The sequence below is a fragment of the Dendrobates tinctorius genome, unplaced genomic scaffold, assembly GCF_039654945.1.
Source record: "Dendrobates tinctorius isolate UK_male_01 unplaced genomic scaffold, ASM3965494v1 ptg000020l, whole genome shotgun sequence".
NCBI lineage: Eukaryota > Metazoa > Chordata > Amphibia > Anura > Dendrobatidae > Dendrobates > Dendrobates tinctorius.
The window spans coordinates 7292882-7437060 of record NW_027361688.1 but is presented as its reverse complement, the minus strand read 5'-3'; the positions used below and the strand labels follow the sequence as shown (position 1 = coordinate 7437060).

Here is a 144179-nt window from a genome sequence, read left to right as displayed (position 1 = left end):
TGTAAGCAAACACTCTAAGGGGGTCACATACTTTTGATTTTAGGTCTGTGGTCTTCAATCTCTGGCAATGACCCTCTAATCGCAGAGTGCAGGCCCGCATCTCTCCAGCTGTGGGTCCACAACTCCCAGAATGCACAGTTCAGAGAAGACCCAATTACTAGAGGGGCCTTTCATCCATGTTGTGTAGCTGATAATCTTCAACCGTTGGGGAACTATAACTCTCAGCGTGCCTTCATGGTTTGTATAGGCAAAGGCTCGAGTAAGAGAAGGGCGGCACATACTTTCCTTGTATAGTGTTGGGCAGCGGTGCCCCTCCAGCTTTTGGGAAAAGTACAACTCCCAGCATGTCCTGATGGTGGTAATCCTCCTTATTAAAGGGGGCCACATACTGTGCTGTAAGGCAGTGGTCTCCCTGCGGCTGTCAGGACATGCTGGGAGTTGTAGTCCCCCGCCGGCTGCGCACTTTCTCCTCGGTAAACAGGCAGCGCTGACATTTTAATCATCTATAATGACGATCACACAAGACAAACATCCTCCGCCGCTCACTCCGGACGATTACACTTTATTAAAACGCCCTTATGTAAATGCTGCTGATCCACAAGATGGCAGCAATCCAGCGCTGGACTTAAAGGGGAACTCCATATTCCCTAAAGCTCCCTGACTGTCGTCCTCCAGCCTCACATCTATCCACAGGTCGTGGGTGGCATCGCAACTCCACTCCATTCACTTCAATGGAGAGCTGCAGTACCGGACACGGCCTTGTGGACGGAGGGGCGATGTTTGATTGCTGTCAGCGAATGGAAACACTCGATTGGCCGCTATTCACACAGATGCAGTGCTGCTTCAGTGTAGCGGTGGTGGCAGCTGGAAGTTTCAAGATAGAAATAAGAATTTTGACATTCACTGCCAGCAAGCAGAGATATGGATAATGGCGAGGGATTGAAACAGAGTATAATAGAAAGGCATAGGCCTCCTATATAGAAAGATGTAACACCCCTTTAAGGACATTGGTCAGAGACCCCCAATTCTTTATAATTGTATTTTTATTTTATTTATTTACTTTTTCATTATTTTTATTTTATTCTTTACTTTTGTATTTTTTTTATTTTAATTTTTTTGTATCATTTTATTAACTTTTTCATTATTTTTTTTATATTTTATAGTAAATTTTATTCTTATGCTTCTTTTTATATTTATCTATTTTGTTCTAATGTTTTTTTGTTTTTTTTTACACTCCCTTTTCAGGTCAGTGAAGCTCAACCTTTGACTTCATGTCTCTACAGATGGGAGAGGTCAAATGTGACATCACAGGCTTTTACTGTCATTATCTTTTTATGGTTGTTGTCCAGTTAGTTATCACCATGTGCAGTTATATATGTTTTTATTATCTGGAAACCATCAACAAGCAGGATAGCGGAGTCTTTATTTGTAGGCTTTTTTTGTTGTTCGTTTGCATATTGTCACTTTTATTGGCTTTAGTGACGCAGTAACATCCAAACAACCTGATAAATACTGTAAAATTCTGTTAATCTGAGACTGGACCGGAGCCGGATTATCAAATATTCTAGATTGTTAGATGTAGATAAAACTGCATTTCCAACAATACAAAATCTCCAGGCACAAAACTTTTTTTTCAAGCAATTTTTTCCTAAAATTTTATCCCCATTATTTTTTTTTTTTTTATTCCGCATTATTTTGCAATTCTATACTTTCTGGATTAACATGCTGAATTATAGGAATTTTCTGTATTTGCAAGGATAACAAAATATATATAAATATAATATATAAAAAGTGTAAAGGATCTATCAATGGCATCTGGCTGATGGTTTCCACTAAGCGAAATTTTATATATACAGTGGGGAAAATAAGTATTTGATCCGCTGCCGATTTTGCAGTTTTCCCCCCTACAAAGAATGGAGAGGTTTGTAATTTTTTTATTGTAGGTACACTTCACCTGTGAGAGACAGAATCTAAAGATAAAATCCAGAAAATCACATTATAGGATTGTCACATAATTATTTAGACTTTTATTACATGAAATAAGTATTTGATACAATAGAAAAACTAAGAACTTAATATTTGGTCCAGAAACCTTTGTTTGCAGTTACAGTGGTCAGACGGTTCCTGTAGTTCTTGTCCAGGTTTGCACACACTGCAGCAGGGATTTTGGCCCCCTCTTCCATACAGATCTTCTCCAGAGGTTTTGGGGCTGTCGCTGGGCAACATTGAGTTTCAGCTCCTTCCAAAGATTTTCTATTGGGTTCAGGTCTGGAGGCTGGCCTAGGACTCCAGGAACATGAAATACTTATTACGGATCACTCCTTAGTTGCCCTGGCTATGTGTTTCGGGTCATTGTCATGCTGGAAGACTCAGCCATGACCCATCTTCAATGCTCTTACTGAGGGAAGGAGCTTGTTTGCCCAAATCTCGCGATACATGACCCCATCCATCCTTCCTTCAGTACGGTGAAGTCATCCTGTCCCCTTTACAGAAAAGCACCTCCACAGTATCTCCCACCATGCTTCATGGTTGGGAGGGTGTTCTTTGGGTTTTACTTATCCTTTTTCTTCCTCCTATCACGGAGAGTGGAGTTGATACCATATAGTTCTATTTTGTCTCATCTGACCACATGACCTCCCATGCCTCCTCTAGATCAACCAGATGGTGATTGGTGAACTTCAAACTGGCCTGGACATGTGCTGACGTGAGCAGGGGGCCTTACATGCCCTGCAGGATTTTAATTAATGACAGTGTAGTGTGTTACTAGCAATAATGTTTGAGACTGTGGTCTCAGCTCTCTTCAAGTCATTGACCAGGTCCTCCTTTGTAGTTCTGGGCTGATTCCTGACCTTTCTCAGAACCATCCTTACTCCACGAGGTTAGACCTTGCATGGAGCCCCAGACTAAGGAAGACTGACAGCCATCTTGTTTCTTCTATCATCTAATAATTGCTCCAACAGTTGTTGCCTTCTCACCTAACTGCTCACCTATTGTCCTGTAGCCCATCACACCCTTGTGTAGGTCTACAATTTTTGTCCCTGGTGTCCTTAGCTCTTTGGTCTTGGCCATGGTGGGGAAGTTGGAGTTTGAGTGTGTGGACAGGTGTCTTTCATAAAAGTAACGAGGTCAAACAGGTGCAATTAATACAGGTAATGAGTGCAGAGTAGGAGGCTTCTTACAGAAAAGTAACAGGTCTGTGAGAGACAGAATTCTTGCTGGTTGGTCGGTGATCAAATACCGTATAAGCCGAGCCCATTTTTTAAGGCTGAAAGTGCCCCTCTCTGCTTATACTTGAGGCATATACGCCAGGGGGTCGTGGGGGAGCGTGGGTGTCAGATCATACTCACCCCCTCCTGGCATGTCTCTGCAGCCCCTGCTTCTCCCATGGTCTTCGGTGCCTGTGTTCAGCGGTCACGTAGTACCACTCGTTAACGTCATGATTATGCACATATTCATGACTTTAATGAGTGGTACCACGTGACTGCTGACGGAAGGAAGAGCTGCGGTGCCCGAAACCATGGGAGAAGCAGGGGCTGAAGAGCCACGCCAGGAGGGGGTGAGTATATGCCATATTCACCTGTCCCCGTTCCACCGCTGCGGTTCGCTATGTCATCTGGCTGTGACGTTCAGGTCAGAGGGTGCGATGACGTAGTTAGTGCGCACCACGCTCTCTGCCTGAACAGAGGACCCGGAAGACAGAGCGGCGCGCGGCGGTGGAACGGGGACAGGTGAATATAGCAAGTGCCGGGGCCCTAAGCCAGTGGCGACACCAGCACCTGGCCCCCATAGCGCTCCAGTGTCTCCACCTGCTCAGGACATCGGCACCTGGCCCCCAGCGACAAGAGGTGAGTATGTCATTTTTTTATTCGCAGCATATGGGGCCTATTCTATGGAGCATCTTATGGGGCCATAACCTTTATGGAGCATGTTATGAATGGGTCATCGAGGAGGATGGCAGGAACAGGCTAAGCCACCAGAAAACCAGAGAGGTTGGTAACTAAGTGGATTGCAAACCCCTGATCCTATCCACACAACTAGCAGTAGCCGTGGAGCCTACCTACGATGCCCTAGACGCCTCGGCACAGCCGGAGAGCTAACTAAGCCTAAAGCAAGAAAGGTGAAATCTAAACTGCCCCGGAGCAGACCCCAAAAGGAATAGCCCCCAAACATATATATTGTCAGTGAGACAAGAAGAAACAAATGCAGGCAGAAAAATAGACTGAGAAAACGGTGGGGCCCAAACTGACTAGACAGGAAAGGAAAGACACTGTCTGCAATCACGCAAAAAACCCTGAAAAATCCAACACGTCTGATGTACAAAAAAACACTGAAGTCACACGACTTCGCCCCCACTATATCAGAACTCGGGTATGAACTGGAAGCAAAGCAAAAGAGACCAATATAACAGGGGCCTGAGCAAACTGACACAGGCTGTAACATATGGAGCGATGGTCCAGCACAGCCCCCAGAGGAGCAAGCTGAACTCGCACAACAAGCAGAGAGAGACAAAACCAGATCAGATGCAAAGGATTAGCAAATGAACCACTTAGCTGAACAATGCAGGATCAGGGCAGGAGACATCAGACCTCTGAATCAACAGGAAAGCAATCACCAGCAGGAATTGCAGGAAGTCTGCAGACTAAAATACTCCAATCAGTAACCCCAGATCTCCAATTGTCATCATCATCACCGGGTGGCAGACCTCTGTCAATCTGGCCAGCTCCACTACCTCCAGTAACCACCGGAGGGAGCAGGGGGAGCTTCGGTTCAGAAGTCTGATCCAGGGAATTGACAACAGGAGCATCTATGGGGCCAAAATTAACCTTTGTGCAACGTTATATGGGGTGTATTTTGTATGAAGCATCTTATGGGGCTCATCATGAACTGTATGAAGCATTATATGGGGATCCTGATTCATTATGGATATTCAAAAACATTTAGCCTACTGATGCCTAAATTAATTTTACTTTTATTGGTATTTATTTATTTTTTATTTTTATTTATTTACCAGTAGCTGTTGCATTTTCCACCCTAGGCTTATACTCGAGTCAATAAGTTTTCCCAGTTTTTTTGTGGCAAAATGAGGGGGGGGGGTCGGCTTTTACTCGGGTCGGCTTATACTCGAATATATGTATTTCATGCACTAAAATACAAATTAATTATGTGAAAATCCTACAATGTGATTTTCTGGATTTTATCTTTAGATTCTGTTTCTCACAGAAAAAATACAGCCCTCTCCATTTTTTGTAGATGGGAAAAACTGCCAAATCAGCAGCGGATCAAATACGTATTTTTCCCACTGTGTGTGTGTGTGGACACACCTTCTCATTCAAAGAGTTTTCTTTTATTTTCATGACTATGAAAATTGTAGATTCACTCTGAAGGCATCAAAACTATGAATTACCACATGTGGAATTATATAATTAACAAAAAAGTGTGACACAACTGAAAATATGTCTTATATTCTAGGTTCTTCAAAGTAGCCACCTTTTGCTTTGATTACAGCTTTGCACACTCTTGGCATTCTCTGGATGAGCTTCAAGAGGTAGTCACCGGAAATGGTTTTCACTTCACAGGTGTGCCCTGTCAGGTTTAATAAGTGGGATTTTTTGCCTTATAAATGGGGTTGGGACCATCAGTTGTGTTGTGCAGAAGTCTGGTGGATACACAGCTGATAGTCCTACTGAATAGACTGTTAGAATTTGTATTATATTTCATAGTCATGAAAATAAAGAAAGCTCTTTGAATGAGAAGGTTTGTCCAAACTTTTGGTCTGTACTGTATATTTCTATCTATCTATCTATCCACAGTATATAGATATAAATATATAGAATTTAATCACAGATATATTTTAGAAATTGCTGGTTCGTTTTCTTTCTTTTTCATTTGAGCCCAAAAAATTGAAGGCCGAGTAACATAAATGTAATATGACTCTCAATGGATCGATTGGCGGTAATTGATTGTACAACCTGATTGATCAGATCACGCTGACGTGGACGGTTAGACTGGTTTTACTGAGATATATTTGGTTTACGTTGCAGTCCAGTTATTTACTGTAATTAGAATGATCTAACTAAAGACCCATAATAAAGATTTAAGATCTGTCAACAGCAGCTTACTGATGGTTTCCATCTTTCAAAATGATAACAAACATTAAAAAAAATATAAGGAAATGCTAACAATACGTTCGGGATTTTCTTCAGTTTACGTTAGGTAAATTTTGGATTTATGTCTTTGGTGCAATCTACTGTGCTTGCAAAATACCATATACACAGTATAAGTATAAAAGATCTATGAACGGCAGCTTGCTGATGGTTTCCATTTAAACTATTTATAACTGTGGGGGAAAAAAGTGAAACCGGCTAATTCGTATTCTTGATTTTTCATTTGAGCTCAAAATAATTGAAGTTGGAGTGATATACAGTAGGATGAACATCACTATCAATGGATCTAGAGGTTTATGTTGTTTACCAATTGATTGTACAGCCTGATTGATCAGATCCAATTGACATGGACGCTCCTTGGATACATAGTTTTGTGTCAACTCAGGAAAAACTCCTTGCAAAGAACTAAAGACATATTATAATCTTGAGATCTGACAACAGCAACTTGCTGATGGTTTCCATTGTGCAAAATTAGAAAAATCTAAATAAAAAGAATGAAGATATATTCCAGAGATTGTTGATTTTAGTTTTGTAGAATGTTTGCCCAGGACGGGCCTATATACGTCAAACGAGGCCGGAAGTGTGGACAAAGTTACGTCATTGTGTCTTGGTCAATGCCCGGATTAGTCCTAATCTAGAATATGATAATATTGGTTCAATATATGCAGACCGGAAAAAACCTAAAATTAATATGAAGGGTGATGCCACTACACTCGTCTCGCCCGCTACACCCTCCATAATTACCTCCTTAATGAGGCACCGACGCATCAGGGAAATATTCAATTAATTGCTAATGAAAGTCCTTGTGTCAATCTGCTGCTGGAAAGCTGGGTAGAAAAATGTAATGGCGGTTGTTACACTGGGGTTACACAGCCGGCCAGGAGGGGAAACCGAGATAGGAAATGTGGTTAATCTGAATCTGAATAAATGCTTGGGTGCCTCTGCTTGTTGTCAGTGAAGCAAAACATGGGGGTGTTAAAAACAACACTCTGAAATGGGAAGGGGGAGCAACCTGAAACTTGGATGAAGGAAGTCCTTGTTACTAGTTCCTTGTTCTCACAGCTGAGAGTTTGCTGCAGTTGCATCCTATCTCGGCAATCATGATCTTGTTAAAGGGGTGTATCAAGCGTCTCTAAGGGTATGTGCACACGGTGCGGATTCTGCTGCGGGTCCGCAGCAGATTTAGGTGCGTTGTACAGTACCATTGTTTTCAATGGTAAACTGGAAAACGCTGTGCACATGCTGCGGATTTTTCCGCGCGGTTTCCAATCCGCAGCATGTCAATTCTTTTGTGCAGAACCGCTGCGGTTTCACACCTCATCCATTATGAGGTGTGAAACCGCAGGGCAAAAACGCAGATAGTCCTGCGGATTTATCTGCGGATTTTACTACAAAATCCGCACCACCAAAAAACTCCGTATACACATACCCTAAGAATGGGGGTCCTGTGACCTCTGTGTGAGCGGACCAGAAGTTCACATACGTCACCATCATTCCATTATCTGTCTTTGGAAGAGGCGGTCGTAGATAGGATTCAGAAGGAAAGGAAGAGGTGCCACACATGGGCATTACTGCTGTCGGGGAGTGATGTCAAGCATACGCATTACCTACCCCATAGAAGTTAATGGAGGGGATGAAAGGCATGTGCATTCATAGAAGTGTCATGCATGCGCATTACTGCCTCATAGAGGTAAATGGAGAGTTGTCACACTCATGCATTACCCTGCCATAGAAGTAAGTGGAGAGATGTCACACATCGCATTAATGCTCACATAGAGGTTAATGGAGGGGATGAAAGACGTGCATTCATAGAAGTGTCACACATGCGCATTACCGCCCCATAGAGGTAAATGGAGAGGTGTCACACATGCGCATTACTTCCCCATAGAGGTAAATGGAGAGGTGTCACACATGTGCATTACCACTCCTGTTATGAATGAGTCACCGTAGGAGGCAAAAGCAGAAATACAAGATAAGTCCAGAAAACCAGAGAAGTTGGCAACTATCAGATTGCAGACCCCTGAACCTATCAACACAACTAGCAGTAGCCGTGGGGGGTTCCTACGATGCTCTAGACCCCTCGATCACAGCCGGAGAATTACATAGGCCTAAAGAAAGAAAGGGGAAATCTAAACTGCCCCAGAGCAGACCCCAAAGCAATAGGCAGCCCCCAACATATAATGACGGTGAAGCAAGATGAAAACACTAACACAGACAGAAAGATAGACTGAGCAAAGACGGGGCCACAAAACTACCTAGACAGGAAAGGACAGGAAGGCTGCTGTCTGCAATCTGCCAAAACCCTATCAAAAACATAAGCCAACCAGCTGATATGAAAAAGGCCCTGAAGCAGCTAGGCTTCCAAAACTGAATCAGCACTCAGGTATTTTCAGAAGACAGAGCTAAATGAATTCAGCACACCCCAGCAGGGAATGGCAGAAATCCAGAAAAACAAAGCAAAAACAAAGTCAAAGCACAAAAGCAAAAGGCCGAGCAGCAAATTAGCTTTGGAGGAGCAGGAATTCAGACTGGTCTCCAAGGATCCCACAGAGAAATCACCCGCAGGGCAGAAGGGCGTCGGCAGCATTATATCCAGTCCGTAACGCCACTCAGCCAGTCACAATCATCAGCCTCAGGTGTTTGACAATCAGGCTCACTACCTTTCTTTACCAGAAGAGGGAGTTCCTCGGGCCTCAGTAATGAAGGGGAAAATGAACTCACAACACACTCCCATAGATCTAAACAGAGTGGTGTCACATACGCATTACTGCCTCATAGAGGTAAACAGAGATGTCACACATGCGCATTACCGCCCCATAGAGGTAAACGGAGAGGCGTCACACATGCGCATTACCGCTCTCATAGATGTAAACGGAGAGGCGTCACACATGCGCATTACCGCTCCCATAGATGTAAACAGAGAGGTGTCACACATGCGCATTACCGCTCCCATAGATGGAAATGGAGAAATGTGACTCATGCGCATTACCGCTCCCATAGATGGAAATGGAGAAAAGTGACTCATGCCCATTGCCGCCCCATAGAGGCAAATAGAGAGGTGTCACACATGCGCATTACCGCTCCCATAGATGGAAATGGAGAAATGTGACTCATGCGCATTACCGCTCCCATAGATGGAAATGGAGAAAAGTGACTCATGCCCATTGCCGCCCCATAGAGGTAAATAGAGAGGTGTCACACATGCGCATTACCGCTCCCATAGATGAAAATGGAGAAATGTGACTCATGCGCATTACCGCTCCCATAGATGGAAATGGAGAAATGTGACTCATGCCCATTGCCGCCCCATAGAGGTAAATAGAGAGGTGTCACACATGCGCACTACTGTTTTTGAGGTTGGTGGGGATATTTTTGGTCAGACCCTTTTGATCATACACTTGAAGCACGTGGTTGGCGGTATAATGGTTGCACCCGTGGCTGTCACATACTGCTTTATGATTGGTTGCTATGGGTAATGGCTTCACCTTTTCCTTGGTGCCGGTTCTGTCACATTTCTGCCATGATGTCTTTTCTACGTTTCATACAGTTTATCAGTGTGTACGAGTCAAAGCCTCTCTCACATTTCGACATAAAAGGCCACGGTAGCTAAGGCAGTTTATCCATAGCTACCAGTCAGTCACAAAGTGAATCGGCCATTTTTCTAAAAGACGAAGAGCAGCAGCCTTATCGTATCATTCCGTCCTATAAATTAATCAGATTTTTCGGAAAGCGAAATCTTAGATGGAGAATTCCTTTAAGGTGCGTGGCCCTTTAAGATAAATTCCATAAAATAATGAAAATGAGAGGATTTCTCGCTGCTGGTACATAGGAGGGGGGAATGTCAGACGGCAGGTAAGGAACCACACAGGAGCCATTGTACTGTGCGGGGAGCAGAATAGGAGGTCAGTGTTTCCGCGTCTTGTGTGCTCAAGGATCGGGGGGTCACTGAGGTCTCCTCCACCTGAAGAAGGTCTGAGGTGGGGTGTTAACAGGAAGAGCGGCGGGGAGGGCGGCTGTACAGAGGGCCATAGTTGTCAAAGGTATTCACAATTATGTACGAAGGCTTCGCGGCACAGGAGTCTATTTATACCGAGCGCCCGGCCTACACTGGGGGGGCTGTGATCCCACCACATCCATGAAATAATACCAGCCAGGCCGCTGACAAGGAGGCCCTGTCATGACGACGGCATTAATACATTTACCCGTCTGTGCTTTGTGGCCACGAATAATGAACAAATCAAAATAATGCAAATATCGTAAAGAAAAGCGTCCCTGAAAATTTTCTTAAAGGGGGTTTTTCATGCACATGAAAAAAAATTAGCCATAGTCGGGTAAATCAGGAATTAGGGAAGCAGCTGAAGTTTGGCCGTTCTGTCTCTTTTATATACAAACATACTAGCATTTTTCTGCTTTGCTGTGACGGCCATTTTGGAAAAAGGACAACAGGAAGTGTCATAAGATTGGCTGCCATCTTCGATTGTCATTTTGTTTTTGTTTTTATGAGACGTGATGAAATGAAGGAGTGGGAAACAGATTTTATTTAAGGCGCATATTATATTCGCCGAGCCTCCATTAAATGGCAGTTCTTAAGTTTAACCCCTTCCTAGATGTAAACTCATTCACTGACAGCAAGCAGAGATCTTAATGTGTAAAATGGCAAACAATAAGGCAAAAAAGATGAGAATGAGCCGCCCTCATTCCATTATCTGTAATCTGTAGACGGAGATAAGCGGCCACCGATCAGGTGCGGCACCGATTATCAGCTGTATGGGAGAAATGAATGAGAAAATTCATCACAAATTGAAGCACCCTCACCCCAAAAGTAAATATTCATGGAACAGCCCACAAGCTGCGGCCGCCCCTCTGTGTGAACCTCATCACTATTTCTATTCTCTCCACAGATAAGATCTTTGCTGTATCAGACAATGTAAAAAGTAAATCAGCCATTGGTTTGTGTGCAAAGCTGGTCATAAGCTGATCATGGAGGAGGAGATAAGCGGGAGACACCTTCTAGTCACCAAAATATTGGAGGGGTTTGACCCTTCTATTTCTTATAGGTAACACTGTAGCAAGATTAGCCTAAGGGCCCCGTCACACATAGCGACTCATCAGCGATCCCGCCAGCGATATCAACTTGTCAGGATCGCTGGTGAGTCGCTACATGATCGCTGGTGAGCTGTCACACAGACAGCTTCACAGCGATCAGCACCAGCGACACCGAGCGGGCTCCCACCTGTCACCCCCAGCGATGCGTGCTGGCCAGCGGGAGACCAGCGATCAAAAAAATGTCCTGGCCATTCCAGGACGATCAGCGATAACCGGCAGGGGGGCCGGTCGCTGGTCAGTGTCACACACAGCGAGATCGCTATGTGTGACGGGGGCTTAAGGGTGAGTGCACACAGTGCGGATTCAGCTGCGGATTTGCTGGTAAAACTGCAGGTAAAGTGACCTGCGGTTTATCTGCGGATTTGCCTGCTGTTTTCCACTACGGTTTGACACCTGGACAATGGAACAGGTGTCACTCCGCTGCGGATTTAAAACCGCAGCAAATCCGCGCGGAAAAATCCCATTGCTTTGCATCGCACTGTACAAAGCCTGTGGAGCACCCCCAGGGGTCCTCGGAGCCGGGCCCGGTGGATTTCAATGGGAGATGTCACGGTAGCTGTGACCCGGTCCGTGGCCCTGGACGTCCATTGTAAAAGGGGAATGTTGAGTGTGCGGATGATGATTAAAGTTTATTAGTGAATGATTCGTGACGCCACCTGTGGTGGCGACGCCGCAGACAGATCCTGATGATGCGGGAATCATGAATCTCTGGAAGGGGGAACCCATGATGCATAGTAACACCCATCAGCTGCTCAGACTCGTCTGCTGAGATCAGGAGATGTCGAATAGGACACGCTTGCTCCAGCCTCTTTTCAGCAGGGACTTCTTCCATTTCCCCATCGCAGTCAGCTTAGTGCTTTTGAATTGAGAACACAGCTCTTCCATCTGTCCCATGCTGAGTTCGAGCATGCCGGCCGCAGTGCGTGAAAACTCAGGGGGTAACCCGTTGGCAGGGGCAGCGATCATACCTGGAGCCTCCCGGCGATGCACGATGTTCACTCGAGTTGCCCGTCCCAAGATCGGAGACGATGGCGGGGCACATGGCGGCTCCGGCCGCGTCAGGTCCAGGCAGGAGTCCAACTTCCTCCTCTTCAGCCTCCAGGCTCCCATGGAACTCCTCATGACAGGCCACACTCAGCGGTGGTTGCGGCACGGAGATGGAGATCGGCGCCGCCGGTGACAGGACAGCGGCCGCAGACTCCACAGGCGCTGCCTGGGGGAGAGCCTGTGCAGCTGCGAAGGGTACCGCGGGTGAAGGTACCGGTGATATAGCAGCGGCGGCGGGTACCGGTGCTGAAGGTACCAGTGATGGAGGTACCGATGGTTTAGGCCCCTCCCGGGCATGCTGCCAGTTCATAATCCAGAGCACCTCCTGTCTCAGCCGCAGGCGGTTTGTCAGCTGGGCAATCTCGTCCTCCAGCTCCTGGCGGTCCATTGTGGAAGTCGGATCGGAGCCTTCAGCCGATGCGCCGGGGAGGTTCAGCTCAACCTCCTTGCGCTGTTCGGGCCTCCTTCCTTCTTCCATCATGGCGTTCTGTCCTTCCTCCTTCCTGGGCCCTTTTCCCGCCACCGGCTCTCACTCCTCCTTCTGGGGGCGGGGTCTTCCTCCTACTCCTCCATACCAAGCCAGTATCCGAACCCCTCGGGGGGGTGGACCATGTTGCAGTTGCATAGAAGTTCAGGCAGGGGAGGCCCAGGACAGTTCGCGGTCTTTTCTTAGGACCACCCATTTTGTCACGCCCTTCTTCACCGCGCCGGCGGTCATTTTGAGAGTCCATTTTACAGTCTATGAATTTGGTTATTTTGCACACTTTCAGCAATCACAAGTCCAATAAGTCTTCGGCACACAGAACCCGGTCCACCAGGCTTCGTCATCCTGTTCGTGACACCAGAAATGGAGCGCCCCGGGGTCCTCGGAGTCGGGCCCGGTGGATTTCAATGGGAGATATCACGGTAGCTGTGACCCGGTCCGTGGCCCTGGATGTCCATTGTAAAAGGGGAATGTTGAGTGTGCGGATGATGATTAAAGTTTATTAGTGAATGATTTGTGACGCCACCTGTGGTGTTCGGCAATGAAGATGTTAAGCCGACGCTGCAGACAGATCCTCTGGGACAGATGGTGTGGTGCAGCAATGATGGTGTAGCCCTCCACAGGCAGGGCCGTAGTCCCAGGGCAGTGTAGATGTAGAGATAGTGAGGAGAGGGGCACGGCGTGGTGTCGAGCATAGAGATGTAGCAGTGCTGGGTCGGTCGGCGCAGGAATAAGCGGAGGACACCAGGACATGTAGTTCCAAAGCTTTACTCACAGTCTGTTGTGCATACAGGTGCCCGCCTCAGTGCCGTGTCCTCCAGGTCAGGGGCCCAGCCAACCTCCAGGCAAGATGAAGTCCTTCGTTCCAACACTCCAACATATGTGCCTTTTCTGAACGTCTCCTTTTTGCGCCTATAGTGAAGTACTCTCAGTACTGAGTTACACTGGAGTTCCTCCTGTCAGATTTTCCTATGAACTCTACTTGTACGGCAGACAGCTGTAGCCTGCTTCGGGGACTCTTTGCTACTAAGTCCCGGCTCACTCTCGTTGCTGTTGTGCCCCCAAGTCTTGTGTGGGAATAAAGTGGTGACAACTTCTATTCCTTCGGTGTCTGTCGCAGGACCATTAGTATCCATACAACCTCGGGGACCGGACCCCGGCCATGCGCTGTGAACTTGGGAAGGGTTCTGCTCTAACCCTAATCCTTAGTCCTCCTCTCCTCACGTTCCGTACTAATCCTTCTTTCTTATGGAGAGAGTCAGGCTTTCCATCAATGTCTCTTTCCTGTGCCAGCGGACACAGGTCACTGAGGTCGGCTGCAGCACTTCCTTCATCCATCCCACTCGGGATCTTCACTCCTCCACTGACTCTGTCAGACTGACTAAATCCTAAACTCCTCCCGCTCTTTTGTTGCCAACTAAACTCCACCCGCCTCCCAGCACGCTTCGTGTTCCAAGCAGGGAGCCACCAAAGGGTGTTTTGATACACTACTATGTTGTGTGGGATGTAGGTGTTGGAGTGTGGTCAGGTGTCTCCACCTTACCTGGATGGTGGGGTACCACACCTCAGAAGGAGGTGCAGTACCTCTGTGGCGACTGAACCCTTATGGGCGCCACACCTGCGGAACTGCTGCATATCCGAAGGGCCGGATCCGCAGCAGAATCCGCAACGTGTGCACATGTAGGAGGGAGAGTCCCCGCTGTGTAACTGGGCTGGAACCAAGGGGACTGTCACCAAGGTTCCTAGGGAGACTGTTTCCGGGGGACACGATTGGAGGACGGGCCAGAGAGAGTTCTGGAAGGAGTGGAGGTGGAGCCAGTATAAAGGGAGCTGAGGACGCCAGCAGGGGGCACTTGACAGAGCAGGAGAGAAGGAGCAGGAAGACTGGAGGGCGCCAGAGAGCCAGAGCTAGAAGGAGTGAGCGACGACTAGAGGGGTTGGAGAGAGACTCACCGCAGACAGGAAGGAGACGGCACCAAGCTGCCCAGCAGAGGGACACCTACCGCACGACCGCGCTTCCCGCGGCCGTCACTGCCCGACTCCGGCCCGCGGCTGCGACCTGCCCACGGTCGCCACAGTCCGACTCCAGCCCACGGCTGTGGCCTGCCCGCTGCCACCCGCGGCCGCCACAGCCCGACTGCAGCCTGCGGCTGCGGCCTATCCGCTTCCACCCACGGCCGCCGCAGCCCGACTCCAGCCCGCGGTCGCGGCCTACCTGTCGCCACCCGCAGCTGCCCGTCTCCAGCCCGCGGTGGCGGCCTTCCGCCACCCGCGGCCGTCAGTGCCCGACCCCAGTCCGCGGTTGCGCCGGGAGGCGCAACGCAAAGGAACTCTACAGGGGCCTGTTGTGCCCACACCCCACCTGTGCGTAGGAACGCCAGAAGCCTACATTAGATCCTTGTCCGCTGGGCCCAGCGGCTGAGATGCCGAAGAGACACCGACCACCACTCTGCCGGACGTCAGAGGAGGATAAGTGACACGTTGTAGTTGATAACCTGTAGTTCCTGGACCCGTAGTCGGCCATACCGCGGCCCCATAGTTACCGGTTCCGACCGGGTAGTCGTGCTAACTGTTGTTAGCTTTTCGGTTACTCAAGATAGCTCCTATAGATATAAATATATATATAAAAGTTACATTTTAAGTTCACTCCGACTCCCGTCTCGTCACTGCATCCTGTGTACCTGTGATACCCACACACACACCCTTAAGGGGGCTTTACACATAGCGATATCGCTAGCAATATTGCTAAGGCCTGTTTCCCACTTCCGTTTTTGACCATCAGTCAAAATCCGCTGTTTTTGCAAAAAAACGGATCCGCCATTTTTTTTGGCGGATCCGTTTTTTTCCCTATTGACTTGCATTATCGGCGGATCTTGACGGATGGCCATCCATTGGATCCGTTTTTTTGCGGATCCGTCAATTTTTTTGCGTCCGCCGAGATGCCTGGACGGACCATGTAACTTTTTTTTACTGCAGGATCCGCATTTTTATACAGCGCATGGCAGGAGGAATGAAGTCAGGAGGAAATTTAACCCTGAAATCATTTCTTGCGGACAAAGAAAAGATCTCTCTCTCTCCCCTTCCCGGGCAGCGGTTCCTTTAAAATTCTTCATTCGGCGGATCCGTCAAAAAACGGATCCGGAGGCATCCGTTCACATTAGTTAGGATCGGATCCGCTTTCCGCCTTTTTGGCGGATTTTAACTGAAACAAAAAACTGAAGTGTGAAACAGGCCTAAAGAGTCACCGATTTTGTGACGCAGCAGCGATATCGCTATGTGTGATACTTACCTCCGACCGGCTCCTCCGCTGTCTGTCGCTGATCACGTGAGATCGGCCGGGTCCATTTCTCGTCGGGCGCTTCCTGCTGGCGCCGAAGAGCGACTGTGTACGCGGGCGGGAGGACGTCAGGATCGCTGCGTCTGAAAGGTAAGTAACGACCGCTGTATCGGTGCTGCATCGCTGTGAGATCTGCCTGTGTGGCAGCTCACTAGCGACCATTTAGCGATGCACCAGCGATCCTGACCGGGTCGGATCGCTGGTCGGATCGCTGGTGCATCGCTAAATGTAAAAGGGTCTTTACACTGACACCAGTCGTACAGGATAGCTGACACTCGGGGTGCAGGATAATGACACTGACACCAGGGGTGCAGGATAATGACACTGACACCAGGGGTACAGGAAAATGACACTGACATCAGGGGTGCAGGATAATGACACTGACACCAGGGGTACAGGATAATGACACTGACACCAGGGGTGCAGGATGACACTGATAGGCTGGTTTCACATTAGCGCTTTTTAAGCGCACGCACGGCCGGGGGTAGCTCCGCCCCCGAGCCGGCTCTCTGCCCGGCGTGCCCGCCCCTTGCTTGTAGCGCCGCCTCCTAGCGCACAGCGGCGCCTGCGATCGGCGCACCCTATCTTTAGCATAGGGTGTGCAGATCGTGCGCAGGCCGTGCGCTAGTTGCGCTTTGACCTGCGCTGCGCACTTTTGACGGTGCGCCGTGCGCGCCAAAATCAAACTTTTTGGATTTTGGCGCGCACGGCGCACCGTCAAAAGTGCGCAGCGCAGGTCAAAGCGCAACTAGCGCACGGCCTGCGCACGATCTGCGCACCCTATGCTAAAGATATGGTGCGCCGATCGCAGGCGCCGCTGTGCGCTAGGAGGCGGCGCTACAAGCAAGGGGAGGGCACGCCGGGCAGAGAGTCGGCTCGGGGGCGGAGCTACCCCCGGCCGTGCGTGCGCTTAAAAAGCGCTAATGTGAAACCAGCCTTACCGAGGTACAGGATATCACACTGACGCTAGGGGTACAGGATAATGGCACTGACACTCGGGGTACCGGATAATGACACTGACACTTGGGGTGTAGGATAATGTCACTGACACTCGGGGTGCAGGATAATGACACTGACACCAGGGGTGCAGGATAATGACACTAGGGGTGCAGGATAATGACACTGACACCAGGGGTGCAGGATAATGACACTGACACCAGGGGTGCAGGATAATGACACTGACACTCGGGGTGCAGGATAATGACACTGACACCAGGGGTACAGGAAAATGACACTGACACCAGGGGTGCAGGATGACACTGATACAGAGGTACAGGATATCACACTGACGCCAGGGGTACAGGATAATGGCACTGACACTCGGGGTGCAGGATAATGACACTGACACTCGGGGTGCAGGATAATGGCACTGACACTCGGGGTGCAGGATAATGACACTGACACTTGGGGTGCAGGATAATGACACTGACACTCGGGGTACAGGATAATGACACTGACACTCGGGGTACAGGAAAATGACACTGACACCAGGGGTGCAGGATAATGACACTGACGCTCGGGGTGCAGGATAATGACACTGACACCAGGGGTGCAGGATGACACTGATACCGAGGTACAGGATATCACACTGACGCCAGGGGTGCAGGATATCACAGTGACACCAGGGGTGCAGGATAATGTCACTGACACTCGGGGTACAGGATAAGACACTGACAATCGGTACAGGATAATGACACTGACACCAGGGGTGCAGGATAATGACACTTACACTCGGGGTACAGGATATGACACTGACACCAGGGGTACAGGATATGACACTTACACTCGGGGTACAGGATGACACTTTCACTCGGGGTACAGGATATGACACTGACACTCGGGGTACAGGATAATGACACTGATACCAGGGGTTTGTATGCGTTTTTGCATGCGTTTGCGTTGTTTATGCGCATGCGTTCGATATGACAACAGACAAAAATGGGCGTGTCTCATGGGATTTCTATATGTATTTTGAATAACGCATGCTTTCCCATAGACAGTAATGCGTTTTTTTTACGCACTCATCTGCATGCTCATGCTTGCGCATATTTGATGGATTTTTGATGCCTCAAAAAATGCAACATGTTGCGTTCGCCGCGCACTGAGAAACGACGCATTCCTACTCAAAAGCATGTCCCTGCGTACACCATGTTAAATATATGTACGCATGACGGATGCGGATCAAACGCTGCACACATGGACGCAAATGTGAAGCCAGCCTTAGTCAGAATTCTAGTGTCACCTGAATTAATCTGATTCCCATCTTCCTCTATAAATTCCAGGAAAAACTCCTGAGAAATCCGTGTGCAGCATCGCGGTGTATCCAAAAATAGCCACAACCTTCTCATCTGACCTGGGACACAGGTTTTCGGGGTGCTGCCGGATGGGGCCGCATTGCCTTTGAGGTCATTATATCACAGTCCCAGCTGTTCAAATCCTCGGCTCGCACGGGGCAGAGACATTTACATTCCTATAGTGCTTCTCATTTCACTATCAGTCGCTTTTACAAAGTGTGTTTATGTAATTTTGGGCTGTTCACGCCTTGCTGCATTCTCCCGGAGAGAGTCAATACACCTTAAAGTCCCAGCTAATTGACTTTAATGATTTATAGGGCATGTATACTTTCGCAACCATGTAGAATAGAATAGACTTTGATTGAAAACCTCCTACCGTTTTGTGTATGCAGTTTCTATGCATAATCTATGTGTTTCCATGGTAACAGGCTACAAACAAAAACACTGCTTGTGGATTCCTGGTGCATCGTGTTCTACTCTCTTCTCGTCTTTACAACCTACAGACAGTGTAAGAGGAAGAGGCTTGGAGAAGGGACCAACGCATGACTATAGGACCTGACTACACAGGGCTTGTTTGTAGTCTGTTACCATGGAGACACCTAGTTTTTAATATGAGCTGTATGTAGAGCTGCTCTGTTTTTTGGAGCTTCCTAGACATTCCGGAAGAGTTAGCGATTATGGAATACCCCTTTAAACAACCTGCCAGTCTATTATAGAATTGGGGTCTCTTCTCTATCAGGGGACCATACGGGACAAAACTTATTATATTGCTCATTTGATTTCGGGGAGGCTGGCTGATCGATCCCGACTGCCCCAGATGTCAGGCCAAAGAAGGATCAGGTAGTTCGATTTCAACATGCCCTATCCTATTTTCTCAACGACTAGCATACGTCACTGGAGGTCTTCTTTCCCCTTTAAGAACACATGTACACTCAGCTAAACTGAGAGTGCGTATTTGTGGGGGCATTTTTTTGGTCAGGGTTGTATTAGCTGATGGCTGAATGATCATTCATCCATCAAGTATCTAAGGTGTACCGCCACCCTAAAAAAGGCAGCAGGAATCTCATCAGGTTACTAATCAATAAGCCACAAGATGGCCGCCTTTTAATATGGATGTAAATGAAGAGATGCTAATCGTGACCTGGTTACTGGCTTCACAGCTGAATTAAAAAATGTAAAATGTCACCCCCTCCCTGATCTTCTTCTACGAGTTCTTAGAAGTTCTAGATCAGCAATTTCGTAGATGTATCTGCCATCTGACAACCAATATGGCTGCCGGTTTACAGACTGACTAAAGATCTAAGGAGGCATCCGATCCAAGTATCTGAGTCATGTAAAGATGAAATAACCAAATAACCCTAATACGGACATATTAATTTTCTCAACACAGCGATGAGACCTCATGTGAGGTATATGGGTCCAGGAGAAGTGAAAAATGGCTGACGCTTTACTGACAGTCATGGTGGCTGAGGCAGTACGACAGCGACAAGCTAGGACGGGCCATAAAGGGGGCTCTCCAAGACAGGTGGGAGTATGAAAAAGGGCAGCAGAGAAACAAAGTAGAAGTGCCGTGCACCATGTGGATGGTGGCAACAGGTAACGGAAGCTGTACAACAGGAAAATGGGTTCAGGAGGAGTGAAAAATGGTCGACGCTTTACTGACAGTCATGGCGTTGAGGCAGTACAACAGCGACAAGCTAGGAAGGGCCATAAAGACGGCTCTCCAAGGCAGGTGGGAGTATGAAAAAGGGCGGCAGGGAAACAAAGTGGAAGTGGCGTGCACCACGTGGTTGGTAGTTCCGGTAACCGAAGCTGGACAACAACAAAATGACAGGAACATGTTCCTGGGTAAGACTAAGATGGAATTTAGCGGAGTAAGGCCAGGCTCATGGTCTATGAACGGACCGCAAAGCCAGGACTGATGGCCTCATAATCATGTATGAAGGTCCGGTCAGTCTGGGCTTTGAGGTCCATACACAGACTGTCAAATACGGCTGTCTAAGCCTGTCTTCAGCCCTACTAAACCGTAATATGGCATTCCACGCACATTTTTGGAAAAGTATTTTTGTTTTTCTTCAATTCTGAATGAAAAACAGCAGAAAATTACACAAGACCAGAAAAATCCCCGAAAAGTCAGTAAAAGCCCCACGTAATACGGTTTCCATTTTGCTATTGGCTTTTGTCTGACATTTCACCAGTGTTTTATGTGTGACAATACTATAGGGTAAAAAAAAATAAATAAACACCCCCCCGCCTCACTTATCAAAACCATCTAAAAGCGGAAAACTTCTAGTAACCAATCAGAGCTCAGCATTTTTTTAACCCCTTAATGATCAATGATGTACGTTTTTGCCACAGGTCGGTGACGGCGACATCCAGATGATGTGATCGCATCGAGCTGCTAGTTTACCATGGCAGACCGGAGGGGGGCCTGCTAAAGTAACTGCCATTTTTGTGCTCCTGTAAAGCTCAGCTATAAGCTGGGCTTTATGGGAGAGCCACGATTTCACTATGTATAGTATATGTATATTGCTATATACTGTGGTATTGCAGTGCATAGTATAAGCAATTAAAGGATCACAGGTTCAAGTTTTATATCTAATACATAAAGCTCAAGTGTATGTATGCATGTGTATGTATGTATCTGTGTATGTGTGTGTGTATGTATGTGTGTATGTGTGTGTGTATGTATGTGTGTATGTCCGGGATTGGCATCCACACCGTCGCAGCTACAGGCACAAAATTTGGCACAGTCACACGTCTGGACCCCGAGAGTGTCCTAGGCTATGTTGTAAGGCGAAATTTTACCCCCGCGCGTTCCAATTCACCAAACAATTTTGCCCCTATCTACATAATGGGGAAAAAGTGTGTGTGTATCAAGCCCCGCCCCTCATTATGATGTCATAATGGTTGCCATGGCGATGCTGATTTCATCATAGGTTGCAAGCCCCGCCGCTCACTATGATGTCATAATGGTTGACTATGGGATGGAGGATGTGTGATGGGTATATGGGCACTGGACTATGGGATGGCGGATATGTATGACGGGTATATGGGCACGGGACTATGGGATGGAGGATGTGTATGATGGGTATATGGACAATGGACTATGAGATGGAGGATATGTATGATGAGTATATGGGCACTGGACTATGGGATGGCGGATATGTATGATGGGTATATGGAAAATGGACTATGAGATGGAGGATATGTATGATGGGTATAAGGGCATGGGACTATGGGATGGAGGATATGTATGATGGGTATATGGACAATGGACTATGAGATGGAGGATATGTATGATGGATATATGGGCACGGGACTATGGGATGGAGGATATGTATGATGGGTATATGGGCATGGGACTATGAGATGAAGGATGTGTGATGGGTATATGGGCACAGGACTATGAGATGGAGGATATGTATGATGGGTATATGGACAATGGACTATGAGATGGAGGATATGTATGATGGGTATATGGGCACAGGACTATGGGATGGAGGATATGTATGATGGGTATATGGGCACAGGACTATGGGATGGAGGATATGTGTGATGGGTATATGGGCACAGGACTATGGGATGGAGGATATGTATGATGGGTATATGGGCACTGGACTATGGGATGGAGGATATGTGTGATGGGTATATGGGCACAGGACTATGGGATGGAGGATATGTATGATGGGTATATGGGCATGGGACTATGAGATGAAGGATGTGTGATGGGTATATGGGCACAGGACTATGGGATGGAGGATATGTATGATGGGTATATGGGCATGGGACTATGAGATGAAGGATGTGTGATGGGTATATGGACACTGGACTATGGGATGGCGGATATGTATGATGGGTATATGGACAATGGACTATGAGATGGAGGATATGTATGATGGGTATATGGGCACAGGACTATGGGATGGAGGATATGTATGATGGGTATATGGGCACAGGACTATGGGATGGAGGATATGTATGATGGGTATATGGGCACAGGACTTTGGGATGGAGGATATGTATGATGGGTATATGGGCATGGGACTATGAGATGAAGGATGTGTGATGGGTATATGGACACTGGACTATGGGATGGCGGATATGTATGATGGGTATATGGACAATGGACTATGAGATGGAGGATATGTATGATGGGTATATGGGCACAGGACTATGGGATGGAGGATATGTATGATGGGTATATGGGCACAGGACTATGGGATGGAGGATATGTATGATGGGTATATGGGCATGGGACTATGAGATGAAGGATGTGTGATGGGTATATGGGCACAGGACTATGGGATGGAGGATATGTATGATGGATATATGGGCACAGGACTATGGGATGGAGAATATGTATAATGGGTATATGGGCACTGGACTATGGGATGGAGGATATGTATGATGGGTATATGGGCACAGGACTATGGGATGGAGGATATGTATGATGGGTATATGGACAATGGACTATGAGATGGAGGATATGTATGATGGGTATATGGGCACAGGACTATGGGATGGCGGATAATTATAATTTGCTATAACCACAGTTAGTTACTATGCCCGGGCAGCGCCGGGCTCTTCAGCTAGTATATATATAAAAATATAACAAATATATATGTAAAAATATAATAAATATATGTAAAAATATAATTAAATTGCAAATTATGCAAAATTATATCTATCCCACTTGGAATTCTTTTCCCATTTTTTTTAGCCAGTACATTATATGGTAAAACGATTGGTGTCATTCAAACCTACAATTAATCGAGCCGTGATGCAGCGAGGAAAAAATAAATAAAAATTCCCCTTCAGGGGTTAACACGCAGGCTTCTCTCTGCAGCTGATAACAGAACCGCTCTCTCCCATAATAAACACATTACAAGAAGCTGCAGCAGAATAAACTGCTCAAAGTACACACGGGGGCGGGGCCTGCTCTGCGTGTGGCTGCACAGATATTCTTGTCCTTATCTCATTGGTCGCGCCATCTTCTCTCTCCCGCTCATTGGTCCTCAAGAGCGTCAGTCAACTCGCTGACACTCTCTCCGCGCCTTGCGATTGGCTGGCGGAGTTATCAAACAGAAACAGCCCTGCCCACATTCCAGTGACCTGCAGCTGGATGTATCATCGGGGCATGGAACGCTCGCTGATTGGCTGAGACTAAAGAAGCTGGGCGAATAGAGGATGGTGATTGGTTGGAATTGAGACAGGGCGTGTTTTGTGTCCAGGAGGGCGGGCGTGGGGTGAGTGAGGCTGTCAGTCTGAGCCTGGACTTTGCAGAGAGAAGTTCTCTGTGCTGTGCACTGACTGGCATTACCCTGACCTCCCACTGGACCTTACAGCCCCTCACACTGGACTGAAGCCACTGTAACCACATAGCAAACACTGCCACTGCCTTCACCTGCAGGAGACTCCTCTATTACCACAAAATCCTCACTTCTTACCCCCATTCCTGTCCCTTTAAACTGCTGGGATCAGCTGATCTGTCAGAATTATCAGGCTCCAGTTGCAATTAACTCTTCGTGTTGATACCTCTCAGACCATGGAGATCCTGGAGAGCGGAGACCCCGTCATACAGTGGGACCGTAAGCTGAGCGAGCTGTCCGAGGGGGCCGAGAGCGACTCGCTCTACAATACGGTAAGAGTGCGAAATGGGTCGAAAAGTTATTTTATTCTCGCCCGTCAGTTGTTACCGTTAATCATGGGACCCATTTTTGGGGTCTTTTTGGGGGGGGTCTCTATTTTTCTTATTTTTCTTTACCGTCCCAATATTTAAAGGGGAAGATGCGTTGAATACAGATGTGATAGCGCTCCACACCTGGCTAGGGGCCAACATATGGGCGATGTGACACGCGCGCGACCGTAAAACTTTGTAGTAGCCGTTTTTGGAAATTTTTCAAGTTTTTTTTTTTTTACTGTAGAAAATAATTTTATTAAATTACCTTTGCCTCTCTACTGCTTTGCTGATCCATCTCGTAGACGTCACTTCTATACTCGTTCCTAAGTTACAGCCTTTCGTGAACAGATGTGCTGGAGGTTATATAGAAACTTTGGTTGTAGGCGTAGTTGATGTAGCTGTCACTTTAAGAAATTAAAGGGAAACTCTGCAGATGTGTGATAAAGTCCGTTTTGGACTTGGTACAAGTCGGGATCAACGGTTGTATATAAATTTCCAGCATTTGTGAACTAATGTAAGAGGAAAGGGGTCCTGAAAGTTGAGGCCAGCAGGTAACCTAGCAACCATGACAGTTTACAGGACTAACTCTTGACCTATTTAGTCCTGTCATTGTTCTTCCTGCATAAGAATTGCATCAGAATTCACCTCTTTACATTAGAAGGGGTAAAATCCGTGCTCAAATGTGCGCGTAAAATCCGTGCTCAAATGTGCGCGTAAAATCCGTGTAGTTTCCTGCTCTCGGATCTGTACGTTTTTTTCCCCCCATTCAGAAGTGTTTCCATACACAGACTGAAAGGTGAGATCTTGGCAAGAAAGTTACAGAACTTTTCACCTAATGAAAACGCTTTATTGATTCAAAGCCAGAAAAAGTTGTGAATCCAATCAGAATATTTGTAATTAAAGGGGTTGTCTGGGAAAAAAAAAATGGCGGCTTTCTTCCAAAAAAAATGGCGCCAGATTAGTCTACAGGTTGTGTGTGGTATTGCAGCTGAGACTCGTTTATGTGAAAGGGGTGGCTTATCTGCCAGTAACCTGTAGACAAGTGTGGCTCTCTTTATGGAAGAAAGTAGACATCTTTCCGATACCGGGGCAACCCCTTTAATCAATGTGGTCCCCTCATCTATTAGCTGTAGCTGGAGTAGAGATTGGCTACAAAGACTAGCCCTTCGTCTGGAGGACCTGGCACGTCCATGCATTAGCAGACAACCCATTGATTTCAATGAGAATCATGCAGTACTTCATTTCTCCTCTGGGGGAGCTGCAGGGAAATCAGACACTTGATAACCAGATCCCCCACAGATTAGAACTGATTGTTGGGGGTTTCAGAAGCGGGATTCTATGTGATCAGTTTATTTACATGATGAGGATGCCGAGTTGGACCTGGAGGGGCAGGAGACATTCCTATTTCATACCCTGCACATTTATTGAGTCGGGAGGACTGTTTGCTAAACAAGGTCCTACGTGAAACAATGACCTTACCAGCAAATCCCTCCGCAAACACGTCCCCCTATATCATTTACACATGGAAACGCGTGACCATGCGACTTGTTGTTAGCAGCCAGCCAGACAGCGCTGATTATTTTGTGTACGCAGCTCCTCTGCAGACTGAGGCACACAAGGGCTCGGTGGTGACGTCTTATTACATCTCTCCCCTGCTACTGGAAGATTAGCAACAAAAAAAATGCAAGAGGCGGTTAGAAGAGAGTAAGACTGCGAGGTCTGACTACACAGTGTAGTCTGTTGCCGTGGAAACACATTGGTCTGCATAGGAGCTGTGTACACAAAACAGTTTCAATTAAAACTTTTTTGCAAAGCGGCTCGATTTTTTTCATTTCAGATGAAACCCTTTCCATCCACTGACAGCAAACGGAGATCTCAAAAGCGATAAGGAATTGTAACACAAAGTCTTTGAGAAAGTAGAAGTTCTTCTCTTTTTACAGTTTCCCTTTCATAGACGGGGAATTCTACGTAGGAAAGATGGCTGCCGACGGTCAGATCCAACGAATTGCCTTTTTTTCCCCTCCGAATGCTGGATTACCAGGTATTCCGGATTACCAGATACCGTACATACATGTGTATATTAGCTCCTTTTTTCAGGCCGTGGCTCGCCCGCTGCTCACCTCCTAGACTCGAGTCAATTCACCGCTGTGGAATTCTTGGCTGCGTTACAGAATGTCTAGAAAGGATCATTGTGGTACCGGGACCCCCCCATCCCCTCCGCAGGAACCGCACCATTGTACTTCTCTTCTAGGACCTGTGATCACATGAGTTACCATAAGGCGCTGGATACCGTTATATCGCCATGTAATTATTAGCTAGGATGAAGCTACAACTCCCATCGGACAACGTGCTTTGGCTGTCAGGGTATGCTGGGAATTGTAGTTCCTCTTCAGTTTTGATATCAGACATAGAATCTATATATATAACAATTGGATCAGTGGCTGCCTGCATATTTGGCGCCGCTTATCCCATACAATGGTGGTTACATTTGCTGTTGCAACTTTTTAGGATGAAACGTCCCCGCACCCCCTGTCCGCAGTCTGGCTGACAATATGGGGGCACAGTCATGGAAGGACCGACCCTTTGAAATCTGATCCAGGATGGCTTCCGCTTCCAGATGACTGAATACATCTCTGGACCAGATGCTGCTGGCAGCACCAGTAGCCGGTCTATCGCCTGCCACATGTTAAAGGGACCCCAACACCTGGATTTGCAGTTTTACCCCCAGGGTGTTGGGCACCTTTCTGTAATATGCATAAAGTAATGATATTTTTTTTTCTTTTTCGAAAAATGGCTGCCTGCATGTAACAAGTGGGTCAAATAACAGCGGTTTTTCTTTAAATATTTTATATCTTTCACTTTTTTTTCACTTTATTTTACATTTTTTTTTTTCACTTTAACTATTTTTTTTATTTTTCACTTTTTTTTCTTTTATTTTTTAAACCCGAAAATACTTTTTAATTGTGGGTTACTTACACCACAAAGACCAGTGTACATATAACAGTGTCTGCAGCGCTAGTGCCAGGCGGAACAAGAGCCCTGTAATAACACGTCTAAATATATATATCGGCATAGGCTGAATCAGAGTGTGGGGGGAAGGGGGCGAATAGCGGACAAAGGAACCCTTCACACCCGGCCACTGTTCCTCTAGTGACTGTATTGTTATAGTGATATGACGAGATGTGCGCCGTTCCGTACGTTTGTGCCCCCCCATTAGGTGCCAGAGTTTCGTCCATTCTCTTATATTCATTTTAAATAAAGATTTCTGATTCTGGGAATGCTGGGTGACAACCAGTATGGCCGCCACATGTGATCAGGTCTAACCTCCTATACCAATACTGTCCAAAGACCAAATGCCTGAATTAATGAAGACCCCAGATCAGATCCCTAAACCAATAAAATCTCCAGACCAGGCCCCTAAATAAAGAGAACAATGATGAGACGCACTGAATGAATACAGATCCCAGGCCAGGCCCCGCCACAAAAAAAAAATGATAGGTAAATGAAGACCCCCAAACAGGGCTCACTAAATACAGACCACCTAAACTAACTACAGACACCCAAACCAGCCCACTAAGGCCCCTCCATAAACGAATACACTCCCTAGAACAGACCACCTGCAAATCCCAGATCAGAGACCCTGAACTAATACAGACCCCAGACCAGCACCCCCACCTAAAAAAAAAAAAATACTAATACAATCCCACTCACCTCCTAAATCAATGCAGACCCCAAACCATGCTCTCTGAATATAGACCCCTTAAATGAATGCAGTCCACTACACCTACCTCAGATCCTAGAATAGATCCCCTGAACTAACAGAAACCAGACCCCTAAAAGTAATGAAGCCCATCTGAACGAATACAGGCTTCAAGCCAGAGCCTTTAGACTAACACAGACCCCAGACCAGACCCCTTGAAAGTAATAAAAAAAAATCTGAATGAATACAGACTTCAAGCCAGAGCATTTAGATTAACGCAGAGCCCAGACCCCCTAAAACTTAATAGAGACTGCAAACAAGACTCCCTAATACCAGGCCACCTGAATGAATACTGACCCCTAGACCAGACCCCCTAAACGAATACAGAACTCAGACCAGGCCCCCTACATGTAAACAGCAGTTGTGCTCTGTGCTGGTGCCCAGAAGAGAAAATAACTTTAGTTATATGTAGAGGTGGGAACATTTTTTTCGTCTCCCCTTTTTCATAGACATGTGACTACTGCGACTCCCGTAGATGTGTGCCCATAGGCCTCATGTATAAATACTGCTCCGGGGTAGATTTCATCAGTCGTCCATAGCAACCAATCGGCTTCCAGTTTAGATCTTTCAACTGCTAGATTGAAAATGAGACGAGCTATCTGATTGGTTGCTATGGGCGACTGTTGTTCCTTCTTCTCCGGGCCTAAGATGTGCTTGGTTTTCTATATGGCCGCACATTCTTCTCCCCCTTCTTTTACCTCAAGTGACTTTCCAGCTGCAGACTGCCGGCAGCCTCGGTTTATCCGAGGTATTTCTGCAGCAGTCTGCAGTTATGAAGGATTTCTGTTATGATGGTCACTTTCCCTCAGGCCAAAAAAATATAAAAGTATTTTATGGCCTTGACGAGTATTTACTTGCTGACTATTCGTCTGGCCTGTACTTGTTTTATCACGTCGGGATATGGTGGTGATGAGTCTAGCCTCTGCCTTTCAGGACTCTTAGAAAGCCATGTAAACACTTTCGGGGAGGGGCTGCGGTGGACAATTTGGTCGTCATCGACCTTTCCTAGGGCGCGATATAAGTACAATGGTGGAAAGTAATACGAATTGGCACTCTGCGTAACATATGGAGATACGTTACATGAAGTAAAGATCATTTCGGGCCTTAAATGGCTGATAACAGGGAACACTAGCTTGTTATTAGCCGCATCCCTTTGAGAAGATTCCATATTAAAAAGCGCTCGCGTTTCCTGCATCCGACAATTATTCCGTTCACGGGAAAACATGACCTCGCTCTGCCAGAGAATCCTTCCATCTGACTCATGGGGTGGGCTGGACATTTTCTTCCCCCCCTTCTCTTTCCATTGTGGGAACCTTCCTCTCTGTTTTTTTTTTTTTTTGCATTTCTTTCCTTCGCCTTAAATTTCCTTTGGAATGCGTAAAAATGTCGACAGCTTTCTCCATATCCCTGGAGAAAAGTCAGCTGTAGCGTGTTTTCGATGAGCTTTTCGATGGCTGATAGTAACCATATTGGTTTTATCATCTATTTTTGTTTTATTCCTTTTTTTTTTTTTTTTTACCTTTTTAGCCGGATCAGATCATTTTCAGCTCGGCAATCTTGGGCGCTTCTTGTGTTTACTAGGCCTCATGACATCAGGATATTGTGGCGAAACGTGCGTCATGACGTTGCATGGGGCCTAGTGACGAGGCCTCCATTTACATAATTAGGGCTGAGCAAAAAGATTTGCTCTGCCTTTGAATGGTATCCTAGTCCTGCCCGCCGAGCAATCGGGACCGGAGCAGTCTTCACTTTTGTTTCCGGCATTCTGACATCAATTGAGGCCTAGTGACTAAGCTTCACGGAATATCATTATGTGTTTTGTTACAACACCCTGACATTGTGGGGCCTAATACGCATAAGAAGTGTCCAAGATACTGGCCACAGAAGTCAAGACCTCTTTCTGGTCAACTAGTGATATATGCTCGGACTGGCTGATAGGGGAACAGGGAAATCCCCCGGTGGGCCCCTGTATATATAAATATAGAAAAAGCTAACAAAAAAAACTGCCATAGAATCCATGTAACGTTGGATGACCGCTCTTAACGGGTCTTTCATGAAGTAGAGTTTGCAGTCAAGTAATAGCCCAGTGAGACTGCAGCATCGCAATCTAAAAGCCCCGTGTGTTACATTAAAGGGATGCACATTCTTTTACCTGCTCAGACTTGCCATTGATTTCTATACACACCGTCATGGCTGCCATCAGTGGCTGTTACCCATCAGCTGTGTAGGAGATCATGTCAGGGACTTGAAAATTCTCCATAGGACCAAAAGACATAATCGATGCATGTAAAAATAGCCAACAGCCCCTAAACAGATCTGCTTAGTTGGTTTCCACTTACCATCAAAGACCCTGTTGTCCCCCCCGTACAGCACGGCCAGTGTTCTGCGGCTGACGGCTCCCTCATATTTGGGGCCGGGCTACAGTAAAAGGGCAATTCAGATTACAAAGAGTCATTGAATTGAGTTGCAGAATTTCTGTACATTGCTCTTTTTCTCTGATTCATATTTCATTTTAGGAAATTTTATTTTTTTATTTTTTTTTTGTACCGTATGTATGTGTGTGTGTGTGTGTGTGTGTATATATAATATAATTTATTTTTATTTTTTTCTTGAGCAGTGTGTATATAAAGGGAACACTTAAACAACAGAATACAACTCCAAGTAAATCAAACTTCTGTGAAATCAAAGTCTCCACTTAAGGGGCCTTTACACACAGCGATATCGCTAGAGATATTGCTAAAGCGTCACCGATTTTATGATGCAGCAGCGATATCGCTATGTGTGATACTTACCTCCAACCGGCTTCCCCGCTGTCTGTCGCTGACCAAGCAGCTCCATTTCTTGTTGGGCGCTTCCTGCTGGCGCCGACGAGCGACGTGTGGACGCGGGCGGGAGGACGTCAGGATCGCTGCGTCTGAAAGGTAACGACTGCTGCTGCATCGCTACATCGCTGTGAGATCTGCCTGTGTGGCAGCTCACTAGCGACCAGTTAGCGATGCACCAGCGATCCTGACCGGGTCCTATCGTTGTCGGGATCGCTGGTGCATCGCTAAATGTAAAGGGGCCTCTAGGAAGCAACACTGATTGACAATCAATTTCACATGCTGTTGTGCAAATGGAATAGACAACAGATGGAAATTATTGGTAATTATCAAGACACCCTCAATAAAGGAGTGGTTCTGCAGGTGGGGACCACAGACCACATCACAGTACCAATGCTTTCTGGCTGATGTTTTGGTCACTTTTGAATATTGGTTGTGCTTTCCTACTCGTGGCAGTTTGAGACGGACTCTACAACCCACACAAGTGGCTCAGGTAGTGCAGCTCATCCAGGATGGCACAGCAATGCAAGCTGTGCCAAGAAGTTTTGCTGTGTTTGTCAGCGTAGTGTCCAAAGGCAGGAGGCGCTACCAGGAGACAGGCCAGTACACCAGGAGACATGGAGGGGGCCGTAGGAGGTCAACAACCCAGCAGCAGGACCGCTACCTCAGCCTTTGTGCAAGGAGGAACAGGAGGAGCACCTCCAGCAGGCCACAAATGTGCGTATGTATGCACAAACGGTTAGGAACCGACGTCCACAGATGGGGGTTATGCTCACAGCCCAACACCTTGCAGGACGCTTGGCATTTGCTACATAACACCAGGATTAGCAAATTCACCACTGGTGCCCTGTGCTCTTCACAGATGAAAGCTGGCTCACACTGAGCACATGTGACAGACATGACAGAGTCTGGAGACGCCGTGGAGAGCAATCTGCTGCCTGCAACATCCTTCAGCGTGACCGGTTTGGCAGTGGATCAGTAATGGTGTGGGGTAGCATTTCTTTGGAGGGCTGCACGGTGTTGGGCTGTGAGCACAACCCCCATCTGTGGACATCGGGCACTCAGAACATCCTCATGGAGTTGGTTTCAAACCGTTTGTGCAGACACATGCACATTTGTGGCCTGCTGGAGGTCATTTTGCCGGGCTGTGGCAGTGCTCCTCCTGTTCCTCCTTGCATAAAGGATGAGGTAGCGGTCCTGGTGCTGGGTTGTTGCCCTCCTACGGCCCCCTCCACATCTTCTGGTGTACTGGCCTGTCTCCTGGTAGCGCCTCCAGCCTCTGGACACTACGCTGACAGACACAGCACACTTTCTTGCCACATCTCGCATTGATGTGCCATCCTGGATGAGCTGCACTACCTGAGCCACTTGTGTGGGTTGTAGAGTCCGTCTCATGCTACCACCAGTGTGAAAGCACAACCAACATTCAAAAGTGACCAAAACATCAGCCAGAAAGCATTGGTACTGAGATGTGGTCTGTGGTCCCCACCTGCAGAATCACTCCTTTATTGAGTGTCTTGATAATTGCCAATAATTTCCATATGTTGTCTATTCCATTTGCACAACAGCATGTGAAATTGATTGTCAGTCAGTGTTGCTTGCTAAGTGGACAGTTTGAATTCACAGAAGTTTAATTTACTTGGAGATATATTCTGTTGTTTAAGTGTTCCATTTATTTTTTTGAGCTGTGTGTGTGTGTGTATATATATATATATATATGTATGTGTATGTGTGTGTGTGTGTGTGTGTGTATGTGTATATATATATATATATATATATATATATATATATCTTGTTTTGAACCAGCAGTTGGATTTTGCTCACTGTTTTTCTTGTCTGTCTTGTTGTACCGGAGTCTAAAGATCGCTATTTGCTCATTACTCGTGTCAGATCTATGATCTAATCCTACAAATATTACTCTACTTACAGAAATAATCCAATCCCCCTGTGAGACAAATAGACTTTCCCTTAGAATAGAAAGCCCTGTCGTGGTAGAGCTAAATACTGACTGCCTCAAACCGAATCTGTACGGGGTAGAAGAAGGGGGATGTAATAGCATTTATGAAAACTTTTACTAAAACTTGTTTCAATTTTTCTGGCCAGAGTTCGAAAGCTGTCCAGATGGTCCAAGATGTAAGGTTCATCTAATAATCGTAAAAGCTCAAATTGTACATAAATCCAAGTATAGTAAGAAAAAAAAAATCTACTGTATATACGGTGTGTATATGTGTGTGTGTGTGTGTGTGTATGTATATGTATGTGTGTGTATATATATATATATATATATATATATATACACATACAGGAAAGATGTACCGTATATCTTTGTACCGTGTTAGCCAGTGGATAGAAAAATATTCAGGATTGAGAGTCCTCAGTGGTTGATACCTTTTAATGGCTAACTGAAAAGATGGTAACACATTGCAAGCTTTCGAGACTACTCAGGTCTCTTCATCAGGCTAGACTAATACAAAATCTGAAGTCACATATTTATGCACAATACAGCCTAGAAAAAATGCAATCGATAAGACAAGTGACGTGAAGCAGAACTATCAATATGGGAGAGGGAGAAACATAAATATAAACATTGGACCAGTTCATAGATAAGGAGTCCGGATGTTTTATGGTCCTCTGATTGGGGTCTAGTTCTGTGTTGCCCCGCATTTATAATGACCACGGACAAGATAAAGATCCCCAACTCACATCAGGACTACAAGATCCCAGGTACTTTCACCTGCATTACATCTAATGTGGTGTACTTAATTATTTGTACTAAATGTCCAACTGGGGGTCTGTATGTGGGGGAGACAGGGCAAAAGCTTAAAACAAGGATGAATGCTCATCGTCACACTATAAGAGAAAAAAGAATGGATCTACCTGTGGCAAAACATTTCTGTATCCCTGATCACAGCAGCATGGATATGAAATTACTGGTATTGAAAGGTAACTTCACATCTCAGAGAGAGAGACGAGTTTGGGAGTACAAATTTATGACGACCTTTGACACTCTCAGTGCTGGAATGAATGTGTCGCATGGATTTATGTCTTTTTACATCAATTAAGGAATTTCCTTTTAAAACCTTGCGGGGCAACACAGAACTAGACCCCAATCAGAGGACCATAAAACATCCAGACTCCTTATCTATGAACTGGTCCAATGTTTATATTTATGTTTCTCCCTCTCCCATATTGATAGTTCTGCTTCACGTCACTTGTCTTATCTATTGCATTTTTTCTAGGCTGTATTGCGCATAAATATTTGACTTCAGATTTTGTATTAGTCTAGCCTGATGAAGAGACCTGAGTAGTCTCGAAAGCTTGCAATGTATCACCATCTTTTCAGTTAGCCATTAAAAGGTATCAACTACTGAGGACTCTCAATCCTGAATATTTTTATATATATATATATATATATATATATATATATATATATATATATATATATTTATATTTTTTAGATTGCTTAATTTTTTTATTTTATCCATTTTACTGGTTGACATTGTCCGGATGTTACGTTCTCTCCTCATGAGCATAGGTGTTTAGTCTTCCCGAACCCCCCCTGACAGACAGTTTAGCCAAAGACATCTGTATTTTCCTTCTCGTAAAACTTGTTTCACTCTTTTTGAGCCTCTGTTTCTGGTGGAGGATGGGAAGAACGTTGAAGAACAGCCAAACCAAATACAGATGTTCAAGAATTATAGGATGGGGCTGATGGCTAATGGCTGCAAGATGTGAATGTAATGTCCACATGACTCGGGAAGGTTGGGTGGGGAAGAGTGTTGTCATTTTGCTACTGACAGCCATTGAAGAAAACAGTCTGGTGGTGCACCGTCTCCTCAGGAGGACCTGTCACTTCATATTTTTTGTATTTCCTGGTCAGATCTGGATTTTAACGATCGACCTAGAAGTTTTTTTTTCCGTTTTTAGTCAATGGGTTTTCAATGGTTTTGAGAATTTTTTTTCAGCTTTTTCTTTTTTGGTTGAGGTCTTGCTTTTTCAGTTATACCTGAGTATAATCTACCTAGGTCTAAATTTGGGGGGTATGATGATATTTGATGGTCCAACCTTCAAGACCCCCTCTCCAAACAGCATCTTTGTTGTTTTACAGAGACGAAAGGACTCATTCAGACGGGCTTCTTAGTTCCTTTGTAATGCTGATCAATGAGGTCTCTCGAAGTTCGGACCCCCACAGATCAAACATTGATGGCCTATCTTAAGATAGATCCTCAGTGATAGAAGACTAAACAGACTCATGTCTCCTCACAATCTTTCAATGCTCGACCCTGATTCTTATTTACAAATGCTCAACCTTGACTCTTGGTGTAAACGGCTACATTCTAGGTATGAGGACACCTCCAGACCATCTCGATGTTCCACGTTAAGCCCCCCCACACACATTAGACTGTCAGCCGAAATCAACAGGTTTTGGTGACAGTCTAATATGGATCCTAGACAGTTGATTGTTTGGGAAGTTAATTATCCGTTATGTCCGACTGTTGAGCCTTTTATTTTCCCGAAGATGAGCAGGACCGCCGGCGGCTCTCTGAGAGCACGTGACTTTAAACAAAAGAGCGCTCCTGTCTGTGGAAGAGACGACCGCCATCAATTGACCGACAGTCATCAAGTGTCTATGACGGGCTTGGCTTAACATCCTCCTTGTAGGTATCTTCTGATCTTCAGCACCACACCTGATTCAGATTTGTGAGATATTGGTCCTTTAGATACCAAAAATCTGGAGGCCCAAATTTCGGCATCCTCTACTTTCCCCCTTTTGGATGCTGTTGTAAATAGTTAGTGGCATCTTTCTGCAATTCTTTCCAGAGACGACCCAGTAACTTAATCATCTCCGGAACTTCTCATTACTGAACAAATAAGATGGTTAAAGAGGTATGGCTACATCTAATCTGTAGTTTCTTGCATTACAGTAAGTCACGAGACACCCATAACTTTTCTATGGTATGTTTTTTTTTGTTTTTAATATTTCTGTTTCAATAAAGTTATTGAAGACTTAAAGGGGGACTCCATTGTACTTTGCGTCTGCTCAGAAGGACATACAAAAGACACCACTTTGTTTTGAATTTCACACACCATGTTGGTGCAAACTCGATATTCGGCTGCAAATCTTTACCTGATTTCCTTTAAATTGACATGATCCATGTGTACAGACACCCCGGCGTACTGAATGGGATTAATTCAGAGGCAGACAATTGAAATGTCAGTTCCCCCTCAGGTTATTAGCAGATGTATCTAGTGGGTTAATTAATTAGTGGCCTGGCATGTACAGTAAATCCACACCGCATTGTCTGGTAGTGTATTGTTTGGCTCTTAAATTGGCACGTAGATAGGTTACTCTACTAGATGAGTAACAGTGACCCCTTCAGGTCACTTACTTACTGCAGGCCATTTTAAAAAACAAAAATGTAAAAAAAAATGTGCATAACATTTGAATTGAAACTTTTTGAACATTTTGGTTTACAACAGTTGTAAATAAATGGTATATTACTTTGAAATGGCATTTGGGAAGTGGATCCTTTAAGATAACATTGTGGAATCAAGCAGGCTTTGTGGCATACAATAGACAAGGTGTGTTTCACTCTGAGGAATGTCTTTTCGTCTGCAATGCAATATTTTTTTCTTGTGATCCAGCCATCTTGATAACGCTTCTCCAGAAATGCTCATATTGTAAAAATTTTACGTCAACGCCTACTGCCTCCGCTGTACTGTACACGCTCAGAGCTGAGAATACACCCCTTGTAATATTCACGCCCTTATTATGCATGCACTATATGTGCAACATTGTGGATGATGGCGGCACTATGGCATCGTATGCTGACCATGAATTTGGTGGATTGTAATGGCATTACAGTAATAAAATATTACTGCCCATTGGCTCTGTGGAAGGAAATGGCACTATAGTAGTCATAAATACTACTGCCTGTGGGTCTAAATTACACTATAGTAAAAATAAATACTACCGCCCATTGACTGTATGGATGGAATTGGCACTATAGAAATAAATACTACTGCCCATGGGGCTCTGTGGATGTTGATATTAAAGTACCGTAATAATAAATACTACTGCCTATGGGTTCTGTGAATGATAATGGCACTATAGTAATAATACTACCGACCATGAACTCTGTGGATTGTAATGGCACTAGAGTACTGTTAAAAAAAAAAAAAATCATTGTGTGAATGGAAATGACACTACAGTTATAATAAATACTACCACCCTTGGGTTCTGTGGATGGTAAGTAGTAGTATGGTACTACTGCCTATGGGCTCTGTAGATGATAACATTACAGTAATAATAAATACTACTGCCTATGGGTTCTGTGAATGGTAATGGCACTATAGTGATAAATACTATCGCCCATGAGCTATGGTAATGGCACTATAGTAATAATAACTACCACTTATGGGTTCTGTGAATGGTAATGAGACTACAATAATAATAAATACTACCGCCTATGGGTTCTGTGGATGGTAATGACACTATAGTAATAAAAACTGCTGCTCTTTGGTTCTGTGAATAGTAATGGCATTATATTACTAATAATTACTACCACTCATTAGTTCTGTGAATGGTAATGGCACTATAGTAATAATAACTACTGCCACTCATGATTTTTGTGACCGTATGCTAAAAAAATGGTCTAACTCATGGGTTCTGTAGATAATATTGACAATATATAGTTATAATTATACTTCTCCCTATGGATTCTGTAGATGGTGGTGGAATAATATTGCCACCCATCGGTTGATATCCACTCAGAAGAGTAATTGTTCCCACGTTCCTTGTATTGGTTTCCTTCTGCGTTCAACGTTGATTTCCATTTTTCAAAAACTAACTCTAGAATAGATGTGTATCATCAAAATTGTCCTTGGTGAGCGTACAACATTCCCAAGTCTACATCAATGATGGGGAACTCGAAATCACCATCTTTGTTGATGGAAACATTAAGTTCTTCATGAGGTCATCCAATATGTTTCTGGCTGGTGGCCTTCGAAAGGAGCCCCGTTATATATCTGGCAGCTATCCCCCCCCTTATATTCATGAATGTTCAGCGCCCATGGGTGATGGATCAGCTGATCCTTTTCGAAATCTAATGGGGGACTTTACACTGTCGAGAACCTGTGTGTTTGAAGCATCAGTGAAAGAATTCTCAGGGGAAAACCAAGACTTGGACACCAAATTCGTAGATCGTGTGTGGAAATCACCCAACGCTATCACTGGTGTTGCTACTCAAGAGAAATCCCCTGTGACATTAGGATACCATCCTGTGAGCACAGAAGGAGTTAAATCTTTACAAAGCCACATTTCTTGATGGTATCCAGGCCCCACCATAGTTTGTTTTTCTGGTTAAGTCATCCAGCTTGGCCCACAGGACGCTCAACTTTCTGGAAACCTCATACTGTACTCGGCTAGAGATATGCTAAGTGACTCAACGTTAATGCCAGTTCTGTAAGCCCTTTTCAGAACTCGGCCAGTTCCTGAGGTCTCTAAGGGCCTATGAACTGGACAGCTCCATGGTTGATCGACGCCAAGAAAAATGATGCTGTGGTTTAAGAAAACTCCCTTCTGAAGACACTGCCTCTATTGTCCTCTTTGATATTATTCTATAATTTCTTTTTTTTTTGTTACAAAAAGTTTTGGAAAACATTACAAAACCTTTGATTCCGAGAGCAAATGGTCCAAAGAGGCCCTACATGAGGACAAAAATTGGATCTTCTGTTGGGGCAAAATTGGATTTAGTGATAAAGATCCTTACAGCATAAATCATGAACCTGTGGGCATCTTTCGTGCCCTTTTCAAAGAGAACCTGACACTTTCTCTCCCACAAAAACTGAGTTAAATTCCCTTATATAAATTCATAAGCTGCCCTGATTCTGCCGCTCTTTTCCGTTTTGCACTGCGTCGCTCCATTGCAGAGATATTCACTTTTGTTTCTTCTGGGGCGCAGTACATGAAGTCTCTCCTTGCAGTTCAACTAGGTGTTTCTCCAGACATCTCTGGGGGCATTCGCTTTCAACATCCCTCTCAGATGCTGCCAATCACAGCTTAGGCCTGTTTCACACTTCCGTTTTTTGATGTCAGTCAAAATCCGCCAATTTTCTAAAAAAAAAAAACGGATCCGCCAAAAAGGGGCAGATCTGTTTTTTTCCCCTATAGACTTGCATTAGCGGCAGATCTTGACTGACGGTCGTCCGTCCCACCCGTTTTTTGACGGATCCGTCAAAATTTTAGCGTCTCCTGGGTGGATGGGACAGACGCTGCAACGTTTTTTCAGAGTGACAGTCCGCTAATTTATATTGCGAATGCCCGGCAGATTCGCTCGAACAGGGCTTTTAACCCCTGAATAGCGTTCCAGAACAGTCGTGCAAAAAAATTTCTCTCTCTCTCTTTTTTTTTTTTTTCCGCCGGACTCGTTTTCCTTTAAATTTCGGTCACTACCTTCTAAAGCGGATCCGTCCAAAAACGGATCCGGTGGCATCCGTTTGTGTCACAACGCTGGTGGATTTGGACTGACGTCAAATAACTGAAATGTGAAAAAGGCCTTATGATTGCTATATCAACTCTGAGCTGTGATTGGCAGCTTCTTGGTGGGAGGGATGACAGCGCACACACCTAGAAAAGCAATGGCTGAAAAACAGAGATTTCACATATTGCACTTCCAAATAAATAAATGTGAATATCTCTGCAACGGAGCAATGCAGCACAAAACGGAAAATAGGGGCTGAATCAGGAGCCTGGGAATTTTTACAAGGTATTTAACACATTTTTTTTTTTTTTTTTTTAAAGCTAGTGACAGGTCCTCTGGTTGTTTGCTCCTTAAAAAGTTCCAATGCTACAGTGCTGATGATCTATTCTACCTGCCCTGAACTGTTTTTGATCTAGAATTCCTGGTAAGTAATCAATGTGTAACTCCTGCGCCTCCACTATGGACTATGATGTTGGATTTGGCTCAGACTCTCCAGCAGTAAATAACTAGATAACGTTTGCCTAACATCTGCAGATACAGGGCAGCCCAGGTCACAGATGGTGTAAACCATCTCCGATCCAGGACTCTCAACGTGCATCAGGCTAGAGCCCATATTTCATAATCGTCTTCCTCGTGGGTGGAGCTATTTCTTGTGTGATCGTTGTCGCCCCCTGCTGTAAGGCGGTGGGGGAATGGATGTGACAACAGCTGTGAGTACATATCTGGATCAGAATAGTTGTCAGCTATCCTTAACAATACTACCCCCTATAGATGAGACTTTATATCTGACGTGTTATTTCTTAGAGGAATTGTCTTTGGAAAACCTGTTTTTTTAGGAGCTTATGAGAACTTTGAGGCAAAAATGGAGGACCCCAGTTTAGGATCCTATACTATTAACCATACAGAACAGCTTTACCTCTGGAGGACCCACATATGACCAGAATCTTGTAATGCTTCCTTTTCCCTGTGGTGGCGCCACAGAGAAACCGAACACTTGCTGCCAGGTTTCCATACAGCTGATCGCCTGTGATCAGCACTAAAAAAGAGGATTTTAAAAGTGGACAGCCCTTTAAAGGTCTGATTGATGATGTCACCATTATATCATCAAAAAACTTTTTTTTTTTTATGAACAAAAATAATTAGATTTAGTAGACTTTTGTATAGAAATGACATTCATACCGGTGCCGTATAGGCCGCATTGTCTCATAAGGAGACACCAGGGTTGTAAAAAAGCATCTGGCTGGTGGGGATCCTGGCACAGATTTAGCTTAGGAGCCCGAGAGCTTGTGCCCATTTCACCGCATAGGACTATATGGAGAAGATCTGCTTCTTGTTACTATTTATTGCACCCTGACCACACGTGGACCATGTGTATTAAGCACATCCACATGAATTCCAAAAGTTCAGATCGTTCTTATGGACAAAAAGTGAAGTCCGTTGGTTACGATATGACTATTTAGTTGTTTGTGTGTATATTAAGTACAGCTCACAAATGTTATTAATGCTATTCAGGGCGGTTTCCTAGAAAGAACACGGTGTAATATAACAGGTCACTTTAACCCAGGGCAGCGTCTCCTGTTACTGGTGTACCGGGTCATTACTGCCTGTTCTAAGATAATTTGTCCCATTTTTGTAGGACGGATCTGCATACAATATCTCATCTGTCTGAGTCTCCCTAAAAATATTAAAGAAAGTCATTCTCTTCCGTAAGATTATTTGTTTCAGGAAAAACTCTGTGGCAACCAGAAAATACTACCAAAATACCATACTGTGCTCCAATAGTGCCACCATACTGTGCTCCAATAGTGCCACCATACTGTGCTCCAATAGTGCCACCATACTGTGCTCCAATAGTGCCACCATACTGTGCTCCAATAGTGCCACCATACTGTGCTCCAATAGTGCCACCATACTGTGCTCCAATAGTGCCACCATACTGTGCTCCAATAGTGCCACCATACTGTGCTCCAATAGTGCCACCATACTGTGCTCCAATAGTGCCACCATACTGTGCTCCAATAGTGCCACCATTCTGTGCTCCAATAGTGCCACCATACTGTGCTCCAATAGTGCCACCATACTGTGCTCCAATAGTGCCACCATACTGTGCTCCAATAGTGCCACCATACTGTGCTCCAATAGTGCCACCATACTGTGCTCCAATAGTGCCACCATACTGTGCTCCAATAGTGCCACTATTATGTGCTCCAATTGTGCCACTATACTGTGCTTCAATAGCCCCACCATACTGTGCTCCAATAGCGCCACCATACTGTGCTCCAATAGTGCCACCATACTGTGCTCCAATAGTGCCACCATACTGTGCTCCAATAGTGCCACCATACTGTGCTCCAATAGTGCCACCATACTGTGCTCCAATAGTGCCACCATACTGTGCTCCAATAGTGCCACCATACTGTGCTCCAATAGTGCCACCATACTGTGCTCCAATAGTGCCACCAGGGAATGCTCCAATAGTGCCACCAGGGAATGCTCCAATACTACCACCAAAGAATGTTCCAATAGTTTTACCATGCTGTACTCCAATAGTGCCATCATACTGTGTTCCAATAGTTTTACCATGCTGTACTCCAATAGTGCCATCATACTGTGCTCCAATAGTTTAACTATACTGTGTTTCAATAGTGCCATCATACTGTGCTCCAATATTTTTACTTTTGTGTTCCAATTGTGCCACCATACTGTGCTCCAATAGTTTTGCCATACTGTGCTCCAATAGTTTTACTATACTATGCTCCAATAGTGCCATCAGAGAGTGCTCCAACAGTGCCATCATACTGTGCTCCAGTAGTTTTTCTATTATGTGCTCCAATTGTGCCACCATACTGTGCTCCAATAGTTTTACCATATTGTGCTCCAAGTTTTACTATACTGTGTTCCAATAGTGCCACCATACTGTGCTCCAATAGTGCCACCATACTCTGCTCCAATAGTGCCACCATACCCTGCTCCAATAGTGCCACCATTCCCTGCTCCAATAGTGCCATCATACTGTGTTCCAATAGTGCCACCATACCCTGCTCCAATAGTGCCATCATACTGTGTTCCAATAGTGCCACCATACCCTGCTCCAATAGTGACACCATAGTGTGCTCCAATAGTGACACCATAGTGTGCTCCAATAGTGCCACCATACCGTGCTGCAATAGTGCCACCATACCGTGCTGCAATAGTGCCACCATACCGTGCTGCAATAGTGCCACCATACCGTGCTGCAATAGTGCCACCATACCGTGCTGCAATAGTGCCACCATACCGTGCTGCAATAGTGCCACCATACCGTGCTGCAATAGTGCCACCATACCGTGCTGCAATAGTGCCACCATACCGTGCTGCAATAGTGCCACCATACCGTGCTGCAATAGTGCCACCATACCGTGCTGCAATAGTGCCACCATACCGTGCTGCAATAGTGCCACCATACCGTGCTGCAATAGTGCCACCATACCGTGCTGCAATAGTGCCACCATACCCTGCTCCAATAGTGCCACCATACCCTGCTCCAATAGTGACACCATACCCAGCTCCAATAGTGACACCATACCCAGCTCCAATAGTGACACCATACCCAGCTCCAATAGTGACACCATACCCTGCTCCAATAGTGACACCATACTCTGCTCCAATAGTGCCACCATACCCTGCTCCAATAGTGATACCATACTCTGCTCCAATAGTGCCACCATACTCTGCTCCAATAGTGCCATTATACCGTGTTCCAATAGTGCCACCATACTCTGCTCCAATAGTGCCATTATACCGTGTTCCAATAGTGCCACCATACTCTGCTCCAATAGTGCCATTATACCGTGTTCCAATAGTGCAACCATACTCTGCTCCAATAGTGCCATTATACCGTGTTCCAATAGTGCCACCATACTCTGCTCCAATAGTGCCATTATACCGTGTTCCAATAGTGCCACCATACTCTGCTCCAATAGTGCCATTATACTGTGTTGCAATAGTGCCACCATACTATGCTCCAATAGTGCCACCGTACTGTAATACTACTACTAGTGTTCAATCAGTACCGCCATATAGTTTTAAGAAGTACCACCACACTGTATTACCGCCAGATAATGCTCATACAATGCCATCAGTGGTCGAAAAGTTTTAGCACTCTAGTTTTCACCCAGCTTTCCTGCATCCATGAATGGCAACGATGAATAGATTATAGACAGATGTGACCTTGAGCAGCTCAGTATTGGGGGGGTGACATCCTCTCTAAAGGGGCCACGCTGGTTGTCACCCAGATTTCTCAGAAGTGATTATATGGGACAATGAAATTAATTATTGATGACGGAGTTCAGGTTTTCAGTTATTACTGCCCCCATTCATACCTCCGGACCCCCGCTGTGCGCTGCGAAAACATCGTGTCCAGGGATTACAAATGTCGTCAATTAATCCTTCGCTGCCTGCGGAAGATGATACCTCATCTATGAGTAAAGTTCTGGGAAGAAGCCTTTCAGTTGGTCTATTGATTCCAAGCGTAATTAACACTTTCCCTCCCTGTGTAGCCGCACATCCCCTGTATACTGTTACTGGTGGAGCATATAATGAGGGGCCTTGTATACTGGCCACAGGTCTGCACATTAATCCCTGATGCAACGCGAACCTATATATGACCTGATACTGAAAAAGGGATTTGCGGCATCTTGTGTTGGTCCCTGGTGTACGAATACTCAGACCATGAAGTCCCTAATAATAGTTGTCAGTACAGTATACAAGCAGTGTCTAGGTACCATATATTACCGAAATCACAGTGCCATATAATAGCCAAATAACTACCTAGGTAAAAGGAACACATGATACCCAGGTAAATACCTCGATATTGTGCTAAAATAATATTTACAGTGAAAATTGTGCTGCCATGCAGTTTTCACATTCCTTCCTAGTGTGCACCCCATGATTCCTGCCTGCCGCCACGCCTCCCTGCGGGGCCTCTTTCATTTGATTCTTACTTACGATGTTCCTCCCTATGGCATGCTTCTCTCTACGCTGCTCCTCCCTATGGGGTGCTTCTCTCTATGCTGCTCCTCCCTATGGCGTGCTTCTCTCTATGCTGCTCCTCCCTATGGCGTGCTTCTCTCTATGCTGCTCCTCCCTATGGCGTGCTTCTCTCTATGCTGCTCCTCCCTATGGCGTGCTTCTCTCTACGCTGCTCCTCCCTATGGCGTGCTTCTCTCGACGCTGCTCCTTTCTATGGCGTGCTTCTCCCTACGCTGCTCCTCCATATAGCGGGCTTCTCCCTACGCTGCTCCTTCCTATGGCGTGCTTCTCCCTACGCTCCTCCTCCCTTTGACGTTCTTCTCTCTATGCTGCTCCTCCCTATGGCGTGCTTCTCTCTATGCTGCTCCCCCCTATGGCGTGCTTCTCTGTATGCTGCTCCTCCCTATGGCGTGCTTCTCTTTACACTGCTCCTCCCTATATAGTGCTTCTCTGTATGCTGCTCCTCCCTATGTCATGCTGCTCTCTACGCTGCTCCTCCCTATGTCATGCTGCTCTCTACGCTGCTCCTCCCTATGGCGTGCTTCTCTCTACGCTGCTCCTCCCTATGACGTACTTCTCTCTACGCTGCTCCTCCCTATGACGTGTTTCTCTCTACGCTGCTCCTCCCTATATAGTGCTTCTCTCTACACTGCTCCTCCCTATGGCATGCTGCTCTCTACGCTGCTCCCCTCTATGGCATGCTGCTCCCCTCTATGGCATGCTGCTCTCTACGCTGCTCCCCTCTATGGCGTACTTCTCTCTACGCTGCTCCTCCCTATGACGTACTTCTCTCTACGCTGCTCCTCCCTATGACATACTTCTCTCTACGCTGCTCCTCCCTATGACGTACTTCTCTCTACGCTGCTCCTCCCTATGACGTACTTCTCTCTACGCTGCTCCTCCCTATGACGTACTTCTCTCTACGCTGCTCCTCCCTATGACGTACTTCTCTCTACGCTGCTCCCCTCTATGGCGTACTTCTCTCTACGCTGCTTCTCCCTATGACGTACTTCTCTCTACGCTGCTCCCCTCTATGGCGTACTTCTCTCTACGCTGCTCCTCCCTATGACGTACTTCTCTCTACGCTGCTCCTCCCTATGACGTACTTCTCTCTACGCTGCTCCCCTCTATGGCGTACTTCTCTCTACGCTGCTCCTCCCTATGACGTACTTCTCTCTACGCTGCTCCTCCCTATGACGTACTTCTCTCTACGCTGCTCCTCCCTATGGCATGCTGCTCTCTACGCTGCTCCCCTCTATGGCATGCTGCTCTCTACGCTGCTCCCCTCTATGGCGTACTTCTCTCTACGCTGCTTCTCCCTATGACGTACTTCTCTCTACGCTGCTTCTCCCTATGACGTACTTCTCTCTACGCTGCTCCTCCCTATGGCATGCTGCTCTCTACGCTGCTCCCCTCTATGGCATGCTGCTCTCTACGCTGCTCCCCTCTATGACGTACTTCTCTCTACGCTGCTCCTCCCTATGACGTACTTCTCTCTATGCTGCTCCTCCCTGTATAGTGCTTCTCTCTACGCTGCTCCTCCCTATGACGTACTTCTCTCTACGCTGATCCTCCCTATGACGTACTTCTCTCTATGCTGCTCCTACTTCTCTCTATGCTGCTCCTCCCTGTATAGTGCTTCTCTCTACGCTGCTCCTCCCTATGGCGTACTTCTCTCTACACTGCTCCTCCCTATGGCATGCTTCTCTCTACGCTGCTCCTTTCTATGGCGTGCTTCTCCCTATGGTGTGCTTCTCTCTACGCTGCTCCTCCATATAGCGGGCTTCTCCCTACGCTGCTCCTTCCTATGGTGGGCTTCTCCCTACGCTGCTCCTCCCTTTGATTTTTCTCTATGGAGTTCTCCTCCTTATGGTGTGTTCCTACTTTTTTTACTCCTCCCTACACTGCTCCTCTCACGAGACTTGTAATACAGTGCCTAAAGAAGGGTCCGCTTACACGGGCCAACTTGCGGCACTAAACAATTTCCAATCAGCTACTTGCTTGCTGGTCATTGGTTCTTTATCAATCAGGTTACACAGGAAGACCCGGCTTCAGATGTGCACGTAAACATCTGTAGCAGATCACTCAGTTCTGCAATTGTTCTGTGCAGCACAAAATATAATTTCACCCGATGTATGATTTGCTCGATCAATGGGGGATCGGCATTCTGGTTAGAGATCAAGATTAACGTGTGGCGTAAATGGTTCCATACATAAAGGTGCAATACAATAGTCACCATTATGATTGGTGGTCTTTGCCGCTGCGGATCTGCAGCAGAACTGCAGGTGATGTACAGTACCATTAAGGCCTGTTTCTAACATACGTTTTTACCTGTCAGTTGCCATCCGCCAAAAAGGCGGAGGACGGATCCGTGTCCGTCGAGACACCAACGGGTGCCACCGGACCGTTTATATGACTGGATCCGCCGATCTAGGAATGTAAAAGGAACCGCGCTTAAAAACAAAAATAAAAGACAGCCGATGTGCCGGGGGAAGACAAGTGCCGGGGGGACCGCGAGAAGAGAGCGGGGTCGCGGGAAGACATGTGCCGGGGGAGCTCGCGATGTCGCGGGAGGTCGGAGCTCGGGTGAGGAGACGGTGGGAGCGATGGTGAGAGAGATTTTAGCGGCTCCCAGGACGGCAGTAACTGGTTAAAATGCTTCCCGGGGCTATGATTCCGGGCATGCGCGGTTCAAACTGACGGTCCGTCATAGAGAAAAACTGTTGCAGGGTCCGTCTCATCCGCCCAGGAGCCGCTAAAATCTTGGCGGATCCGTACAAAAACGGGTAGGACGGACGACTGTCAGTCAAGATCCACCAATAATGTAAGTCTGTGGGGAAAAAACGGATCCGCCCCTTTTTTTGGCGGATCAGTTTTTTTTAAAAAAAATTGGCGGATTTTGACTGATGGCAAATAACGGATGTGTGAGACAGGCCTAAACACTATGAAAAAAAAAACCGCTGTGCACATGCTGCGGGAAAAAAAAAAGCAGCATGTGACTTCTTTTGTGCAGTTGTTTTCCACCTACTCCACTATAGGAATCCGCAGGTGGAAAACCGCAAAAAACAGGAAGAAATCCGCAGGAAAAATGCAGGTAATTTGACCTGCGGATTTTGTGAATTCTGCACAGAAAATGCATGCACAGAATACGCACCGTGTGCACATAGCCTTATCTATGTACAGACGGTCATGGAGAGGGCGTCTTTAAAGGGAAACTCCTGCAAATGACGTAGTTTTCTGACACTGTGCTCCTCAGGTCTGCAGGCCCTATAGTGATTGTTATATTTGAATGTCGCACCCCGGCCCACAGCCTTAGTGGAGTGATTGCTGCTCGCTGGGAGGGGTTCTCCAATGATGGATTCCAGATGTTGACGCCGGCTGGACCTGGCAGCCTCTACACACAAGAGACCGATTTCCGGACCTCGGACAGAATCCTGCACATTTGTGCCCAGCGCGGTCCTAGAGCCCTGATCATCGTCTCATTTCTGTCGTCCGGCGCTCATCTCTTAAGCAAAGAACCGCAACGATGAACCTACTTCCGATTTTTGTAGATATGGAATAGATGCATACAATTGGAATACACCTTTAAAGAAATGTCGCAGATTTGTAGCGCAACAATTTTTGAGATTTAGCGATAGGGACTTTTATATATGAAAAATGTATTAACAGGAAACCTACTGTTTAGATGACAGATAAGGAGCTGTATGTTTTTTTTACATATGCCGATGTCTGCACTCGCCTTGTCATATTAACCCTTGCCTTGAAAGGCCATTAAAAAAAAATTTTTTTGTTATGTCGCCTTAAAGATTAGTGATTAAATTGCAGGTTTCTGAAAAGACTGACTGTGAGATTACGTGTTGCGTAAAAGTGTGCCAGTTAGATTGCAGGTTGCCCGAAGGACTGACGGTCACCAGAAGGACTGCTGATGAGATTGCATGTTTCTTAAAGGACTTCTGGTAGTCTATCCGACTGTCGATAAGATTTCAGGTTGCTGAAACGACTGCCGATTAGTCTCAAACATTACCATTAGTAACACACTATGCCATCAATAATTAAAATCCTGCAGGGCACGCAAGGTCCCCGTGTTCACACCAGCACATGTCCAGTCCCGCTTGAAGTTCACCAGAAGGTCAAGTGGTCAGATGAGACCAAAATAGAACTTTTTGGTAACAAACCCACTTGCCATTTTTGGAGGAAGAAAAAGGATGAGTACAACCCCAGAACACCGTCCCAACCGTGAAGCATGGTGGGGGAAACATCATACTTTGAGGGTGCTTGTCTGCAAAGGGGAAAGGAAGACTGCACCATATTGAAGGGAGGATGGATGGGGTCATGTATCGCAAGATTTTGGCCAACAGTGTCCTTCCCTCAGTAAGAGCATTGAAGATGGGTCATGGCTGAGTCTTCCAGCATGACAATGACCAGAAACACACAGCCAGGGCAACTAAGGAGCGGCTCCGTAAGAAGCATTTCAAGGTCCTGGAGTGGCCTAGCCAGTCTCCAGACCTGAACCAAATAGAAAATCTTTGGAGGCAGCTGAAACTCAATGTTCCCCAGCGGACAGCCCCGAAACCTCAAAGATCTGGAGAAGATCTGTATGGAAGAGGGGGCCAAAATCCCTGCCTCAGTCTGTGCCAACTTAGCCAAAAAACTACAGGAAACATCTGACCTCTGTAACTGCAAAAAAAGGTTTCTGCACCAAATATTAAGTTCTGAGTTTTTCTATTGTATCAAATACTTATTTAATGCAATAAAATGCAAATTAATTATGTAAAAATCAGACAATGTGATTTTCTGGATTTTATTTTTAGATTCTGTCTCTCACAGGTGAAGTGTACCTACGATAAAAATTACAGACCTCTCCATTCTTTGTGGGCGGGAAAATTTGCAAAATCGGCAGTATATCAAATACTTATTTTCCCCACTGTATTAGGCGATTACCTCTTATAATATTCACCTGCACAACTAAAAGCTTTCCAGATAGTAAGATACCGCAGTCGGTCATAGTTGTTGGAAGGCGCAGAGACACCAGCAGAAGTTTTAGACTCTAGTTGCTTTGTGTCCCAATAAATTTCTAGAAAGAAAGCGTGAATTCCATCAACATTCCGAGAAGTGAGAGAGTGAGCCTCCAGGTATCTGTAGTCAGCGGCAGGAATGTCTTCTCAATCGGATGGTGGATGTCTGTCTCATGAAGAGATTCTTTGTACTTTTTTTTTTTTTTTCCAGGTAACACCTGGGCTCATATTTCTGCGTTCAGTGAGTTGGGATAAAGCTGGGACTTGTCGACTTACCTGAAGGCATGGAATATAGAAGTGTAGTTCAGGGATATGACCGAGTAAGGGCTAGCTTAACCTCTCTCCTCCCTGCCAGTCTGAACACGTTTAGAAGGGGGCATACATTTTTACATTTCAATACATTATTTAATACAATTTTTGGTATTTGAGATAAAAAAGGAAAATTAAAATATTTGAAGTCATCCATGGGGGGGTGCTGTAGAAGACTATGGCTGTTACATAACCAGAGAGGCTTTATTGCTTACCTCTCTTTTCCTATAAATTACTAGATTAAAAACACTAAAAATAAAATAACCGGTATGTAAGCTGAATAAATTTTCTTAAAGGGACAATTCTATGGGTCGGTATTGGGACTTCTTCTTTTTTTTTTTTTTTTTTTATCTGCCCTATTAATTCTAATCTATCAGGTTCAAAGTAACATTTTTTCTGTTGCCATACAGACATTTAAAAAAAAAAAAAGTCAGTTCACGTGACATTTTCATGTTGACCTGATAGAAAAAGACAGTTTCTAAACAGTCAGGGGGGTGGGGCTTTCATTTAAAGGGGCCATTTACAGGATTCATTTGTGTCCAGTATTATTATTTCAGAACATTAGATATCTATTTTAAAGGCGGTATTGGCCTTTTATAGACTTGTCACATTTATCTGATATTCTTAATATCACCGAGCACAAATTAAAAGGCGGCCATTTGTGAAGGTGAAAATAAAAATGGTTATTTAATTGAGCAAGTCTAGAAATCAGGAAGAGAATAAATGTAGGAAAAACATCTCTTGTGCAATATCCTCCGTCTGGGTTGTTTTGGACTCCTGGATTCAATAAATTGTTTTTGTTTTTTTTTTTTGCAGAGATTTCCAAGACAATGGGATTTTAGTGTTTTGAGTGGCAGATTTCCCACCAGTGGGCGCTTACTTTTTCCTGTAGTCTACCCCGTTGCTGGAGTCAACACTGAGCCCGGGACTCCCTTTGGTCCACTTCCAGGATGAGAATGTGGATGTGATCAGGGGACCCCCTGTAGAAAAATAAATCACTGTCTGTTTCTGGTTGAGTCGAGAGGGCGGGTGGGGGGCTTTATGTACAGATGATGCAATGCGGCCCGACTCTGTGTAATCCGGGCTGCGGAAAGTGTGTGCAGCCTCAAACATCTGGTCCCCATCTCTCCTCCCTCCCTGCCTAAAACAAACTTCGTCCTGTCCTCTGCACGTTGCTCTTTGAAACTTTTTTTTTTTGCACCATATATTGAAAGTGTCAAAAACGTGAGCCAAAACATAATGAAAATTTGCAGAATTTTTGCTCCTAGCGCCACTTCCTGCCCCCACCGTCCCGTATAGACCCTTATTGTCCATGTACAGCGGCCCCCGTGATAAGATAGCACCAGCTGCTTCCAAGGAGATATCCTCACAGTATTATTTTCCTCCTTTCCCACATTTCCAATTTTTTTTCTTTTTGGCGGAAAATGTGCCGTGACTCATGGAAAACCGATCGGGTTTCAGACTCGGGGTGTTTGTCTGGATTTGTGGTTCCTCCACGTAACTGTCTGGATTTTATTTTTCGTCTGTGGATTTGACTTCTTAACGCCGTCGCTGCTGAAGATCTCTGCAGCTTTTATTACTTTTTCTGCAGGATAGCTGACTCACAAGGAGTTAAGAGCTAGAATCAAGCCGACAAGGTGCCAGGTCACACCCCACCTCCTCTACTCAGATTTAAAGGGACTCTATAAAACTTAAAGGGATAGTAGATAGTAATTTGGCGGCTCATAATTGTGCTGCAGTGTAATAATGGAAGCTCTCTATTGTTCCATCTATCTTATATTTAGACTCCAAGCCAAACCCCTTAAACTAATATGGACACCAGACCATCCCCCTAAACTAATACAAACCCCAAGTCAAGTCTCCTAATACAGACCCCGGGCCAGGCCCCCTAATCTGGTGCGGACCCCGGGCCAGGCCCCCTAATCTGGTGCGGACCCCGGGCCAGGCCCCCTAATCTGGTGCGGACCCCGGGCCAGGCCCCCTAATCTGGTGCGGACCCCGGGCCAGGCCCCCTAATCTGGTGCGGACCCCGGGCCAGGCCCCCTAATCTGGTGCGGACCCCGGGCCAGGCCCCCTAATCTGGTGCGGACCCCGGGCCAGGCCCCCTCAACAACTGGTACGGGCCTCGGGCCAGGCCCCCTCAACAACTGGTACGGACCCCCGGGCCAGGCCCCCTCAACTGGTACAGCCTCACTAAACAAATATATAGACCCAATGAATAAAAACAGACCCATCTAAGTAATCGAGTTCCCTAAATAAATACATAACCTAGAATAGATTCTCTAAATTAGTAGACCCAACACAAGACCCCCCCGATAGATCTCAGACCAGAGTCCTAAATCAAATGTAGCCCCTAGGCCAAGCCCCCTAAATAAATGCAGAACAAAGACCATGCCCACTAAGTATATTTTGGAAATGAGATCTTCCTTGGAGTCTCTTGGACATTTCGGTGGAGTTGTCCCCTCGGCCTTTTCCCTTGGTGTCTCCGCTGTGTAGTAACTGGATTGTCCAATTGTCACATTCAGACCTGTCTAGAAGAATAAACTTTTCCCAGCCGAGAGGTCGCCGTGAGACGTCTGTGCCCCATACAGTATGTACAGTACATGTGTGTTTGCTGAGGCTTTTAACACTGATGGGTGGCCATGAAGGGTTCACCCTCCAGTGTACACACAATGTCCGTTTGTATAGAGATGTGCTCAGCTGGGCCGAGGCCGGGGGAGACTGCTGTGTGTACATTGGAGGGACGGGAAGGGATATCCTGTCCTGACCGGCTGCCCCCGTGGAACTATAACATCACAATGCCATCATACATCTGATCCTGGGAGAGCTGAGTGACAACCAATATGGCGGCAATCGTAATGGCAGCGATCTTGGCTCCCCCAAAGCTTCAGTTTTCTAGACCCTTTCAGAAAGCCGGACTGTGCCTGCTGCTGAAAATAGCAGCTTCCTTAATGTGATTCGGAGGAGTTAAAGGCAAACTCCCGGGCAGAAAACTACAGAGAGAGCCGTGGACATGTCCCTTGTCCTGATGGTGCCGTTGGATTAGTAGTTATGCTGTTTTGTTAGTTACGCTGTGATAACGTGAGGTTTCATTCGGCATTTCTTTGCTTTTTACAGCACTTCTCGGAGCTCCTTGATGACACCGCCCTGTTGGACGCCCTCGGACAGCTCATCGGAGACCCGTTCCTGACAGAGAAATATGAAATGATGGAAGTGGAGAATCCCAGCTCTCCCTCGCCGATGATTAAGGCAGAACATAGTTATTCCCTGTGTGGGGATTCACGCCCGCAGTCGCCCTTCACTCACGGATCTTCAGATGACAACTTCAGTGATGGTATAAAAGCCTGATATTGTTTGTTGGGGGAATGTTGTAGGTATATAGATTCGTGATGAGCCCAGCTTTGAGTGCGGAGTTCGATAGGTCGAGACTGGTGTGACGGGACAGGCCTTGGGCGTGCTTCTTACTTTAGGATGGGCCTTTGTTGTAATTATTCCGATGCGGGCTCGATCGCTCTAACATGAAGGGCCTCAGGGGCTTGATTATTCGGACAGGAATTACTCCTGAGGTGCCAGCTCTCGTTTTGCTCCCGGCAGGCCCTTGGCCTTGTCTTGCTCTCGACGGGGTCGGTTGTCATTTTGCTCTCGACGGGGTCGGTTGTCATTTTGCTCTCGACTGGGTCGGTTGTCATTTTGCTCTCGACTGGGTCGGTTGTCATTTTGCTCTCGACGGGGTCGGTTGTCATTTTGCTCTCGACGGGGTCGGTTGTCGTTTTAGCTCTCGACGGGGTTGGTTGTCGTTTTAGCTCTCGACGGGGCCGGTTGTCGTTTTAGCTCTTGGCGGGCCCTGGCTTCGTATAGCTCTCGGCAGGCCCTGCATTCGTATAGCTCTCGGCGGGCCCCGGCTTCGTATAGCTCTCGGCGGGCCCCGGCTTCGTATAGCTCTCGGCGGGCCCCGGCTTCGTATAGCTCTCGGCGGGCCCCGGCTTCGTATAGCTCTCGGCGGGCCCCGGCTTCGTATAGCTCTCGGCGGGCCCCGGCTTCGTATAGCTCTCGGCGGGCCCCGGCTTCGTATAGCTCTCGGCGGGCCCCGGCTTCGTATAGCTCTCGGCGGGCCCCGGCTTCGTATAGCTCTCGGCGGGCCCCGGCTTCGTATAGCTCTCAAAAGTCTCAATGGGTCCCTTTTCACAATTAGAACAAAAAAATATTTTTTACAGTGAGCGTCACTGGAAAATGTAATCCGCCCTGATGTTTGCAAGTGAAAAGGAAAAGTCAGATATTATTTACCCGAGGTAAAGGCGGCTGGGTTGTCAGGCAGCGTCAGGAAGAACTTATAGGTGTAGCTTTTATTGCTTGGATAACCTGACACTTTCATTGCTTCCTCCAGTGCAGTGTGTATAGTGTTACTGGTCCCGTCAGCTTTATAGACGGTGTAGGCATTCAAGGTCCAGGCAAGGGTTAAAGTCTGCCACCCGGAAGCCATGAGGTGTCCTGTTCTCCGGCTGACGTCAATCTGCACCCAGTGAAGGTCTTAATTCCTTCTTTGCCGGGTGCCTGAAAGTCCTCATTGATTTGTCCTGAGGCTTGTCAGAGTATGTGGGTCATCCAAAAATGTTTCACGCTTCAGAATTTCACAATATCGCCCCATTATGCAAAATTTATTGCCGTCAATAAACACTAAATGCCCTGTATAAAGCTCTTATCTTATTTCGGGACAGTCCCATAATAAACAGAACTTTGCAAATGTATTCACATTTTTCCCGGCGGAATAATGGGGGAAGATCGCTACTCGAATTTTTAGCAAGGATTTTTTTAAGTTCTTGGTTAATGGGGAACTTGCATGTTAACTAAAATGGGAATATCCCTTTAAAGTTGTCATCTTTACCTCTGCAGGAGATCTCACTGGTGAGGACTGGTGTCTTGGAGGGCATATCACTCCTACCAAAATTAAGATGGAAGTCCCAGTGGAAGAAAGCCCAGGCTTGGCTCCATCGGTTACCCTTACCACCAACCCAACAGTGACTATAGCTCTGGAGGTGGAAGCACTGCCACAACTGCCAGAGCCAGACCAGGTAATTGTCATGTCTCACCGATTGTCATCTCTTTAAATAAGCAATAATTGAAAGTGTTGATAGAACATATGACTGTATTTTCTGTATATAACAATAATGCTGTGTAGTAGTAGTTACAGTTCACTTAGAAATCACAAAATGCTTGATAGTTACAGTTCACAAAAAATGGTGGTTGCAGATCATAGAAGGCACAATATGCCTGGTAGTTATAAATCACAGAGAAAGCACAATATGCTTGATTTGTGCCGTTCACATAGATATCGCAATATGCTTCCAGGTTACAGTTAATATAAAAAGCACAATATGCTTGGTAGTTGCAGTTCACAGAGCACAATATGCGTGTTGGTTACAGTTCACACAGAAAGCACAAAATACTTGCTCGTTATAGTTCACATAAAAAGCACAATATGCTTGGTGGTTACAGTTCACATAGCAAACATTGTATGCCTGCTGGTTACAGCTCAAATAAAAAAAATATAATATTCTTGCTGGTCACAGTTCACCTTTGAAGCACAATATGTTTGGTAAATACAGTTCACATAGCACAATATGCTTGCTGGTTACAGTTCATGGAAGGCACAATATGCTTGGTGGTTACAAATCATAGGGGGCACAATATGCTTGGTGGTTACAGATCATAGAAGGCACAATATCCTTGGTGGTTACAAATCATAGGGGGCACAATATGCTTGGTGGTTACAGATCATAGAAGGCAGAATATCCTTGGTGGTTACAGATCATAGAAGGCAGAATATCCTTGGTGGTTACAGTTCATGGAAGGCAGAATATCTTTGGTGGTTACAGATCATAGAAGGCAGAATATCCTTGGTGGTTACAATTCATGGAAGGCACAATATCCTTGGTGGTTACAAATCGTAGGAGGCACAATAGGCTTGGTGGTTACAGATCATAGAAGGCACAATATCCTTGGTGGTTACAAATCATAGGGGGCACAATATCCTTGGTGGTTACAGATCATAGAAGGCAGAATATCCTTGGTGGTTACAGTTCATGGAAGGCACAATATCCTTGGTGGTTACAAATCGTAGGAGGCACAATAGGCTTGGTGGTTACAGATCATAGAAGGCACAATATGCTTGGTGGTTACAGTTCATGAAGGCACAATAGGCTTGGTGGTTACAGATCATAGAAGGCACAATTTGCATGCTGGTTACAGTTCACTTCTAAAACACAATGTTCTTGCTAGTTACAGATCTCATAGTAGGCACAGTATAGTTGAATGTCACAATACACTCTTTGTGTTGCAAGTAAAGGGAATCTGTTGCCATGCGTTACGCCTGTAAACCATTGTCACTATGCATCTGTCCTAAAATTACATGTCCAAAGTTATCTGTTGTTTGTATGTAAGTAATTGCAATGTTTGGAATACCCTCTAATCCAGAACCTCAGCATTAAAACAATGCCATCTAAGCTCCAATTGGCTGTAGGTTGTTTCCATGATGGCGTACCTCACTGCTGAGCTTTGTTCCTATCCTAATATATGCTCTATTCTATTATTCCAGCACAAGCCTTTGACTCCAAAGGTGTTGCCACAGATTAAGCTGGAGCCCCATGAGGTGGATCAGTTCTTGAACCTGTGCCCAAAAGAAGGTGGGCTCCTTTCCATGTCTCCTCGCTGATGCAGGTTCGACTCTTTACTTTAGTGACATTTTCCTCCTTCCTGCAGCCGCCTCATCTGATAGTCTGCAACTGCCCCCAACTCCCCCCAGCAGCCATGGAAGTGACTCTGAAGGAGGTCAAAGCCCCAGCCGATCCCTTCCTCCCTCCAGCCCTGTGCAGTCCGGAAACAAAGTTGTAGCTCGCAGTCCATCAGCGCTCTCTAATTCTCCTCTCCTGACTGCTCCCCATGTAAGTCCGATGTGAGGCCGCAGCTACAGATGTAGCAGAGCTGAGGTTGTCACTGGATAGCACTTATTTTATATTATACTGGCTCAGAGCATCTCCACACTGCAGGTCATATGGGTTGCTCCCTGTATATGACAGCTCTTGGGGGGGGGGGGGGTTTCAGTGTAGACGGCGGGTCTGGCGGGGCGCCCGCAGTAGATGGTGGGTCTTGCAGGATCTGCTACCAGATAACCCAGGACTGCTTCAGAGGGGGTGTGGAGTCCAGGCCTTGTTGGGACAGAGATTATTTGGGCGCACAAGGGGGATTTACACATAGTTGGGCAGTTCATTATGGCTGGCTGATGCACCCATGGGTATGATGGAGAAGCGCGGTGTGACGCTGCTCTCCTGAGTCTGGTCATGAAGTCCAAAGTCTCCTCTGAAGATGTGCTAGGCTAGATAGCTCCACTCCTCCTACAGACTATTCCCATACACCTTGGTGTAGTAATAGGCAAGCAGTGCCCCCTACAGGTAGTAAGTAGGCACTGCACTCAGTGTGTAGTAGATATTTTAATCGGCCGATCCTTAAAGTTTAACGTTTGACTTGCAGAAGCTGCAGGGCACCGGACCCCTCATGCTCACGGAAGAAGAGAAAAGAACCCTAGTGGCAGAAGGATACCCCATCCCCACTAAACTGCCGCTCACTAAGGCCGAAGAGAAGGCGCTGAAGAAAATCCGCAGGAAGATAAAAAACAAGGTACAGAACTTGACTCAGTTTTCCCCCCCATGCTGGATTATCGGGGTATCCGGACCATATAATAACAGCTAGAGTACCCCTCATTATCAGTGCCAGTAATGTATATGCGCTTTGCTTCTTTTTAGATCTCTGCCCAGGAAAGTCGCAGAAAAAAGAAAGAATATATGGACAGCCTGGAGAAAAGGTAACAACATGCAGGCTCGGATTTCCCTATAGCGTCAGTCCGGCAATTTATGACCACGAATATGGCCGTTATTCCCGTAAAGTCTCGTTTTGTCAGAAACATATAACTTTCTGAGACCCCTGAATGTCAGACCTCACGAGTGATACATCTCCTGCCTATGTATCCTTGTTATTAAGAGGGAAAACCTACTGTAATGAAGGCTATAATGGGGGTCTTCCTGATCTCCATTTTTAGGGAGAAGGTCCTTAACCACCCAGTCTCACCCTCTTACCTGACGTTGACTTTTTTTTTTCCTCCCCGATAGGGTTGAGAACTGCTCCTCTGAAAATGGCGACCTGCGCAAGAAGGTGGAGGTCTTAGAAACCACAAACAGGTGAGACCATCGTCCCAAAATGTATCCCAGTACGTTGCTCCTTTGTCTGTGAGCTGACCTGTGCAGGCATCACTATGCGCCTGCATTATTTTGGATGGGTGTCCAGCCCCCTATATAGGGAGGATCTGCTCAACTCATCCCTCACTTGTGTCTTGTTCCTCAGGACCCTCTTACAACAACTCCAGCGTCTTCAGGCAATGGTGGCCGGCAAGGTGTCCCGCTCGTATAAAGTCGCCAGCACCCAAACCAGTACCTGCCTCATGGTGAGTCCAGATCTTGTATATTACATTGCTTTTATAACTTGTCTCATCTCTATTGATTACATGCGGCCATGGTTGTAACCAGCGGGGGCAGAATCTCACTACAGGGTGACACTAGTGCCTTTAGTTTGGATTCTTGGGTACCGCCGTGTCGGAGGGTCCGCACCGGCCTGTTATCTTACCTGATCACCTGAAAATGGCGGATGATTCCTGGAAGAACACGGACGTCTCTCTAATATTTCATTTGCTGACAGTCTCCCGCTACGGTTTCCATTACATTCCTTATCTGGATCGTTCTAATTATATCGTAACTTGATGAGTCCGCGGCTCCAGAGCCGATCTAATTGTTACGTGTCCGCATTGTTCTACTGACAAGTAAAAACAATGGAAACAGACATTGGGTTGTGGGAAAATGCAGCCAAAAGGAGGAGAACATATAATGTACTGATGTTGTATTATACCACAGAGCTGCACTCACTATTCTGCTGGTGCAGTCACTGTGTACATACATTACTGATCCTGAGTTACATCCTGTATTATACTCCAGAGCTGCACTCACTATTCTGCTGGTGCAGTCGCTGTGTTCATACATTACTGATCCTGAGTTACATCCTGTATTATACCCCAGAGCTGCACTCACTATTCTGCTGGTACAGTCACTGTATACATACATTACATTACTGATCCTGAGTTACATCCTGTATTATACCCCAGAGCTGCACTCACTATTCTGCTGGTGCAGTCACTGTATACATACATTACATTACTGATCCTGAGTTACATCCTGTATTATACTCCAGAGCTGCACTCACTATTCTGCTGGTGCAGTCGCTGTGTTCATACATTACATTACTGATCCTGAGTTGCATCCTGTATTATACCCCAGAGCTGCACGCACTATTCTGCTGGTGCAGTCGCTGTGTTCATACATTACTGATCCTGAGTTACATCCTTTATTATACCCCAGAGCTGCACTCACTATTCTGCTGGTGCAGTCACTGTGTTCATACATTACTGATCCTGAGTTACATCCTGTATTATTCCCCAGAGCTGCACTCACTATTCTGCTGGTGCAGTCACTGTGTACATGCATTACATTACTGATCCTGAGTTACATCCTGTATTATACCCCAGAGCTGCACTCACTATTCTGCTGGTGCAGTCACTGTGTTCATACATTACATTACTGATCCTGAGTTACATCCTGTATTATACCCCAGAGCTGCACTCACTATTCTGCTGGTGCAGTCACTGTGTTCATACATTACTGATCCTGAGTTACATCCTGTATTATACTCCAGAGCTGCACTCACTATTCTGCTGATGTAGTCACTGTGTACATACATTACATTACTGATCCTGAGTTACATCCTGTATGATACTCCAGAGCTGCACTCACTATTCTGCTGGTGCAGTCACTGTGTACATACATTACTGATCCTGAGTTACATCCTGTATGATACTCCAGAGCAGCACTCACTATTCTGCTGGTGCAGTCACTGTGTACATACATGACATTACTGATCCTGAGTTACATCCTGTATTATACTCCAGAGCTGCACTCACTATTCTGCTGATGCAGTCACTGTGTACATACATTACATTACTGATCCTGAGTTACATCCTGTATGATACTCCAGAGCTGCACTCACTATTCTGCTGGTGCAGTCACTGTGTTCATACATTACTGATCCTGAGTTACATCCTGTATTATACCCCAGAGCTGCACTCACTATTCTGCTGGTGCAGTCACTGTGTTCATACATTACTGATCCTGAGTTACATCCTGTATTATACCCCAGAGCTGCGCTCACTATTCGGCTGGTGCAGTCACTGTGTTCATACATTACTGATCCTGAGTTACATCCTGTATTATACCCCAGAGCTGCACTCACTATTCTGCTGGTGCAGTCACTGTGTACATACATTACTGATCCGGAGTTACATCCTGTATTATACCCCAGAGCTGCACTCACTATTCTGCTGGTGCAGTCACTGTGTTCATACATTACTGATCCTGAGTTACATCCTGTATTATACCCCAGAGCTGCACTCACTATTCTGCTGGTGCAGTCACTGTGTACATACATTACATTACTGATCCTGAGTTACATCCTGTATTATACCCCAGAGCTGCGCTCACTATTCGGCTGGTGCAGTCACTGTGTTCATACATTACTGATCCTGAGTTACATCCTGTATTATACCCCAGAGCTGCACTCACTATTCTGCTGGTGCAGTCACTGTGTACATACATTACTGATCCTGAGTTACATCCTGTATTATACCCCAGAGCTGCACTCACTATTCTGCTGGTGCAGTCACTGTGTTCATACATTACTGATCCTGAGTTACATCCTGTATTATACCCCAGAGCTGCACTCACTATTCTGCTGGTGCAGTCGCTGTGTACATACATTACATTACTGATCCTGAGTTACATCCTGTATTATACCCCAGAGCTGCGCTCACAGTTCTCTTTCCTGAGCCTTTGTATCATTTTGTACCCCCTCAGGTGGTCGTCTTGTGCTTTGCAGTCATATTCGGCAGTTTTGCACAGACCTTTGACCCTTACCCATCAGCCACCAAGACATTACCAGAACCCAGTGTGCGTTCAGCGCAGGAGTCGTACGCAGCGTCGATAGGTGAGTGTTGTTTTTCATGTGTGTGGTCTCTTGTGACGTCTCTGTTACTCCTGCGAGAGTCAGTGATCTTGAATGATTCTCTCTTAGTGAGGTCTAGAAATATCCTCTCCTTCGAGGAGCATCACGACTGGGAAGAATTATACAGCTCTGCAGTCACAGTGGATTCTCCCAATTCCTTGGAGAGAAGCAAAGAAATAATCTCTCAGCAGCACACAGCCGCCATGGAGGAGCTCCGCCTGTCACCGGAGACGCAGTACACGCTGTCTAATGACAGCAGCCGGGAGCCGGCAGTGCAACACAGGTGAGCGTGGGGGATGGCGGTACAACAAAGCGGAGACTGGGGGAGCCGGGGCCAGTATATAGTGGGGGGCAGGGCAATACAGTTGAGCGTGGGGGATGGCGGTACAACAAAGCGGAGACTGGGGGAGCCGGAGGCAGAATATAGTGGGGAGCAGGGCAACAAAGGTGAGCGCAGAGGATGGCGGTACAACAAAGCGGAGACTGGGGGAGCCGAGGGCAGAATATAGTGGGGAGCAGGGCAACAAAGGTGAGCGCAGAGGATGGCGGTACAACAAAGCGGAGACTGGGGGAGCCGAGGGCAGAATATAGTGGGGATCAGGGCAACACAGGTGAGCGCAGGGGAAGGTGAAGAACGGGGGGGGGGGTCGGGGCCAGAATATAGTGGGGAGCAGGGCAACACAGGTGAGCGCGGAGGATGGCGGTACAACAAAGCGGAGACTGGGGGGAGACGCAGAGACGCAATACACGCTGTCTAATGACAGCAGCCGGGAGCCGGCAGTGCAACACAGGTGAGCGTGGGGGAAGGTGAAGAACGGGGGGGGGGGTCGGGGCCAGAATATAGTGGGGAGCAGGGCAACACAGGTGAGCGCAGAGGATGGCAGTACAACAAAGCGGAGACTGGGGGAGCCGAGGGCAGAATATAGTGGGGAGCAGGGCAACACAGGTGAGCGCAGAGGATGGCGGCGGTACAACAAAGCGGAGACTGGGAGAACCGGGGGCAGAATATAGTGGGGAGCAGGGCAATACAGTTGAGCGTGGGGGATGGCGGTACAACAAAGCGGAGACTGGGGGAGCCGGAGGCAGAATTTAGTGGGGAGCAGGGCAACAAAGGTGAGCGCAGAGGATGGCGGTACAACAAAGCGGAGACTGGGGGAGCCGAGGGCAGAATATAGTGGGGATCAGGGCAACACAGGTGAGCGCAGAGGAAGGTGAAGAACGGGGGGGGGGGGGTCGGGGCCAGAATATAGTGGGGAGCAGGGCAACACAGGTGAGCGCGTTGGATGGCGGTACAACAAAGCGGAGACTGGGGGAGCCGAGGCCAGAATACAGTGGGGAGCAGGGCAACACAGATGAGCGCAGAGGATGGCGGTACAACAAAGCGGAGACTGGGGGAGCCGAGGCCAGAATACAGTGGGGAGCAGGGCAACACAGGTGAGCGCAGAAGATGGCGGTGCAGCAAAGCAGAGACTGGGGGAGCCAGGGCCACAATATAGTAGGGAGCAGGGCAACACAGGTGAGTGCAGAGGATGGCGGTACAACAGATCAGAGACTGGGGGAGTCTAGGCCAGAATATAGTAGGGAGCAGTGCAACACAGGTGAGCGCAGAGGATGGCGGTACAACAAGATGAAAAAAGGGGGGTCGGGGCCAGAATATAGTGGGGAGCAGGGCATCACAGGTGAGTGCAGAGGATGGCAGTACACCTAGGTGAAGAACGGGGGGGGGGTCGGGGCCAGAATATAGTGGGGAGTAGTGCAACACAGGTGAGCCCAGAGCAGAGGTCGGAGCCAGAATATAGTGGGGAGCAGTGCAATATAGGTGAGTGCAGAGGATTGGCAGTACACCAAGGTGGAGATCTGGAGGGGTCAAAATATATGCAAATTTCATGGGGAACAGAGGATGGGGGGGTATACAGGGGAGCAGAACTGGGGAGCAGCCTGAAATATGAAGGTGCCGGGGGCAAGATATTCAGCAGAATAGTAGGGTGCAGTATAGATAGGGGAGGGGGGGTGGTATAACATTTGGGTGCTGATATTTTTTCTCTAATTTTTCAGGTTCCATTCGGATTTTGGCCAAAATGAAATGACTAAAATAATAGAACTGGACAGAAGAGTAAACGCGACGTCCTAATATCCGCTCCCCTCTCCTCCTCCTTCTCTTCTGCTTCTCTTAAATGACGCAGCCACCCCTCAAGTTCGGTCCACACCGAGTCGGCCCCATGGACTTTATGCCTCTCCTGTCCGGAGGTGGGGGGGTCCGGGACTTGAGACTGGCGGAAGATAAAAAGCAAATCGAGACCTTAAGGGACACCCCCTTCTCCATCAACTTCCTTGCACGTCTGACAACGAGGCCGCGGGAGAACGATGAATCATAGATCTGAGATGTGACGGGAAAAACCTCCCCCGCAGTCCATCACCACGACTGGACTTCGTATTTATATAATGAGATTGTTAACCCGTAACAATCCAAGATGGAAAAGATTACATTCCACCCCAGAAATTACTGTTATAATCAGGCACTGCCATTAAGAACCTGGCTGGGATTTATAGTTCCACTTATGCTGTAAACTGCCTTAGATTCTCATATCTCCGTGCCCTTTATCCCTGTATGTCAGTGCCTTATATAGCGGGATTGTATTCCTGACAACCCTCATTATCGTCGTATCCACAGCTCGATGTGTACCCCAAAACGTCACATGGGATTGTGTTGCTTTCGGACTCTCGTTTCCAGCACTTGCCCTACTGCCACAAATCTGTCCCTCCTGCTGTTGTAAATAGTATTTATTAGTTTTATTTGCCCCTCTGTGCCCTGTAATGATTAATAACTCCCCTATATACAGTACAGTGCCGGCGCATGCGCAATCCGAACTTGAAAAGTTCTGGTGCGTGAGAGCTGTGAACCCTGGCCTCGGCTTAGAGGACTCTCAAAATGATCAGATTGTGCAGGGAACCAGTAGGACCCCACCTGGAGTGAATAGTGCCCCCCATATACAATCACATGAGTGAGGTGTACAACCTGGACTTCACATGAAGCCAACACTAATCCTGACCCCTCAAAGTTCCCATGATTCTTCCCAAATTTTGGGTTTGATGAAGTTTCTAGTTACTGCCTCTGATATATTATCGATAGGAATATCTGGTATTGGGGTCTTCTCTGCCCCCTATAACCAGTCACGTCTCCAGTGGGTGATTCTACCTCGCTGCTGGATTCCCCTCCGGCAGCCACAGTATCTAATGAATGACCAATGGTTTACCTTAGCGGGGTTATAGTGGAGAAAACTGATCCATTTTGGCTTCTTAATATTCAGTCTTGGTACAGGCGATGGCGCGGACATCTAGAACATGGCACTAAGAGGCAGGGGGTATAATTTCTGTTCCTCGTTTTGTTTTATGCTTTTTTTTTTTTGTATAATATTTTTTTTAAAAAATTGAAAACCTCAATAAAAAAAAGTAGCAGCATAAAATATGGTGAATTATTTTGTATAAATGGGCATTGACCCATTAAGTCTTATAGGGGCGCACTGTCACCTACAAGCAACGGAGCCTGGTGTGAAAATCCACGAGATCGTGATTCTATGAGGTCATTAATTTTTACTGATGTCATTATCTGCTCGACCAATGAGAAAAAATAGATAGATTTCATCCTTGCCAGCAGAGGGCAGTGCGATACCATCACGCAAAAAAGTTCTTGGGGAAGTTTCAACTAGTTTTTCGGTAAATATAGCCAACTGGTGGCAGCATCGATTTGCCAGTGGCTCCTCTGCAGTGATGGGCATTACGGTTATTTTTGGCGATCTGGATCTGCTCACCAAAAAAATCTGGACCCCAAATTGCACTTTACTAAATACCAGTTCGCACGTAGGGTAAAATTCTAATGAGGTCAAAATCCCACCCGTCTGCAGGAAACCAAAGGCGGTGCGATTTTCAAGGTTACTGCTGCAGAGTGAACAGGGTTACGATTTCCCTCTACACCTCCACATACTGTCTTTTTTTTGTTCTCCAGGAACATGCACATTGCTGCTGATAAAGACCCTTCTCCTGAAGATGGCGCTCTTAGGTCCACAATGGATTAAAGGTTCAAGGGTCATTTAGAAGGTCATATCATAGCTTCCTTGGATTAGTCATAAAACAGCCAAGGCCCTGCCATTGTCCAGCAATCACAATTGGTTCAGAGGAGGACCAGCTTTGTTTCTAGGGAGACAAAGGCTTGACCTAATATGTAAATGTACAGATAACCTTCCAAGATAATGAGGTCTGCCCTTGCATCAAAGAGACATTGTCAGCTGGTCAAACTAATGCAAGGTTGGGCAATTCATTTTTCCAAGGAGCCACATGAGGGACTCTTGATTTTTGTGGAGGGCCAAACCTTTTATTTCTTGCTCATTATTATTTTCTATTAATTTGTATCACCTAAAAAAGAGCAGAATTAAGTATGAGGACCCGCTACTACTGCCAATCCATGTTACCATAGGGCTTACTGTAACCTGTATTATCAGTAACTGTATCACTTACTGCTTTTTATAGTTTATAAATCACACTGCTCCTGTTATTCAGCACTTGTACCTTGATGACAATCTTCCTCTACGCACATTATGATGTCCCCAGTCACCCCACCCACACACAGTATGATGAACCCACAGCTCCCTATGCACATTATGATGTCCCCAGTCACCCCCACACACAGTATGATGAACCCACAGCTCCTCACGCACATTATGATGTCCCCAGTCACCCCCACACATAGTATGATGAACCCACAGCTCCTCACGCACATTATGATGTCCCCAGTCACCCCCACACATAGTATGATGAACCCACAGCTCCTCACGCACATTATGATGTCCCCAGTCACCCCCACACATAGTATGATGAACCCACAGCTCCTCACGCACATTATGATGTCCCCAGTCACCCCACCCACACACAGTATGATGAACCCACAGCTCCCTATGCACATTATGATGTCCCCAGTCACCCCCACACACAGTATGATGAACCCACAGCTCCTCACGCACATTATGATGTCCCCAGTCACCCCCACACATAGTATGATGAACCCACAGCTCCTCACGCACATTATGATGTCCCCAGTCACCCCCACACATAGTATGATGAACCCACAGCTCCTCACGCACATTATGATGTCCCCAGTCACCCCCACACACAGTATGATGAACCCACAGCTCCTCACGCACATTATGATGTCCCCAGTCACCCCCACACACAGTATGATGAACCCACAGCTCCTCACGCACATTATGATGTCCCCAGTCACCCCCACACACAGTATGATGAACCCATAGCTCCTCACGCACATTATGATGTCCCCAGTCAACCACACCCACAGTATGATGAACCCACAGCTGCCCACGCACATTATGATGTCCCCAGTCACCCCCCCACAGTATGATGAACCCACAGCTCCCCACGCACATTATGATGTCCCCAGTCACCCCACCCACACACAGTATGATGAACCCACAGCTCCCTATGCACAGTATGATGTCCCCAGTCACCCCACACACATTATGATGTCCCCAGTCACCCCCACAGACAGTATGATGAACTCACAGCTCCCTATGCACATTATAATGTCCCCAGTGACCCCACACACATTATAATGTCCCCAGTCACCCCCACAGACAGTATGATGAACCCACAGCTCCCCACGCACATTATGTCTGTAGACACGCACACTGATGAATGCACAGCTCCTCACGCACAGTATGATGTCCCCAGTCACCCCCGCAAACAGTATGATGGACCCTACACACACTATGATAGATTCTACATCCCTCCACACATACACTATGTTGGACTCCACATCCACACACATGGTATGATGGACCCTACATTTCCCACACACAGTATGATGCCCCTACACACTGTATGATTGACACCATAGTCACACAAACACTGTATGATGGAAACCAAAAATCCTCCACACAAGTATAATGCCCCCATAGTCTTCCACACAAGGGTAATGGTCCCCAAAGTTTAACCAACTACCGACTCGCATAAAAAATAAAATATAACTACTTACCTAGTCCTATATCTGGCTAATGTACTGTATATGCGGGGGATGTCACCCGACTCTTCCACAACAGATTACATCTGAGGAGAGAAGGATCGGGGTTGTTCGATTTCCAAGAGTCAATCCATTTGTTGAGATAAACCACTGCCAGAGTCTTTCTCATAGAGGACACAGGAGCGTGGATGGTGGAGTTGTGGAGTTGGGGGCGGTTGGCAATCGTGCTGCACGACAGTTATCTAGCATGTATGGAGGCCTTTCATATTTAACCTTCTGATTACAAGTGGTGAGGTCATGCCCATGTTGGCTTCCAATACCAAATAATAATAATCTTCATTTTTATATAGCGCTAACATATTCCGCAGCGCTTTACAGTTTGCACACATTATCATCACTGTCCCCGATGGGGCGCACAATCTAAATTCCCTATCAGTATGTCTTTGGAATATGGGAGGAAACCGGAGAACCCGGAGGAAACCCAAGCAAACACGGGGAGAACATACAAACTCCTTGCAGATGTCCTTGGTGGCTAACCACTGAGCCACTGTGCTGCCCTACCGAATATGGAAGAAACACAACTGAAGCCTCCAGGAGTATAATACTGGGATTGCTCTTTGTTGAATACACTGGCTCAAATATTAATGGGTGAGATCCCCTCCTAGTGCTCATTTCACATCCTCCAGTGTGTAAAAGTAGGAATGGAAGAACCACCATCAGTCATCACTAACTTAGGCCTCATTCAGACATCAGTTTTTTTAATGTACGATAAAAACTGACTGACTTTCATCAGTCATTCTCACCAGAACTTCATAAGATTTTCATCAGTTTATTTTTTTTCTCACTGATGAGAGCAAAAAAAATGTGTCGCCAATGTAATAATAGAATTAGAGTTGAAAGGGACCTGAGTCCAGGGTCATCGTGTCCAACCCCCTGTTGCAGGATTCACTAAACCATCTAGGATAGATGTCTGTCCAGCCTCTGTTTGAAGACTTCCATTGAAGGAGAACTCACCACCGCTCGTGGCCGCTTGTTCCACTCATTAATCACCCTCACTGTCAAAAAGTTTTTCCTAATATCTAATCTGTATCTTCTCAGTCAGTGAAAAATGGACAGCACACTGATGGCATCCCAGTGCTGTCTGACTTCTTTCAGACTCAAAGACTTTCATTGCGGAGTTTAAGCCAATGCTCGGGTGATAAATATCCGTCATGTCTCCGCGGTTTTGCACGAACCACTCGGTCAGCAAAAAATCACCAACATGTGAACAGCCGCATAGGTACGAGGTAGTCTTGGAAAAAATCGAGAAGCTGACATATGAATGGACACTAATGCACAGTCCAGCTCAGATATTCACCACTGGGGAACAGTTGGGTACACACACTGGCCTGATATCATAGGTTAACTCTGGTATCACAAACATGGCGGCTGATCAGGATAAAATAGAGGATTTCTGCCACAAATCACCTGAGGGGCAGTGATGCGCCGCATCCTCCTAGCTTCTCTCTTTGCTCTTTTGTCTGCGCCCTGACAGACCGTGGTGAAACCTTCCCCATGGCCACCAGCAAGGGACAAACAAGATGGATACATACAAAGGGCGACCAAATCCCCTCTAGGAACTCGAAACAACACAAATTTGACAAGTGATGACTTCCTGACACCCACACCATAGGTCACCACATGCATAGATAGGGACATAGGGGTCTTGGTTGACTACAGCAACCAATCACAGTGCAGCTTTTATTTTACCAGACTTTAATTACCTCGCTGACTGACGCCACTTCCTTGTCGCTGTGTGCCCCGGCAGTCACATGACATTATGTCAGCGATCATGTGACATAAATAATGTCACCAGATTGCCGCGGGACCGACCACTCTGAGTGGTGCCAGTCAGGGAGGTAAGTATGCATGTTTCTTACTTTATTTAGCACACTGGAAACATTCAAAAGGGAGTTGTCCAGTAGTGCACAACCCATGTAATACACTATAAAATCTGATAAATATATGATAAAAAATGAATTAATCATCAATCAGGACAAACATCAGATCACAAATTCAAAAAAACAGATGGGGATACCATAAGCCACTGGAGCGCAGTATAAGACCACAAGTGTATCACCTAATATTACTACTGGGGAGGAGAATATGCAAATTGTCTCTTCAGAGAGGAAGAGGACTAGAACTCTAGTACCACCTATTGGGAGTAGTGATCCTAAAAGTCACTATCAGCCCTTTAACGAGCCTTACAATATGACTTAGGATTAAAGCCAAATCAGAATTTGCAATCGCTGTGTTTTGGGGTGTTGCCCCTCATCAGTGCAAAGTATGAGATTTGGTTTGGCTAGATGAGAGGCTCTGGACTGGGGTCTAAGTGGTATCGTTTCTCCTTGTGGACAGTGACAAGCCTGGCATGTTATTGTGAGGAGGCTTATTCGCCATGCATGCTCCTCTGCAAAATGAAATATGCAAAATGTCTCCTCAGAGAGGAAGAGGACAGGAATTCTAGTTCTAGTCCTAGATGGGGAGGATAGATTCGATCAGTACAATAGTATATTTGAGGACCATGACTTCTGGATATGGGATGGATCCTCATTTATTAGCACATAAACCAAATACACAACAAGTTATTTTGTTGTCAAAAAGGCCACAGCTTTTATGTAAAATCACATGAGTATAGTAAGAGCCAGGTGAAATGCTAGTCAAGTATATTCTTAAATTCATGGATATTGTGAGATTCCCGCACGCCGAGCCCCCATCTTTCCCTGCACATGATGTAATTAGCCATCAAATGCCTCTGCTAGTGGCATTTAACACGTGACGGCAGGGAGAAAGTCACTCGTCCCACCCATTGGCACTACTGTGACCTGATTGCACTGTACGATTGGAAGATCGCAGCTTCAAGTCCCCTTGGGGGACTATTAAATATAGTAGAAAGCATAAAAAATGAAAAAATAAAAAATACAGAAGTTCAAATCACCCCTTTTGTTCCATTACAAATAAAACAATTAAAAAAAAAAAAGAAATACACATATTTTGTATAATTGAGGTCACAAATGTCAGATCTCTCAAAATATAAAGTAACGTAAACCAATAAGTAAATGACGTAATGAGAAAAAAATCTAAGCGCTAGAATTACGTTTTTTTGGCCATTGCAATAAAATTTAATAAGAGGCGACCAAAACATGGTATCTACCCCAAAATGGTATCAATAAAAACATCAGCTTAAGGCCCAAAAAATAAGCCATCACACAGCACCCAGATCCTGAAAAATGAAAACGTTATGGGTCTCAAAAAATGATGACAAAAGCAACATTTTTATTCATTTATTTTTTTTTTTACAAATTTCCCACTAAAATAAAAGAAAATGTATACATGTTTGGCATCTGTGGGCTCATAATGACCTGGAGAATCATATTGCCAGGTCAGTTTTACCATATAGTGAACATGGTAAATACTCACTTGCGACAGACTCGCCTCATACTCGTGCAAGTCTCTCTCATGAAAACCCGGCACTTGGACCGGAGCGTGCGGCTGCATAGAAATACATGTAGCTGCACGCTCCGGTCCGAGTGCTGGCGGCAGTGCCAGGTTTTCATGCGAGAGACTCGCCCTTAATGCTACATGTGAACACGGTCTTACAGACACAAAAAAGCCGGATGTCATATAATGAGGCTACATAAAGATGAGAAAGTTCTGGCGGCTCTGACTGTGAATGGCTGAACAAATAAAAAGCCACAGGTCCCAACTAGAGATGAGCAAGACACACAGATGACGTGGCGAAAGCTCTGGCCAATCAAAAGGTAAGAGATTTGCGGCCTCTTGTTCAACTGCCCGGTATCACTGACCTGGACCTGAGACCCGTGAATCGATCCGCTCTTCTCTAGTCCCAACCGTCCTGAATACAGTGGACAGTCCTAGATTTGGGTCTATGCCTGCAGTCTCGAGCGTCTGCTGAATTTCACTCACTGCCACCATCCATCTGACAACTACTCCTGCCAGGGGAGAAAGAAATGGTAAATGGGCATGGATTGGGGTGTGGGAAAAAATTTGCCACAGGCCACTAAGCGCTCCGCATACTTTGTCTTTCTTTCTATTCATCAAAAGTTAGAAGGTATGATATAGGCTAGAAACATGGAGGGGGACTAATAACCTGCACACAGCAACCACTGCATATGGCACTGAGAATATGGTATGATACTAGAAAGATCAGTATACAGCATTATTCAGATACAGCATGTAGGATATGTAGGTAATATACATGGAGGGTGACTGATAACCTGCACACAGCAGCATCTGTATACAGCCTTGATAAAATGGTGATTTCCCCACCTGGCAGTACCAGTCTGAGGACGGATGTGGTGCTGCTGTGGGGCCGTGGCGCGACGCGCATGCACCAATAGAGTTTTAGATGATTGGGATCCCTATTTAAAAATAAGACATCACATTGTTAAAGCCCCACGAGGAAGCCCACGGTAAAACTTCCCTCTGTATGTGATGCAGATGACACTACACTAGTATGCAAGCAGAAGGACCGGGCTGGGGGTTCCTTTCTTGCGCCGGAACTGTCAGGGCTGTCTCCTCTGTTGTCAAGGGGAAAGCTTGGAGAACCAGACCAATCTTTGCACTTGGCAGCAGGGGTGTGTCTGAGACTAAAAAGCAAAACCACGCTCGGAAACAGGCAGACTTGGCAGGAACTTACATCAGGGGAGGTGAGTGCTCCATCCCTTGAGCGCTGTAGCAGGGCAGGCCCGTGCTCCAGCATCCCCGCTGCTGCCCACAGAGACTGTGAACGGAGACGTGCCGTGTACCGGTCGGCACCCACAAAGCAAGGTGTCATATGAATTGGGCTCGTGTGTACCGCGGGGGTCGCCTAAGAAGGAACGGGTGTGTGACCATGAACTGATCCCTGACCCCCGCTGCATATTTGTCGAGCCCCGTTGGGCTCCGACATTGCTGAGGCCTGTGCCTTACCCCCCACAGCACCCGCTGGACTGAGGAACTCGTGGAAGGCTTCAGAGACTCACCGCTGCCAGGAGGACTCAGCTCATCGGTGTCTTCAGGACTACACCGGATTAACCCCGTGCTGACTGTTGTTGGCGCCAACTCGTTTCCTGGACTCTACATTCTGGAAGTCGTCAGATCGGATAAGTTATACCTTAAAGGGAATCTGTCAACCTTTTTTTTCAGCTGCCAGCAATGACAACAGGGGCTTAGCTACAGCATTCTGTAATGCTGTAGATAAGCCCCCGATGTAACCTGAAAGATAAGAAAAACACGTGAGATTATACTCACCGGAGGGGCGGTCGGAAAGTGCAAAAAAAGGGTGACAGATTCCCTTTAAGCACTGTTACCGTCATTTTCCCCTGCACTTTCCCAAACGGCATATCCTTTAATACCTATCACCTGCATTATCCCTGTTTAACTCTTTATCTCCCTGCGTGGGGTACATACCGTACTTATTAAAGTAAAATACGGTAATCCTTGCTCTGCATCCCGCAACTTGCTCACAAGTACATGAAGTAGATGATGGAGGAGCACAATGTCTGAGGTAAAACTTCCCTCTGTATGTGATGTACATGACACTACAGTCCAGGGTCGGATTGGAAAAAAAAAGGCAGCCCTGCCACACAAACCCCACCAGCCCACATTAAAACACTCCCCACCCCTGATCAGTGAATTTTGCTATACTTTGTCGTGCCCCTCCACCAGGGCTGGCGTCAGGGTCAGGCAGACCAGACAGCTGCCTAGGGCCCCCGCTCCCCCAGCTAGCAGCACATCATGCCGTCACTATGGGGCCCCTGTGAGGCAGGGGGGCCCGCCTGCCCCCAGTGCCGACTCCCCCTGCCGCCTGCCCCCAGTGCCGACTCCCCCCGCCGCCGCATTGAACTATACCAGGGTAATAGACACCGATACAATTCAAAGCAATGATGGAGGAGAGAGCGTCAGCTGACACTCCCTCTCCCATCATTCCCCACTCTGCCTCTGACACACAGCGGGTGCGCGATGGCGTCATCGCGCACTATGTGCCAGGCAGAGCAGGAGCCAGGAGCAGCGCGGGCATGTGGAGAAGGTGAGGAGTGTTTTTTTTAAATATATCGATGTGAGTGCTGATCTGTGGGGCCATTCTGATGGGGGGGCAGCTATATACTATGCTGTGCTATGTACCATGTGGTGCTGGGCTATATACCATGTGTGGCTTGGCTATATACCATGTGTGGCTGTGCTATATACCATGTGTGGCTGTGCTATATACCATGTGGTGCTGGGCTATATACCATGTGGGGCTGGACTATATACCATGTGGTGCTGGGCTATATACCATGTGGTGCTGGGCTATATACCATGTGGTACTGGGCTATATACCATGTGTGGCTGTGCTATATACCATGTGGTGCTGGGCTATATACTATGCGGCTGTGTTATATACCATGGGGGGTACATTTTACATTATATTTTATGGGGGAGGCTGTGTTATATAATATGGGGGGGCTACATTATATTCTATGGGGAGGTGGGCTCTATTATATTCTATTTGGGGCTACATTATATTCTATGGGGGGTTGTATTATATTTATTATATTCTATAGAGGGTGATTGCATCATACTCTATGATGGGGCTACATTATACTTTATGAGGAGGCTGCATTGTATTCTATGGGGGGCTAGATTATATTGTATGGGGGCTCCATTATACTTTATGAGGGGGGCTACATTATATTCTATGGGGACAGCATTATACTATATGAGGAGGACTACGTTGTAATCTATGGAGGGGCTACATTATACTATTTGGGGGCTGCAATATACTCTATGAGGGGGCTGCCATATATTCTATGGAGGGGCTGCATTATACTATATGAGGGGGGCTGCATTATATTCTATGGTGGGGTTACATTATATTCTGTGGAGTGGTTGCATTATACTCTGTGGGGTAACTGCATTATGCTCTAAGGGGTAGCTGCATTATACTATAAGAGGGGGGCTGCATTATATTCTATAGGGGGTTACATTATATTGTATGGCGGGGCTGCATTATACTCTGTGGGGTGGCTGCATTATACTCTGTTGGGTGGCTGCATTATAATCTGTGGTGTGGCTGCATTATACTATATGTGGGCTGCATTATACTGTATCGAGGACTATGGGGAATACATTATATGAAGAACTATGGGGTGGGTGTATTGTACTATATGTGGGCTGCATTATACTGCATCGAGGACTATGGGGAATACATTATATGAAGAACTATGGGGTGCATTACAATATGGGAAGTGAATTGTACTACATGGATGACTATGGCGGTGCATTATACTGTATGGAGCACTATGAGGAGTGCATTATACTATATGGAGGACTGAGCAGTGTATTTTAATATATGGAGGGCTATGAGGAGTGTTTTATACTATATGGAGGACTATGAGGAGTGTATTTTACTGTATGGAGGACTATGGGGAGTGTATTCTACTATATGGAGGACTATGGGGAGTGTATTATACTATATGGAAGACTGAGGAGTGTATTATACTATATGGAGGACTATGGGGCACACTATATTATATGGAGGAGTATGGGGTGTAAACTGCAGATGTGCTGCTGATAACATGATACTGTATGGGGACAGATCGATCCATTAGTGATCGTTCTGTCCCCATCATTCTTTCTCAGATGGTGGAAAGAGGCTGGGAAACAAGTGTTGAATGACTTCAATATTGTTGATCACACTCATTTAGCGTCCTGAACTCAGCGCATATAATTACATCCAAAATTCTTCTGTGTGATATGCAATATGTTAGCATTTGGGGCCCCATTTTAAACTTTGCCTAGGGCCCCACTTTGCCTAAAACCGGCCCTGCCCTCAACAATCCTCTTAAAGGAGCTATTTAAAGAGCCACATGTGAATGGTGCAGCAGTGCACATGATCGACTACAGCTCCATTTACCTGGTGCTCTTTAGAGCTCCAGTTCTCGGGATCATGGGGGTCCCAGTGGTTGGACCCCAGCAGGGGTGGGATTCAAATTTTTAACAACAGCTTCTGTGTTTGTGTGTAGGAAAACTACACCCATTTTTAAGCCACACCCATTTTAAGCCACACCCATTATTAAGCCACACACATTTACACACACCTTTTCCTAGGGGCGCAGTCAAACAGTTGAAAAAAAATAAATTTGAATGTGATCAGAAACAGTGCACTTTCTGGCCAACAGCTCTCCTGACCCAAGTGTGACAGCTCCATATATTTCTATGCAGCTGTCTCACTTGACTGACCAGTTGGCCAGGCTGTGCACTACATTCTGATTCATACGACTGTCTGTCTGCGTCCTAACGGTAATTAAAAGTCCCAATAGGCAGCACAGGTCCCCAATAGGCAGCATAGGTCCCCAATAGGCAGCATTGTTCCCTATAGGCAGCACAGGTCCCTATAGGCAGCACAGGTCCCCAATAGGCAGGCACAGGTCGCCAATAGGCAGCATTGTTCCCTATAGGCAGCACAGGTTCCCAAAAGGCAGCATAATCCCACATAGGCAGCATAGTAGTCCCCAAAAGGCAGCATAATCCCCCATAGGCAGCATAATCGCCCATAGGCAGCATAGTAGTCCTGCGCCTGTGTTGCATATGGAAGGCCGCAAGTCCTTCCTCGCCACCTTGTAGCTCAGCCCACAAATAAAGGGCCCGCTGGCATTGAACTGTAGTGACGTTCAATGTCGGCGGGGCTAACGGGCCGGATAGATGTCCTCGGTGGGCTGCATGTGGCCCGCGGGCTGCGGCCGTAGTTTGAGGACCCCTGTTTTGGGGCATGCAGCACAGGCCCAGGGCAAACTTGGGACATTTCAGGGCACATTTTGGGGCAAGCAGCTGCACACATGGTGTTACTTGACAGTGTCATGATGTCACCGTGTTGGGCTCTGACCTGGCGTTGGAGTGGTAGGCTTGTGTCTGAAGTCCCGGCGGCGGTTGATCAGGCCTCCTGGATGGCCGCCAGCGCCCCCGCACCGTCCTGCTTCACTGTCCGTGGCCGTGCACACACAAACACAGTAACTGCCAACTGGTTACTGTGACTGCCACACCACCGCGCTGGTGACAGGGCCCCCGGGGTGATGATGAAGATGATGGCAGCCGCAGGTGAGGTCGCACACGCAGGCCCGACAGACTGGAATCACACTGACTGGGTAACGGCGCGCACGTTTGACTCCAGTCAGAGATGAGACAGACACGTGACGCACGCACCCAATAGCCGCACTGCGGCAGTGCGCGGGGGCTGCCGGGTCACAGTGTGTGCACCGTGCACGTGATGTCTCAGTGCGCGGTATCCGGCGGGCGGGGTGGCCTGCGCGTACTGCAGGCTAGGGAGCAGCGCAAGAGTCCCTCCTCGGCTCCTCTCCTCCTCCGCTCCGTGGTGTGACGGTGTCAACTTGCGCGCGCCGCCGGCCGCAGCATCAAGGTACCAGATCGGAGATCGCGGCTCTGGTTCTCCCCGATTCGGGGAATCGGCTGCTTTTTTAGCAACCAGTTCCACCGAACTGGGGAGAACCGGTTGAATCCCACCCCTGGACCCCAGTGATTGTAAAGTTCTCGGGATAGAGGATTATTTGGGGTAATCCATTTAAATGGGTTTTCCAATATATATTTTTTTATTTTCCATAGAATGACTAGGGATAGTCATCGCTGAGCGGGGGCTCCACAACGTTCCCCCCCTAGGGTGCCAACCTCCTCGGCCAGGCAGGTGGAAGCTCAGATTATATATTAGGGATTCCTAGTTGCTCCCTTTAGGGGTTTTGTTTGAACACTATCTTGCTTTGTGTTTTTGTCACGTTTTTTTTTTGGTGTATAACCATTTGTGGTTTTTTAATCAATAAAGTATCAATTTTAAGGGGATATTTACATGATTTGATTAAAATATTAACCAAATACTGACCATGTGAACATGGGCTTAATACAGGTACGCAGAATTAGGGTAGAATCACACTAGCATATGGCATCGGATGTGACCCCCAGGCAAGCCACGCACAGCCCCACAGACACCATACACGCACACAGTCACCGCCCACACACTACACACGCACACAGTCACCGCCCACACCACCCACACTCTTTCCCCCTCCCGATCTGTAGCGTTTCATCCGCAGCAAAACCGCAGATCTTTTTTAGACCTGCGGTTTTGCTGCGGAAGTGCCTGACTCAATGCAAGTCAATGGGTGCAGAAACGCTGCAGATCCGCACAAAGAATTTACATGCTGCAGAAATGAACCCGCAGCGTTTATGCTGCGGATTTTTCCGCAGCATGTGTACAGCGTTTTTCATTTTACATTGAATATAATGGTACTGTACAACGCAGGAGAATCTGCTGTGGATCCGCAGCAGAATCCGCAATGTGTGCACATACTCTTCGAGAAAAGCTCGAGAAAAAGCACCTGGAGAAGCCGAGAGAGTCACTGCCCTGTGTATAGACATCAGGAGACGGGTGGACGACCTGGAGAAGAAGGTCCTGAGTGAGATCTCCAGACAGGAAAAGGAAGAGTCACTGTCACTGTCTGCTCTGATCCATCAGCTGGAAATAAAGAAGGACGAGCTGTCCAGGAAGATGAGACACATTGAGGAGCTGTGTAACATGACGGAACCACTGACTGTCCTACAGGAACCAGACATCGGTGACTTGTGTGATCCTGAGGAGGAGGGAGGTGATGAGGACACAGGGGGACATGATAAACAGCCCCATGATGGAGGTGACCTGGATGTGGCTGTGATCTCACACACATTACACACATTATGTGACGTAATATCAGGTATAAGGAGCGGGATCTATGTGGTGAGTCTTGCAGACATATTACTGGATGTAACCACAGCTGCTAATAATCTCCTTATATCAGACGACCTGAAAACTGCAACCGGGACAGAGGAGAAGCAGAACCGTTCAGAAACGGCAGAAGAATATTTAGAATTGAGAGTCCTCAGTAGTTGATACCTTTTAATGGCTAACTGAAAAGATGGTAACACATTGCAAGCATTCGAGACTACTCAGGTCTCTTCATCATGCTCTCTCGAAAGCTTGCAATGTGTTACCATCTTTTCAGTTAGCCATTAAAAGGTATCAACCACTGAGGACTCTCAACTCTAAATATTCTTCTATCTACTGGCTAACACGGTACAAATATATATATCTTTCCTGTATCAGAAACAGCAGAGAGATTCCAGTATAATCAGGTGATGAGCAGGAGGGGATTCACCGCAGGACGATATTACTGGGTTATAGAAGGCAGAGATTCCAGGGGGTTGGATGGTGGGGATGTGTTATCCCAGTATAGCCAGGAGGGGGCGTCAGTCACACATTGGATATAATAAGAAGTCCTGGAGTTTGAGAACCTATAATAATGAGTATTCAGTGATACATGACCATAAAGAAATCCGGTTACATGTTAAGGCCTCTTTCACACTTCCGTTTTTGACCATCAGTCAAAATCCGCCAGGTTTTGAAAAAAACGGATCCGCTATTTTTCTTTGCGGATCCCTTTTTTTCCCCATTGAGTTGCATTACTGGCGGATCTTGACGGATGGCCATCCGTTGGATCATTTCTTGTGAGGATCCGCCAAATTTTTTTCGTCCGCCGGCATGCTTGGACAGACCTTGCAACATTTTTTTTGTTGTTGGATCCGCATTTTCCATTGCGCATGCCCGGAGAAAGGAAGTCAGGGAGAAATCTCTCTCTCTCTCTCCTTCCCGCCCAGCGGTTCCTTTAAAATTCTTCATTCTGCGGATCCGTCACAAAACGGATCCTGTGGCATCCGTTCACATCAGTTAGGAACGGATCCGCTTTTCCGCCTTTTTGCGGATTTTAACTGACACAAAAAACTGAAGTGTGAAAGAGGCCTAAGATCTCCGGTGATAGAGTCAGGACATGTCTGGATTATGAGGCCGGGCTGTTGTCCTTTTATGAGCTGTGTGACCCCATCAGACACTTACACACCTTCACTGCCAACTTCTCCGAGCCCCTTCATGCTGCATTATGTGTATATGATGGCTCTATTAAGATATTAGGGGGAAGCAGAAACTGAAAGAAACCACCATGACCTTAAAATCCCACTAAATACTGTTGCATCTCTCTGCCAAAGGCATTAATAAGAAGACAGGGTGACCCCTATATGACTGCTGGCCCTATGACTATATCACATGGGTGGATTATCTGATGTGTAGATATTTGGTGATTACTTTTAGTGCAGCTCTATATTAGACGATATTGTAAGTTTGGGTAAGGCCTCTTTCACACATCAGGTTTTCGGCGTCAGGCGCGATCCGGCGCTTTTGACTAAAACTGGATCCGTCGAAATGCAATGCCGGATCCGGTTTCCCCCCCATTGACTTGCATTAGAGCCGGATCAAGCCGGATGGCCATGCGTTTCATCCGATTTTCGCCGGATCCGGCAATGTGACGCGATCCGGCGCCTGGAAAAAACGGAGACTGTAACGTTTTTTGTCTCCGTCGAAAAAGCCGGACACGCCGGATCCGGCGTGTCCGCCTTTTTCATACAATGAAAGCCTATGAGCGCCGCAATGCGCCGGATCCGGTTTCTTTGGTCTGAGCATGCTCAGTAGCTCTGCCCACAGGACATATATAAAAGCAAGACAATGGGACCCTCAGCCACACCCAACATGCCACCCAAGCCAAGAACCAGGAGCAGGAGAAGGCAGCAGACATCTGCAGCAGCAGCACCATCAGCACCACCCCAAATGGAGCAGCATGCTGAACAACGGGAGGGGAGTCCAGCAGCAGATGAGAGACGGTAATTATCAAATCCCCCATTCCTCCAAACTAGGGCTATGGAATATCAAGATATTCATTGGCCCTTTGTTTCTCTTTATTCAACAGCCGCCTAATAGATGCAGCAGCAGCAGCAGCAGCAATGGCAGCAGCAGAAACACCACCCACAGCCATGGAGTCTGGCCATGAGGAAGACAGCACATCTTCTGGGAGCCCTCCCTCGCATCGTCAGCGTTTGATGGTAAGTTTTTATTTCCAAAATCCATCATCTCTGTAATATATGTGTATTCATTTCCTTTTATTTCAAAACAGGAATCACAAGATGAAGAGGAGCTCCCAGAAGAAGAAGGAAGGGGTGGACAGACACCTGGAGTGGGCTCACAATTGGTAAGTTTTTTGCATCAAACGCAGAAACACAACATCACACTACACACAACACATAGAAAACAATGTTCTGCAGACCACACACAGCAAACAAATGCCTACATCCAAAGACATAACATTTTTTGTTTTCTTCTCTAGTCTTCCCAATCTGGTGCTCGGCCAAGAGGTCCTCGCAGTGCCTCCCAGGGTCGTCGGCGACAGCAACGCGGCGGTCACCAGCGTGTAAGTATAAATATTTTTGCTTTGTTTTTTTTGCACTTTTTATTTCATTTCTTTTGTGGAGGCTAATTATGTTATTTTTGTCTTTTTCTTTAACAGCCTTCACAGCGTGCTCCCGACTCTGACGGTGAGGATGGAGGGATTGATGTGGACCGCCTCATCGATCTCGTCAGAGAAAGGGAGCCGCTCTGGAATATGGCTGACCGCCGCCACGCTGACCTGATCGTTACCCGACGACTCTGGGAGGAAATCTGTTCGCTCCTTGTGGACCGCTGGGAGGACCTCGAAGCTCGGGCCCAGATTAAAGAGCGTAAGTATATACAGTACCGGTTGCTTGATTTAAACCAGTGTTTCCCGAACTCCAGTCCTCGTGGTCCCCACGGATCATGTGTTCAGGATTTCTATTTACTTTGGAAATCCTGAAAACATGACCCCTGGGGACCATGAGGACTGGAGTTTGGGAAACACTGATGTTGTATACTAACCACTTTGTCCTTTCTCGTTTCAGGGGAGAGAATTGTGAAGCGGTGGCGGTCTGTGAGGGATCGTTTCAAGAAGGAGTTCAATAAAGAGATGCGGGCCCCGAGTAGATCTGGAGGACGCAAGAGCAAGTACAAGTACGCACGAGCCCTGTCGTTCCTCCGGGAGACAATGCTCACCAGAAGGTAAATATTACACACCACATGTGACAAAAAAATGTTTAGATGTAACTTTTTTTTTTCAGCCAGGGCCATACCATGTCACTATTTTAATTGTTTTTTTTTCTCTTTATTCCACAGCACGGTGAGCAGCACTCAGGAGCCTGCACGATTGGACCCTTCTGAGGCGATCCCTGAGGAGACCGGCACCGAGGGACACTTCGACCGCCCCGGTAGATCTGCACCTTCCCAGCCTTCCCACACATTCGACCCATCTGTCCCATCCACCAGCACAGGAGCATCGTGGCCACCTACATTACATGAAGCTGCTGGTGAGGAGATCGCTTTCCCTTTACCCCACCCTTCTGCCCCTGCCACCTCTAGTACACCTGCGGGTACTGGGCGGCAGCGGCAGAGGGGTCAGGAAAAGACTTATGCGCCAGAGTTCTTGCATCTGAATGCATCTTTCCAGAACTGTCTAAAAGTCTTGTCAGAGCAAATCTCCGCAGGCTATCAGCAGATCAACTCCAGCATTCTGGAGGTGAAGACACTTCTGCAAACCATGCATTCAGAAGCAAGATCTTCGCCAAACCACACCTTTTTCAGGTCTGTTGTGGAGCGCATGGAAACGCTCTCTCCTGCCCAGCAGATGCATGTAATGCATTCATGCCACGCTGCTCTCCAGCAAGTTACCTCCCAACCTCCTCCTCCCACCACAGTAGTTCCTCCACCTGCACCCCCTCCAGCCACTTTCCATCCTCCCCCTCCTATTACATCTACACCCCCTCCAGCCACTTTCCATCCTCCCCCTCCTATTACATCTACACCCCCTCCAGCCACTTTCCATCCTTCCCCTCCTATTACATACCATCCACCTCCCCAGCACCATCCACCTCCCCAGCACCATCCACCTCCCCAGCACCAGCAACCTCCCCAGCACCAGCAACCTCCCCAGCACCAGCAACCTCCCCAGTACCAGCAACCTCCCCAGTACCAGCAACCTCCCCAGTACCTGCAAACTCCCCAGTACCAGCAACCTCCCCAGTACCAGACATCTCCCCACTTCCAGCAACCTGCCCCGTACCAGACATCTCCCCACTTCCAGCAACCTGCCCCGTACCAGACATCTCCCCACTTCCAGCAACCTGCCCCGTACCAGACATCTCCCCACTTCCAGCAACCTGCCCCGTACCAAACTCCTTCCCCATACAACTTGCCATCAACATCATCTGCTCCTACATTCCCTGCCCAACCCTCCACTCCACCACCCACCACCTCTTCTGCTTCCCACATGTCCACCCATTCTGTAGTTTTTTCCACACCTTCACCTCTAACTGTTCCTTCCCCACCACGATCCCAGTCCTCTCTCCACACTCCCAGTGTCGAAGTGTCCCGCAGCCCCTCCAGCAGTATTTCCACCACACACTACACAGATTTATAATGTGTGTATTTAAATAAAAATGACCAGTTTTATGGTTTCAAAGCTTTATTAAACAAGTTTATTAAAATTTTAAAAAAGTTTACTAAAAAAAACATTTTTCAATAAAAGTTAAATTATTTTACACTGGTTGTCTGTCATTTCTTTCTGCGGCGAAAAAGGTTAAATACAGGGTATTTAAAAGGTGAAATGGTATTCAAAACTAGGTATATAACTGTGGGTAAATTTTAGCTTTTTGCCACAGTTGTGTTCCTGGTTGTGTTTGAAGCAAAGTATTTCACCTAAAAAGTTGTGTTTATTGTTGGTGATTTCCTAACAATGTACACAACTTTTGTTAAAAGGTGAAATACTTTGCATAAAACACAACCAGGTACACACCTGTGGCCTAAAGCTAAAAATAGTAAGACCATGACAAGATAGCCAACTTTGGTTGGCAAAGGTATATACTGTTGGTACAGAAGGTACACAAGTTTGGTTAGGGCACAAATCTTTCACACTCTGTCATCCTGCCAGTGTACTCTGCCTTGAGGTGACATAAAGTATAGTGCAAAATTGTCCCTCATTACCGAAACCGTCACAGAACTTCTAGTGGTAATGTCATGGTAATCTTGCAAGGTGGTTTCTTCAGAGGTGTCCTCAATGGAAATGGGTTCCTTGCAGATAACAAAATTGTGGAGTACCACGCACGCTTTGATCACCTCGTCCACAGTTTCTGTCTTGAGGTTGATCGCAGTCAATAGGACCCGCCATTTGGCTGTCAGAATACCAAAGGTACATTCAACCATTCTTCTTGCTCTTGTGAGGCGGTAATTAAAAATGCGTTTTGGTCTTGTCAATCCTCTGCTAGAGTACGGTTTCAAAAGGTGTTCTGACAGCTGGAAGGCTTCATCCCCTACACAGACAAATGGCATAGGTGGACCAGATGTTTGCGGCAGCGGTCTAGGTGGTGGGAACTGGAAGGTGTTTCCATACAGTTTACGCCCCATGGCAGACAGTTTGAAAACTTGAGAGTCATTGGAGCGGCCATAGGCCCCAATATCAACCGCAATAAATTTGTATTCCGCGTCAGCGATGGCCATGAGGACAATTGAAAAATATTTCTTGTAATTGAAATATTCCGATCCCGATCCAGCTGGCTTTACAATGCGGATATGTTTCCCGTCCACAGCGCCCAAGCAGTTGGGAAACTGACATATCTGTTGAAACTTGTCAGCAATTTCAATCCACCTCTCTGTTGTGGGCTCTGGTAAAAACTCTTCAGCTAAGGAGTCCCACAGTGCACGGCATGTGTACTTCACTATTCCAGATATGGTGGAAATCCCGAGTCTGTACTGGAAATGCAGTGACGAAAGGGATTCTCCAGTTGCAAGAAATCTGTGGGGAATTAAAAAACAATAAATTAGTTTTAAATCACAGCATTACATACCAAAACTGAGCTATAACACTTGGAGATACAAACTACCACCAACAAGATTGCAGTGAAAGTGTGCTCTGATGCGATCACATCCAATAAATGTGGCTTACCTTAAAGTCACCATCAGACGCTCTGCGGGTGAAACTGAGAAGCGGCAATAGGTGTCCGCTTTTCTTATGAGGTGTGCAATGCGCTCCACCAAGTAATCAAAATTCTCCATTTTCATCCTAACATATCCAAAAAATTTATCCGGGTTTCGTCGAAGGTCCATGCAGAGTGTAGAATAGACCCCACGCGTCATTCTCTTGGCTGTGATGGGGTGGATCCACAAACGTCGTCTACGATGCCTGATGCGCTGCTGTCTCGCTCTCTCCTTCTCCAGAACAATCACCCTCAAACGATTCGCCTCCGCTATAAAATCCGCCAAATTCTTCAAAATATTTCCAATGACAACATCCATCTTCGCCAATAACTTGCTCTTCTCTCCAACCTGCACTTTCTCCTCTACAACCTGTCAAAGAAGGGCTGTAGGAACACGCTATATATAGTTTTCCAGTAGCCAATCCCGTTCGGAAGGCCACAAGGGTCAATTTTAAAAACCGGATCCGGCGTAATCCGTCGAAAAACGGATAGAAAAACGGATGAACCGGATGAGACGGATCCGGTTTTGTCTGTCAAGAAAAAGACGGATCCGGCAGAAAACCGGATCCGTCACATCCGGTTTTACAAAACATTTGCCGGATCCGGCGTTCCGGCACGACGCCGGATCGCGCCTGACGCCGAAAACCTGATGTGTGAAAGTAGCCTAATGCGGTAAATGTGCATGTCTGAAGTCTTTTTGAATAATCCTCTCATGTATCAGAGCCATTATTCCTAGTAATACCCCGGCTACTAAACAAAATATTTGAAACATGTTATAGAAGGGTAAATTTATACATTGAGTAGATTTTCGTACCCAATGTTAAAGATAGGTACGCAGGCCGCATGCAGACGTAGGCGGAGCTGATTGGAGAAGGTGCAGCAGTGGGCGGAGCTTCACAGGGGAACTACACACAGCCCTCCACAGCTCTGACGAACGCAAATGTGAACCTAGCCTTAAATGACTGTCCTTGTACTGCTCCTCCTGTCACACACTCCCCACAGTCATCATCACACCATGACTATGAGAAGCTGCAGAGATAACATGTGTGATATACACTCACTGGCCACTTTATTAGGTACACCATGCTAGTAACGGGTTGGACCCCCTTTTGCCTTCAGAACTGCCTCAATTCTTCGTGGCAGAGATTCAACAAGGTGCTGGAAGCATTCCTCAGAGATTTTGGACCATATTGACATGATGGCATCACACAGTTGGCGCAGACTTGTCGGCTGCACATCCCTGATGCGAATCTCCCGTTCCACCACATCCCAAAGATGCTCTATTGGATTGAGATCTGGTGACTGAGGAGGCCATTTGAGTACAGTGAACTCATTGTCATGTTCAAGAAACCAATCTGAGATGATTCGAGCTTTATGACATGGGGCATTATCCTGCTGAAAGTAGCCATCAGATGCCTGTTCTTAGCTGAGAGGAGTGGTACCCAGTGTGGTCTTCTGCTGCTGTAGCCCATCTGCCTCAAAGTTCGACGCACTGTGCGTTCAGAGATGCTCTTCTGCCTACCTTGGTTGTAACGGGTGGCAATTTGAGTCACTGTTGCCTTTCTATCAGCTCGAACCAGTATGCCCATTCTCCTCTGACCTCTGGCATCAACAAGGCATTTCCGGCCACAGAACTGCCGCTCACTGGATTTTTTTTCTTTTTCGGACCATTCTCTGTAAACCCTAGAGATGGTTGTGCGTGAAAATCCCAGTAGATCAGCAGTTTCTGAAATACTCAGACCAGCCCTTCTGGCACCAACAATCTTGCCACGTTCAAAGGCACTCAAATCACCTTTCTTCCCCATACTGATGCTCGGTTTGAACTGCAGGAGATTGTCTTGACCATGTCTACATGCCTAAATGCACTGAGTTGCCGCCATGTGATTGGCTGATTAGAAATTAAGTCTTAACACACAGCTGGACAGGTGTACCTAATAAAGTGGCCAGTGAGTGTAATACCATCACTATGTGCGATGTCAGCCATGTCTGCAGTGTGAGGGGCAATGTCTGAGGCTGCTACATGAGGTAAGATAATGGAGGAGCACAATGTCTGAGGTAAAACTTCCCTCTGTATGTGATATAAATGACATTACACGAGTACATGAGGTTAATAATGGAGGAGCGCAATGTCTAAGGTAAAACTTCCCTCTGTATGTGATGTAGATGACACTACACTACTACATGAGGAAGATAATGGAGGAGCACAATGTCTGAGGTAAAACTTCCCTCTGTATGTGATATAAATGACGCTACACTACTACATGAGGTAAATAATGGAGGAGCACAATGTCTGAGGTAAAACTTCCCTCTGTGATATAAATGACACTACACTAGCACATGCGGTAGATAATGGAGGAGCGCAATGTCTAAGGTAAAACATCCCTCTGTATGTGATATAAATGACACTACACTACTACATGAGGTAAATAATGGAGGAGCACAATGTCTGAGGTAAAACTTCCCTCTGTGATATAAATGACACTACACTAGCACATGCGGTAGATAATGGAGGAGCGCAATGTCTGAGGTAAAACTTCCCTCTGTATGTGATATAAATGACGCTACACGAGTACATGAGGTAAATAATGGAGGAGCACAATGTCTGAGGTAAAACTTCCCTCTGTATGTGATATAAATGACGCTACACTACTACATGAGGTAAATAATGGAGGAGCACAATGTCTGAGGTAAAACTTCCCTCTGTGATATAAATGACACTACACTAGCACATGCGGTAGATAATGGAGGAGCGCAATGTCTAAGGTAAAACTTCTCTCTGTATGTGATATAAATGACACTACACTACTACATGAGGAAGATAATGGAGGAGCACAATGTCTGAGGTAAAACTTCCCTCTGTATGTGATATAAATGACGCTACACGAGTACATGAGGGAGATAATGGAGGAGCACAATGTCTGAGGTAAAACTTCCCTCTGTATGTGATATAAATGACACTACACGAGTACATGAGGTAGATAATGGAGGAGCACAATGTCTGAGGTAAAACTTCCCTCTGTATGTGATATAAATGACACTACACTACTACATGAGGAAGATAATGGAGGAGCACAATGTCTGAGGTAAAACTTCCCTCTGTATGTGATATAAATGACATTACACGAGTACATGAGGTTAATAATGGAGGAGCGCAATGTCTAAGGTAAAACTTCCCTCTGTATGTGATGTAGATGACACTACACTACTACATGAGGAAGATAATGGAGGAGCACAATGTCTGAGGTAAAACTTTCCTCTGTGATATAAATGACACTACACTAGCACATGCGGTAGATAATGGAGGAGCGCAATGTCTAAGGTAAAACATCCCTCTGTATGTGATATAAATGACACTACACTACTACATGAGGTAAATAATGGAGGAGCACAATGTCTGAGGTAAAACTTCCCTCTGTGATATAAATGACACTACACTAGCACATGCGGTAGATAATGGAGGAGCGCAATGTCTGAGGTAAAACTTCCCTCTGTATGTGATATAAATGACGCTACACGAGTACATGAGGTAAATAATGGAGGAGCACAATGTCTGAGGTAAAACTTCCCTCTGTATGTGATATAAATGACGCTACACTACTACATGAGGTAAATAATGGAGGAGCACAATGTCTGAGGTAAAACTTCCCTCTGTGATATAAATGACACTACACTAGCACATGCGGTAGATAATGGAGGAGCGCAATGTCTAAAGGCCCTTTTACATTTAGCGATGCACCAGCGATCCAACCAGCGATCCGACCCGGTCAGGATCGCTGGTGCATCGCTAAATGATCGCTAGTGAGCTTTCATACAGAAAGATCTCACAGCGATGCAGCAGCGACGCAGCGCACGATACTTACCATTCACACACAGCGATCCTGCGTCCTCCGGCCCGCCTCCACGCGTCGCTGGACGTCACAGCAGGAAGTCTCAGCAGGAAGCGCCCGACGAGAAATGGAGCCGGACATTCTCGCGCGATCAGCGATAGACAGCGGGGGAGCCGGTCGCTGGTAAGTATCACACATAGCGATATCGCTAGCAATATCGCTATAACGTCACAAAACCAGTGACGTTTTAGCGATATTGCTAGCGATATCGCTTAGTGTAAAACCCCCTTAAGGTAAAACTTCTCTCTGTATGTGATATAAATGACACTACACTACTACATGAGGAAGATAATGGAGGAGCACAATGTCTGAGGTAAAACTTCCCTCTGTATGTGATATAAATGACGCTACACGAGTACATGAGGGAGATAATGGAGGAGCACAATGTCTGAGGTAAAACTTCCCTCTGTATGTGATATAAATGACACTACACGAGTACATGAGGTAGATAATGGAGGAGCACAATGTCTGAGGTAAAACTTCCCTCTGTATGTGATATAAATGACACTACTGTCGGGATCCCTCAGATTACTCTTTCATCTGAAGGACCGATGTTCTTAGGTGTGAAGCATCATATGTCTCTAATTAAATCAGCTCCGTCGAGAAGAACTATACAAACACCAGCTGTATGGTACAACTCGGGATGCCTGTCAAGACGCCTCTGGCTTATCAGTTAGGCTTCCGTCTTTTATAGTAAAGAATTTAAACATTTTACAGACATGCGCAGTACAAATGATTTTACAACTTGTTTTCGACAAAGAAAGTCATTTAGGCGAAAAAGCAGAGGTATTTGACCTTGGTTCACAAGGGAGATGTCTGAGACATCTCCTCGAAGAACAGATAAGGTTTTAAACAAGAGAATGCAACATAGACAGAACTCAATTTAACTCCTTCAGTTCCTATCATTCCCCCCTTTGACATCTTCATTTTCCACAATCTGGAACACTGGATCCTGCAACAACAGCGGATAGTGGCTCGTTCACCAGGTACTATCCCAGGCCGACGGGTTGCCCAAGGGAGACAGGTCTTCTACCTTCTCCATCCCCCAGATACTGAAGCCACGTCCATCATTGCAAGAGTACGCTCCTTCATGCCAGAAATGAGATGTCAATCTAGGACTCAAAGGAATAATAGTTAAATTCTTGTTGTTTACAGTCAAACTTCCTTATCTATTTCTACATCTTTTCTTGCATACAGAGATACACCAAAAAACAAGTTTCAATAGCACATATATTAGGAAGATACAAACAACAATACGTAATAGACTTAGTATAATCCCAGTTATCCAGCCTCCAATACCCTTAAACCAATTAGCTGGATTAAGAAAGGAGAATGTATCTGACCACCAACTATCCTTAGTACAATCATTGTCTTTATCATACTGATCTCTAAGTCTTTGAACATCCTCTATTTTCAATTTTAACTTTATAATGCTGTTGGGATCTATATAATGACAGCAAGCTGGTCCGATGACTTGACACATACCTCCTTGCGCTGCAGTTAAATAATCTAATACTATGGTATGCTGATTAGTGACTATGATGAGCTGATTTTGGACAGCAACGGTGGTGTTCAGTATATCCAATATATCCCATATTTGGTCATCTAAGTAATCTGTAGCCCTGACTAATTTATCCCACATTTGAGTAATCATAGGATAAATAAAAATAGAACTGACAATTTTATTAGCCACACTCATCTGCACTATATGTGGTCTCCCAGAGAGGCGAGGTGTATTGTCAGCAGCTCTTTTGTACAACGTGTGTTTAGGTATGCTCTGAGTATTCAGCTGGTCATTCGGAATAACAAAGGTAGCTGGAGTCAAACGACCCAGAGTACAAGCACCTTTTACCCCTACTGGCAACCATTTATATGCATTGTCTCCACATACCCAGAACATGTCACTAGGTAGGTCCCATAGGGCTGAATGTTGTAATACCAGTCTATGAACTAAATCTATGAACGCAGATACATTCTGAAGCATGCACCAATTTGGAAGTTGTCCTAAAGGGCTACACTACCCTACATCGGGATTTCCACAGGTGGGAGTTCCTTTCTCATATCCAGATGACTCGTTGCAAGGTATATTACCTGAAATATTAAAACAAGTTTCATTATTGCCCTGGGGAAATAAATTGGAATACTCCCAGGACGTGTTATGCAACCTTCTTTCTAGCAGTATTGGTTTGAAGGCATCAGTAGAGTGGGAAGTTACATTAAAACTAACTTGTAGGCCATACATTGGAATTTGCCCCAGGTAGGTTAATCGAGTTCTATTCCTGGGTGCCCAAGCCCCCCCTTTATATGCCAGATATTGAAGGTATGTATTACTTCCTGAAAGATTACCCTGCCACCAAGGGTATCCTACCCATCCCACAATAGGTATTCCAACAGTTGTGTTCCATAACTTCACATTATTTGTGGCATTATTAGCAAGTGTATCAGAACAACTGGTCCAGGCAAATAATTCCTCGGGTGGCACAGGAATAACAAGGAACGGAATACTAGTGGCTGATACTGGTGAATGTGTGCAGATCCAGCAATCTGCTGGAGACTGAGTGTCTTTTGACCAATCATTTAGTATTTTTTCATGATGTTGTATAAACTTACTATTCAAGGACATTGGAGAATTTAGATTGTCCCACGCAGCTACCATTATTACAGATAATGCAACAAAACCAAACCAAAACATTATGCACTCTTATGCTTTGTTAACTCCTGTGGCTAGTTTGCAATGCGATGCGTGGATCCAGGTTGGTCGTCCTTCCAACTTAACAGAAGTAGGCGTCGTTAGGAGTACTTGGTAAGGTCCTTGATATCGGGGTTCAAGGGTCTTTCTGGAGTGTTTCTTGACATATACGTAATCACCAGGTTGTAGACAATGAGTTCCTTCCACACTATCTGGATCTGGAGTGGAAGAGAAAACTAGAGAATGCATTTGAGTTAAATGCTTTTGCAACTGGATTACATAACTTGTCAAATTATCCACATTGAGTGTTAAGACCTGTGGGTAGTACAACCCTGTGTTCGGTGGTCTTCCAAACAGTATCTCGAAGGGTGACAGTTTAGTTTTCCCCGTGGGTGTGTACCTTACTGAGAATAATGTTAATGGGAGACACTCTGGCCATGGTCTATGGGTCTGCTCCATGGTTTTCTGTATTTTCAATTTTAGTGTCCCGTTCATTCTCTCTACCTTCCCTGAACTCTGTGGGTGGTAGGGTGTATGAAATGCCTGTTCTACACCTATCATTTGCATGACATTTTGCATTACCTCAGCAGTGAAATGTGTGCCTCTGTCTGATTCAATTGTTTCAGGGACACCGAATCGTGGTACTAGTTCCATCACCAGTTTCTTTGCAGTGGCTCGAGCTGTAGCCGTTTTCACCGGGTAGGCCTCTGGCCATCCAGAGAAGAGATCTACACATACTAGGATATTTGCATACACTCCTACCTTGGTAGCTGTATGTCGTCAATCTGCCGTCTCTGAAACGGGTAGAGAGGCCTAGGTGTCGCTTTCTTAGGGACTTTTACTGTTTTACCTGGGTTGTGCTGTGCACAGATGAGGCATGATTGTACAAGTTTCGCGGCTGCGCAACTGAAGCCAGGAGCGATCCAGAAGGCATCTACCATGGCACACATGTGACTTTTTGAGGTGTGATTGGGGCCATGTGCTGCTTGCGCCATGATTGGGAACAGGGACTTTGGTGGGCACATTTTATCCTTATTCTCCCATACTCCATTTGAGTTCAGCTCAGCTCCCAGTCTCCCCCGGTGTACCTTCTCTGTTTGGGCAGCCTTTTGCTGGAGGGATTTCAGGACATCTAGACCCAATGTGGCTGGAATACGCTGACTCCCCGCCACCGTCCACTGCTCTCTCTAGGCCGCCTTGTGCTATTTTAGCAGCCTCGTTCGCCCTTCTATTGCCCTCTACCTCCACGGAGTCACCTTTGTGTGTGCTTTTACCTTGACAATGCCAACCTGGACTGGTAACATCAATGCCTCCATCAATTGTTTCACCAGCTCTGCATTTTTAATGGGCTTCGAATCTGTGAAAATATTAGCGACTTTACCTGCAGCGGCTCTACACGCCTCAGTGAGTGCCTTCAACTCTGCCTCCTGCGCCGACATGTGAGGAGAGAGTGGTTCGGCTTGGATTACCTCATGTGAGGATACTACTGCATATCCAGTGTAGAATCGTCCATCCTGGTGGTATCTGGGGCCATCTACAAAAAAGAAACTCAAAGTCTGCATTAGGAACAGGTTTTTCATGAATGTGTGCAAACCCAACTGTCTCCTGACTCATCAGTTCTATGCAGACATGTTCATGCGTCATGTCAAAGTATCCTTCCTCACTTGCCAATACGGTCACCAATTCCCCCTTTTCTGAATCCACAGGCAGGAGGGTGGCTGGATTCAGAACGTTACATCTTTTGAGGAGTGACATACTCAGGAATTAGTAGAGCACACTCAAGTCGGAGCTGTCTGGCCATAGACAGATGTTTTGGTTGAACTTGTAGGAGTATGGCATGGATCGTCAGTGTCATCTCACATGCCTTTCCTATTACGTCTCCACTTTTTTCCTTGTGCTCCAGCATACATGACAGGTTGTCTTATTGTCCTTGTTTGCTCAATTTCTTTAGCTACCTTAAGGAGGTCTTTCGGATCTACATGTCTCCATTCAGGTCTGGCTGTCTGTACTGCGTCTCGTAAGTCTTTGTTCATACCGTCAATGAATGCATTCACCAGTATTCTAACATCAAGTGGATTTATGCAAATGTACCCCATGTCTGCCCATTTCAGCTGTAACCGTCCAAAGTACATCTCTACACTCTCTCCTCTTTGCTGTGTCACATTAGTCAGGAGTACAGACTGCTCTGATTGTTCCACTGCAGCCCATTGTCTTAGTGACTCACAGTACGTCTCCCCAGATCGTGCAGATTTATCATCCATGCCCCAAGCCTGATTCTTTGTCACATCTGTGTGTGTCTTAATTATATGATCTAGTGCGTCACCTGCCTTTAAACTCATCAACCTCTCTAGGTCTGCCCAGGTACACTTATATGTCTGCTGTACTTCCTTTATGTGTCTGTAAAACGGGAATGGTTGGTCTTCAGGGGCAGGCAGCTGCTTCAGCAAAGCTAGCTGGTCAGAGGGGCTCCAGGGATAATACACCTGTATCTTTCTTATTCTAGTCACACTTCTAGGTCCTGATGGGGTTGGCCGTCTGATGTCTACTGTCAGCTTACTCCTCAAGGGCCAATGTCCCCACTACCCACTATCCACACTATTATGTCAGCTTCTTATGATCTTGTCTGGATAGGATTTAGTGCAATTCTCTTAGGTCAGTAGCACAGGTCACACAAGTAGCTATTCAGTCTGGGTTTGTCTGAGTCTGACCACAGTGTTTACAAGTCCATCTGTTTTGTCTGGGTCTCTGGTTACACTTTGTCAATCAAACATTCATAATACACCTTCCACACTGCTGCACATTCTCAAGCATCATTTATTCACTTGCTATTTTCTTCCCTTGTCTGTGCCTTTTTGTACATCCAAACATTCACACTCTGGTATTTTTGCCTTTTTCAATGTTTGTCCCACTTGTTTTACTGCTTCCTTCCTTCTCTGTCTTTTGTAATTTGACACAATTTGCTATACAAATCAATCACACAACTAGAAGCAGGTTCAAACACATTAATGACCAAGCAATCACTTACAATTCCCTTCTAAATTAGGCACCATATCTTACTTTTAACTTCCAATCTTCAATTAAGTACTGTTGCTTTAAAATGCACAAATCTTTCAGCTTGTACCTTACGGATAGAATTACAGAGAATTTTGAGCACAGCTCACACTCAGCAGAGATAAGAGCGAAGGGAGAAGAAAAACTACGCAGCGGTATCATTCCCCCCTCCCATCAGAATGCAGCGTCGTCCTTCACAGAATTCTGTAGTTCTTTAGACTTATCAAAATCAATTTCTACAAAGAAACTCAAAATCACGGGATTTCACTGTAAGGGCAGATAACTGTATAATGAGATTAACCATGTCTTGCCCTTTTTCTGGCCAAATGCATTCAGGAAACTTTACAATGTAATGCCACATATAACACGAACTATATCATTACTCAATTCATTCAGTCTCAGATGTAGATTTGAAATATCTATAACGCATCTGTCCGGGATTCCACAACTAGAAAGGTCACAAATCTCTTGACACAAAAACGATGTGTGATGATTCATTCATACGTGCTCATTCACTGATTTTTTTTTTTTTTTTTTTTATACTCAATTACTCATCTCTCATCTTATTCAGAGGTTCTCATAGACATATATACAAGGATTCACACAGCCTGCCTATCTTGCACTTTGGATTTGATTAATACTTCTTCCAGGTTCTTTGCTGCACTACTTCCATATCTATCCTCAATTATATCACATAACCGATTTCCTTCTTCAGGTGTCTTTCCCTGACTGTTCCCCATTTTATCTTTTATTCTTATCCTGTCTCTCTTGTTGTCTTCCTGTTAGTCCCCTGCCTTAGGTGGTGTATTGGGTAAGCTCAAGACTAGGCTCTACTATACCTCGTTACCTTCTTCCTAAGGTGCTAACAGGCTAAATGGAGTGTCTGTTCCTCGGTGTACTACGTGTTTCGTGTACTTATATGCTATGTAGCATCCGAACAGAAATACTCCCACAACACACAGGATTGTAAATAAAGTGTCCATCTACTGGGGTTCTTCAGTCATATCCTGTCACAGGCTCATTTCACGGTCCTGTGCTCATTCGGTCACACTCTTATCTGTCACAAGGTTTATTCGTAAAGGGTGTTGATTTAAGCTTAGGCGGTGACCTCCCCGAAAGGACGCTGTCACATGACCCAGTTAGGCAATATCACCACTCTTTGAACGAATACCTACTGTGCAGCTTATTTTTCTACTTTCCACAACCTTTCAAATCAAAGTAGCCATTCAACAACCTCCTCTATTCCTAGTGCGGAACCGTCTATTGTGAAAAACTTGTCCGTCCGGGCTGCGCAGTATGAACTGTTCACCCAGCCTTATATTCCGTAATGTCAGACCTCTCCCATTTTGATTTGCATCAGCTCTTTTTCTAAAAATAGCTGTGCACAGACAGAACCTACAGTAACCTCTCATTCGAGCAGAAATTACATATGCGTGTCACACCCGATTTCCTCAGAGTTCTTATATGGACCTGATTTTACGGCCCCCTCCTCTACTAGATTCCCCTTTATACGGACCTTAGTTATAATGATAGATTATGAAGAGCAGAGAAGAGAAAAATTGATCTCTTACCTGGCCAGGTGTTTAGGTCTGCTGTTCACAATTTCATCAGTAACTGGAGTGGTCTGTAGATCGGGTAGTCTTGGAGAGGTGCCTATATCAGGTCCCTGTTCGGGCGCCAGGAAACTGTCGGGATCCCTCAGATTACTCTTTCATCTGAAGGACCGATGTTCTTAGGTGTGAAGCATCATATGTCTCTAATTAAATCAGCTCCGTCGAGAAGAACTATACAAACACCAGCTGTATGGTACAACTCGGGATGCCTGTCAAGACGCCTCTGGCTTATCAGTTAGGCTTCCGTCTTTTATAGTAAAGAATTTAAACATTTTACAGACATGCGCAGTACAAATGATTTTACAACTTGTTTTCGACAAAGAAAGTCATTTAGGCGAAAAAGCAGAGGTATTTGTCCTTGGTTCACAAGGGAGATGTCTGAGACATCTCCTCGAAGAACAGATAAGGTTTTAAACAAGAGAATGCAACATAGACAGAACTCAATTTAACTCCTTCAGTTCCTATCATTACACGAGTACATGAGGAAGATAATGGAGGAGCACAATATCTGAGGTAAAACTTCCCTCTGTATGTGATATAAATGACACTACACTACTACATGAGGTAGGTAATGGAGGAGCACAATGTCTGAGGTAAAACTTCCCTCTGTATGTGATATAAATGACACTACACTACTACATGAGGAAGATAATGGAGGAGCACAATGTCTGAGGTAAAACTTCCCTCTGTATGTGATGTAGATGACACTACACTAGTACATGAGGTAGATAATGGAGGAGCACAATGTCTGAGGTAAAACTTCCCTCTGTATGTGATGTAGATGACACTACACTACTACATGAGGGAGTTAATGGAGGAGCACAATGAGATAAAATTTTCCTGTGTATGTGATGTAGATGATCTCGATTGATTAACCCATTAAATACTGCTATTAATCGTGACAGTGGTATATAAGTGGTTAAAAGGTGCTTAACCCCCTAATGACAGCCAATACGTCTTTTTACTGACCTGAGATATAAGAGAATAGCCTCTCCATACAGGTGACAATCCAGCAGCTGTCGGCTGTACACTATAGCTGACAACTTGCTGCATCACAAATGATTAGTGTAGGCACCATCCAGATCTGTTTAACCCCTTAGTTGTTGCTGTCAAAAGTGACTACAGCTAACAAATGGTTAATAGATTGTGGGGGCTTCTGCTTTAATCTAATTTAGGCCTGTTTCACACTTACGTTTTTCCTGTGCGTTGGCAGACGCTAAAATGGCGGATAACGGATCCGTGGGCGATGAAACACCAATGGGAGCCACCGGACCGTTTGTGAGCCAGGATCCACCGATTTCGGAATTTTAAAGGAACCGCGGCTGAAAAGAAAAAAATGACTACTGGCGATGTAGCGGTAAGAGGAGGCGAGATCTCGGGCAATGTCGCGGTGAGTGGAGGCGAGATCTCGGGCGATGAGGCGAGATCTCGGGCGTTACCTTTCAGAAGCGGCAATCCTGACGTCCTCCCGCCCGCGTCCACACGTCGCTCGTTGGCGCCAGCAGGAAGCCCAGCAGGAAGTGCCCGACGAGAAATGGAGCTGCACGATCTCGCGCGATCAGCGACAGACAGCGGAGGAGCCGGTCGGAGGTAAGTGTCACACATAGCGATATCGCTAGCAATATCGCTGCTGCGTCACAAAATCGGTGTAAAGCCCCCTTTAGAGTCTGATGACAGTAGCGGTCAGTTCAGAAGTCAGCGACATTTAGATGGTAAACAAACACTTTTTCATTCCTGCTATACCACGTTGCATTAATTCCTGAAAATCACCTGAAGGGTTAATAAACTATTTGACAGCAGTTTTTAATATGTGGAGGGTTTATGTTTTTAAAATGGTATCACATTTGGGGTCTTCCAATATATAGGACCCCCAAAGTCACTTCAAACCTGGATCGGTCCCTCAAAAAAATACATTTTGTAAATTTCCTAAAATTGCTGCTACATTATTAAACCTCCTAAAAGGCTAATAAAATAAATTAGCGTTTTAAAAATGGTGCTGATGCAAAGCAAACGTGTGGAAAATGTTATTAATGCCGGGATCACACATGCGAGGAATACGGCCGAGTCTCTCATGGTAATACCCGGCACTGCCGCCGGCACTCAGGAGCGGAGCGTGTGGCTGCATAGCAATACATGGAGCCGCACGCTCTGCTCCCGAGTGCTGACAGCAGTGCCGGATATTAACATGTGAGACTTGGCCGTATTCTTCGCATGTGTGATCCCGGCTTTATTAATGTTTTTGTGTGGTATGACTATCTGGATTAAAGGTATAATGATTCAACTTTTGAAAATTGCAATTTTTTTACATTTTTGTCAAATTTATGAAACTTTTTATAAATAAACACAAAACTTATCGACCTAAATTTACCATTATCATAAATTATAATGTGCCACTAAAAAACAACCTCAAAATCAATGGGATTTATAGAAGCGTTGCAGAGTTATCACCACTTTTTTTGCGTTTTCGCTGCGTTTTTAAACGCGCGATTTTGCTGCGAAAACGCAAAAAAATCATCCCATGCAATCCTATGGGATTCCGCAATGCTGTGATAATGCTGTAGATTTTTCTGCGGCAGAATCGCATCGCGGAAAAATGCGCAGCATGCTCATTAATTTTGTGGAATCGCGGGAAAATCCCGAAAATCCGCACACATAGGAATGCATTGTTCTGCTTACTTTCCGCATGTGGCTGTGCCCACCATGCGAAAAGTAAGCAGAACATTTGCGGATGGTACCCACGGTCCAGAGGAGAGGAGATTCTCCTCCAGGCTCTGGGTACCATAGCCCTGTAAAAAATAGAATTAAATTAAAAAAATCGTCATATTCTCACCTTCCGATGTCCCCCCCCCCCAGCGTCACCAGGCTTCAGCGATGCTCCCGGCAGGTCCCGATCCCAGTGATGCATTGCTACAATGACCTTTGATAACGTCGCGGTCTTGCGATACCGTAGCGGTCTCACGAGACCGCGACATCATCAAAGGTCATTTTCGCAAGGCATTGCTGGGAACGGGACCTGCCGGAGCATCGCGATGATCGGGAACGCTGCGTGGGACGTTAGGTGAGAAAAACACGATTTTTTATTTTTTTATTATTTTTAACATTAGATCTTTTTACTACTGATGCTGCATAGGCAGCCTCAATAGTAAAAAGTTGGTCACACTCGTCAAACACTATGTTTGACGAGTGTGACCAACCTGTCAATCAGTTTTCCAAGCGATGCTACAGATTGCTTGGAAAACGCTAGCATTCTGCAAGCTTATTACGCTTGCAAATCGCTAGTTTTTCCGCAGGAACTTTGCGGGAATTAAAATGTGGTTTTCTCGCATATTTCCCGCGGAATGGAATTCCGGAATTCCCGTGCAAATTTCTGCGGCAATTCTGGAACGTGTGGATATAGCCTTACAGTACCAGCAAAGTCCATGAGATTTCAGAAATCTCATGCATACAGCTTGCTTTTTTGTCCTCAGTATTTTGTGCTTTGATTGTTTTTTGCAAAATGCAGCATGTCACTTCTTTCAGTGTTTTTTCAGCGTTTTTCACCCATTGAAAGGAATTGGTGGTGAAAAAACGCTGAAAAACGCATGTATCAGGTTTTGCTGTATTTTTTTGTGCCCAAGCCTTATGAAGTAGAATATGTTGGGGTTTTTTGCTAGTGATTTGCCGAAACTTTTGAAGTGTCACTTTTCCCAAGTCAAATCTGCAAATCTATTTCACACAGCTCTTCTGTAAATGTTTTATTTCTAATAGATTCCATTAATTTAAAAAAAAAAAAAAAAAAGATGGGTTTGTTGATTTTTTTTTTATGGTGGTATTGGTAATACGCTTTTATTTTAGTATTAAACAATCTTGACTGTTGCTTTAAGATTCATTGTTATCATTAAGAAGCCAGCCGTCTTTATGTCAACACATTGTAGACGCTACCTTGACAGCAGGCTAGATGAGTATGACAAGTGTCCATTAATGGGTTAATTGTGACTGATCTTGTGCTGTTCAGAACTTCCTGCAGTGTAGTTAGTGATTCCACCCTCTGGTTTGTAATAAACCCGCCCTCTGGCTTCTGCGCATCAGGGTTCTGGCTTTGTTTCTCTCTTCCTTCCTCCTCAGTCATGGCGTCTGCTGATCTGAGAGAAGAGCTGGACTGCTCCATCTGTCTGAGCACTTATACAGATCCTGTAATGCTGAGATGTGGACACAATTTCTGCCGGATGTGTATAGATCAAGCGCTGGATACACAGGACGAGTCTGGAGTTTATTTTTGTCCTGACTGTAGGGAACGGTTTCTGGATCGGCCGGCACTGATGAGGAACTTCACCCTAAGCAACATTGTGAGGAATTTCCTGCATTCTGAGCCACATCAAGAGGAGATCACAGGGATATTCTGCACTTACTGCATTCACTCCCCTGTACCGGCTGTGAAATCCTGTCTGCTGTGTGAAGCTTCGCTCTGTGATAACCACCTGAGAGTTCACAGCAAATCACCAGAACACGTCTTATCTGATCCCAGCACTTCTCTGGAGAAAAGGAAATGTTCTGTCCATAAGAAGATCCTGGAATATTACTGCACTGAGGACGCTGCTTGTATCTGTGTGTCCTGCAGTTTGGCCGGAGGACATCGGGGACATCGGGTGGAGCTGCTGGGTGAGGCCTCTAAGAAGAAGAAGGAAAAACTGAGAAATATTCTCCAGAAACTGACCACAAATAGAAAGGAAACTGACGAAAGAGTTCGGAGTCTGGAGGCATGCTGGAGAAAAGCTCAAGAAAAAGCAGCTGGAGAAACCGAGAGAGTCACTGCCCTGTGTACAGACATCAGGAGATGGCTAGATGACCTGCAAAAGAGGGTCCTGAGTGAGATCTCCAGGCAGGAAAAGAAAGCGTCACTGTCACTGACTGCTCTGATCCATCAGCTGGAAATAAAGAAGGACGAGCTGTCCAGGAAGATGAGACACATTGAGGAGCTGTGTAACATGACGGATCCACTGACGGTCTTACAGGAACCAGACACCGGTGACTTGTGTGATCCTGAGGAGGAAGATGGAGATGAGGACACAGGGGGACATGATAAACAGCCCCATGATGGAGATGACCTGGATGTGGCTGAGATCTCAGACACATTATGCAGAGTATGTGACAAAATAATAGGTTTAAGGAGCAAGATCAATGTGGAGGATCCTGCAGACATATTACTGGATGTAAACACAGCTGCTAATAATCTCCATGTATCTGGCGACCTGAAAACTGCAACTAAGACACAAGACAACCAAAATTATCCAGAAACAGCTGAAAGATTCCAGGATTACAATCAGGTTATAAGCAGTGAGATCTTTTCCTCAGGACGACATTTCTGGGATGTGGAGAGCAGTAGATCTGGAAGTTGGAGTGTGGGGATGTGTTATCCCAGTATAGACAGGAGTGGAGATCGGTCATATATCGGAAATAATAAGAAGTCCTGGAGTTTGAGGAGGAGGACATGGTTTAATAATCAGACTTCAGTGATACATGACAAGAAAGTGATCCAGTTACCTGGCAATATTCTCAGTGATAGATTCAGGATATGTCTGGATTATGAGGCCGGGAAGCTGTCATTTTATGAGCTGTGTGACCCCATCAGACCTTTATACACCTTTACTACCACCTTCACCGAGCCCCTTCATGCTGCATTGTGCATATGGGATGGCTCTATAAAATTATTAGGAGGGAAGTTAAGTTAAGCCATATATATCCATGTGTTTTCAACAGGCATAGGGGACAAAGCCGTTATCTCAACTAAAACCAAATCGACAAGGTTTTAAATTGTATTTGCTATATCTTTATCTTATCTGATGGGTGGAGGCTCCCAGACACATCAGTTGATATTTCCCCACTTTTCACTTTAGTCTAACGTGTTTGGAGGCCTTAACTGGGAGAAACCATCATAATGTTCTGATCTTGGTCCAATTTATATGGCCTTCTGACTGTGCCCTAACCTTGTGTTCCATGTAGATAATCCACCCATGTGTCATGAGTATTATTTTTTCCAACTACTAAAACTTTCTGCTTTGAAGTTGTTTAGTGTTATACAATTTACATGCAGATAACAATTTACATACAATGAGATTATTTTGCATCCAGCACCTTACACCTCATGTGTAGTTGCAGTCCTTGAGATCTTACTATCTGGAATGGATGATTGTTTGCACTGGTTACAAAGAGGCAGACCACATATGGACAACACACAGACCAATGTTAATGTGTTCACATGAATGTTTTTCCCAATGAACCAACAGTCTGTCGAAAAAATAAAATTGCAGCATATGGTAGTCTCATTCATTTTTTTGGCCTAGACTCACCCATACATTTTAACCACCTGAACTTGACTGGGTGTATATCAGCAAAGCCAGAACATGTAAATTGTAGTGCAGAACTAATCTATATACCGTATCCAAACATGACCTGAAGCTTTACCTTTACTGTTATATATCTATTTTTCCATTTTATAGTGATGTGTTAGCTATTGAACCCGTTCTACGCCCAGGTGGCGATCTTTTTTATTGGTATATTTCCGTAGCCTTTTTTTTTTTTTAAAGACACTGTCTGTGAATTTGTATATACAGTGTCTTCAATAAAATGGTGCCAATGGCGATATGCGCACGGTCTGACTGGCGTCATTTTATTGAAGTAATGTACTACAACGTCAACATTGCAGTGCACAGGCGCTAGCCATGGGGATAATGGCGATGGGCGCTGCATGCACACTGCTATGTTGACATTGTAGTACATTGCTTCAATAAAATGACGCCAAAGTAAGCACGTGCGCATACTGCACTATCTGGCACTATAGTTTTGAAGACACTGTATATGCGAATTCATAGACACAGTGTCTTTAAAAAATGGCGCCGGATAGAGCAGTATGCGCACGCGGTGACTTCGGCACCATTTTATTGAAGTATTGTACTGCAAAATTAAAGGGAACATGTCACCAGAAATAATGCTGTTAACCTGCAGATATGCGATTAATCTGCAGGTTAATAGTGTTATTATGCTGCCCGGTGCCCTCATGCAGCCGAATGCAGTGAGGAGAAAATGCACTTTATTCTCACCTCCAGCATTCGGTTTCAATCATTGAGGCAGTGGCAGTGCCGGTCTGGGACAGAGCAGCCCCTGTAACTGTTCCTGACTGGCACTGGCTCTACCTTGTGGCCTGCTGTCAGGGTGGGGCCGCGGTTACAGTGGCCGCTCTGCATTCTCTGTGAACTGGCGCCTCCCCCATGACTGAAGCAGAATGCTGGTAAGGAGAATAAAGTTAATTTTCTCCCTGCTGCATTTGACTGCATGCAAGTGCTGGGAAGCATAAGAAGGCTGGAGACACACAAGCAATTTTAAAATCGGTCTGATTTTGATGCAGGAGAGTCGGACGAGTGTAATGCAAGTGCCTTGCGAGTGTCATGTGTTTTGTAAGCGAGTACAATCCGATTTTTCACACTTAGCAATCGCACTGCATTCGGATGTAAATCGGATGCTATCAGACTGCAATGCAATTTTAACATGAGCTTTTACAGAGAATTGTTCTAAGTCATTTACACATCGTTTTAAAACAAAATATTCATATATATATATATTATAGATAGATTAAAAGCCGAAAAATGATCTGCTCTGTACATTTTAATCACACAGTGACAGGTTAGATTACAATGGGTAGAATAGAGATATACACATAGAATACATGTGTATATATTTGTCAGTGACACATATATACCGCATATATTTATTAATATTGCAGAGAGAGAAGAATAGCCGGTAATTGATTCGTCGGCTTCTCTAAAATGACTGCAGGAGCCTGACAGTATAGAAGACATGGTTTAGGCTATGTGCACACGTGTGGAATTTCCACGGGAATTCCGGAATTCCATTCTGTGGGAAATGTGCGAGCAATCCGCATTTTAAATTCCCGCCTATTTCCTGCGGAAAAACTAGCGATTTGGAAGCGTAATTAGCTTGCAAAATGCTAGCGTTTTCCAAGCGATCTGTAGCATCGCTTGGAAAACTGATTGACAGGTTGGTCACACTCGTCAGTGTTTGATGAGTATGACCAAAGTTTTACTATTGAGGCTGCCTGTGCAGCATCAGTAGTAAAAAGATATAAAGTTTAAAATAATAAAAAAAATTAAAAAACGTGTTTTTTCTCACCTTCTGGCGTCCCACGCAGCGTTCCCGATCATAGCGATGCTCTCGGCAAGTCCTGTTCCCAGGGATGCCTTGCGACAATGACCTTTGATGTCGCAGTCTTGCTAGACCGCGACGTCATCAAAGGTCATTATTGCAAGGCATCCCTGGGAACGGGACTTGCCGAGAGCATCGCTGAGGCCTGGTGACGCTGCGAGGGATGTCGGAAGGTGAGATCACGATTTTTTATTTTAATTCTATTTTTAACAGGGATATGGTACCCAAAGCCTGAAGGAGAGTCTCCTCTCCTCCAGACCGTGGGTACCATTCGCAAATGTTCTGCTTACTTTTCGCATGGTGGGCATAGCCACATGCGGAAAGTAAGCAGAACAATGCATTCCTATGTGTGCGGATTTTCCCGCGATTCCGCACAAAGAATGAACATGCGTATTTTTCTGTGATGCCCCTTATATGCGGCATGAGCCCCACACAGCCTCCCCCATATGCGGCATGAGCCCTACACAGCCTCCCTATATACACTGCATGTTGCCCCCATAGCCTCCCCATGTGCAGCATGTCGCCCCCATATGCAACATCATGTGCAGCATGTCACCCCTCCATGTGCAGCACCATGTCACCCCCATGTGCAGCACCATATATATCCTTCCGATAAAGGGTGCTGTAAAGCGTTTGCTGTGTCATAGACCTATTTCACAAGTTCTGATTTTACCAGTACTGGAAATATCAGTACTGGTGTTATCAGGGTTGCATGTACGTCCGTATTCTTTCTGTGTGACACATACCAGAAAAGAATGCAGAATAGAAATTACAGATGTTGAGGTGCTAAAGATGTGCAAAGAGATAGCTGGAGAGATATCCGTGAGATATATAATTAGTGCCTTATGTGTGTAGCTTACTGTACATGTCTTAATCTAATAAAATAAATGAAAAAACTACATTCCCCCCATTTTTAATAACCAGAAAAGGTAAAGCAGACAGCTGATGTTATCAGGCTTGGAAGGTGCCTGGTTATTGGGCCCTTCCCAGCCTAAAAATACCAGCCCGCAGTAGCTCCACAAGTGGCACATCACATTATATATCAGCTCAGAGCTGACTGCTTGACCTTTGCTGGTTTTTAAAAAAAAGGGGGGGGACCTTACATCATTTGTTTATTTATTAGGTTAATACATGTACAGTAAACTATACACGCAAGGCACTAATTATATATCTCACAGTGGTCTATCTAGCTGCCCCATATTTACTTATCTATCTAACTATCTAAACTGTTGTTACTCAATAAGATGTACTTACAAAAAAATGAAAGTTTTAGTACACATATTAGCCAATTCATGTATGCTGATCAACCACGACAAGGTGACCTCCCTCTGATGGGTCCTATCTTACTGAACATGCCACTCTGGCCATAAGCCTACAATTAAATTGCGAAACATGTTTCTCCCGGGCTATAAGCTTACAATTTAAAGGGGCAAGTAGAACTGATTAAAAAAACCCTTAGGTTAATGTTACAACCTAACAGTAGAATTTTGCAGGTATCATCTCATATATTCCTTTTCTTGACCGGTCAGTATGATATACCATTAGAACGCCAATAATACACCAGTCACTTGGAGAATTTCACACTTAAGTAATTGTTGTACATTCCCATAGCAGGCGGCACCCACAATTTCCTGCATCTTTCCTTCTTGCACCTTACTGGGATTAGACAGTGAAGATACTCCTCTGTCTCATGAACAGCTCATATAATGGGTGTGCGTTATTGTTCACTATCTCCAAATACTTCTTCTGAATTTTTTCCTCTACTACCTCCTCAAAAGTGGCAAGATGATAAGTTTATTTAGCCTATTAGGATCAGACACCCGCACACTACTTCCCAAACACGATTGCAAAAAAAGATGGCACTTGCCACTACAGACTGATAGAACATTTATAACATTTTGCTGCACACATTAAACCTTAGTTTAGACCTTAGTATCCGTAGGAAGTACAGTTTGCTCACCGCCATCTTAGAAATCCTATCTCCTTAATTTTCTTTATGTTTAGCTGTAAATAATTAGCCTGGTCCCTATCCACAAAATCCGGCACCACTCTCCTATATTCCTCATCACCCCAGCTTCCTCTTATGCATCAAGCAGTAAGCAAGCAAGCACTAATCTTTCCAAGGACTTCATAACGTGATGTTAAGGCCACAGGATGATAGTCGTTTTGGGATTCTGGGAAAGTAGTCCTAGGAACCGAAACCAGGCATTAAAGGGTACTTCACACAACGAGATCGTTAGCGAGATTGCTGAAACGTAACAGGTTTTGTGACGCAACAGCGACCTCGCCAGTCATCTCGCTATGTGTGACACATAGCGGCAACCAGCCCCCCGCTGCGATATCGCTGATCGTGCTCGAATGTCCTAGGCCATTTTTTGATCGTTGGTTCCCTCTGGCCAGCATGCATCGCTGTGTTTGACACCATAACAACGACGATCGACCTCGTTGGCAACTCTGAACTCAGGGATGCAGGCGGGATTTAGCTTTGTCTTTTCAACACACCCCCCCCCCTCAGCTCCGATTGGTGGTCTCAAATTAGGATCTTTGTAGCGTTTCCTTTTATAGGTCAGCTGTCAATTATATGCAATCATAACATTTAACATGTACAGTTATAATAATCGCGTGTCAGTGACTGTGGATCCACAAATAAATAGCGCACTTGGGACTCAGACAGGGACGCTGAAGCAAACCGCGTAGTGATAGCGCAGTAGTGGCCACCAATCGGAGCAGAGGGGCGTGGAAAAGGCAAAGCTGAAGCACGCCTATCGAGGTCTGAGTCGTCACAATAGCTGCTGTGTGACAAGGTCCCAACGACCGCCGAGGTCGTTATACGGATCGCCATATTGTTGCTGCATCGTTGAGTAGATCTGTCTGTTTGACAGCTTACTAGCGACCATGTAGTGATGTACCAGCGATCCTTACCAGGTCGTATCGTTGTTCGGATGGTTGGAGCGTCGCTATGTGTAACGGTATCCTTAGTCTTCCATAACACTGGTAACACTTGTACCCCCTGTGATTGTAGGCTTCAGTTAAGCCCCCGTCTCACATAGCAAGATCGCTGAAGCGTCACTGATTTTGTGATGCAACAGCGACCTCGCCAGTGATCTCGCTACATGTGACACGCAGCGGCGACCGGCCCCCCTGCTGGATATCGCTGATCCTTGCTTGAATGTCCTGGGCCATTTTTTCATCGTCGGGGTCAAACACAGCGATGTGCGCTGGCCAGCGGGACACTGACGGTGAAAAAATGGCCCAGGACATTCAAGCACAATCAGCGATATCCAGCAGGGGGGCCGTTCGCTGCTGCGTGTCACATGTAGCGAGATCTGCCTGTTTGGCAGTTTACTAGCAACCATTTAGCGATGCACCAGTGATCCTTACCAGGTCGTATAGTTGTCGGGATCGCTGGTGCGTCGCTAAGTGAAACGGGACCCTTAAAACAGGTACTGAAAGCCAGCACACAGCTGGTTTCACACACTTTAATGATATATGGACTGAGGTTGTCTGGCCATGCTGCTTTACCTTTGTTTAGCTTCCTAAACTGTCTCCACATCATTTTGGGAGACTATGAAATCAGTCCATTCATTCCCCATTATCAATGTTTCTGATCTTTCCCAGCTCCATCCCCAATCCCTGTTGGTCCTGGACATGTATTGCTGAATCTGTTGGAAAACATTCATTTCTTTAGCCCTGTTCTGTCCCAATAATAATAATAATAATAAATTTTATTTTTATAGCGCCGACATATTCCGCAGCACTTTACATTTCAGAGGGGATTTGTACAGACAATAGACATTACAGCATAACAATAATCACATACAGTAGATTATAACAAATACCAAGAGGAAAGAGGGCCCTGCTCGCAAGCTTACAGTCTATGAGGAAAGAGGGAGACACGAAAGGTGGGTGGTAACAGTTACCCTGATTGTATGGACCAGTCATAATGTTAAGTGTGTAACAGTACAGACACAGAGGGCTAATGGAGGCATAAAGCATGTGGGAACATGATGCGGGGAACCTGGTTATGGTAAAACTTTTGGCTCTGCCACACAGGGATAGATTAGGTTAATGTGTTGGGGTGGTAGGCCAGTCTGAATAAGTGCGTTTTCAGGACACGCTTAAAATTGTGGGGATTGGGGACTAATCGTATTGACCTGGGAAGTGCATTCCAAAGAATTGGCGCGGCACGTGTAAAGTCTTGGAGACGGGAGTGGGAGGTTCTGACTATTGAGGATGCTAATCTCAGGTCATCAGCAGAACGGAGGGCGCGGGTAGGGTGGTATACTGAAACAAGGGAGGAGATGTAGGGTGGTGCTGAGCCATGGAGGGCTTTGTGAGTGAGGGTAATAAGTTTATACTGAATTCTGGAGTGGATGGGTAGCCAGTGTAATGACTGGCGCAAGGTAGAGGCATCGGTGTAACGATTGGTGAGGAATATGATCCTGGCTGCAGCATTCAAGACAGATTGGAGGGGGGAGAGTTTGGTAAGAGGGAGACCGATTAGAAGAGAGTTACAATAGTCGAGACGAGAATGAATAAGAGAAACAGTAAGAGTTTTTGCAGAGTCAAAGGTAAGAAAAGGTCGAATTCTAGAAATGTTTTTGAGGTGCAGATGACAAGAGCGAGCCAGTGATCGAATGTGGGGGGCAAAGGAAAGCTCGGAATCAAGTATGACCCCAAGACAGCGTGCATGTTGCTGGGGAGTAATAGTGGACCACACACAGAAATGGCAATGTCGGGTATAGGTACATTAGTAGAGGGAGGAAACACCAGGAGTTCAGTCTTTGACAGGTTCAGTTTCAGATATAGTGAGGACATGATATTAGACACAGCGTTTAGACAATCGCCGGTGTTTTCTAGAAAGGCTGGCGTGATGTCAGGAGAAGAAGCGTATAATTGGGTGTCATCAGCATAGAGATAGTACTGGAAATCAAATCTACTGATTGTTTGACCAATAGGGGCAGTGTACAAGGAGAAGAGGAGGGGACCTAGAACCGATCCTTGGGGGACCCCAACAGTAAGGGGAAGATGAGAGGAGGAGGAACTGGCAAAAGATACAGTAAAGGAGCGGTCGGAGAGATAGGAGGAGAACCAGGAGAGAACGGTATCCAATCCCCCTGATCTGGCCTCACCTTAAGCCTAGTCATTAGTTTCATTCAGGACCATACCTCCTTGGGGTTATGTGACATTTTATTTTCTAGATTTATTCGGTCTAGCCTGGCGGGGTACCGGGGATTCCCCCGGTTGGCCCTTGTCTGTGGGAAGGAGAGGGGGAGAAGAAGGGAGGAAAAAAAAAGTCTGCATTTTTTAGGGGCGCAGGCCCTTTAAAAGTGAAGGCCACGTATGTGCAGGGGCGCGCGCATGCATCTTTCATTACCTGAAACGCCGCGTCTCACATCCCGATCGATACTGGCAAGTGTGTCGCATGCGACGGGCTCATACATTCACTGCCGAACTGCAGAGGAGGACGCCGCAGAGAGCGCAGGCAGGTAAGAGCAATGTTTTGGGTTTTTTTGCTCTCGCTCTCTCTCGCCGGGGGGAGGGGGCCAGGATGGATACACATATGGGGGTCCAGGGGCAGGACAAGGGGCCAGGATGGATAAACATATGGGGGGCCAGGGGGCAAGACAAGGGGCCAGGATGGATATACATATAGGGCTCCATGGGAAGGGCAAGGGGCCAGGATGGATGCACACATAGGGGTCCAGGGGCAGGACAATGGACCAGGATGGATGCACATATGGGAGTCCATGGACAGGACTAGGAGCCAGGATGGATGCGCATATGAAGGGGCAGGACAAGGGGCCAGGATGGATGCACATACGAGGGGGGGCAGGATGGATCCACATATGGTGGCCAGGACAAGAAGCCAGGATGGATGCACATATGGGGGCAAAGGACAGGACAATGGGCCAGGATGGATGCACATAGGGGGGCCAGGGACAGGACAAGGAGCCAGGATGGATGCACATATGGGGGGCAAGGGACAGGACAAGGGGCCAGTATGGATGCACATATGTGGGGCCAGGGGCAGGACAAGAGGCCAGGATAGATGCACATATGGGGGGTCAGGACAAGGGGCTAGGAAGGCTGTATATACAGGGGGGCCAGGATGGATACACATATGGTGGGCCAGGGACAGGACAAGGAGCCAGGATGGATGCACATATGGGGGGCAAGGGACAGGACAAGGGGCCAGGATGGATGCACATATGGGAGGCCAGGGGCAGGACAAGGGCCATGATGGATGCACATATGGGGGGCCAGGGGTAGGACAAGGGGCCAGGATGGATGCACATACGGGGGGGCAGGGGCAGGACAAGGGGCCAGGATGGATGCACACATGATGGGCCTGGATGGATGCACATATGGGGGCCAGGGACAGGACAAGGGGCCAGGATGGAAACACATACAGGGGGGCAAGATGGATGCACATACGGGGCACCAGGGGCAGGACAAGGGGCCAGGATGGATACATACGGGGGGTAGGATGGATACACATACTGGGGGGCAGCACAAGAGGCCCGAATGGATACACATATGAGGCCAGGATGGAGATATGGGGGGCAGGACAAGGGACCGGATGGCTACATATGGGGGGTCAGGATGGAGATATTGGGGGACAGGACAAGGGGCCGGATGGATACATATGGGGACCAGGATGGATATATGGGGGGGCAGGACAAGGGACCAGGATGGATATATATGGGGGGCTATGATGCATGTATGGGGTGGCTAGGATGGCTATATGGGGGAGGGAGCCATAATGGATATATGGAGAGGGGGCAGGATGGATATATATGAGGTGGCCAGAATGCACATATGGGGGGCCAGGATGGATATACGGGGGAGGGGCAGGACAAGAGACCAGGATATCGGATATATGGCGAGCCAGGATGCATATATATTATATATATATATATATACATATATATGGGGGGCCAAGATGGATTTATGGGGGAGGGGGGCAGAACAAGGGACCATGATGCATATATATGGAGGCCAGGTTGCATATATGTGGGGCCAGGATGGCTAAATGGGGGGCAGAACAAGAGACCAGGAAGCATAGAAGCATATATATGGGGGGCCAGGATGCATATATATAGGCGGCAAGTTTGGATATATTGGGGAGCCAGGACAAGGGACCAAGAAGGATGTATGGGGGTCCAGGAGAGATATATGGTGGGGCAGGACAAGGGACACTGAGGGCCAGTATGTATAGCTGGAGAAGCGGGATGGATATCGGGGGGCCAGGCTGGACAATGGACATAGGGGGCCAGGCTGGGGCATATTATAAAATAAAGGGGGCCAGGTTGAGGCATATTATAAAATATAGGGGGTCAGGCTGGGCGAGATTATTAAATAAAGGGGGCCAAAATGAGGGACTTAATTACTGTTTGAGGGTCAGAATGAGGAACATGCTATATAAGTTTATGGTGACAAGTGGGGAGCATAATTTCTTTAGGGTCCAATTAGGGACATTATTACTGCTGTAATATAATTTACTTTTTAGGAAAAAGTGGGAAAAGTGCTCTGGAAGTGACCAGTTATTGATGACTGTGTGTTATTTTTTGCAGAGACGAGTCCTGGCTGGAAGAAGTGACAGCGGTCTGTGCTGGTTGAAGAAAAGCAAAGATGAAGGTCTTCAACTACAGATGTCACTGGTGAGTCATTGTATTATACACTCACTGGCCACTTTATTAGGTACACCATGCTAGTAAGGGGTTGGACCCCCTTTTGCCTTCAGAACTGCCTCAATTCTTTGTGGCAGAGATTCAACAAGGTGCTGGAAGCATTCCTCAGAGATTTTGGACCATATTGACATGATGGCATCACACAGTTGGCGCAGATTTGTCGGCTGCACATCCCTGATGCGAATCTCCCGTTCCACCTCATCCCAAAGATGCTCTATTGGATTGAGATCTGGTGACTGAGGAGGCCATTTGAGTACAGTGAACTCATTGTCATGTTCAAGAAACCAATCTGAGATGATTCGAGCTTTATGACATGGCGCATTATCCTGCTGAAAGTAGCCATCAGATGTTGGGTACATTGTGGTCATAAAGGGATGGACATGGTCAGCAACAATACTCAGGTAGGCTGTGGCGTTGCAACGATGCTCAATTGGTACCAAGGGGCCCAAAGAGTGCCAAGAAAAAATTCCCCACACCATGACACCACCACCACCAGCCTGAACCGTTGATACAAGGCAGGATGGATCCATGCTTTCATGTTGTTTACGCCAAATTCGGACCCAACCATCCGAATGTCGCAGCAGAAATCGAGACTCATCAGACCAGGCAACGTTTTTCCAATCTTCTACTGTCCAATTTCGATGAGCTTGTGCAAATTGTAGCCTCAGTTTCCTGTTCTTAGCTGAGAGGAGTGGTACCCAGTGTGGTCTTCTGCTGCTGTAGCCCATCTGCCTCAAAGTTCGACGCACTGTGCGTTCAGAGATGCTCTTCTGCCTACCTTGGTTGTAACGGGTGGCAATTTGAGTCACTGTTGCCTTTCTATCAGCTCGAACCAGTCTGCCCATTCTCCTCTGACCTCTGGCATCAACAAGGCATTTCCGGCCACAGAACTGCCGCTCACTGGTTTTTTTTTCTTTTTCGGACCATTCTCTGTAAACCCTAGAGATGGTTGTGCGTGAAAATCCCAGTAGATCAGCAGTTTCTGAAATTCTCAGACCAGCCCTTCTGGCACCAACAATCATGCCACGTTCAAAGGCACTCAAATCACCTTTCTTCCCCATACTGATGCTCGGTTTGAACTGCAGGAGATTGTCTTGACCATGTCTACATGCCTAAATGCACTGAGTTGCCGCCATGTGATTGGCTGATTAGAAATTAAGTCTTAACACACAGTTGGACAGGTGTACCTAATAAAGTGGCCAGTGAGTGTATGTACACACACACTATATACTGTGTACAGAGCTCCTGTGTATAATGTCATTGGTGTTCACTGTATTACTTGCACACTACATGCTATATACAGAGGTCCTGTGTATATCACTGTTGATCCCTGTATTACCAGTACACTGACACTATATACAGAGCTCCTTTGTATAATGTCGCCAGTGATCACTGAGCTTCTGTGTATAATGTCACTGGTGATCACTGTATTATCTTATACTGACATTACATACAGAGCTCCTCTGTTTAATGTCGCCGGTGATCTCCGAACCTCTGTGTATAATGTCATTGGTGATCACTGTATTAGGCCTGTTTTGCACTTACGTTTTCCGTGTCCGTTGGCAGCCGCCAAAAAGGCGGAGAACGGATCCGTGGCCGACGAAACACCAACGGGAGCCACCGGACCGTTGGTGCGCCGAGATCCGCCGACATGGGAAAGTTAAAGGAACCACGCCTGGAAAAGAAAAAAAATGAATACTGGCGATGTAGCGGTATCCGGGAGCCAAGAGCGGGCATTTCGCGGTATCCGGGAGCCGGCATCTCGCGGGTACTGGAAGAGAGATCCCGCGGCGACTGACGGTGAGCGGGCAATGTCGCGGGGACTGGAGGAGAGATCTCGCAGCGACTGTCGGCGATCGGGTAATGTCGCGGGGACTGGAGGAGAGATCTCTGGCTGCGGTGAGGAGAGAGAGAGATATATTTCTCCAGCAGCCAGATTGGATTTAGGGTTAAATATGTAGCAAAAGGCAAAAATGCGGATCCGGCCACAAAAAAAACGTTGCATTGTCCGTCCGGTGATGTCAGCGTTTTTTTTTTTTTTGCAAAACGGCGGATTTTGACTGATGGTGACAAACGGATGTGTGAAACAGGCCTTATCTGTACACTGACATTACATACAGAGCTCCTGTATATAATGTCACTGGTGATCCCTGTGTTACCTGTACACTGACACTATATACAGAGTTACTGTGTATAATGTCACTGGTGATTACTGTATTACTTGTACACTGACCATATATACAGAGCTCCTGTATATAATGCCGTCAGTGATCACTGAGCTCCTGTGTATAATGCCCCTGGTGATCACTGTATTATCTGCACACTGACATTATATAGAGAGCTCCTGTGTATAATGTCACCAGTGATCACTGTAAATGTCACCAGTGATCACTGTATTACCTGTACACTGACACAATGTACAGAGGTGCTGTCTATAATGTCACTGGTGGTAATAACAGTGTTGTTAGTATTGTGGTTTGTATTCATAATCAGTATTGCAGTATTCGGTCGCTATGTGGTGGTAATTTATGGTCTGGTGACGGTGTGGCAGTATTTCTCCTTGTATGTGGTATTATTTGGTCCCCATTTGCTGGTAATATGTCATATTATTCAGTCACTATGTCGTGGTAATATGTGGTCTGGTCATGGTGTGACGGTATTTGTCCCTTGTATGTAGTATTATTCGGTCACTATATGGTCTGATCATGGTGTTTAGGTATTTCTACCTGTATGTGGTGGTATTGATCTTGGTATAGTGCATTGTGTTGTGTATGGCAGCCATTTGTGCTCTCTGACATTAGAAGATTCTTTATTTCCATTAGAGATTAAATACTTGGCACAAAGTGGCAGAGATGCAGTTACAGGAGTTCTCCTGTGGAAAAAAGTAATCATCTCTCCACAGGATAAGTGATAACATATCGATTGGTGGGGTGTTAACTTCTTGGATCCATTCAGCAAAATGTGGAACTTTTGATCCCCATTAGATTGGAGTGGCACGTCCGACTTGACCACTGATCCATTCATTCCCTCAGTGGCTGTACTTGTTTTTTTCATAGAAGCCCCAAAGAGAATGAATGGAGCTGTGGTCAGATATCCCCCCTGACCCCATGGGGATAAGTGTCCTATCAATGATAAAACGTCCTCATTCTTCCAATTGGTGCAGTTTCTAATGGTCGATCATATATCCTGTGGAGTCCATGGATCAGTGATAAATTGTTTTAACCAAAGAACTCCATTAATGTAAACTACCATAATTATACATCCCAGTTATGGGTGCCCCCTGTGTTTTACAGCCCATGCTCCACTATAATGGGGATAAAGACTTACAGATATTTGCATATAGCTGTAGGGTGGGCCCCTAGAGTCCATTCGCCTGATGGTCCCCCGATACCCCAGTCCAACCCTGCTCCCGGGCATCTTTTATTCTTTTTTCCAAGTCTCCTTGTATCATTTTAATTTTCTTTTTGTGCCTCATTTTAAATGCCAGGTTTTTCCTGTTTAGTAAGTGTTTTATTTATTTTGTTATGCAGGGCTTGCTATTTGCAAAACGCCTTATCTCCTTTACAGGCACCAGCATATCAGTACAAATGTTAATGTAATCAGTATTTTTACCAACCCCTTAGTTAACATCAGCTTCATTAACATCCTCTCCCCCAGTTCCACACAACAAATCCCAGTTTGTAAGATCAAACCATACTTGTAAAGGCCCATCTTTTATTCTTTTTTTCCAAGTCTCCCTGTATCATTTTAATTTTCTTTTTGTGCTTCATTTTAAATGCCAGGTTTTTCCTGTTTAGCAAGGGTTTTATTTATTTTGTTTTGCTGGGCTTGTTATTTGCAAAACGCCTAATCACAGTGTGGGGTACAGCACGCAAGCATCCCATAAGCAAAGCATCACAGAAGATAAGCATCCAGCAAAACGGCAGTTATACATGGCATGGAATTAACATTCATCTTCTCTCTTCACACAGGTAATCAACTGAGCCACCCTGCATGTATTTACTCCATTCACTGCCAGCAAGCAGCCTGAATGATACAACTTCCCACCTCTGCTGCCTCTATTTCTCTGCTGTAATATATCCAAATGGTAATCAACTGAGCCACCCTGCATGTATTTACTCCATTCACTGCCAGCAAGCAGCCTGAATGATACAACTTCCCACCTCTGCTGCCTCTATTTCTCTGCTGTAATATATCCAAATGGTAATCAACTGAGCCACCCTGCATGTATTTACTCCATTCACTGCCAGCAAGCAGCCTGAATGATACAACTTCCCACCTCTGCTGCCTCTATTTCTCTGCTGTAATATATCCAAATGGTACAACTCCATACTTCTGCTGCTTGACCATTTTGCTGCATATTTAAATGTGCTTGCTAAAGCTTTGGTATAATTCATTTGTTGCACTGTATGTAATACTTACTGCTTTAGATCTGTGACTGGGGCCTTTCTAGATCTTATCAGGTGGAAGGTGCTATAGCATTTTGCCACATCTTGGTCTAGTGCCTTTGATCATCTAACCATCCCCTGGTGTGCTGGCCCCAGCTGCCAAATTATACCCAACCATCTCCCACAATCCCTCTCTCCTGACCCTGTAGTGTGGCCTATATATGTAGTAGTTGCTAAGGGGAAGCACGCAGTGTGGGGTACAGCACGCAAGCATCCCATAAGCAAAGCATCACAGAAGATAAGCATCCAGCAAAACGGCAGTTATACATGGCAGTTAGTCAGGGCAGGAGTCAGGTAACCCACACCTTGCCTTCCCCTTTAACCATGTGCTTTATTTTTATCCTCCTGTGTTCCCTTGCCATCCACATTCATCACCCTATCCCCCCATACACATCAGCCCCTCTATACTTCCCTCTCCCATGTACAGCTCCCACACACTCCTCACCTTCCTGAGAAACCTCAGCCCATCTTGCCCAAACACATCGCAGAAAAAAACTACTTACAATTCCAACAACTATTGGCTCTTTATCTTCCTTCTCCTACCGATTTCAGGGGACATCTCCCCCAACCCTGGTCCACCATCCCCCAACCTCGACCCCTACCCTACCTCATATCGAAACCACAATAATCTGATTAACATTACTTGCACTCCCTCATCTCAATCTTTTAATTGTGCCCTCTGGAATCCACGGTCTGCTTGTAACAAGCTTCCTTTCCTACACAACTACTTTCTGAACAACTCTCTTAATCTGTTGGCCCTCACTGAAACCTGGATTCAGGATTCTGACACTGTCTCTCCTGCTGCCATTTCCTACGGTGGCTTACAATTCTCTCACTCCCCAAGACCCACAAACAGACCTGGTGGTGGAGTTGGCATACTCCTGTCCCCACAATGCACTTTCCAGGTCATCCCCCCAGTCCCATCACTCTTATTCCCTTCTTTTGAGGTCCACACCATCAGGCTCTTCCGTCCCTTCTCCCTCAGGGTAGCGGTCATATACCGGCCCCCAGGCTCACCCACCCTCTTCCTTGACCACTTTTCAGCCTGGCTGCCACACTTCATGTCCTCAGAACTACCAACCCTCATCCTGGGAGACTTCAACATCCCCATTAACAGCCCTAATTCCACATCTGCATCCCAGCTTCTATCACTAACCACCTCTCTAGGCCTCTCACAGCTTTCAACCTCTGAGACACATAAGGACGGTAACACCCTTGATCTGGTCTTCTGCCGGCTCTGTTCAATCTCCCACCTAAACAACTCACCGCTTCCACTCTCTGACCACAACATTCTCTCCTTCACGCTCACAAATCCTCACCCACCCCAGCTCATTCCTACCTACCACACAGTCAGAAATCTACAAGCTATTAACCCTCAGACACTTTCAGATTCCCTACACTCATCTCTGTCCCCAATCTCCTCTCTTTCCTGTCCTAATCTGGCTGTTCATCACTACAATGACACTCTTAGAAGCACCCTTGACCAAGTAGCTCCCCTCACCCTCAGAACCTCCAAACACAGAGTAAAGGAGCCCTGGCTCACATCGCAAACTCAACTTCTCCAGCGATGCTCCAGGAGTGCTGAACGCCTATGGAGAAAAACCCGCACACCAGAAGACTTCATCCACTTCAAATTTATGTTAAGAACCTATAACGCTGCCCTTCACCTTGCCAAACAGACCTACTTCACCACCCTGATCTCCTCACTAGCCAACAACCCCAAGAAACTTTTTGACACTTTTCACTCCCTCCTCAGGCCAAAAGCACAAGCCCCTATCACAGACATTTGTGCTGATGACCTGGCCTCCCACTTTACAGAAAAAATAGATAATATCCGTCAAGAAATTTGCTCCCAACCACCAAGTGCTGTGACTCCCATCCCTTCCTACATCTCCCCTGGCTCACTCTCCACATTTGATCCCATAACAGAAGAAGAAGTCTCCAGACTCCTCTCTTCTTCTCGTCCGACTACATGCACTACCGACCCCATTCCCTCACATCTCCTCCAGTCTCTCTCACCAGTCGTCACAACCCACCTAACTACAATCTTTAATCTCTCCCTCTCCTCAGGCATTTTCCCATCCTCCTTCAAACACGCCATCGTTACTCCACTACTAAAGAAACCTGCTCTCGACCCATCCTGCACAAACAACTACAGACCAGTCTCCAATCTCCCCTTCATCTCTAAACTTTTGGAACGCCTAGTTTACTCCCGCCTTACCCGTTACCTCTCCATTCACTCCCTTCTAGACCCTTCACAGTCCGGCTTCCGCCCCCTACATTCGACTGAAACTGCACTCATCAAAGTGACCAATGACCTTCTGACAGCAAAACGTAACGGTGACCACTCTCTGCTCATTCTTCTTGACCTATCTGCAGCTTTCGATACTGTTGACCACCATCTCCTACTCTCTAGGCTCCAGTCACTAGGCATTAAGGACACTGCACTCTCCTGGTTCTCTTCCTATCTCTCTGACCGCTCCTTCAGTGTCTTGTTCTCTGGCTCCACGTCATCTCCTCTTCCTCTTGCTGTCGGGGTACCTCAGGGCTCAGTCCTTGGCCCCCTTCTTTTCTCTCTCTACACGGCCCCAATTGGACAGACCATCAGCAGATTTGGCTTTCAGTACCATCTTTATGCTGATGACACACAACTATACACGTCTTCCCCCGACCTTACCCCCGCTGTACTACAGAACGCCAGTGACTGTCTGTCCGCAGTCTCCAATATCATGTCCGCTCTCTATCTGAAACTCAACCTCTCCAAAACTGAACTTCTGCTCCCGCCGTCTACTAACCTCCCTAAATCTGACATTTCCTTCTCCGTGGGTGGTACCACAATAACACCCCGGCAGCAGGTGCGCTATCTGGGTGTTATGTTTGACACCAATCTCTCCTTTACATCCCATATACAATCCCTTGCCCGCTCTTGCCGCTTACACCTAAAGAACATCTCTAGAATCCGCCCTTTTCTCACTATGGAAACAACAAAAACCCTCACTGTTGCATTGATCCACTCTCGCCTGGATTACTGCAACGCTCTATTAATTGGCCTCCCCGTCACTCGACTATCCCCTCTCCAGTCCATACTCAATGCAGCAGCCAGGATCGTCCATCTGGGTAATCGGTACTCGGACGCGTCCGCTCTTCGACAGTCCTTACATTGGCTGCCCATTCATTATAGGATCCAATTCAAAGTACTTGTTCTCACCCACAAAGCTCTCCACAGTGCGGCACCCCCTTACATCTCTTCTCTCATTTCTGTCTATCGGCCTAGCCGATCGCTGCGCTCTGCAAACGACTTTCGACTAACCTCTGCACTAATCCGTACCTCCCACTCCCGACTCCAAGACTTCTCCCGTGCTGCTCCTATCCTCTGGAATGCTCTACCCCAAGAAATCAGGACTATCCACAATTTGCATAGTTTTAGGCGCTCCCTCAAAACACACCTGTTCAGAGCGGCCTATCACATTCACTAATCAAAGTCATTCTCTGTGTAAGTGTGCGTGCGTAGCCCATTCACTATCTCCATCCATCCTTCACTCCTGCAAGATGGCTGGACCATCATTGTAAATACACCATTGTAAATACACACCTGTACTCTGTATCTCCCCCACCTCATTGTAGATTGTAAGCTCTCACGAGCAGGGTCGTCTTATTTCGTCTTATTTTGCTTTAATTATTGTATTGTTAGCGTTGTTACTTATGACTTGTGTTTTGAAACTGTTAAACTGTAAAGCGCTGCGGAATATGTTGGCGCTATATAAATAAAGATTATTATTATTATTATTATTATTATTATTATCTCCTTTACAGGCACCAGCCTATCAGTACAAAAGTTAATGTAATCAGTAAATCTACCAGCCCCTTAGTTAACATCAGCTTCATTAACATCCTCTCCACCAGTTCCACACAACAAATCCCAGTTTGTAAGATCAAACCATTCTTGTAAAGGCCCCCATCTCACATAGCGAGATCGCTAATGCGTCACCGATGCAACAGCGATCTTGCCTGCGATCTCGCTACATGTGAAACGCAGCAGCGACCGGCCCCCTGCTGGATATCGCTGATCGTGCAGGAATGTCCTGGGTCATTTTTTTGTCGTCGGCGTCCCTCTGGCCAGCGCACATCGCTGTGTTTGATCGCTGGATCGTTGCTGCGTCCTGAAGAGATCTGCCTGTTTGGCAGCTTACTAGCGATCATTTAGCGATGCACCAGCGATCCCTACCAGGTCGTATCGTCGGGATCGCTGGTGCGTTGCTATGTGAAACGGGACCCTAACATCTCCTCAACCACTGGAGACCAAATTCTGATTTTTTTTTAATTGTAGCAGGTTGTTTACTAACAACTGGTTGATAAACTGGTGACAAAAATATAAGATTGTGGTGTAATTTCCCCCCTTTTACCCAGATTAGAGAGCCACTCTATTACAGCATTACCGTTACAAACCCGGGTAAACAACCCCATAACGAACTATTTTTCACGGACCCTCTCACAGTCAGCAAACCGAAAAGGAAGTCCATAGGCACTAGGGGAAAAGGAACTAAAAAAGACACCAATAAACATGGAACTGATAAATTTATAAATAAAAAAAAACAATTCAATCAGATTGTTTTAAAAATGGATGCCCACAGCGGATCCATTCGGATCACGGAGCTTGTTTCTTAGGAAAAGGAATGGATGAGTTGCAGCGGATCTATCAGTTCGACAGGTTGCACACCACGCCGTACCATCCTCAGGGAAATGGGGCCTGTGAGCGGTTTAACCGTAATCTAATCCAGATGCTGAGGACCCTGGAAGATGACAGGAAGGCTAGGTGGCCAGAGTATGTTTCTGAACTCGTGTGGATCTATAACAATCGGGTCAATTAAACCACCGGCTACACACCTTACTCCGTGTTGTTCGGGCGGATGGGAAAAGAAGTTACGGAGCTGGAGATGGATCCAGGGGAAGACTACCCATGGACGGGGGTATCTACCTAGAAAATAGAAAAGAAGAACAGCATCCCTTCCAGGTGATTTAGAAGTTTTCAAAAACTTTATTCTGCCAAAATGCAACGATTCGACCTTTGCAGGTCTTTGTCAAGCATACAAAATCCATAAAATGGCGATCATATATAGTGAGGTGGCTCACACAAACCACTCCCACATCAAAAACCGCCCACTCTTATCAATTGCAAAAATTATACATAATAAAAAATAGTAATTCTCATTAATACATTCAGAGTTTACAAATATATCAATCACATATGAAATACAACAAATTTCAACAGCAACAAGATATAGAAAGTGCACATAAAAGCACATCCAATCATATAAGACAGCATAGTATGCTAATATGGTGACCACAATCCAATCGCACCTAATCCCATCGCATGTTTACATTTAGACCCAATCAGCATTCCTCTTTCTTTCACTCATGTCTTTAGCAAATCTGATTGACTCACAATGCTGCCTTAAAGGTGATGTTATTTGTTCCTCTACCTCGTGTCTCAGTGCATGCACAGTAGTCTCACCAAAGTCACCTGACCGCCCACAGACACTGCAGACACAGCACACAAAAACAGGCACACGGGATATCTATCCCTCATCATAGTGATATAATCACTTCAATCATGTGCTATATACAGTATATGCGCATCAGAGCGCCACCTCTATATAGAGTCACCCGATCACTTATAAACAGAGGGATCCAAGCTCAGCACACACAGGCTATACAAACATCCTCTCATTGTCATGGTGATAGAAAGTCACCTGACCACATCCCCATGGTGTTGTATTAACCCTTTAGGGCACTATATATTATCAAATCCATGACAAAAAATATTTTTTTTCTTTTATAATGGGCCCAATTATATATGAGGACAATGCTAGATAAAACACCCGAATGATATACAGGTGAGTTTTTTAATGTAGAAATTTTTCTAAATCTCAGTCTTCACGCCACTCTGTGGAGAGAAAAGGAGACAAGGGGAAACAGATAAACAGTCAACAAATAATATAAGGATCCATAATCCAGGTTCCACAATCCTATATCCACTCCTCACTCCCCATTGTCTGCGAAGCACACCTACAGAAAAAAAGAAAATAAAAAAAAAACTTTTTTTTTTAGAAACAATTCACCTCCAAAGCTCCTATAAACCTCCAAATTAACCCCAATAAGGACAGGAACGGATTTTTTATGTTGTACAGATCTGTAGATTATTATCCAAATTCAACCCTTTTGGATACAACGTTCTGAAGAGTTGAAATCCACTTCCTTTCTTTTCTTTTTAAAATCTTCAATCTGTCCCCTCCCCGCCTTTTTATCGGTACACTGTCTATCACCCTAAATCTAAGCTGATTCACAGAATGCCTTAACTCACAAAAGTGCTTTGAAACAGGTAGATCTAGTACTTTAGTCCTGATAGTACTCTTATGCTTGCTAATCCTAGACCTGACTTCCATTGTCGTCTCTCCCACATACATAAGCCCACATGGGCACACCAATAGATATATCACAAAACTAAAACTACTGTACATGTATATCTATTATTAATAAAAAAAACTTTTTACCAGTATATGGATGCGAAAAACAATCTCCTTTTAACATATTACTGCAGCATGCACAACCCAGGCAAGGAAAATTATCCTTCCTGGGAGGACATAAAGTAACCTGTATTGAGTTCTTAAAAGACCCCACATCCGACTTCACAAGTTTATCCTTTAGATTATAACCTCTTCTATAAGAAAAGATAGGAGGGGAGGCAAAATCTGGTATAGACGGCAAACCCTTGTGGAGCAAACCCCAATGTCTTTTCAAGATATTACCAATAGGTTCACTTGCTGGACCATAAGTAGACACAAAGGGTACTCGTTTAATGGCAGAGTCAGTTTGTTTTCTAGATGCTTCTTCTTTTGTCAGATTCTTGACTCTTCCCTTAAACCTGAAAACCTCTTTCTCTGGATAACCTCTCAGAATAAACTTATTGCACATCTCATCCAATCTGTAATCTACCTTCTCCTCATCTGATACAATTCTATGCACTCTAAAGGCCCTTTTACATTTAGCGATGCACCAACGATCCGACCAGCGATCCGACCCGGTCAGGATCGCTGGTGCATCGCTAAATGATCGCTAGTGAGCTTTCACACAGAAAGATCTCGCAGCGATACAGCGGACGATACTCACCTTTCACACACAGCGATCCAGACGTCCTCCCGCCCGCGTCCAGCGTCGCTCGTCTTACACAGCAGGAAGCCCAGCAGGAAGCAGACGACGAGAAATGGAGCCGCCCGATCTCGCGCGATCAGCGACGGACAGCAGGGGAGTCGGTCGGAGGTAAGGATCACACATAGCGATATCGCTAGCGATATCGCTATAACGTCACAAAATCAGTGACGTTTTAGCGATATTGCTAGCGATATTGCTATGTGTAAAACCCCCTTAAGTAGTTGGCTCCATGGAAGGGAGTCAATCATCCTTCTAGGGTGATTACTATATAGAAGCAAGTTGTTCCTATCGGTGTCTTTAACAAACAAGTCTGTACCCAAAAAGCGTTCTTTTTATATACCAGTATGTCCAAAAACTGTATTTGCTCAGTAGAACTACTCAAAGTGAATTTCAGTTCTGGAAAGACACCATTGAGCTCATTCTGAAAACACAGAAGATCCTCATATCCACCATCCCAAACAACAAAAACATCACCGATGTAGCGCCACCAGGATTTGACATGGCGCCAGGAGGTGGAACTGTACACGTACTGGTCCTCAAATACCGCCATGTAGATGTTAGCATAAGTTGGGGCCACATTGCACATCCTGAGCAACCATCTAAAAATACGTCTGTTGGTCCGGGCCCTGGGACCACGGAAGATAACATCGTGTCAGATGCAGATCCAACTTTGCCTCCACTGGAAGACTCCACTATTTCTTCCATTCTACGTCGCTCCGAATGATCAATGGCTGGACAACCCCCCAATCGTTACAATCAGGACCAGTTTTTTTTGGCGGCAAACCGCTGGAACAGTCAATCATCTCTATAACGATGTTCAGAATGCCTCACCCATGGATTGGCGAGTGAAAAGAGAGGGGGGTTGTAAGAGGATGAGCCGAGGCAGAGTCAGTGATTTCCGGTGCCCTTTAAGTATGGAACTATCAGGGCTGTCACCACTGTTGCCGGGGGGAGGGTTCTTCTGGGAGGGAAGGACCTTCACGCTGGACAGCAGGGGACGCGGGGAGTATAAAGAGGACAGCCTGGAAACGAGAGAGACTTGGCGGGAAAGCAACAGGAGAAGGTTGACTCCCTCTCCGCTGCTCCAGCTGACAACTTCACGCCACCCTTCGCACCGAGTGCTGACCCCACAAATGACTTTGATGCTATTGAGTTATTGTCTGTCCCTGTTCTTGTGGACAGTCCCGTCTTGCCTGTGGTGATTGATAAGCTGACTGGCTGCATTCCTATAAGACACACTGGACCATAAGACACACCCCAAATTTTCAGAAGGAAAATGGGGAAAAAAATTAATGCATCAAATGGGGGTCCGTCTTACAGTCTTCAATTCAGCTTACCTGGGAGGGATCCGCAGCACTGGTGGCAGCAGGAGTCTGGCGCTTCGTCCGGTGGTCCGACACTGCTGGGCGATGATCTTGCTCCCATCCCTGGCTGGTGCAACAGCTTTGGCGGTGCTCGGTGCTGCGGAGGGCTCCGGCAACATTTTGTGAAAGCCCAGAGCCCCCACACTTATATTGCCTTGATGATGTGGCCTCCGGGAAAATGACAGCAGGAGGCGGCACATCCTCAGATTGAGATCTCGGGAGACGAGATCACAGAGCTGAGATCTCAATCTGCACATGTGCCGCCTCCGGCGGCCATTTTTTCAGAGGCCACAGCATAGACGCAATAGAAGTGCGGGGCTCTGGGCTTTCACAAAATGTCGCCGGAGCCCCCCGCACCACCGAGCACCACCGAACCAGCCGCACCAGTCTAGGCTGGGAGTGAGATCATCGCCCTGCGGCGTGGGACCACTGGAAGAATCGCCTGACTCCTGCTGCCACCATGTTAACTGTAAGTACATTCCGACTATAAGACACACCCCTAGTTTCCCCCAAAATTTCTGGAGTAAAACTGCATCTTATAGTCTGAAAAATACGGTAATTTACACAGTGACAGCAGAATAGTGAGTGCAGCTCTGGGGTATAATACAGGATGTAACTCAGGCAGGGCTGGCGTTAGCGGCAGGCAGACCCAGAAGCTGCCTAGGGCCCCCGCTCCCCCAGCTTCGGCACACCACGCATCCGCTATGGGGCCCGTGAGGCAAGGGGGCCCGCCTGCTGCCAGCGCCAACTGCCCCACCACTGCCGCATTGAAGTATACCGGCATCATAGACGCCTGTACAGTTCAAAGCAATGATGGAGGAGAGAGCGTCAGATGACGCTTCCTCTTCCGTCATTCCTCTCTGCCTTTGACACTGCGGATGCGCAATGACATATCATCGCGCTCCCACTATGTGCCGGGAAGGGCAGCTGCTGAGACCGGAGCCAGGAGCAGCATGGGGCACGAGGAGAGGTGAGGATTGTGGGGTTTTCTTTTTTAATATAGCTGTGAGTACAGCACTGTGGTGCTATGGGGGGGGATGGAGGAGGCTGTGTTCTATACAATGGGGGGTACATTATATTCTATGGGTCGGCTGTATTATATTCTGTGGGGGGTACATCATATTCTATGGGGGACTGTATTATATTCTATGGGGGTACATTATATTATTATTATGCATTTATATAGCGCCATTTATTCCATGGCGCTTTACATGTCAAAAGGGGAATTATAGACAAGTGTAATATATACAAGAATAATAAACAAGTGTAAGACAAGGGACGCACAAGTACATAAGGAGAGGGGACCCTGCCCGCGAGGGCTCACAGTCTACAGGGATGGGTGAGGATACAGTAGGAGGGGGTTGAGCAGGTCGTGCGGTGGTTCAGTAGACCGAGGATCATTGCAGGCATTATATTCTATGGGGGTTGTATTATAATCTATGGGTGGGCTGTATTATATTCTAAGGGGGGTACATTATATTCTGTGGGTGGGCTGCATTATATTCTATGGGGGGATACATTATATTCTATTGGGGATGTATTATATTTAATATATTCTATGAGGGGTGATTGCATCATACTCTGAGGGGGCTACATTATACTATATGAGGGAGCTGCATTATATTCTATGGGGGGGGCTAGATTATATTGTATGGGGGCTTCATTATATTCTATCAGGGGGCTACATTATATTCTATGGGGGCTGCATTATACTCTATGAGGTGGGCTACATTATATTCTATGGGGGCTGCATTATACGCTATGAGGAGGGCTACATTTTATTCTATGAAGGGGTTACATTATAAATATAAGGGGGCTGCATTATAATCTGTAGGGGGCTGCATTATACTCTATGAGGGAGCTACCATATATTCTATGGAGAGGCTGCATTATACTATATGAGGGGGACTGCATTATATCGTTTGGGGGGTTACATTATATTGTATGATGAGGCTGCATTATACTCTGTGGGGTGACTGCATTATACTCTGTGGGGTGGCTGCATTATAATCTGTGGGGTGGCTGCATTATACTATATGTGGGCTGCATTATACTGTATCGAGGACTAAGGGGAATACATTATACTATATGAAGAACTATGGGGTACATTATACTATGGGAAGTGTACTACATGGATGACTATGGCAGTGCATTATACTATATGGAGCACTACAAGGAGTGCATTATACTAAATGGAGGACTGAGGAGTGTATTATACTATATGAAAGACTGTGTATTTTAATATATGGAGGGCTATGAGGAGTATATTATACTATATGGAGGACTGAGTAGTGTATTATACTATATGGAGGACTGAGTGCATTTTAATATATGGAGGGCTGAGTAGTGTATTATACTAAATGGAGGACTGAGGAGTGTATTATACTGTGTAGAGGACTGAGGAGTGTATTTTAATATATGGAGGGCTATGAGGAGTGTATTATACTATATGGAGGACTGAGTAGTGTTTTATACTATATGGAGGACTATGGGAAGTGTATAATACTATATGGAGGACTGAGGAGTGTATTTTAATACATGGGGACTATAGGGAGTGTATTATACTATATGGAGGACCATGGGGAGTATATTATACTATATGGAGGACTATGGGGAGTGTATTATACTATATGGAGGACTAAGGGGCACGTTATAATATATGGAGGACTATGGGGTGTATTATACTAAACAAGCAAAATATTCATTGAGTGATTGGATTGTTTATGCTGGAGCAAAAATCATTGTTCTTAGTAGCACATCACCGGTGTAAACTGTAGATATGCCGCTGATAACATGATACTTTATAGGGACAGATTGATCTAATAGTGATTGTTCTATTCCCATCATTCTTTCTCAGTTGGTGTAAAGAGGCCGGGAAACAAGCGTTGAACGACTTCAATATTGTCGATCACACTCGTTTAGTGGCCTGAACTAAGCGCATGTAACTACAACCAAAATGCTTCTGTGTGATACGCAATATGTTAGTATTTGGGGCCCCATTTTAAACTTTTGCCTAGGGCCCCACTTTGCCTAAAACCAGTCCTGAACTCAGGATCAGTACAGGGTCAGTAATGTAATGTATGTACACAGTGACTGCACCTGCAGAATAGTGAGTGCAGCTCTGGAGTATAATACAGGATGTAACTAAGGATCAGTACAGGATCAGTAATGTAATGTATGTACACAGTGATTGCACCAGCAGAATAGTGGTTGCAGCTCTGAAGTATAAGGCTATGTGCACACGCTGCGGATTCACCCACAGATTTGTATCTGCGGATCCGCAGGTAAAGCGCAGCTAAAATGACCTGCGGATTAGCCAGCGGTTTTCCCGTGCGGCTTGACACCTGGACAATGGAATAGGTGGCAAACTGCAGCGGAATCCGCAGAAAGAATTGACATGTCAATTCTTTCTGCGGATTCTAAACCGCAGCTTTTCCGCAGTTGAAAAACCGCAGCATGTGCACTGCACATTGTAAATCACATAGACTTACATTGTACTGTACGCTGTCTGCAGAACTGCTGCGGATCCGCAGCAGAATCCGCAGCGTGTTCACATAGCCAAATACAGGATGAAACTCAGGATCAGTAATAAAATGTATGTACACAGTGACTGCACAAGCAGAATAATGAGAGCAGCTCTGGAGTATAATACAGGATGTAACTCAGGATCAGTACAGGATCAGTAATGTAATGTATGTACACAGTGACTGCACAAGCAGAATAATGAGAGCAGCTCTGGAGTATAATACAGGATGTAACTCAGGATCAGTAATGTAATGTATGTACACAGTGACTGCACAAACAGAATAGTGAGTGGAGCTCTGGAGTATAATACAGGATGTAACTCAGGATCAGTAATGTATGTACACAGTGACTGCACCAGCAGAATAGTGAGGTCAGCTCTGGTGTATAACTCAGGATCAGTAATGTAATGTATGTACACAGTGACTGCACCAGCAGAATAGTAAGGGAAGTTCTGGAATTATACACGATGTACCTCAAGTTCAGTACAGGATCAGTAATGTAATGTCATTAGTTTCGTTCCCGACCTTACCTCCTTGGGGTTATTACGTGACATTCTATTTTCTAGTTTTATTCTGAAAGCCTCCCGGCCAGGGGCGGACACTGACAGCTTGGGGCCCCTGTGCAAGAAATGTGTCTGCCCCCCCCGCTCCTTTTATGGCGTCAAAGCTACATGTGTGTATATATGTATATATATACATATATATTATATAGCCACACACACATACATGTATATATTACATAGTCTCCTTTATTATGTATATTGCTGTCCCTTACACAGTGCTCTCTCTTGTTATGTACAGTACCGTCCCTTACATATTGAATTATATAGAGCCCTGTTTTTTATTACATACCGTCCTGTCTTGTTAGCTGTATAATGCAATGATGGCTGATGGCGCATGGGAAAGCTTCCTGTCTAATGGAGGAGCTGATGGACTGGTAGTTTGGTCACCGACTCCTCAATCAGCAGTCATTTTATATCTAAAAAGAGAGGGGACTATGTAATAAAAGAGGGTGCTGTGAATAACAAAATTAGCAAGAATACATACACTATGTAAGAGACAGCACTATACATATCAGCAGAGGAAGCTATATAATAAGGGACGGCACCATATATAACTAGAGAGGATGGTACGTAATAAGAGATGGTGTTATACATAATAAAAGAGGAAACTATGTAACTAAGGATGGTGTTATACAGAGTTAGTGAGTACACTATATACTAAGGGACTGTGTTAGACATAATAAGCAATAATAATGTCTTCCTCCACCTCCCCCTGTTCCTAAGGCCATTATAAGTCCCCCTTCCTCCCATCCCAATCCCCCACACCCCTCATTGTCCTCCTCCTCTCGCATCCCATTATTGTCCTCTCCCCCACCCCATCATTGCCCTCTTCACCACCTCCATCATTTTCTTCTCCCCACCACTATCTTTGCTTTCTCCCCACCACTCCCATCATTGCCCATTCCATCACCTCCATCATTTCCTCCTCCACCACCCACATTATTGCCCTTTCCACCACCACCATCATTGCATTCTCCCCCAACATCAACATTTATTTTTCTCCCACCACCCCATCATTGCCCTCTCCATCACCCCCAACATTGCCTTCCCATCACCCCCATCATTGCCTTCTCCATCACTCCCATCATTGCCTTCTCACCATCACTCCCATCATTGCCTTCTCCATCACCCCATCATGGCCTTCTCCCCATCACCCCTTCATGGCCTTCTCCCCATCACCCCATCATGGCCTTCTCCCATCACCCCATCATTTCCTTCTCCCCATCACCCCATCATTGCCTTCTCCCCATCACTCCCATCATTGCATTATCCCCATCACTCCCATCATTGCCTTCTCCATCACCCCATCACTGCCTTCTCTCCATCACTCCCATCATTGCCCTCTCCCCATCACTCCCATCATTGCCTTCTCCATCACCCCATCATTGCCTTCTCCATCACCCCATCACTGCCTTCTCCCCATCACCCCATCATGGCCTTCTCCCCATCACTCCAATTATTGCCTTCTCCATCACTCCCATCATTGCCTTCTCCCCATCACTCCCTTCTCCCCATCACTCCCATCATTGCCTTCTCCATCACCCCATCACTGCCTTCTCCCGATCACTCCCATCATTGCCTTCTCCATCACTCCCATCATTGCCTTCTCCCCATCACTCCCTTCTCCCCATCACTCCCATCATTGCCTTCTCCATCACCCCATCACTCCCATCATTGCCTTCTCACCATTACTCCCATGATCCCATCAATGCCTTCTCTTCATCACCCCCATCAAGGCCTTCTTCCTTCACCCCATCATGGCCTTCTCCCAATAACCCCTCATGGCCTTCTCCCATCATCCCAGGAGGCCCAGGCATCATAGCCTTCTGTTATGATTAGGTAACCGAGGAGGATAGCAGGGAAGTAAGCAAAGCAACCAGATAACCAGAGAGGTTGGTAACTTAGCGGATTGCAGACCCCTAAACTGACAACCCAACTAGAATTAGCCGTGGGACGTACCTACGATGCCCTAGACGCCTCGGCACAGCCAAAGAATTAACTAAGTCTAAAGAGAGAAAGGGGAAAGCAAAACTGCCCCGGAGTAGAACCCCAAAGGAATAGATAACCCCCGAACATATATTGCCGGTGAGACAAGATGAAGCACAAACACAGGCAGAAAATAGAGTAAGCAAACGATGGGGCCGAAACTGTCTAGATAAAAGGACAGGAAAGGATACTGTCTGCAATCACGCAAAAACCCTAAGCAAAATTCCAACACATCTGATATGCAAAAATACTGAGGCCACACGACCTCTCCCCCACTAAATCAGCACTCTGGTGTAACTGGACGCAAACAAAAGATACTGATATAACAGGGGATTAGAAATAATGCAAAGACTGACATAAGCCATGGCAACTGAAACAGAGTCCAGCACAGGCCCCAGCAGGGAACCAGGCTGGACTCACACCAGCAAGGCAGAAATCAGAGACAAGCAAAAAAATGGATCAAATGCAAAAAGATTCAAGCAGACAAATAACTTATCTGAAAGATGCAGGACGAAGCAGGAGGCAAGCAGACTTCCCAAAAGCTCAGGAGGAAAACAAATCACCGGCAAGAGCTGAGAGAAAGTTGCTCACTTAAATCTCCCCAGTCTGTAACACCTGACCTCCAATCATCCTGCTCAGGTGATTGACTTCTGTCAGCAAGATCAGCTCCATTACGAGCAGCAACCACCAGAGGGAGCCCAAACTCAAAAGCCAAGTGAAAAGTGTTCACAACAGCCTTCTCTCCCCATCACGGCCTTCTCATGTCCCCATCTCCTCCAGGGCCAGGCTCCACCTACACACACACACAGACATACACTCATACACACACATACATACACATCCATACACACACAGACATACACACATACATACATACACACACACACAGCCACCTCTCTCCTCTCACCTATCCGCAGCATCGCCCGCGCTTACTCGCTCTGGCACAGCAGCGGCTCTCCTCTCTGTGTCAGAGACAGGAAGCAAGGGCAGGAAGCAGGATGGATCCTTGCAGCTCCGCTCCTGTAATTTTCTCTTGCAGGCAGCGGAGCTGCTTGGATCGCTCCCTGCCCACCGCTGCACATGAGGGCAATCTGGCCAGGGGCACCCGGAGACTCGGGCCCGGAGAAACCGGCTAGATTGCCCTCATCATTAGCCACCTTGCAGGGCCCCCTAGAGGCTCTGGGCCCCGGTGCAGTCGCATCGGTTGAACCGGCGGTATATCCGCCCATGCTCCCGGGCATCTCTTATTCTTTTTTTCAAGTCTCCTTGTATGATTTTAATTTTCTTTTCATCCCTCACTTTAAATGCCAGGTTTTTCCTGTTTAGTAAGTGTTTTAATTCTTTTGTAATCTAGGGCTTGTTATTTGCAAAAACGCCTTTGCAAACAGGCAGCTTCACCAGTGATCAGCACCAGCGACACGCGGGTAACAAGTGACGCACGTCGCTTAGTTACCCACTGTGTACCTTAGTTACCAGCGCGCTGATGCAGGGAGATGGTAACCAAGGTACACATCGGGTTTCTAAGCAGTGTGTGCCGCTTAGAAACCCGGTGTTTACCTTAGTTACTAGCGCCAGCTCGCTGATCACTGGTCTCCCGCCTGCCACACGCAGCGATGCGTGCTGGCCAGCGGGAGACCAGCAATCAAAAAAATTTCCTGGTCATTCCAGGATGATCAGCGATACCCGGCAGGGAGGCCGGTTGCTGGTAAGTGTCACACACAGCGATCATAGAATCATAGAATCATAGAATCGTAGAGTTGGAAGGGACCTCCTGGGCCATCTGGTCCAACCCCCTGCTCAAAGCTGGGGGGTTTACCAGCTGGTATCCGCTGTTTACCTTGGATACCAGCTCCCAGCGCGAGCACGCTGGTATCCAGGGTACACAGTGGGTAACTAAGCGCGTGTGGCGCTTAGCTACCTGCTGTATACCTTGGATACCAGCGTCCTCGCTTGTCCTGATCGCTGGTGAGATCTGCCTGTTTGACAGCTCACCAGCGATCATGAAGCGACGCGCCAGCGATCCTGACCAGATCCTATCGTTATCGGGATCGCTGTTGCGTCGTTTAGTGTAACGGGACCCTTAACATCAGCTTCATTAACATCTCCCCCAGTTCCACACAACAAGTTTCAGTCTGTAAGATCAAAGCATTCTTGTAACATCTCTACCACTGGAGTCCAAATGCTGATTTTTTTAATTGTAGCAGATTGTGACAACTTGTTGATAAACTGGTGACAATAATATAAGATTGTGGTCTGATTCCCCAGGGGAATCAGACAATGAATGAGCATTCTTAACATTACCTTACAGGAGAGCCAATATACTGTTGTCACCTGTAGTACATTTGACAAATTGAAAAAACTTTGGTAAAGCACTTGAGATCCAGAAATCACAGTTAGACCTCTTTCACATGTACTGATATTTCTGGTATCGGAAATACCAAAACCGGAGATATCGGAGTATGTGTGTGTTAGAAGAGCTAAAGCCAGTAATGAAGTAAGGCTTGCAAAAAGTATTTTGGGCGTATGTCAAAAGCAAAAGAAAAGTCAAAGATGCTATAGGATTTTTACAGGATGAAAAGGGTGAAGTGGTAAAAAATGATGTTGAGAAGGCTGAATTTTTAAATTCCTATTTTGTATCTGTGTTCTCTAAGAAAGTAAATGCAATATCAACTGATCTTCATGGTGCCATCAAAGGAATCCACACTACCCATAAACAGAGAGATAGTGAGGGAACACTGAGCTAATTTAAATTAATTTAAATCTAATAGTACAGATGAATTACATCCTAGGTTATTGAAAGATACATCCTAGGCTATTAGCAAAGCAAATTGCAGAACCACTAGCCAGAATCTTTGAAAAATCCTGGAAAACAGAAGTCCCAGAAGATTGGAGAAAGACAAATGTCCCTAGCTTCAAACAAAGAAAAGAAGACAGAGCCAGGAAATTACTGACCAGTGTGCCTTACTTCTATAAGGCTATAGGAAAAATATTTGAACAAATTATTAAACAGCATGTATGTAAGTACTTGGATAAAAATACAGTAATTAACCAGAGCCAGCATGCATTTCATGCAAACAAGTCATGCCAGACTAATCTAATTTCCTTCTATGATGGAATCACTGACTGGGTGGATCAGAGAAATGTGGTAGATATAGTGTATCTCGACTTCAGCAAAGCATTTGATAAAGTATCTCATACTATCCTTATTGAAAAAATGACCAAGTATGTACAAAATACATTGAAAACTGGAGCAAGTTCAGAGAAGAGCTACCAGGATGGTAAGCGGACTGCAATCTATGCCTTACGAGGAATGGCTAAAGAATCTGGGAATGTTTAACTTGTAAAAAAGAAGGCTAAGAGGAGACTTAATAGCTGTCTACAAATATCTGAAAGAATGTCACAGTGTAGAGGGATCATCATTACATTTATTTGCACATGGAAACAAGAGAAGCAATGGAATGAAACTGAAAAGGAGAAGATACAGATTAGATATTAGAAAAAACTTTTTGACAGTTAAGGTACTGTCACACTAAGCGATATTGCTAGCAATATCGCTATAACTTGTGACGTTATAGCGATATTGCTAGCGACATCGCTGTGTCTGATACTTACCTACGCTCCCCCGCTGGTTATCGCTGATCGCGCGAGAACGTTCAGGACTGTTTCTCGTTGTCAGCTTCCTGCGGCGCTTCCTGTGGAGAGACGAGCGACACGTGGAGCCGGGCGGGAGGACGCAGGATCACCTAGTGTGACAGGTAAGTAGCGACCCCCGTCCCCAGCGATGTCGCTGGTGAGATCTGCCTGTGTGGCAGCTCACTAGCGACCACTTAGCGATGTACCAGTGATCCTGACCGCGTCATATCGCTGGTCGGGATCGCTGGTACATCGCTAAGTGTGACAGTACCTTTAGAGTGATCAATGAGTGGAACAGGCGGCCAAGAGAGGTGGTGAGTTCTCCTTCAATGGAAGTCTTGAAGCAAAGGCTGAACAGACATCTGTCTGAGATGGTTTAGTGAATTCTGCATTAAGCAGGGTGTTGGACACGATGACCCTCAAGGTTCCTTCCAACTCTGTGTCCCATTTCACTGAGCGACGCACCAGCAATCCTGACAAGGATAGGACCTGTAGGGATCGCTGGTGCGTCTCTAAATGATCGCTAGTAAACTGCCAAACAGGCAGATCTCTTCAGCAACGATCCAGCAATCAAACACAGCGATGCGCGCAGGCCAGAGGGACGCCGACGACGCAGCGATATCCAGCAGGGGGGCCGGTCGCTGCTGCGTGTCACATGTAGCGAGATCGCAGTTGCATCACAAAGTCGGTGACGTATTAGCGATCTTGCTGAGACAGGGCCTTAACATTCTATGATTCTATGAATACTTTAGAAAGTTAACTTGTCCAAAAAAAATAATCGCTCGATCCAGATGGCTTAACATCTGAGTTCTATAAGACCTGTAAGGACACTTTGGGTTCCCCTCATGACTGAGGTATTCAATGAGTGTCTTTCCTTGGACACTCTGCCAAAGTCAATGAGGAGGTCTGCCCTGATCATCTTGTCAAAGGGTAAGGACCCATCGTGCATTGAGAATTGGCATCCCATAACCCATCCTCAATGTAGACAGGAAGGTTCTGGCAAAGGTGCCGTTTAATCGGCTGGTGAAATTTGCACCCTGACTCCTTTCGAAGGCCCAGCATTGCTTTGTTCCAGGCCGCAGCACATTTAGTGCTGTGCTCTGTGTCCCAGAGGCAGTGGAGCAGGGTAGGGCTGGTCACTGGAAGGGGTACATGCTGTCACTGGGGGGTTGTTGATTAGCTTAAGACCTTGTATGGTGGGGCGGAGAGTTCACACTTGTGAACAGTTGAATTTGCAGCTCTTTTGAGGTTGGATCTGGTGTTCGCCACAGTTGTCTGCACATGTCACTTTTTATATATACTGCCTTTTCATTTTGCACCAGCGTTGAATACCATAGGCAGCACTATATATATATACATATATATTCTTGTTGGCACTTTAAATATATGATATCAAATACCGTTGGCAGTACCTTATTTGCATTGGCACTTTAGATATATGATATTAACTTTTTGGTGGTGTGGTGTAATGACCACTGTGTCCACTAGGGGGCGCTGTGTGGATGTCCCAAGAGAGAGGATGAGTGGCAGAATACTGAGTGGCCGTTGTGTATCTCAAAGTGGGTGGCTTTGAGATGAAGGCTTGGTTATGTGCTGATCAGCAGAGCTGATCTTTCGTGCCTATGTGTTAGGGAGAAGCCTTCAGGTAACTAGACAGATGGGCGGGTTCTGGTTACCTACAAATCCACCCAGGGGTGTGTCTGATAACACCTATAGTAAAAGGCTATGTGAGTATGTGTAGGACCTGTGATGGAAGTCATAGCCATGTGACCCGGTGGGCGTGGCTACGGACCATGTGGCCATGTACCCATGTGGCCAGGGTAGGTCACATGGGTGAATGCTGGGACCTGATTGGTCCAGTTTGGAAGGTCCCGTGAGGAGAAGGATCTCCTCACTAACAGCCTGTGGAGCGGCTGTGTGTGTAATGGCGGCCAGCGTCTGAGAGTCCCTGAGGAGTGAGTGGATTTCTGCAGCCTGGAGAAACAGCCATGTGGGAACCCTGACGTGGGTGAGATAAGGATGAGGCTGAGTAGCCTGTATAATGGACGCTATCCTGTAATGCTGTTTATATTGCTGTGGTTTATGATGACAAATAAACCTCATGGACTATGTTTGGCTTATGAAAACCCGAGCTGGATCTGATTGTGTGGCTGCCAAGCGAGTGCCCCCCAACCTTGAATGACAGAGCTGCCTCACAGTGGTTACACATTGATAAATCAGTCATGTTTATATTTTTTATCAGTATTTATTATAAATTCATTTTTTAGGGGATTCTTTTTGCACAGACACTTTATATATTTTTTTTATTTCCTTATTGCTATTTATAGTATAATTTATCAAATTTTACTTGTTACATCTTGCATGAAGACCCACTTATTATTATTATCATCATTATTATCATCATATGTACTTTTTATACAGCATATTTCCTCATTGGCAGTCATTTATGAATATATTTCTCTGCTGTAATTGGTTATCTTTTCCGTCTGTTCCCATCGTGTTGCGTTTTTTCTTGTCCCCTGAGCATTTGTATTTCTCCCAACCCCACCCCCATTTTTTCTATCAATAAATATATATTTCATATAAAAAAATTGAGTTGCAAATTCGGTTATTTTTCTTCGTTTATCACTTATTTCTAGTTAGTGCAGTGGTTAGGTATCACATGTGGAACGCACGGTGCTTAGTATCGACGCAACGGAAAATCCTCCCAGTGGACGGTGTATTTAGGACCATACTCGGTGACCTGGTGAAGGTGCACTCTCTGGAGTATGAGAGATTGGGCACACGTAGGGCCGCTCTCCTCTGGAGGGGCTTTTCTTTTAATGTGCCCAAGTCTGGTCGTCTCCTTTCCTGGCGGTGGGCTGATGCTGACACTGTAGATTTTTGTTTTGATCATTATAATTTGATCAGGCACCGAACTTGGGCTTTATGATATTGTATATAGCTTTTGTTTGTGGTTATTTTGTTTGGTGACCGGACCAGAAGGTGTAAGGAGTTATTATTCTGTATATATGTGTGTGAGGAGATAATGAGCTGGACCAGTGTTTATTATACTGATTATGTTCTGGCTGATATTCTTGTTGTGTTTCTGTTATTATTGTTATGTTTTTCATTTTTATAATAAAAGATCTACAGGATCAGTGATGTAATGTATGTACACAGTGGCTCTGGCAGCATAATAGTGCGTGCAGGTCTGGGGTATAATACAGGATGTAACTTAGCGCTAGTGCAGGATAAGTAATGTAATTTATACAGTGACTGCACCAGCAGAATAGTGAGTGCAGCTCTGGAGTATAATTCAGAATGTAACTCAGGATTTGTACAGAATAAGTAGTGTAATATATGTAGAAAGTGATTCCACAGCAGAATACTGAATGCAGCGCTGGCATATAAAGCTACATTCTCACTATGAGTTTTTGCTCTATTGTTGACTTTGTGTATTTTTACTGGGCCGAAACCGCAGCGTCTTACAGTTCTAGCAAAGTGGATGGGATTTATAAAAATCTCCTGCCCACTGTGCTTTAATTTTACTCTTCGTAAATTCACCTGCGTTGCGTGCTTCAAATCCGCATCATGTTTTTACTTGCAGGTTCGTGGAGTTTACTGTTCGGATTTTCCCCATAGACTTGCATATGCTGAAAATCCACATAAAAAACGCGTTTGTAGTGCATATCCCCAGCGGAAACACATTAAAAAGAGCGTAATGCGCACCTAGGTATATCAATTATGATTTGTCAAAGCAAAAAAACAGAATAAAAACCAAAGCACTTTCATCTAACTAATGACACACCAACAAGACAGAAAATGCGGCGTAGAAAACGCGATAATAACTTGCTAAAAAATGCACACAAAAACACAATGAAGAACTGCAAGGAACTGAATTTACATAATAGATGCAGAAATTCTGCAATGTCAAAAACTTAATAAAAGCTCATCATGAGAAACTTAGCCTAAGGGTACTGTTACACTGCTCGATGCACCAGCGTTCCCGACAACGATACGTCCTGGTAAGGATCGCTTGTGCGTCGCTAAATGGTCGCTAGTGAGCTGTCAAACAAGGTCGCTCGTCGGCACCAAACACAGCGATGCATGCTGGTCAGCGGGACGCTGACGATGAAAAAATGGCCCAGGACATTCAAGCACGACCAGCGATATCCAGCGGGAGGGGTGGGGAGGGCGGTCGCTGCTACGTGTCACATGTAGCGAGATCACTGTTGCGTCACAAAATCGGTGACGCTTCAGCGATCACGCTAGCGATCTCACTGTGTGAGACGGGGCCTTAAAACGGGTTGTAACAATAGATTAGTAAAAGATAGGGTATGAATGTACACAGTGACTACACTAGAAGAAGTGTGATTGCAGCTCTGGAGTATAATGCATCTAATATATAATTACCAATAAACTCTGTCACACACTTCCGGCGCTTGTGTCGCTTCCACAATGCACCGCGGCCTGAAGCTGTGACAGAGCCGACCGCCATATTGAAACACCCAAGCAGGGGCTATCTACCGCGGTCGTAGAGGCCCAATCGCGGAGCTGCAGCCGCTCATTGGCTGTGCAGCTCCGTGGCTGCCAGGCTGCAATTGGCCTGAAGCAATGGCTGCTATCAGTGCTCTGCTCTGTGTGCACAGGACCTGTGATGAGGTCACAGGAGGGGAGGAGTCAGGGGTCACAGGATGGAGGCCTCGGTATGTGCAGGACTCTGCTGTGCTGGTTGTCATGGTGCTGGATGAGGGGAAGTTTATGTGTGGGGTCAGGAGGGGTTTACAGGGTGGATGTAGCAGAGCCGTGTGTGTATGAGGTGTACGGAGCGGAGCCGTGTGTGTACGAGGTGTATGGACCAGAGCCACGTGTGTACTAGGTGTACGGATCGGAGCCACGTGTGTATGAGGTGTACGGAGCGTAGCCGTGTGTATGAGGTGTACGGAGCGGAGCTCAGCCGCGTGTGTATGAGGTGTACGGAGCAGAGCCGCGTGCGTACGAGGTGTACAGATCGGAGCCGTGTGTATGAGGTGCACAGAGCGGAGCGCAGCCGCGTGTGTACGAGTTGTACGGAGCGGAGCCGCGTGTGTACGAGTTGTACGTAGCGGTGCCGCGTGTGTATGAGGTGTACGGAGCGGAGCCGCGTGTGTACGGGGTGTACGGAGCGGAGCCTCGTGTGTACGGAGTGCGGAGCGCTGCTGCGTGTGTACGAGGTGTACGGAGCGGAGCCGCGTGTGTACGAGGTGTACGAAGAGGAGCCACATGTGTACGGAGCGGAGACGCGTGTGTACGGGGTGGGCGGCACCGCTCAGCCGGCGGGGATTACTTACATACTTACCTGACCGGGAGGAGCGTTGCCGCGGCGCTTCTCTTGTGGCGCCCCTGAGGCTCGGTCGCCACAGAGGTACCGTACATTCCTCTCTCTTTAAAGGTGTGGTACCCCACCATCCAGGTAAGGTGGGAACTCCTTTCCACACTCCAACACTTGCTCCCCACACAACAGGGTAGTTCTGCACAACCACATTGCGGCTCAGTGCTTAGAGAGTAGCAGAGCACCTTTGGTGGTTCCCTGCTTGGAACACTGGATGTGCTGGGAGGTGGGTGGAGTTTAGATACATAAAAGAGTGGGAAAGTGTAGGATGAGAGGTTCAGTCTGGCAGAAGGTCAGGCGGGTAAGAAGTCACTCAGACAGGAGTGAGGATCCCTGGAAGAAGGGATGGCGGAAGGAGTGCTGCAGCTGCCTCAGTGATCTGAGCCAGCTGGCACGGGAAAGGGAAAGAAGGAGAAAGACGTAGAACTGAAACCTAAGCTTCCATAAGAGAGAAAGACAAGTACGGAACAAAGGAGTAGGAGAACAGAGAGGCCGTGGATTGGAAGAGGAACCCTGCCTATAGGTTCTCAGTGCAAGGCCGGCGCCCGGTCCCCGAGGTTGTATGGACACTTATGGTTCTGCAGCACTACTCCCATCTAAGACTTGGGGCACAATAGCAACACGGATAGAGAGCCGGGACTCAAGAGAAGGGAGTCCCTGAAGCAGGCTACAGCTGTCTGCCGTACAAGTAGAGTTCTTGGGAACATCTGTCAGGAGGAACTCCAGAGTACCACGGTACTGGAGATCTTCACACTTAAAGGCGCTATAGAGGAGACGTTCAGGAAAGGCACATAAGTTGGCGGAGTGTTGGAGGGGAGTTTTCCATTTTGCCTGGAGGTTGACTGAGTCCCTGACCTGGAGGACACGGCACAGAAGCGGGCATTACTGACTGTGAGTAAAGCTTTGGAACTACATGCCCTGATGTCCTCCATTCCTTCCTGCGTCCGTCTGCCTGACACTGCTACATCCCCTGCGCCGGACACTACACCACCTAAGTGTCCCCACATCTACACTGCCCTGGGACAACAGCCCTGCCTGTGTAGGGCTATACCATCCTCGCTGCACCACACCATCTGTCCCTGGAGGATCAGTCTGCAGCGTCGGCTTAACACCTCCCTTGCCGAACACCACAGGTGGCGTCACGAACTATTCCATTCCACTTAAACTACATTACAAACTCCCTTTGATTGCTTGGGCACCCAAGGCCACGGACCGGGTCACCGCTGCTGTGACACATTCCCCTGACACCGGCCCGGTACCGAGTACCCCACGGCCCTGGGAGGGCGACCCACTCTTGTCACCGTAGACGGGGGCAGGAGTGAGGTGTCGGAATCGTGCATGCGCATAGTGCTATTCGGCGCCATTTTACTGAAGACACATTTGCAGTGTGCCTTCAGTAATATGGCGCCGGACAGCGTGCTATGGGCATGCGCGTACTCCGGCACTCCTTCCCCCGGCCTCCAGCAGAATGGGGCAGCGCTGGAGCACAGGGAAGAAAGGTGAGTATAAATGTTTTTTTTTTGTATGTGTGCAGCTTAATAGGGGTGCGAGGAACCTACATATCAGGATAAGGGGTGAGAGGTAGCATGCATACCAGGATAGGGGGTGAGGGGACCATGCATATCAGGATTGGGGGGTGAGAAGACCATTCATACCAGGATAGGGGGGTGAGGGGACCATGCATATCAGAATTGGGGGGTAAGGGGACCATGCATATCAGGATTAGGGGTGAGGGGACCATGCATATCAGAATTAGGGGGTGAGGGGACCATGCATATCAGAATTGGGGGGTGAGAGGACCAAGCATACCAGGATAGAGGGGTTCGGGGACCATGCATACCAGGATAGGGGGGTGAGAGGACCATGCATACCAGGATAGGGGGGTGTGAGGACCATGCAAACCAGGATAGGGGGGTGAGAGGACCATGCATACCAGGATAGGGGGTGAGGTGACCATGCATACCAGGATAGGGATGAGGAGGGACCATGCATACCAGGATAGGGATGAGGGGGGACCATGCATATCAGGATTGGGGTGTGAGGGGACCATGCATACCAGGATAGGGGGGTGGGAGGGCCATGCATACCAGCATAGAGGGGTGAGGGGACCATGCATACCAGGACAGGGGGGTGAGAGGACCATGCATACCAGGATAGGGGGGTGGCAGGGCCATGCATACCAGCATAGAGGGGTGAGGGGACCATGCATACCAGGACAGGGGGGTGAGGGGGCCATGCATACCAGTAGAGGGGGGTGAGAGGACCATGCATACCAGGATAGGGGGGGAGAGATGACCATGCATGCATTCAAATCCCGCACGGCACCGCTCATTTGCTCAGCCGGCGGGGGATTTGAATCCCGCGCCGCTCATTGGCTGAGCCGATGGGGCAGGGGATTCAAATCCCCCGCCAAAGCCGTACAGCACCACTCATTGGCTGAGCCGCCCGCGGATGTTGATTTCACCGCACTCCCGATGCAATAGCATCGGGCCTATTTTTATAATATAATGATGTAATGTATGATCTACATTGTCAGATAACTATTCCCCCCATTAAAAATGGAAAGGTAGGTCAAATGCCTGATCTCTGCTATATTCTTTCTCTATGGAGCTGCCAATAAAGCCTCGTTGGGAATGAATGCAGCTTAGGTCACACTTACGCACTGACGTTACGTTCTAATGGGGATAAAAGGTCCATTTTCTGCCGATTGGTGCAACGCTGACCCCCAACTATCCAAACAACACCATGAAAACCAAGGAGATCTCAAAACAAGTCAGGGACAAAGTTGTTGAGAAGTACAAATCAGGGTTGGGTTATAATAAAATATCCCAATCTCTGATGATCCCCTGGAGCACCGTCAAGTCCATTATCATCAAATGGAAAGAACATGTTGCCACAACAAACCTGTCAAGAGGTCTACCCACTAAAACTCTCAGTCCGGGCAAGGAGGACATTAATCAGAGAGGTAACACAGACACCAAAGATAACCCTTAAGGAGCTGCAAAGTTCAAAAGCGGAGACTGAACTATCTGTCCATACGACCACAATAAGCTGTACACTATAGAGGTGGTCTTTATGGAAGAGGGGCTTTACTTACACATAAAAATTGTAAGACTCTTTTTGAGTTTGCCAAAGGAAGGTGCCGTGGTCAGATGAGACCAAAATTGAACTTTTTGGCCCCCAAGGTAAATGCTATGTCTAGCACCAAACCAACACAGCTCATCACCCCAAGAACACCTTCCCCAGAGTGAAACATAGTGGTGGCAGCATCATGCTGTGGGGATGTTTCTGTGCCGCAGGTGCAGGGAAAAATGGTCCAAGTTGAGGGGAAGATGGATGATGCAAAGTACTTGATATTCTTGAGCAAAACCTTTTTCAGTCTGTCAGTGATTTGAGAGTGGGACATAGGTTCATATTTCAACAAGAAAATGATGCAAAGCATACTGCTAGAGCAACACTAGAGTGGTTTAAGGAGAATGTGGAAATTTTTTGGCATGGCCTAGTTAAGGTTCAGACCTTAATCCAATTGAGAATCTGTGGTCAAATGACTTGAACATTGTTGTTCACCAGGGGAAACTTGAAGTAGCTGGATCAGTTTTGCCTTGAGGAATAAGCAAAAAGCCCACTGGCAAGACGTGGAAAGCTTATATAGGATTGGGGGTCTTCTTATTGAAGCTGTAATTGCTGCAAAAGGAGGCTCTACAAAGTGCAGAAGTTTTCAGTTATTTTGCCCTATTTTTTATTTGCTTCACAATGAAAAAACCCCCAAATGTTCACAGTTGTAGGCATGTTCTTTACATGAACTAATGCAACCCATCAACAAAAAAACTGAAATTCCAGGTTGTGTGGTAGCAAAACATGAACAATGCCAAGGGGTGAATACTTTTGCAAGCCACTGTATATAGACAAAAGGTCTTTGTGTCAAAAAGGTTTCAGGACGGGTTCAAATTCCATTTAGGCTGGAGATAACAAAAGGCCCCACAGGACTCACAATGGGTTTTTGCTTTACAGGTTTTATGACCCCCCCACAGCACATGTTCTATCTCTTTGATGACCTTTAGTGCTATTCAGTGTTTGGGGATCAAATTGTGAGTTTAGTCATTCATATTACAAGTATTATCGATATTTTCCATGTTGGTTTTCCATACATTCACTCCTTACATAGGAACACAATGTAGACACGAAATTTACAGCAGATATAAGATGTGATTTCCACAAGTGTCCATTATCATGTTAATAGTAAGTGACCTTCTGCTCCTCAGCCCTCCCCTGTGTACACAATATAAAGCTTACCCTTTTGAGTGGGAGAATTGTAGTTTACATTTCTCCCTTCCTGTTAGTCATGGCCTCTGCTGATCTGAGAGAAGAGCTGGACTGCTCCATCTGTCTGTGCACTTATACAGATCCTGTAATGATGAGATGTGGACACAACTTCTGCCGGGTCTGTATTGATCATGTGCTGGATACACAGGACGTGACTGGAGTTTATTCCTGTCCTGAATGCGGAGAAGAGTTTCTAGAGCGGCCGGCATTGATTAGGAACATATCTCTGCGCAAAGTAATGGACAAATTCCTGTTTACTTCTCCAACACATATGGAAAATGGGATCTTCTGCAATTACTGTGTGGATTCTCCTGTACCCGCTGTTAGATCCTGTCTACACTGTGAGGCTTCTCTGTGTGATAAACACCTGAGGTCTCACAGCAAATCACCAGAACACGTCTTATCTGATCCCAGCACTTCTCTGGAGAAAAGGAAATGTTCTGTCCATAAGAAGATCCTGGAATATTACTGCACTGAGGACGCCGCTTGTATTTGTGTCTATTGTTCAGCAGGAGAACATCGGGAACATCAGGTGGAGCTTCTGGATGAGGCTCCTGAGAAGAAGAAGAGGAAACTAGCAAATGTCCTCCAGAAACTTATCACAAAGATTAATGACATCGAGGAGAAAATCCAGAGTCTGGAGGAGCACAGGAGAAGAGCTCAAGAACAAGCAGCTGGAAAAGCCAAGAGAGTCAATACTCTTTGTTCACTCATCAGGATGCAGGTGGACGACCTGGAGAAGATGATCCTGAGTGAGATTTCCACTCAGGAAAAGGAAGAGTCACTGTCACTGTATATTCTGATCCGTCAGCTGGAAATAAAGAAGGACGAGCTGTCCAGGAAGATGAGACACATTGAGGAGCTGTGTAACATGGCGGATCCACTGACTGTCCTACAGGAACCAGACACCGGTGACTTGTGTGATCCTGAGGAGGAGGGAGGTGATGAGGACACAGGGGGACATGAT

At 46.1% G+C, this 144179-nt stretch overlaps 3 protein-coding genes across 3 annotated transcripts in view; all 3 read left to right on the top strand.

Annotated features, from left to right (window-relative positions):
- Positions 1-23674: 23674 nt before the first annotated feature.
- Positions 23675-64129, top strand: CREB3L2 (cAMP responsive element binding protein 3 like 2). Its single transcript, XM_073567572.1, has 12 exons — positions 23675-24076; positions 52632-52848; positions 54405-54583; positions 56107-56194; positions 56271-56452; positions 57039-57185; positions 57311-57369; positions 57674-57742; positions 57906-58005; positions 60518-60647; positions 60735-60948; positions 62721-64129. Exons 1-12 carry the CDS (start codon positions 23981-23983, stop codon positions 62794-62796), a joined length of 1557 nt encoding a protein of 518 aa, XP_073423673.1. The 5' UTR covers positions 23675-23980; the 3' UTR covers positions 62797-64129.
- Positions 64130-98957: 34828 nt separating this feature from the next.
- On the top strand, positions 98958-101215 carry LOC141083359 (E3 ubiquitin/ISG15 ligase TRIM25-like). The gene has a single exon (XM_073567567.1). The coding sequence runs from the start codon at positions 99026-99028 to the stop codon at positions 100625-100627; it is 1602 nt and encodes a 533-aa protein (XP_073423668.1). The 5' UTR covers positions 98958-99025; the 3' UTR covers positions 100628-101215.
- A 42016-nt stretch (positions 101216-143231) lies between these two features.
- LOC141083152 (E3 ubiquitin/ISG15 ligase TRIM25-like) overlaps positions 143232-144179 on the top strand; it is a 2237-nt gene continuing 1289 nt past the window's right edge. The window contains exon 1 of the mRNA XM_073567332.1: positions 143232-144179. This exon is cut by the window's right edge and continues 1289 nt beyond it. Within this exon, the coding sequence (XP_073423433.1) occupies positions 143232-144179 (948 nt within the window).

Bases quoted from the DNA above. Each gene is read 5' to 3' on its own strand.
- CREB3L2 (XM_073567572.1), top strand. From the start codon at position 23,981: ATGGAGATCCTGGAGAGCGGAGACCCCGTCATACAGTGGGACCGTAAG. The intron at 52,849-54,404 runs GTATAAAAGCCT...TTACCTCTGCAG, and splicing joins AGATGACAACTTCAGTGATG to GAGATCTCACTGGTGAGGAC. The intron at 54,584-56,106 runs GTAATTGTCATG...CTATTATTCCAG, and splicing joins AACTGCCAGAGCCAGACCAG to CACAAGCCTTTGACTCCAAA.
- LOC141083359 (XM_073567567.1), top strand. From the start codon at position 99,026: ATGGCGTCTGCTGATCTGAGAGAAGAGCTGGACTGCTCCATCTGTCTG.